Here is a 111958-nt window from a genome sequence, read left to right as displayed (position 1 = left end):
AGGGCAGCGGTACTGCGGTGTGGAGATGGGGTGCAGGGCAGCGGTACTGCGGTGTGGAGATGGGGTGCAGGGCAGCGGTACTGCGGTGTGGAGATTGGGTGCAGAGCAGTGGTAATGGGGTGCATGGCCGTGGTACTGGTGTATGGAGATGGGGTGCAGGGCAGTGGTACTGGGGTATGGAGATGGGGAGCAGAGCGGTGGTACTGGGGTATGGAGATGGGGCGCAGAGCGGTGGTACTGCGGTGTGGAGATTGGGTGCAGAGCAGTGGTACTGGGGTATGGAGATGGGGTGCATGGCCATGGTACTGGGGTATGGGGTGCAGGGCAGTGGTGCCGGGGTATGGAGATGGGGTGCAGAGCGGTGGTGCCGGGGTATGGAGATGGGCTGCAGAGCGGTGGTACTGGGGTATGGAGATGGGGTGCAGGGCTGTGGTACTGGGGTATGGAGATGGAGCGCAGAGCAGTGGTACTGGAGTGTGGAGATGGGGCGCAGAGCGGTGGTACTGCGGTGTGGAGATGGGGTGCAGGGCAGTGGTACTGGGGTGTGGAGATGGGGTGCAGAGCGGTGGTGCCGGGGTATGGAGATGGGGTGTAGAGCGGTGGTGCCGGGGTATGGAGATGGGCTGCAGAGCGGTGGTACTGGGGTATTGAGATGGGCTGCAGAGCGGTGGTACTGGGGTATTGAGATGGGGTGCAGGGCCGTGGTACTGGGGTATGGAGATGGGGTGCAGGGCCGTGGTACTGGGGTATGGAGATGGGGTGTGGAGATGGGCTGCAGAGCGGTGGTACTGGTGTATGGAGATGGGGCGCAGAGCGGTGGTGCCGGGGTATGGAGATGGGGCGCAGATGGTGCTGCGTTCGGCGCACACGGGCGCACCTTCAAAAGTGCGCAGCGAACGGCAAAATCCTGCTAGCACACTCTATGCTAAAGATAGGGTGCGCAGATCGCAAGCGTCCATGTGCGCTAGAAGGGGGTGGGGCTTAGCGGTGGCTGTGTGCAGGCCGTCGCTGCGCTATAAAGTGCAAATGTGAAACTGGCCTCAGAGATGTTTCCCATGTGGTTACGGCTTTGCCTCCAAAAAAAAGTTAGTGTAGAGAGGTTGTTCTCTGGCCTTAAAATTATTAGGTCAGATTTTAGGTCATCTATGAAGGAGGATCTAGTAACATAACATAGTTTTGAAGGCTGAAGGAAGACCTTATGTCCATCTAGTTCAGCCTATTTTTAGTGCAGCTCTTCTGCATTGTTGATCCTGGGGAAGGCAAAAAAACCCCACAGAGTAGAAGCCAATTTTCTCCATAGGGAAAAAAATTCCTTCCCCTAAGCTGGGTCAACCATCTACCTATAATATTCTGTTATTCGTAACCTTCTATACGTTACTCACAAGAAAAGCATCCATTCCTTTCTTACATTCATTCAGTGAGTTGGCCATCACCAATTCCTCAGGAAGAGAATTCCAGGGCCTCACTGCTCTTACCGTGAAGAACCCTCTTCTATTCTGGAGCAGAAATTGTCTTTCCTCCAAACAAAGAGAATGCCCCCTTGTTCTTGTCACAGTCCTTGGGACAAACAGTTCATTGGAGAGATCTCTGTATTGCCCTCTGATATACTTGTACATATATATTAAGTCTTCTCTTTTCTAGAGTAAATAGACCTAATTTTGATAATCTTTCTGGGTATTGTAGTGAACCAACTCCATTTATCATTTTAGTAGCCCGCCTTTGAACCCTTTCAAGTTCAGTAATGTCTTTCTTGAGCACCGGCGTCCAAAATTGCACACAATACTCCAAGTGTGGTCTGACGAGTGATTTTGTACAGAGGGAGAATTATGTTTTCAGCTCGTGTCCCCAGACCTCTTCTAATGCATCCCATGACCCTATTTGCTTTGGTGGCAGCTGCCTGACACTGGGCACTCCAATTTAGCTTCTTATTGACTAAGATGCCTAAGTCGTTTTCCATGTCTGATTTCCCCAGCAGTTTCCCATTTAGTAAGTAATTGTATCTGTTTCTCCTTCCCATGTGCATAACCTTAGACTTATCTGTGTTAAACCTCATTTGCCATTTTTCAGCCCAATTCTCCAATTTACTCAAATCTGTAGTTGCAAACTGTCCTCCTTTGTGTTAACTACCTTACATAGTTTTGTATCATCTGCAAATACTGATATTTTACTGTGTAAGCCATCCACTAGATCATTAATAAATATATTAAATAGTAGGGGGCCCAATACAGAACCCTGTGGTACCCCACTAGTAACCCTGGCCCAATCTGAGTATGCACCATTAATAACCTCTCTTTGTTTTCTATCACTAAGCCAGCTACCTACCCATCTACACACATTTTCCCCTAGCCCAAGCTTTCTCATCTTACTTACCAATCTTATGTGGGATAGTGTCAAATGCTTTAGAGAAGTCGAGATAAATGACATCCAATGATTCTCCTTGGTCCATTTGAGAGCTTACGTCCTCATAGAAGCTGATCAGGTTAGTTTGACAGGAGCGATCCTTCATAAATCCATGTTGATATGGAGTTAAACATTTATTAACATTGAGTTATTCCATAATGGTATCCCTTAGAAACCCTTCAAAAATTTTACCCACAACAGATGTTAAGCTTACCGGCCTATAGTTTCCAGGTTCCCTTTTACACCCCTTTTTGAATATTGGTACCACATTTGCTTGCCGCCAATCAAAAGGAACAGACCCTGTTTCTATAGAGTCTTTAAATATAAGGAATAGAGGCCTGTCTATCACATTACTTAACTCCCTTAATACCCGAGGGTGAATGCCATCAGGGCCTGGTGATTTGTCAATTTTAATCTTACTAAGGCGGTTCTGCACTTCTTCCTGGGTTAGGCAGGTAATACTTAATGGGGAGTTTACATTATCACTCTGCATTTCCCCTGGCAAATCCTTTTCCTGTGTGAACACTGTTGAGAAAAAAGTATTTAAAACATTTGCTTTTCCCACATTGCTCTCTATGATTTCACCCTCATTGTTCTTTAAAGGGCCGACACCATCAATTTTAATCATTTTACTGTTTATATAATTAAAGAATAGTTTGGGGTTTGTTTTACTTTCCTTAGCAATGAGTCTCTCAGTTTCCACTTTTGCTAAATGTATTTTTTTTACACATATTTTTCCTCTATAACTTTTTAATGCTTCTTCATTGCCTTCTTGTTTTAGCTTCCTAAATGCCTTGTTCTTGTTATTTATTGCCCTTTTTACATCCTTATTTAGCCACATTGGTGTTCTGTTCCTAGCCCTTTTATTTCTGTACGGTATGGCTAGCTCACAGTGGGTGTGTAAAACTGATTTAAATATTTCCCATTTATTTTCTGTGCTCCTATTTTTGAGGACATTGTCCCAATCAATTCGGCGAAGGTCCTCTCTAAGCTGATCAAACTTTGCTTTCCCGAAATTCAGCGTTTTCGTAACCCCCTTCCAGGGCACCTTACTGAAGGACAAGTGGAATTGTATTATATTGTGGTCACTGTTCCCTAGGTGCCCATCGACTCGGACTTCTGTTATTCTATCTGGCCTGTTGCTCAAAATTAAGTCCAGAAGTGCTGTCCCTCTAGTTGGGCCCTGCACAAGTTGTGACAGATAATTATCCTTGGTCACTGACAGAAATTGGTTTCCTTTCTGAGATGCGCAGGTTTCAGTTTCCCAGTCTATGTCGGGGTAGTTGAAGTCCCCCATAATAATCACCTCATTGTGATTTGCTGCTTTGTCTATTTGTTTGAATAATACATTTTCAGTGGTTTCTGTTATATTTGGTGGCTTATAACAAACCCCTATGAGGATTTTATTACTTTTCCCTCCTTGTATCTCCACCCATAGAGACGCCACCTCTTCATTTCCCTCTTGTATATCTTCTCTTAGTGTGGGCTTTAAAGTGGACTTTATATATAGACAGACTCCACCCCCTTTCCTTTTTTTACGATCCCTCTTAAACAAATCATATCCTTGCAAGTTAGCCGCCCAGTCATAGCTGTCGTCTAACCATGTCTCAGTTATTCCTACTATGTCGTATTTTTCCTCATACATTACCAACTCCAGATCTTCAATCTTATTGGTCAGGCTTCTTGCGTTGGTCAGAATACCGGAAAGAAGTTTTGCTTCCTTTTTCTTAGCTTCCTTCTGAGTACCCTGTCTTGGGTCTTCTTTACCACATCTAGTATCCTTGATTAGTTTGTCCTTCTGCTGCATGTTTTTGTCTGCTGTTTTTCCTCCCATCCCCTCTTCTTCTAGTTTAAAGCCCTCCTGATGAGTAGTGTGGCAAGTCTTCTGGCGAATGTGTGCTTCCCAGATTTTGTGAGGTGTATCCCGTCTCTTGCGAGAAGTCCATCGTAGAGGTAATTCACGCCATGGTCCAAGAATCCAAATCCTTGCTGCCTGCACCACCGTCGTAGCCAGTTGTTCACCTCTAGTATCATATTCCATCTTCTGATGCCATGGCCATCGACTGGGAGGATTGATGAGAAAACAACCTGTACGTTCCGTTCCTTCATTTTCTTCCCCAGATCTGATGGAGGCAATTCTATTTCTTAGAACAAATTCATAGACTGCACAAATGTTATTTAGTATGTTTTTGTTGAAAACTGTTTTTTGCCACTTACATAGTGTGATAGAGAGATATATATATATATACTGTATATATAATCGATATTACATAGTGTATTACATATTTACAATTTATTACAGTTTTTTGTGTTCTAAAGTTGTATTCCAATAAATATATATTATGTTCTATTTAAATGTCTTGATTATTGTATCATAAAAATGATTAAATGTCTGATGTTCACATTGAAAAATTTATTGTAGTACACTTAAATATAAGCAATATATATTGGAGTCAGTGGAAGGGAAATTGAGGAGTCGGAGTCGCAGGTTTGGCTTACCAACACCACAGCCCTGGACCGTACTGGTGTATGGTGATTGAGAGAGGAGCAACGGTACTGCTGTATGGTGAGGGAGCAGATGTACTGGTGTATGGAGACAGGCAGCGGTGGTACTAGTGTATCGTGACAGTGCGCGAAGCAGTGGTACTAGTGTATGGTGATGGGAAGTGGAGTGGTGGTACTGGTGTATGGGGAGAGAAGCAGTGGTACTGGTGGATCACTCCCAGGGCAAGTGGTGTGGGGATCACTTGGTATCGGGCTGGTGTCTTAAAGGGATGCGCTACGGTGGCGGTGACCCGGTCTGTGGCCCTGGGTGTCCATGTAAAATAGGTGGAATGAAGCTGAATAAAGTTTATAGGTAGATAATTCGTGATGCCATCTGTGGTACTCGACAATGAAGGTGTTAAGCCGACGCTGCAGTGCAGATCCTCTGGGACAGATGGTATAAGGCAGCAAAGATGGAATAGCTCTCCACAGATAGAGTGGTAGTCCCAGGGCAGTAGTAGTAGGTGTTGAGGTAGATGGTGTAGTGTTAGGCACAGAGATGTAGCAGTGCTGAGTGGGTTTTCACAGGAAGAAAGCAATGACACAGCTGAGTGCAGTTCCAATGCTTTTACGCACGTTTCTGGCACAGACAGGTGCCCGCTTCAGTGCCGCAGCCTCCAGGTCAGGGACTCAGCCAACTCCCGGGCAGATGGAATACACCCTTCGAGCACTCCCTCTCGTGTGCCTTTTCTCAACGTCTCCTTTCTAGCCCTAATCTGAAGTACTTGTAGTTCTGAATTACACTCAAGTTCCTCCTTCTTGATGTTACTTTTTTCTCCACTCGTATGACAGGCAGCTGCAGCCTGCTTCGGGGACTCCATACAATCATGTCCCGGCTCACACACGTTGCTGCTGTGCCTTCGAGTCTTAGGTGGGAAAAAAGTGGTCACAACTTCTATTCCTCTGGTTTCTGCTGTAGGATCATTGGTATCACACAGCCTCGGATACCGGCGCCCGGCCTTGGTGCATTGAACTTAGGAAAGGGCTCTGCACTAGCCCTAGTCCCCAGTCTCTCTCCTCACGTTCGGTTCTTATCTAATCTTCCTTCTGAACCACTGATCCTTCTTTCTTTCTCTTTCCTTGCAAGCAGCTCCAGCTTACAGGAGGCTGCTGCATCTAAGTCCTTTCCCTCCTTCCCCCTCACTGATCTTCCTGTCCGCTTTCCCCTCTAGTGTCTCTAAGATCCATCCAGCACCCTTCATGAACCAAAGCAGCTGCCATAAAGGGTGCTCTGCTGTTCTAAGGTGTCTGTGCTGGAGTCTGGTCAGGTGTCACCATCTTACCTGGGAAGTGGGATACTACACCTCAGGAGGAGGTGCAGTACCTCTGTGGTGACAACCCTCAGGGGCGCCACACTGGTGTAGGGTGATGGTGAGGTGAAGCAGGGGTATCAAGGCATGGGGAAGTGTAGCGGCGGCACTGGTGTACGGTGATGGGAAGCAGTGATACTGCTGTATGGTGAGGGGGAGCGGAGCAGTGGTACTGGTGTATAGCAATGGAGAGCGAAGCAGTGGTAATGGTGTATGGTGAGGGGGTGTGGAGCAGTGGTACTGCTGCATGGTGACAGGGAGCAGAGCAATGGCACTCGTGTATGGTGAGGGGGAGCGGCGTTACTGGTGTATGGTGACGGGAAGCAGAATCAGCTGACACCCGGCAGTGGCACCGGGGTATGGGGATGGGTAGCAGCAGTACTGCTGTAAGCGGAGCAGTGGTACTGCTGTATGGTGACAGGAGCAGAGCAATGGCATTCGGGTATGGTAAGGGGGAGTGGCGTTACCTGTGTATGATGACGGGGAGCAGAATCAGCTGACACCTGGCAGTGATTGTGCGCAGAATCACCATGACGTATCCATGCGTCCAGGTCGTCAGGTATGGATACATCATATCTTTAATGCGTTGACCACATTAAAGTATCTGTTGATTTTGGCAGGAGGCCACATGGAGTCATCGTCCTGGGGACGGCGGCGCACCCCAGCAACTACGATTGCTGTGATTGGCTCTTCCGAGTTGAACAGCCAATCAGTGTTTCAGGCAACTGCCTGATGTCAAGCCTACAATCGGTGCGATAAGAGTACCAATCATAGGCTGGAACATGGCTAAGGCAGCGTCACCAGGGTCAGGTCTAATTGGTGCAATTGATGACGTTGATTGCACCAAAGTGCAGAAACGCGATCTGAAAAGTGACCGCTCTGCACTTCCTCATTCCGGCTTCGAGACTTGAGGATAGCGGTCACTGAGACTTCTCTCACGCTGTCCTGGGCCTTGTGGTGCCACAGTCCTTTTTCAAGCCTGTGCCATCGCTGCTGGAGTTCTTGCTGCTGCTGAAGAAAACAGATTTACTGGATCGTTCCTAATCCACCCCACTCTTTCCCTTTTCACCCCTCTCCTCACACCCCCTTCAGCTGCTGAATGCCAATCACTACTTGGTTTTCTTTTTTTTGTGCATCCCTCAGACGCCAAGCGCTGATCAGTGATGCCAATCACTGATCTGCACTCGAGCTTGCTGTTTTCCAGGACTTTTTCTTGTACCTGTTTATTTTTTTTCATTCCCCCCCCCCCCCCCCTCCTTTGCACCATCTCAGTGTGTGCGTCCTACAGCAACCGAGCAAACTGATCAGATGCCCATCACTGATTAGCATCCGTGTTCGCTTTTGGAAAGGACTTTTTTTTTTTTTTTCCACAAAACAATAAAATAAATAATTTAGATTAGTTGATAGGGTCAATTAGTTAAAAACAGTAAAAATATACACTGCATGCAGAATTACTAGGCAAGTTGTATTTGAGAGGATTCTTTTAATTATTGAACAACTATGATCTCAATCAACCCAAAAGACTCATAAATATCAAAGCTTAATATTTTTGGAAGTTGGAGTGGGTTTTTTTTAGATTCGGCTATCTTAGGAGGATATCTGGGTTTTTTTAGGTAACTAATACTGTGCAGAATTATTAGGCAACTTAATAAAAACCAAATATATGCCCATTTCACTTGTTTATTTTCACCAGGTAAACCAATATAACACAAAATTTAGAAATAAACATGACATTCAAAAACACAAAAAAAATCAGTGACCAACATAGCCACCTTTCTTTACGATGACACTCAAAAGCCTTCCATCCATAAATTCTGTCAGTTGCTTGATCTGTTTACGATCAACATTGCGTGCAGCAGCCACAACAGCCTCCCAGACACTGTTCCGAGAGGTGTACTGTTTTCCCTCCTTGTACATCTCACATTTTATGAGGAACCACTGGTTCTCTATGGGGTTCAGATCAGGTGAACAAGGGGGCCATGTCATTATTTTTTCTTCTTTTAGACCTTTAATTAATGGCCAGCCACGCTGTGGAGTATTTGGATGCATGTGATGGAACATTGTCCTGCAGGAAAATCATGTTTTTCTTCCTGTACCACTGCTTGAAGAAGGTGTCTTCCAGAAACTGGCAGTAGGTCTGGGAGTTGAGCTTCACTCCATCCTCAACCTGAAAAGGTCCCACAAGTTCATCTTTGATACCAGTCCATACCAGTACCCCACCTCCACCTTGCTGGCGTCTGAGTCGGAGTGGAGCTCTCTGGCCTTTACTGATCCAGCCTCTGGCCCATCCATTTGGTCAATCAAGAGTCGCTCTCATTTCATCAGTCCATAAAACGTTACAAAAATCTGTCTTAACATATTTCTTGGCCCAGTCTTGACGTTTTATCTTATGTTTCTTGTTCAAAGGTGGTCATTTTTCAGCCTTCCTTACCTTGGCCATGTCCCTGAGTATGGCACACCTTGTGCTTTTTGATACTCCAGTAATGTTGCAGCTCTGAAATATGGCAAAACTGGTGGCAAATGGCATCTTGGCAGCTTGATGCTCGATTTTCCTCAATTCATGGGCAGTTATTTTGCGCCTTTTTTATCAACACGCTTCTTGCGACCCTGTTAGCTATTTGCTATGAAACGCTTGATTGTTCGGTGATCACGCTTCAAAAGTTTGGGAATTTCAAGACAGCTGCATCCCTCTGCAAGACATCTCACAAATTTTAACTTTTCAGAGTCCGTCAAATCTCTCTTCTGACCCATTTTGCCAAAGGAAAGGAAGTTACCTAATAATTAAGCACACCTTATATAGGGTGTTGATGTCATTACACCACACCCCTCCTCATTAGAGATGCAAATCACCTGATTTACATAATTGGCAGTTGGCTTTCAAGCCTATACAGCTTGCAGTAGGACAACATGTATAAAAAGGATGATGTGATCAAAATACTCATTTGGCTAATAATTCTGCACACAGTATACTGTAGTACTCAGCGTCTACTACAGTATTTTATTACTGAATTGAGTCGGTTAGAGTTAGATAATATAGAGTAAAAAATAATAATTTAGTTGATCGGATTAGGGACAGTAAAAATATACCATAGTAATCAGCGTCTGCGTCCGTATTTTTTACTAAATATAGCCATGGTTAGTGTAAGATAGTTGTGGACGCTCAAATTTTTTTTTCTTTTTATTACTGTTATCCGTTTAGTAAGTTTGTTTTTTATCTTACCAAATTTTAGATTTTTTTTTTCTTTTCTAAATAAATAAAAGTTTACACACCAAATAAAATTTGGTACACACACGAACACCAGACACTTGAAAAAACGTCCCGCTCGTCCCAATCACTGTATTCAGAGGAGGCATACACCTTCCTTACCTCCGACACTACCAGTGAGAGAGAAGATCCCACCTCCCTTTATTTCTCCTCAAGTGGTATTGAACAGCCACGCAGGCGCCCCAGGACAGAAAATGAACCAGCCCCCACTGTTACTGACCCCTTATGGACCTTATCCCTCCTACCCCCCCCCCCCCCGGCAGATTAAGAGCCACTAGTTTCTGATTTTGCAGCGCCATCAGGAATCAGATTTGACACCACCAGCTTCACAGAAATATACTTTTTCCAGAGTCTTTTTCTCTGAGGCTTTTGTAAACCTCATGGTGGCCCAAATAAATTTGTACCCCCAGCAATTTTTGGCACAAAACCGCTCTTCATCATTTTCTAACTGGACCCCTGTAGACACAGTAGAAATGACAACGTTTTGGTGCCTAGTCCTTCACATTGGGTTAGTGAAGAAGCCAGAACTTTGTCAATATTAGAGTGTTGATGTTTTATACAACACTCCAGTGATCTGCATGGCCATGACCCGTACACGATTTGAGGCAATCCAAAAATTTTTGTATTGCAATGATAATGCACAGTGTCCTCCCTGAAATAACGCCAACGTTTCAAAGTTTGGCCGGTCCTTGCTCAGATCAGCAACTAGTTTGCTGGTATACGTGCCCCATAGGAACATCTGCATTGATGAGTCCCTGATCAATTTCAAGGGAAGGCTCAAATTCTGGCAATACCTGCCTAGAAAGAGGACCATGTATGGAATTAAAATCTACAAACTGTGATAGTACCTCAGGGCACCCCCAGAGCTTTAGAGTTCGTAAAGGAAAGGATACCTGGATTCAACCCCCTCAATGCCTCCCTGTCCTAGGAGTGAGTGGAAAAATAGTGTGGAGTTTGCCGCACACACTGCTGGATCAAGGTTATCACCTCTACGTAGATAACTTTTATGCTAGCATCCCACTCAAATCCCTCTATGCATGAGCTAACACAGCCTGCAGTACTGTCTGGAAGTATCAGAGGGGCCTCTATAAGATACTAATTGGGTAGCTGCTCAGAAAGGGTGAAGGCAAAGCCCAATGTAGCGAGAACATGCTAGTGGTCGAGGACAAGAGTGATGTCCTTTTCTTGACCACGATAAATGGTGATGGCAGCACTACGACAGCTGTACAAGGTGTCTCCAAACCAGACTGTGTATTAGGGTACTTCAAGAACATGGGGGGAATTTATCTCTCTGATCAAGTCCTGCCGTACAGTGCCATGAGATAAAACAAAGTGTGGTACAAGAAGCTGGCCATGCACATTGTACAAATGGCAATGTATAACTCTTTTGTGCTATCACGATGTGCCGGCCAGACTGGTTCGTACCTTCAGTCCCAGGAGATAATGATCAAGGCCCTAGTCAAGAAGGAGTGGGCCCTAGTACTTCCAGAACTGAAGGTGCTCGTATCGTACCAGGCCAACATTTCCTGGGGGAGATCCCTCAAAGAAAGGAAGACACTCAAACTCCCAATACAGCTCGATTTTTCCGCTATAAGCTGCGGTCACTGCCTTTCGGGGCTTATCTACAGCATTCTAGAATGCTGTAGATAAGACCCCAATCTAACCTGAAAGAAACGAAAAACAAGTTTTATTATACTCACCCGGGGGCGGACCAGTCCGATGGGTGTTGTAGGTCCAGGTCCGGCGCCTCCCATCTTCTTTTGATGCTGCCTTGCTTGCTTCATCGCTCCGGGGCCATAGCGCTTCTGCGCAGGCATACTTCTCTGCCTTGTTGAGGGCAGAGCAAAGTACTGCAGTGTGCAGGTGCTGGGCCTCTCTGACCTTTCCTGGCGCCTGCGCACTGCAGTACTTTGCACAGTATCATGGGCACCACATAGTGCTCCATACAGTATGATTCCTATATAGTGCTCCAAACAGTATTATAGGCACTACATAGTGCTCCATTCAGTATAATGAGCCCCATATAGTGCTTCATCCAGTATAATGAACCCCATATATTGCTCCATACAGAATAAAGGGCCTCAAACAGGGCCCTACATAGAGTTCACAGGGTACCATAGCAAAAGTTCTATTTGGGCCTCGCCACACCTCTAAAAATAGATATACCGTATATACTCGAGTATAAGCCGAGGTTTTCAGCCGATTTTTTTTAGGGTGAAAGTGCCCCCTCTCAGCTTATGCTCGAGTCATTGTCCCAGGGGGTAGGCGGGGGAGCGAAGGAGACGGTGGCTGTCAGATCATACTCACCCCCTCCTGGCACGGTCTCTGCACTTGCTTCTTAGTTGACCTCAGGCGCCGCAACTCTTCCTGCAGTCATGTGGTGTCGCTCATTAAAGTAATGAATATGCAGGCATATTCATTACTTTAGTGAGCGGTACCACGTGACCACTGAACACTGGAAGGAGCTGCTGGTGCCGGAGACCATCGGAGAAGCAAGAAGTGCAGAGACGCGCCAGGAGGGGGTGAGTATGACTGAGAGGATGGGGGGAGCCATGCGATATTCACCTGTCCCCATTCCACCACCGCGCCGTGCTGTCTTCCGCGTCCTCTGGCTGTGATGTTCAGGTCAGAGGGCGCGATGACGTGGTTAGTGCGCGCCCTCTGCCTGAACAGTCACGGTCGAGACCCAGAAGACAGAGCGGCGCGTGGGGGTGGAAGGGGGACAGCTGAATATCGCAGGTGCTGGGGACTTGAACCAGCGGTGACATCGGCACCTGGCTCCCATAGCGTGCCGATGTCCCTGTCTGCTCACGACACCAGCACCTGGCCCCGAGAGATGAAAGGTATGTCATTTTTTTTAATTGCAGCATCATATGGGGTATATACAGTGGGGAAAAAAAGTATTTAGTCAGTCAGCAATAGTGCAAGTTCCACCACTTAAAAATATGAGAGGCGTCTGTAATTTACATCATAGGTAGACCTCAACTATGGGAGACAAACTGAGAAAAAAAAATCCAGAAAATCACATTGTCTGTTTTTTTTTCATTTTATTTGCATATTATGGTGGAAAATAAGTATTTGGTCACAAACAAAATTTCATCTCAATACTTTGTGATATATCCTTTGTTGGCAATGACAGAGGTCAAACGTTTTCTGTAAGTCTTCACAAGGTTGCCACACACTGTTGTTGGTATGTTGGCCCATTCCTCCATGCAGATCTCCTCTAGAGCAGTGATGTTTTTGGCTTTTCGCTTGGCAACACGGACTTTCAACTCCCTCCAAAGGTTTTCTATAGGGTTGAGATCTGGAGACTGGCTAGGCCACTCCAGGACCTTGAAATGCTTCTTACGAAGCCACTCCTTCGTTGCCCTGGCGGTGTGCTTTGGATCATTGTCATGTTGAAAGACCCAGCCACGTTTCATCTTCAATGCCCTTGCTGATGGAAGGAGGTTTGCACTCAAAATCTCACGATACATGGCCCCATTCATTCTTTCATGTACCCGGATCAGTCGTCCTGGCCCCTTTGCAGAGAAACAGCCCCAAAGCATGATGTTTCCACCACCATGCTTTACAGTAGGTATGGTGTTTGATGGATGCAACTCAGTATTCTTTTTCCTCCAAACACGACAAGTTGTGTTTCTACCAAACAGTTCCAGTTTGGTTTCATCAGACCATAGGACATTCTCCCCAAACTCCTCTGGATCATCCAAATGCTCTCTAGCAAACTTCAGACGGGCCCGGACATGTACAGGCTTAAGCAGTGGGAGACATCTGGCACTGCAGGATCTGAGTCCATGGTGGCGTAGTGTGTTACTTATGGTAGGCCTTGTTACATTGGTCCCAGCTCTCTGCAGTTCATTCACTAGGTCCCCCCGCGTGGTTCTGGGATTTTTGCTCACTGTTCTTGTGATCATTCTGACCCCACGGGGTGGGATTTTGCGTGGAGCACCAGATCGAGGGAGATTATCAGTGGTCTTGTATGTCTTCCATTTTCTAATTATTGCTCCCACAGTTGATTTCTTCACTCCAAGCTGGTTGGCTATTGCAGATTCAGTCTTCCCAGCCTGGTGCAGGGCTACAATTTTGTTTCTGGTGTCCTTTGACAGCTCTTTGGTCTTCACCATAGTGGAGTTTGGAGTCAGACTGTTTGAGGGTGTGCACAGGTGTCTTTTTATACTGATAACAAGTTTAAACAGGTGCCATTACTACAGGTAATGAGTGGAGGAAAGAGGAGACTCTTAAAGAAGAAGTTACAGGTCTGTGAGAGCCAGAAATCTTGATTGCTTGTTTCTGACCAAATACTTATTTTCCACCATAATATGCAAATAAAATGAAAAAAAAAACAGACAATGTGATTTTCTGGATTTTTTTTTCTCAGTTTGTCTCCCATAGTTGAGGTCTACCTATGATGTAAATTACAGACGTCTCTCATCTTTTTAAGTAGTGGAACTTGCACTATTGCTGACTGACTAAATACTTTTTTTCCCCACTGTATATCTATGGAGCATTTTATGGGGCCATTAACCCTTATGCAGCATTATATGGAGCATCTTATGGGGCCATCAACCTTTGTGGAGCAGCATATGGGGCATATTATTCTATGGAGCATCTTAAGGGGCCATCAACCTTTATGGAGCGGCATATGGGGCATATTATTCTATGGAGCATCTTATAGGGCCATCATTAACCTTTTACGCATTATATGGGGCATATTTTAATATGGAGAATCTTATGAGGCCATTATTAACCTTTGTGCAGCATTATATGAGGCATATTTTATGTATGCAGCATTATATGGGGCCCCTGATTCGATATGGATATTCAAAAACATTTAACCTACTGATGTCTCAATTTTACTTTCATTGGTATCTATTTTTATTTTTGAAATTTACCAGTAGCTGCTGCATTTCCCACCCTAGGCTATTACTCCAGTCAATAAGTTTTCCCAGTTTTTGTGGCAAAATTAGGGGCCTCGGCTTATACACAAGTATATACGGTATTTAGATATTTTTTTTACTGAGCTGGAGTTATATATCTCCGTTAGGATTTGGTTCTGCTGAGCCCAACCATGTACAGTCATATGTAAAAGTTTGGGCACCCCTATTAATGTTAACCTTTTTTCTTTATAACAATTTTGGTTTTTGCAACAGCTATTTCAGTTTCATATATCTAATAACTGATAGACTCAGTTATATTTCTGGATTCAAATGAGGTTTATTGTACTAACAGAAAATGTGCAATCTGCATTTAAACAAAATTTGACCGGTGTAAAAGTATGGGCACCCTTATCATTTTCTTGATTTGAACACTCCTAACTACTTTTTACTGACTTCCTGAAGCACTAAATTGGTTTTGTAACCTCATTGAGCTTTGAACTTCATAGCCAGGTGTATCAAATCATGAGAAAAGGTATTTAAGGTGGCCACTTGCAAGTAGTTCTCCTATTTGATTCTCCTATGAAGAGTGGCATCATGGGCTCCTCAAAACAACTCTCAAATGATCTGAAAACAAAGATTATTCAACATAGCTTTTCAGGGGAAGGATACAAAAAGTTGTTTCAGAGATTTAACCTGTCAGTTTCCACTGTGAGGAACATAGTAAGGAAATGGAAGAACACAGGTACAGTTCTTGTTAAGCCCAGAAGTGGCAGGCCAAGAAAAATATCAGAAAGGCATAGAAGAAGAATGGTGAGAACAGTCAAGGACAATCCACAGACCACCTCCAAAGACCTGCAGCATCATCTTGCTGCAGATGGTGTCACTGTGCATCGGTCAACAATACAGCGCATGCATAACGCCTTTTTGTATGACCAAACAACTCAATCTTTGTTTCATCAGTCCACAGGACCTTCTTCCAAAATGTAACTGGCTTGTTCTAATGTGCTTTTGCATACCTCAGGTGACTCTGTTTGTGGCGTGCTTGCAGAAACGGCTTCTTTCGCATCACTCTCCCATACAGCTTCTCCTTGTGCAAAGTGCGCTGTATTGTTGACCGATGCACAGTGACACCATCTGCAGCAAGATGATGCTGCAGGTCTTTGGAGGTGGTCTGTGGATTGTCCTTGACTGTTCTCAGCATTCTTCTTCTCTGCCTTTCTGATATTTTTCTTGGCCTGCCACTTCTGGGCTTAAAAAGAACTGTACCTGTGTTCTTCCATTTCCTTACTATGTTCCTCACAGTGGAAACTGACAGGTTAAATCTCTGAGACAACTTTTTGTATCCTTCCCCTGAAAAGCTATGTTGAATAATCTTTGTTTTCAGATCATTTGAGAGTTGTTTTGAGGAGCCCATGATGCCACTCTTCATAGGAGAATCAAATAGGAGAACTACTTGCAAGTGGCCACTTTAAATACCTTTTCTCATGATTTGATACACCTGGCTATGAAGTTCAAAGCTCAATGAGGTTACAAAACCAATTTAGTGCTTCAGGAAGTCAGTAAAAAGTAGTTAGGAGTGTTCAAATCAAGAAAATGATAAGGGTGCCCATACTTTTGCACCGGTCAAATTTTGTTTAAATGCAGATTGCACATTTTCTGTTAATACAATAAACCTCATTTGAATCCAGAAATATAACTGAGTCCATCAGTTATTAGATATATGAAACTGAAATACCTGTTGCAAAAACCAAAATTGCTATTAAGAAAAAAGGTTAACATTAATAGGGGTGCCCAAACTTTTACATATGACTGTATATATTAAATTATATGTCCGTTCTCTATTCCTTCTGGTATCTGACAAAGGGTTATTCCCCAAATAAATCAAATCATTCCCAATCTTGATGATAAGGGATAACTTACTGACTTTTGGTTGACTGACCTCTGGGACCTCCAGCAATCCTGAGAACAGGACTCTGCAGCTCAGCCATGAATGGATTGGAGGGGTGCATGCGTGAATTCTGCTCTATTCATTGTCTTTGGAACTGATCTAAATATCTGAGTACACCGCTCAGCAGCTATATAGATAATCAAGAGAGCAGAGGCCGAGCACGCACAACTCTGCTCCATAAAGAACAGGACTGCACACCCTTGTTCTCAGAATCTATGGGAGGGGGGCAGTGGTTGGATCCTATGGATCACAGATAAGGTAAGAGCAGGATTGATTTTCCTATTCTTTACAATTACAGTATCACACATACATATACACATAGATACACACACATTAATTAGCATATACAGGTGCTTCTCACAAAATTAAAATATCAAAAAGTTAATTTATTTCAGTTCTTCAATACAAAAAGTGAAACCTATCTATATTTATATAATTGCCTTGTAATGTTTTAATTTCCTGTTCTGTCCAGATGTCACCGTATCCTAGAATTCCAAGCGGAGGGAGTTCACCGACCACCATATTGGGACACCCAAGTGATGTGTGTCTCAATATGGAAACTGCTGCTGGTACCAACCTATTACGCAGTACCACCAGCGGAACACCGTCGCACCACACACACATTCTATATGCCGTACACACCACACACACACTCACACATATACAGTACATACACACTCACACTCTCATCATTCGGCTGATCCCGGTGGCAGATGTGCGACGTGTCTACAGGCAGAGGAAGCCGGTCAAATTAAAGGGGTTTTCCTACGAATGAAAGTTCATGCTAAAAATTGTCTGTGTCTGACCATGTACGGAGCATATCACATCTCCTGGGCAGAGGAGGAAGCAAAAGACAATACTGACATTACAGCAGGGGATCACAGAGGATTCATTTTGTGAGTTAAAATATTTCACTGACTGTTTTTAAACAATATTTTACCTTACAAAATGTATCCTCTGCGATCTGCTGCTGTAATGTCAGTATTGTCTTATGCTTCCTCCCCTGCCCAGGAGCTGTGGTATGTTATGTACATGGTCAGACACAGGGGTGAGAGAGCCAGAGCACAGGGAGGAGACAGCTCAAACAGGACAGCACCTGAGAGGAGAACACAGCACAGGAAGGAGAGATACAGCAGACAAGGGGGATAGCACATGGGGTAGACAAGTCAAAGAAGAGAGCACAGATGGGAGAAATCAGCACATGGGGAAAGAGAGAGTGGATAGGTGGGTGAGCACATGGGGGGAGAGATTCTCAACGCTGCAAAGCCTGCCCCCATCGTGACATTACCGCCCTCCCGATGTGATAGCATCGGGCCTCCATCTAGTATATTATATAGATTCATTACAAACAGAGTGATCTATTTAAAGTGTTTATTTCTGTTAATGTTGATGATTATGGCTTACAGCCAATGAAAACCCAAAAGCCATTATCTCAGTAAATTAGAATAATTAATAAAAACACCTGCAAAGGCTTCCTCAGCATTTAAAAAGGTCCCTTAGTCTGTTTCAGTAGGCTCGACAATCATGGGGAAGACTGCTGACTAGACAGCATTGACACACTCCTCAAGGAGGGTAAGCCACAGAAGGTCTTTGCTAAAGAAGCTGCTCACAGAGAACTGTGTCCCAGCATATTAATGGAAAGTTGAGTGGATGGAAAAAGTGTGGTAGAAAAAGGTGCACAAGCAACCAGTATATCTGCAGCCTTGAAAGGATTGTTAAGAAAAGGCCATTCAAAAATTTTGGGGAGTCACAAGGAGTGGACTGCTGCTGGAGTCATTGCTTCAGGAGCCCCACGTATCCAGGACATGGGCTACATTCCTTGTGTCAAGCCACTCATGACCAATAGACAATGCCAGGAGCGTCTTACCTGGGCCAAGGAGAAAAAGAACTGGACTGTTGCTCAGTGCTCCAAGGTGTTGTTTTCAAATGAAAGTAAATTTTGCATTTCACTTGGAAATCAAGGTCCCAGAGTCTGGAGAAAGAGTGGAGAGGAACACAATCCCAAGCTGCTTGAGGTCTAGTGTGAAGTTTCCACAATCAGTGATGGTTTGGGGAGCCATGTTATCTACTGGTGTAGGTCTACTGTGTCTTATCAAGACCAAAGTCAGTTGAGCCGTCTACCAGGAATTTTAGAGCACTTCATGCTTCCCTCTGCTGACAAGCTTTTTGAAGATGGAAATTTCATTCTCCAGCATGACTTGGCACCTGTCCACACTGCCAAAAGTACCAATGCCTGGTTTAAAACAACAGTATCACTGTGCTTGATTGGCTAGCAAACTCACCTGACCTTACGGTCCTTCACACAGTATTATTGGCATCACATAGGGCTCCATACAGTATTATTGACCATGTATATAGCTTCATTCAGTATAATGGGCACCATATAGTGCTCCATACACTATTATGAGCCCCATATATTGCTCTATACACTATAATGATCCCTATGCATTGCTCTATACACTATAATGAGCCCCATACAGTATAATGGGCCCCATATATTGTACCATGCACTATAATGAGTCACATATATTGCTCCATATAGAATAATGGGCCCCATATAATGATCCATACAAAATAGTGGACTCCATATAATGCTCCATACAGAATAATGTGTCCCATATAATGCTCTACTATATACAGAATAATGGACCTAATATATTGACAATACAGTATAATGGGCCCCATATAATGCTCTATACAAAATAGTGGACTCCATATAATGCTCCATACAGAATAATGTGTCCCATATAATGCTCTACTATATACAGAATAATGGGCCTAATATATTGACAATACAGTATAATGGGCCCCATACAGTGGGGAAAAAAAGTATTTAGTCAGTCAGCAATAGTGCAAGTTCCACCACTTAAAAAGATGAGAGGCGTCTGTAATTTACATCATAGGTAGACCTCAACTATGGGAGACAAACTGAGAAAAAAAAATCCAGAAAATCACATTGTCTGTTTTTTTTTCATTTTATTTGCATATTATGGTGGAAAATAAGTATTTGGTCAGAAACAAGCAATCAAGATTTCTGGCTCTCACAGACCTGTAACTTCTTCTTTAAGAGTCTCCTCTTTCCTCCACTCATTACCTGTAGTAATGGCACCTGTTTAAACTTGTTATCAGTATAAAAAGACACCTGTGCACACCCTCAAACAGTCTGACTCCAAACTCCACTATGGTGAAGACCAAAGAGCTGTCAAAGGACACCAGAAACAAAATTGTAGCCCTGCACCAGGCTGGGAAGACTGAATCTGCAATAGCCAACCAGCTTGGAGTGAAGAAATCAACTGTGGGAGCAATAATTAGAAAATGGAAGACATACAAGACCACTGATAATCTCCCTCGATCTGGTGCTCCACGCAAAATCCCACCCCGTGGGGTCAGAATGATCACAAGAACGGTGAGCAAAAATCCCAGAACCACGCGGGGGGACCTAGTGAATGAACTGCAGAGAGCTGGGACCAATGTAACAAGGCCTACCATAAGTAACACACTACGCCACCATGGACTCAGATCCTGCAGTGCCAGACGTGTCCCACTGCTTAAGCCTGTACATGTCCGGGCCCGTCTGAAGTTTGCTAGAGAGCATTTGGATGATCCAGAGGAGTTTTGGGAGAATGTCCTATGGTCTGATGAAACCAAACTGGAACTGTTTGGTAGAAACACAACTTGTCGTGTTTGGAGGAAAAAGAATACTGAGTTGCATCCATCAAACACCATACCTACTGTAAAGCATGGTGGTGGAAACATCATGCTTTGGGGCTGTTTCTCTGCAAAGGGGCCAGGACGACTGATCCGGGTACATGAAAGAATGAATGGGGCCATGTATCGTGAGATTTTGAGTGCAAACCTCCTTCCATCAGCAAGGGCATTGAAGATGAAACGTGGCTGGGTCTTTCAACATGACAATGATCCAAAGCACACCGCCAGGGCAACGAAGGAGTGGCTTCGTAAGAAGCATTTCAAGGTCCTGGAGTGGCCTAGCCAGTCTCCAGATCTCAACCCTATAGAAAACCTTTGGAGGGAGTTGAAAGTCCGTGTTGCCAAGCGAAAAGCCAAAAACATCACTGCTCTAGAGGAGATCTGCATGGAGGAATGGGCCAACATACCAACAACAGTGTGTGGCAACCTTGTGAAGACTTACAGAAAACGTTTGACCTCTGTCATTGCCAACAAAAGATATATCACAAAGTATTGAGATGAAATTTTGTTTGTGACCAAATACTTATTTTCCACCATAATATGCAAATAAAATGAAAAAAAAACAGACAATGTGATTTTCTGGATTTTTTTTTCTCAGTTTGTCTCCCATAGTTGAGGTCTACCTATGATGTAAATTACAGACGCCTCTCATCTTTTTAAGTGGTGGAACTTGCACTATTGCTGACTGACTAAATACTTTTTTTCCCCACTGTATAATGCTATATACAAAATAGTGGACTCCATATAATGCTCCATACAGAATAATGTGCCCTATATAATGTTCTACTATATACAGAATGGGCCCAATATATTGACAATACAGTACAATGGGCCCCATATAATGCTGTACACAAAATAATGGACCCCATATAATGGTCGATACAGAATAATTGACCCAATAGAATGCACAAAACAGAATGGTCCCCATAAAATGCTCCATACGGTATAAAGGACCCCATATATTGCTCCATATAATATAATGGGCCCCATATAATGCTCCGTACTTAAAACATAAATCAAATACTAACCTCTCCTCGTTTCTTGCTGGCTGCAGCTCCGGTCTCCTCAGCACAGTAGTAACGTCATTGCGCCTTCTGCCATGAGATGTCACTGAGTCACAAGATGTGGAAGAAACAGGATGTGCGAAACGGAGAAATAAGCTTTCCAAACATTTTAAAGCACGGAGTGGGGGCCCCGATGCCAGCGCTGGCACCGGGCACCTGATTACAGGCCCCATATCATGCCGGTATCCCTGACAGCGAGTGGGTCCTGACACTTCCCGGGTGGTGACGGGCCTGCACTGCCTGCCTGCCAGGGCCCTCCTTAACCTCTGGGCCCCGATGCAGCTGCAACAGTGGTATGTCCCCCCTTGGTCACTGTATCACATATCAGCATTATACTGAAGCTCCAAAAGTAAGGACTGAGAGAAACTATATGCAGATGGGTAAGAAATAGGCTAAATGACAGGAAACAAAGAGTTGTCATAAATGGTACGTACTCTAAATGGGATATAATCAGCAGTGGGGACCGCAGGGATCTGTGATTTAACCTCTTTATTAATGACCTTGTGGATGGGAATGAGTAACGTCTCAAACTGTAGGATATTAACCCCTTCCTGACATCCGACGTACTATCCCGTCCATGGGACCCGGGACCCTATGCCCATGGACAGGATAGTACGTCTACCGCGATCAGCGGCGCCCACGTGGTGAGCGCCGCTGATCGCGGCCGGGTGTCAGCTGATTATCACAGCTGACACCCGGCACAATGTGTCAGGGGCGGTAACGGACCGCCCCCGACACGTTAACCCCTTGCACACCGCGATCAAACATGATCGCGGTGTACTGGGGGTTAAAGGGAAGCATCAGCAGGGAGGGGGCTCCCTCCGTGCTTCCCTGAGCCCCCCACGGCAGCGCAATGTGCAGCGCTGCTGCGGGGGGACTCCTTTCCTGCAGGCCCCTGAATCCAAGATGGCGACGGGGGCCTGTAGGAAGCTGGCTTCCTCAGTGCCTGCAAAGCGCAGGCACGAGGAAGCCTGCTGCACTGCCTGTGACAGATCGCTGATTTGTCACAGTGATCTGTGATGTGACAGATCAGCGATCTGTCACAGGACAGTGATGTCCCACCTGGGACTATTTAATAAAGTTAAAAAAGAAATAAAAAAAGTGTTAAAATAATTTTAAAAAAAATCGCCAAATAAATTGGAAAAAAAAAAAATATTCCCCCAAATAAATCCATTTTTTGGAAATAAAAAAAACAAACAATAAAAGTACACATATTAGGTATCGCCGCGTCCGTAACGACCCGCCCTATAAAACTGTCCCATTAGTTAACCCCTTTAGCGAACCCCTTAAAAAATAAAAATAAAAAACAAAGCAAAAAATGATTTATTATCATACCGCCAAACAAAAAGTGTAATAACGCGCGATCAAAAAGACGCATATAAATATCCATGGTACCGCTGAAAACGTCATCTTGTCCCGCAAAAAACGAGCCACCAAACAGCATCATCAGCGAAAAAATAAAAAAGTTATAGCTCGCAGAATAAAGTGATGCAAAAATAATTATTTTTTATATAAAATAGTTTTCATTGCATAAAACCGACAAAACATAAAAAAAGACCTAAATGAGATATCGCTGTAAGCGTACTGACCCAAAGAATAAAACCGCTTTATCAATTTTACCGCACGCGGAACGGTGTAAACGCACCCCCCCAAAAGAAATTCATGAAACGCTGGTTTTTGTTCATTCTGCGTCCCAAAAATCGGAATAAAAAGCGATCAAAAAATGTCACGTGCCCGAAAATGGTACCAATAAAAGCGTCAACTCGTCCCGCAAAAAATAAGACCTCACATGACTCGGTGGGTCAAAATACGGAAAAATTATAGCTCTCAATATGTGGTGATGCAAAAACTATTTTTACAATAAAAAGCGTCTTTTAGCGTGCGACAGCCGCCAAACATAAAAACAGCCGTAAATAGTAAATCAAACCCCCAGTTATCACCCCCTTAGTTAGGGAAAAATAATAAAACTAAAAGAAAATGTATTTATTTCCATTTTCCCATTAGGGTTAGGGCTAGGGTTAGGGCTGAGATTAGGGTTAGGGGTGTGTTGGGGTTCGGGTTGGAGTTAGAATTGGGGGTTTCCACTGTTTGGGCACATCAAATGCAACATGGCGTCTGATCTCAATTCCAGCCAATTCTGAGTTGAAAAAGTCAAATGGTGCTCCTTCCCTTCCAAGCTCTGCCATGTGCCTAAACAGTGTTTTACCCCCACATATAGGGTATCAGCCTACTCAGGACAAATTGCAAAACAATTTTTGGGGTCCAATTTCTCCTGTTACCCTTAGGAAAATAAAAAATTGGGGGCAAAAATATCATTTTTGTGGAAAAAAATGATTTTTTTATTTTCACGTCCGAGCGTTATAAACTTCTTGGGGGTTCAAAGTGCTCACCACACATCTAGATAAGTTCCGTGGGGGGTTTAGTGTCCAAAATGGGGTCACTTGTGGGGAGTTTCAATAGTTTAGGTACATCAGGGGCTCTCCAAACGCACATGACAACCGCAGACTATTCCATCAGTCTGCATTCCAAAACGTCACTGCTTCCCTTCCGAGCCCCGACGTGTGTCCATACAGTAGTTTTCTCCCACATATGGGGTGTCAGCGTACTCATGACAAATTGGACAACAACTTTTGGGGTCCAATTTCTCTTGCTACCCTTGGGAAAATGAAAAAATTGGGGACTAATTGATCATGTTTGTGGAAAAAATACGATTTTTTTATTTTCATGCCCGGGCATTATAAACTTCTGTGAAGCCCTTGGGGGTTCAAAGTGCTCACCACACATCTAGATAAGTTCCTTAGGGGGTCTCGTTTCCAAAATGGGGTCATTTGTGGGGGTTTCCACTGTTTAGGTACATTAGGGGCTCTCCAAAGGCAACATGACACCCGCAGACCATTCCATCAAAGTCTGCATTCCAAAACGTCACTACTTCCCTTCCGAGCCCTGACGTGTGTCCATACAGTAGTTTTCTCCCACATATGGGGTGTCAGCGTACTCAGGACAAATTGGACAACAACTTTTGGGGTTCAATTTCTCCTGTTACCCTTGGGAAAATAAAAAAATTGGGGACTAATTGATCATGTTTGTGGAAAAAATACGATTTTTTTATTTTCATGCCATGGCAATATAAACTTCTGTGAAGCCCTTGGGGGTTCAAAGTGCTCACCACACATCTAGATAAGTTCCTTGGGGGGTCTAGTTTACAAAATGGTGTCATTTGTGGGGGGTTTCCACTGTTTAGGTACATCAGGGGTTTTCCAATCGCGACATGGTGTCCGATCTCAATTCCAGCCAAAAACGTCAAATGGCGCTGCTTCCCTTCCAAGCTCTGCCATGCGCCCAAATAGTGGTTTATCCCCACATGTGGGGTATCAGCGTACTCAGGACAAATTGCACAATAACTTTTAGGGTCCTGTTACCCTTGGAAAAATAAGAATTGAGGGTGAAAATATCATTTTTGTGGAAAAAATATGATTTTTTAATTGTACGGCTTTATGTTATAAACTTCTGTGAAGCCCTTGGGGGTTCAAAGTTCGCACCACACATCTAGATAAGTTCCTTAGGGAGTCTAGTTTCCAAAATGGTGTCATTTGTGGGGGGTTTCCACTGTTTTGGTACATCAGGGGTTTTCCAATCGCGACATGATGTCCGATCTGAATTCCAGCCAAAAACGTCAAATGGCGCTGCTTCCCTTTCGGGCTCTGCCATGCGCCCAAATAGTAATTTACCCCCACATGTGGGGTATCAGCGTACTCAGGACAAATTGCACAATAACTTTTAGGGTCCTGTTACCCTTGGGAAAATAAAAATTGGGGTGAAAAGATTATTTTTGTGGAAAAAATATGATTTTTTAATTGTACCGCTGTACGTTATAAACTTCTGTAAAGCCCTTGTGGGTTCAAAGTTCTCACCACATATCTAGATAAGTTCCATGGGGGGTCTAGTTTCCAAAATGGGGTCACTTGTAGGGGGTTTCCACTGTTTAGGTACATCAGGGACTCTCCAAACATGACATGGCGTCCGATCTGAATTCCAGCCAATTTTGCATTGAAAAAGTCAAACGGCGCTCCTTCCATTCTGAGCTCTGCCATGCGCCGAAACAGTCATTCCCCCCACATATCAGGTATCAGCGAACTCAGGACAAATTGCACAATAACTTTTGCAGTCCAATTTCTCCTGTTACCCTTGGTAAAATAAAAAAAATTGAACCTGAAGTATTTTTTTTGTGAAAAAAAGTTAGATGTTCATTTTTTTTTTAAATATTCAAAAAAATTCTTGTGACACACCTAAAGGGTTAATGAACTTCTTGAATGTGGTTTTGAGCACCTTAAGGGGTGCAGTTTTTAGAATGGTGTCACTTTTGGGTATTTTCTATCATATAGACCCCTCAAAGTGGCTTCAAATGTGATGTGGTCCGTAAAAATAAAATGGTGTTGTAAAAATGAGAAATCGCTGGTCAACTTTTAACCCTTATAACTTCCTAACAAAAAAAAATTTTGGTTCCAAAATTGTGCTGATGTAAAGTAAACATGTGGGAAATGTTAGTTATCAAGTTTTTTGTGTGCCGTATCTCTGTGATTTAAGGGCATAAAAATTCAAAGTTGGAAAATTGCGAAATTTTCAAAATTTTCGCCAAATTTCCGTTTTTCTCACAAATAAACACAAGTTATTTGAATGAAATTTTACCACTAACATGAAGTACAATATGTCACGAGAAAACAATGTCAGAATCACCGGGATCCATGGAAGCGTTCCAGAGTTATGACCTCATAAACGTACAGTGGTCAGAATTGTAAAAATTGGCCCGGTCATGAATGTGCAAACCACCCTTGGGGTTGAAGGGGTTAAAATCTGACCTTCACATAACAATATTGCAAAATGATCTGGATAAGATGCCTGAATGAGCCAACACTTGGCAATTGAGATTTTATGTAGATAAATGTAAAGTAATGCACCTAGGATGGAGTAATCATATTGCTGCATATACATTAAGTGGGAGTATACTCAGGTCTAAAGAACAGAAGGACTTGGGGATTTTGGTTACAAGTAAGCTGAGCAGCAGCACTCAATGTCAAGCGGCAGCCGCAAAAGCAAACAAGATTTTAGGGTGTATAAGGGAGAGAAAATCCCGCAATCCCATCGCATTATTACCAATTTACAAATCACTTTTGAGGCCACATCTAGAATAGGATGAGGTTGGAAAAGTTGGGCTTCTGTAACTTAGAAAAACAGACGTCTCAGAGATCTCATATGTATAAATACGTGTGTGGCCGGTACAGAGGACTGGCACGACTTACTCCTTTCAAAGACCATACATAAGATCAGGCAGCACTCGGGTGGCAGTAAGGAGCTTCCGACAGCTAAATAGGAACGGTTTCTTTACAGTTAGAGCAGTCAGACTGTGGAATGCCGACCACAAGAGGTGGTAATGGCAGACACTAGAACAGCTTTATACATGGCTGGACGATTTCCTCAATACACATAGCATTGCAGGTTATGGTTAAATTAAGTTACGTGTACAATTGGTGGAGAAAGGTAGAACTTGATGGACCTAGGTCTTTCCCAACCTATGAAGCCTGTACAAACATAAAAAGGCTGTGAATGAGGCCTAACGCAGGGTTGGCGAGGAGTCGCTGCTTGCAGTGCTGCCTGCCAGTTACTTTTGAGGCCTGTATCAGACATGTAGAGGTTATTTAAACACTGCAGAGCATTTCTGCCCCGTTCACATTTATCTGTTTTTCCTTCATGGGAGGGAAAGTGATCCCATGGTTTTCTACAGGCGCCTGACAGGACCCTGAAGTTACCATTGTGGCCATCACACAAGGCAGTGCAGCCACATCTACCTGCCGGGGCTGAGCCCGGGCCTACACTGAGGACTACACACTACAGCGGCACACGTGACTGTCCCGTCACACACAGCAGGCTGGAGGCGCCAGCACACACAGCGGGCGGAGCGCAGTGACCCGGAACAGGAAACGAGGCCGCTACTCTCCCAGTGTCACCATAGTAACACAACTCTTTCCATAGGGAGGGAGCGCTGAGAGGACGCCTATGACCCAAGCAACGTGCCGTAGCCGAATGACATCAGAGTCACATGACCTGGTAAGAAAAAAGAAATCAGTGAAGCTGAAGCTGACAGCTCCGGAGAGCAGAGGGCGAGGAGCGGGGCGGCCGATGGGAGCGCGGTGAGTGTCTGACCGCTGTGCTGGGAGGTCTGTGGTCCCAGGAGGGATTGTGTGCCCGGCTGTAGCGCCCCCTGTGTCTGTCAGATTCTGTGTGAGGGATTTCGGTCCCCTGCAGATGTGTTTACACTTCGACATAGTGAATGTCAGTACATGTGTCAGCGTGTGTGTCTGTACATGTGTCAGCGTGTGTGTGTCTGTACATGTGTCAGCGTGTCTGTACATGTGTCAGCGTGTGTGTACATGTGTCAGCGTGTGTGTACATGTGTCAGCATGTGTGTACATGTGTGTCTGTACATGTGTCAGCGTGTGTGTACATGTGTCAGCGTGTGTGTATGTGTGTGTCTGTACATGTGTCAGCGTGTGTATGTATGTGTCTGTACATGTGTCAGCGTGTGTGTCTGTACATGTGTCAGCGTGTGTGTACATGTGTCGGCGTGTGTGTGTGTCTGTACATGTGTCAGCGTGTGTGTATGTGTGTGTCTGTACATGTGTCAGCGTGTGTATGTATGTGTCTGTACATGTGTCAGCGTGTGTGTCTGTACATGTGTCAGCGTGTGTGTACATATGTCAGCGTGTGTGTACATGTGTCGGTGTGTGTCTGTACATGTGTCAGCGTGTGTGTATGTGTGTGTCTGTACATGTGTCAGCGTGTGTATGTATGTGTCTGTACATGTGTCAGCGTGTGTATGTATGTGTCTGTACATGTGTCAGCGTGTGTGTACGTATGTGTCTGTACATGTGTCAGCGTGTGTGTACGTGTGTGTCTGTACATGTGTCAGCGTGTGTGTGTCTGTACATGTGTCAGCGTGTGTGTCTGTACATGTGTCAGCGTGTGTGTGTCTGTACATGTGTCAGCGTGTGTGTGTCTGTACATGTGTCAGCGTGTGTGTGTCTGTACATGTGTCAGCGTGTGTGTGTCTGTACATGTGTCAGCGTGTGTGTGTCTGTACATGTGTCAGCGTGTGTGTGTCTGTACATGTGTCAGCGTGTGTGTGTCTGTACATGTGTCAGCGTGTGTATGTATGTGTCTGTACATGTGTCAGCGTGTGTGTACGTGTGTGTCTGTACATGTGTCAGCGTGTGTGTACGTGTGTGTCTGTACATGTGTCAGCGTGTGTGTATGTATGTGTACATGTGTCAGCGTGTGTGTATGTATGTGTCTGTACATGTGTCAGCATGTGTGTACGTGTGTGTCTGTACATGTGTCAGCGTGTGTGTACGTGTGTGTCTGTACATGTGTCAGCGTGTGTGTCTACATGTGTCAGCGTGTGTGTCTGTACATGTGTCAGCGTGTGTGTGTGTCTGTACATGTGTCAGCGTGTGTGTCTGTAAATGTGTCAGCGTTTGTGTCAGTGTGTGTGTCTGTACATGTGTCAGCGTGTGTGTATGTATGTGTCTACATGTGTCAGCGTGTGTGTATGTATGTGTCTGTACATGTGTCAGTGTGTGTGTCTGTACATGTGTCAGCGTGTGTGTATGTATGTGTCTACATGTGTCAGCGTGTGTGTATGTATGTGTCTGTACATGTGTCAGCGTGTGTGTATGTATGTGTCTGTACATGTGTCAGCGTGTGTGTATGTATGTGTCTGTACATGTGTCAGCGTGTGTGTATGTATGTGTCTGTACATGTGTCAGCGTGTGTGTATGTATGTGTCTGTACATGTGTCAGCGTGTGTGTACGTGTGTGCCTGTACATGTGTCAGCGTGTGTGTATGTATCAGCGTGTGTGTATGTATGTGTCTGTACATGTGTCAGCGTGTGTGTACGTGTGTCTGTACATGTGTCAGCGTGTGTGTACGTGTGTCTGTACATGTGTCAGCGTGTGTGTACGTGTGTCTGTACATGTGTCAGCGTGTGTGTACGTGTGTCTGTACATGTGTCAGCGTGTGTGTATGTACATGTGTCAGAGTGTGTGTATGTATGTGTCTGTACATGTCAGCGTGTGTATGTGTCTGTACATGTGTCAGCGTGTGTGTATGTATCAGCATGTGTGTATGTATGCGTCTGTACATGTGTCAGCGTGTGTGTACGTGTGTGCCTGTACATGTGTCAGCGTGTGTGTATGTATCAGCGTGTGTGTATGTATGCGTCTGTACATGTGTCAGCGTGTGTGTACGTGTGTCTGTACATGTGTCAGCGTGTGTGTACGTGTGTCTGTACTTGTGTCAGCGTGTGTGTACGTGTGTCTGTACATGTGTCAGCGTGTGTGTACGTGTGTCTGTACATGTGTCAGCGTGTGTGTACGTGTGTGTCTGTACATGTGTCAGCGTGTGTGTATGTATGTGTCTGTACATGTCAGCGTGTGTATGTGTCTGTACATGTGTCAGCGTGTGTGTATGTATGCGTCTGTACATGTGTCAGCGTGTGTGTACGTGTGTCTGTACATGTGTCAGCGTGTGTGTACGTGTGTGTCTGTACATGTGTCAGCGTGTGTGTCTGTACATGTGTCAGCGTGTGTGTATGTATGTGTCTGTACATGTCAGCGTGTGTATGTGTCTGTACATGTGTCAGCGTGTGTGTACGTGTGTGTCTGTACATGTGTCAGCGTGTGTGTCTGTATGTGTCTGTACATGTGTCAGCGTGTGTGTGTATGTATGTGTCTGTACATGTGTCAGCGTGTGTGTGTGTATCTGTACATGTGTCAGCGTGTGTGTGTGTCTGTACATGTGTCAGCGTGTGTGTCTGTACATGTGTCAGCGTGTGTGTATGTGTGTGTCTGTACATGTGTCAGCGTGTGTGTATGTATGTGTCTGTACATGTGTCAGCGTGTGTGTATGTATGTGTCTGTACATGTGTCAGCGTGTGTGTATGTATGTGTCTGTACATGTGTCAGCGTGTGTGTATGTGTGTGTCTGTACATGTGTCAGCGTGTGTGTATGTATGTGTCTGTACATGTGTCAGCGTGTGTGTATGTATGTGTCTGTACATGTGTCAGCGTGTGTGTATGTATGTGTCTGTACATGTGTCAGCGTGTGTGTCTGTACATGTGTCAGCGTGTGTGTACGTGTGTGTATGTGTGGCTGCACATGTGTCAGCGTGTGTGTACATGTGTGGCTGTACATGTGTCAGCGTGTGTGTACATGTGTGGCTGTACATGTCAGCGTGTGTGTACATGTGTGGCTGTACATGTGTCAGTGCGTGTGTCTGTACATGTGTCAGCGTGTGTGTGTATGTAAGTGTGTGTACATAAGTACGTGTATATGTAAAATATATATATACACGTACACAATGTTGCAGCACGTGTCTCGTCTGATAGACACTGAGCACAGGACACAGTGGGGACAAAAATGATCCGCTGATAAGTTTTATATCTGCAGTGTGTAAATTTTTTGAGTCTTGTGAGTGTGGGGGCCTCAGCGGTTGGCGCCGTGTGGGGGGCCTCAGCGGTTGGCGCCGTGTGGGGGGCCTCAGCGGTTGGCACTGTTGCCTTGCAGCACTGGGGACCTGGGTTTAAATCCCCTAAAGACAGCATCTGCAAGGAGTTTGTATGTTCTCCACGTGTTTGCGTGGATTTCCTCCTGGTACACAGGTTTCTTCCTACACTCTAAAGACCTACATAGTTGCAAAGGTTGAAAAAAGACCTAGGTCCATCAAGTTCAAACTTTCTCCACCAATTGTTAATTTTGTCACTAATTTAACTATAACCCGTAATGTTATGTGTATTGAAGAAATCGTCCAGCCCTTTTTTAAAGCTGTTATAGTGTCTGCCATTACTGCCTCTTGTGGTCGGGCATTCCACAGTCTGACAGCTCTAGCTGTAAAGGAACCCTTTCCTATTTAGCTGTCGGAATCCCCTTTCTTTCCCCTGTAATGAGTGCCCCCTGGCCCTTAGTATGGTCATTGGAAGGAATGTGTCTCTGAGGAGTCTTTTTTTCTAAACCATATGAGCCCAACTGTTCCAACCTCTCCTCATATGAGAGGCCTTCCATCCCTTGTAATAATCTAGTTGCTGCCTTTGATACTGATAGGAGATCTAGATTGTGAGCCCCAATGGGGACAGTGATGATGAAGTCTGTAAAGTGCTGCGGAATTAATGGCGCTGTATAAGGGAGTGACATAAATATGTTCCATGTTTTGACTGCGGAACAGTTACTGTAAACTTTTTGCGTTCAGAGACCTGACCATGGGAGCAGTAAGGAGCACTGCTCTGTGAGACTGACTGATTTGTGATGGGCCCTTCATGAACTGAGCCACTCGCACTGTCTCAATGGCTCTCGCTGGGGGTGAAGTGACTGACAGCTTCTGTACAACCTGCCACTTGTTACTGTAGGTTGGGGAGGTGTCAGTGCATTGGGACTGGGTGATTCTCCCAGAAATATGTGTTGGGCTGCGTGTGAATTCTTATTTTATAGGGATTCGTATTGGATCCAACAGAACCGGGTCTTCTTATTGAGAGGAGTTAAATGATTCAGATCACCATATGGACGGTCCGTCAATGATTTGTACCAGGATTTTTGTGTACGGCTGCTCACTGGGACTACACGGCAACTCGGATCACATAACGGCGAGGCCCGGACTAGTCACATGGCCACCAAGATATGTGTGATTAGATGTTTATAGGGTGTGCACGTTACTGTGGCAGGAGAAACACCGCTTACAATATGTTGCTTTTAGCTGATTTTTTTCACCCATTCATTTGCGTAGGTGAAAAACGGTGCAAGAAATGTCATGCTGGGTGATGGCAAAAACTTAGCAGGGCTCAAAATACGAGTAGTTAAAAGAAGCTTTGATTATGCTGATAATGTAAAATGCGGCGTATTTTACACACTAAGTATGCTGCGGAAATACACAGCCGGAACACAGTGTGCAAACGTTCCCTTAGTTACAGTTTGGTGATTACAAAAAAATGCACAACAAATCATGGGCCGGTCACAAGCAAGTCCTAGTGTAAAGGGGGATTCCAGGCTAAGAAGACACGTTTGTGACTGTGGAGTCACGGCAGCGTGCAATGCTCACACTGTCACGATTCCCTGGTGTTCCCTGTGTAAGTGGCCGAACACGTGACCACATACGTGATTTCCATACAAGACTCCACCGCTGCGGTCATGTGCAGGAGAATCCAGGTGATCCGTGATCACATACATGGAATAAGGGGATCCATGACAGTAAGTGCGCTGCATACCGCTACAATTCAGCGGTCCATAGTCACACTGTGGGCACAGACTTTTCTTCTGAGACTGGGCCGTTCCCTTTACAGGACTCCTAGGAGAGACCGTGAGAAGCCACACTGGCTTATTGACAGCTGTCCCTGTATCAGTGTGACAACACAAACGAGAACAGACCACATAATAATAATAATAATAGGTCAATCCCTATACCCAGGGGTGAGGGGGGGCTGTAATAGCGCGGGATGCTCCCATAATTATGAAAACACTCGGGCGAGAAAAAGGAGCAAGAATAATCCTATATAAAATATATCAAAAAGTTTATTCAGAAATTGTAATCCAAAAGACAAATTTACATAAATTGCGTGAAAAAGACAAAGTGGATAGTTGGTTAACACAGGAGTAAAAGTGGAAGGGGGAAATCGAAAAATAGCAGCAAGTGCTAATGCAGTAATTACTCCCATGAAGTAAAAATTGCCATTTCATAGACCACATATGTACACATGAAGTGAGAAAGTGGGTGTAGTATAGCACCACTGAAATTAATGGGGTGTGTATCACTTTAAGGGAGCAAAGACCGCAAAAATTCAAGTCGCATTCTGTTCTTACCCATATTGACCACCTGGGACCAGATGCTGTCAGCCCCAACGCGTGTTTCGCGTGGGCTTCCTCAGGGGGAACAGTTTTTGGGACATGTATTTGTGTTATATTTCTACATGCCCAATCCTTTCTTCTCATGGGTAATTAATTGGCCATAGTGGTCCTGACAGCAGTTTATTCCGCTCTATGCATTGTAAAATCACCACTGCTCATCCAAGTGTGGAGGTTTGTGGTGGGTTCTGTAGAAATAAACATTGTCTGATCACCTATGGCCATTTATAACGAAGACCTAGAGCTCCTTTTAAATATAGATGATTTTTCACGTACATGCAAAATACGGACCCAAGTTCCATCAATGTTTTTGGATCCGATTTTTAACAGTGCTTCAGTTTTACCTTCAAGGTTTTTCACAAATGGTTAAAAACAAATAAATACGCCATCTGTGTGATTTTTCACGGACCCATTGATTTATACGGGCGATTTTTGATCCACGAATCTACTCAAAAACAGACATGGTTATGTGATTAGTATTTTTTTCCCCTGGACATGTGTACAGCTCCATATATTATAACCGGTACTTGTTCGGTCCAAGAAAACCACAGATGGAGCACTTACTTAATTCATGGACACGATAACGAGGCCTTAGAGCCCAATGAATTATTGCATTTGCGCATTTAACTTGCATTATTGTATTTGCTCGTTTTTTTAACTTGTTTTTCATTTGTGCCTTTTTCTTTTCTTTTTTTTTTTTGCGCCTTTTTTAAAGTCTGTGTATTTATATATTCGCCATATTGGGAGGGTTTAGGCTTTTCCAGATGTTTTTCAGTGATGCATCAATCGTAACTCATTATAAAGTCACAAAAACCTGGTGCAAATGTACTCCAGTCCTCACCTTTTGGGGTACGTTCCCACGATCCGGAAGTAGCTGCGCTTTGTACGCAGCGTATTTTCACTTAGTCCAAAATGCTGTGCTCTATTGAATGCAGGTAAATCCGCATGTGTTCACTGATCCATGCGACTTCACCGCTTTCAATACATTGAGAAATTGACATGCCGTGGTCGGGAAAGGCGTACCGCATGTCCATCTCCACAGGTGATCCGCAGGTGCACATAGTCGCATAGTGGAGATTTTGAGAGACTGAAATTTTTTTTCCCCCCCCGTTCAGTGGCTACAGATACTGACGAGACTGATGGACAGAGTTCACACCAGCTCTGCTCTGCAGGTTTTAGTATGCTTGGGTATCTGGGGTAAAGTGATGATGATGGGGGCAGACATTTCTCAGGACTTCTTGCCTGCAAAATAACTGTGGAATAGTCCCGACAGCAACTCCCCAGCAAGACTTCAGATCAGGAGAGCTGGAGCCGTTGCCTTTAGCGGCCAAGCAGAGCTCAGCACTTAACTTCTCCAATCAAAGATGACGATATCAGTCTTAGGACAGGGTCACACTTGCGAGTGTGATGCGAGAAGCTCGCGCATCAATACCCAGCGCTGCCGCCAGCACTTGGGACCGGAGTGTGCAGCTCCATGTATTTCTATGTAGCCACACACCCCGGTCTGAGTGCCGGCGGCAGTGCCGGGTATTGATGCGATAGACTCGCGCGAGTTTCTCACATCACACTTGCAAGTGTGACCTCGGCCTTACTTTCCATGGCTTTATCAGTAGTGTCCCTCTATAGCACAAGCACGGGGGTCTTTCTTTTCTGCCAAGGGCCATTTGAATATCTGTACCATCCTTCGGGGGCGTTTGTTTCGGGTATGAAATCCAAATGAGAGGGTGTCTTTTCAAGCAGGTCCCTGAGCCGGTCTGGCTGAAAGACGTGACATGCGCATACCCTTCTAGGACGTGGTATGCACAAAGGAAAGGAATCCACTAAAACAATTTCTCATGTGACATTAATATAAATTATAGCTGTAGACAACCTGATACCTCTGCTCTTACCGCATTCCTTCTTAAATATAGATCATTCTGTAAGTGCACACCTTCACCTGGAATGACGACAACAAAAGCGGTGTTAGTTGAGATCTTCAGGTTCTTGTAACTGCCGTATTATCCTGTAGTGTAGGTAAGAGCCACACACACACTTCACAGAATGAAAATCGTGGTGCTGCTGCCATGCACAGCTATGGTTCCTGTAGGAAAAATGGTTATGGGTAACCACTTCTAGAACCAACATGACCCACAGGGAAACGTAGCCATGCACCACAATCGGAAATGTACGCCAGCCCGGCTCACCTTGGCCCGGTCACGTTCTGCCTGTGCTCCGCTGGGTTTTGTAAGCTGTAACTGCCATAAAAACGCCAATTATGGCTACATTTTAAGCCAGTTTTAGATTTTTGGTGAACCTGGTTCATAGTCCAAAGCTTCGTAAGTGAAGGCTTCATCTGTATTTTATTAATATTCTTTTCATATTATATAAGGGTGGGGTGATCTTTTTATTGTTTCCTTGTTTTTTACCAGAGAAGTAAATAGATTTTTTTTTTTTCTTTTTTTACAATGTGTTTGTGCAGGACCGGAATGGTGGTGCTTGTTGTTGGAGGTGTAAATTATATATGAGCTGAAATCCTGGAGTGGATTACCATAAATGAGGTCACGCAGATTATCCGTATGGGTTGTACTTTAATATACTTTTGTGAAATCGTACAAAATGTGTTTTTATTTGACACATTCAAAATGTTACATACAAATATTACATTTTTTAAATGTAAAATTTAATGACAATTTAGAATATTAGGGAATCTTGACACTATGTAAGATATTATTTTTGAGGCATTTTATGTGAATTTGGTACCATGTATGGTTTTAGGCAGGTAATAGATACTATGAAGTAATGTTATGACTCAGAAAACCTGTTTACTGACTGGGCGGACAGCTGGGAACCCCACTACTCCTGCGAACAGGTATCACAAAGTCCTCTGTGTGAATGGAAACTGCACATCCTTTTGTCACCATCGCTCCTGTAAAAGGTAGGCTCCGTCACTGACACCAGGGCTGTGAAGACGTAGTCGTGGATTCAGAGCCCATTTTGGAGGCGTCTGTATAAAATGGACCGACACCTAAAATATATAATAAATTGGGTTCAGTAGTTCAGTGCAAGATGTGCTGAATATTTTTTCCTAAGAATTTGGGAAAGTTTTGAAATATCCTATAAATGTATGTTCTATTGCTGATCTAAGGATCTGGGCTTTTAGTTGAGATGAATCTGTGCTGCACTTTATGCACATGCTCAGTAGTGAGGTTGTGCTGTGGGGTTGGGAGTCAGGGAAATTGAGGAGTCGGAGGTTTGTCTTACCGTCTTGACAACCCTTACTGACACATTACAACATGACCAGTGTGACAGTCACTGGCAAAGTGCTGGAGGGAGAGGTGTGTTGCTGAGGCTAATAACCTCAGTGATTTGAAACCCCTTAAGTTTTGATCCAGCTCACTAGGTGTTGAGAGAAGTTAATCAGACATTTTGTTTAAGGGCTGAGTTTTTGAGAGCAACCCATAGAGCTGTTGGGAGGCTGTTCTCCATATCTCCACTCCATGGTGTGGTCTGGGGTTTAAATAGATGGACTGCTGAGTCGTTCGGTAGGCCAGGGCCTGGAGAGTGGAGCTCATGCAATGTGTCCTGTTAAGGAAAGCTGAACCTTGTGTATGCTGATTTCACCTGAGCAGGCAGATCACTGCAGATGTATGGACTATGATATACCATTTTGTTTTCATGTTTTACCGAGGACCGTGTTTATCTTTACTTCACTGTGATTTATGCTGTGTGTACATAATAAAGCCATGAAGGACTTAGAAAGACAGCGTTCCTGTGCCACTAGACACTGCCACCATGACCTTAACGCTAAAATGGTGTAATAAAAAGGATTAATCTATATGATCGGCTTCTTTGACTATTGCTATATTGGGCATTGATTAATTTTTTTAAATCAATCCTAATTTCTGGCATGGAGCAGACAACTGTCCTACTAGAAACCTTTCCGCAAAGTGGGCCATTTCCTTCTGCAAGACTAAGGCTAGTTTCACACTAGCGTTCGGAAGAGCTGCGGAGGGATATGGACTTCCTTTGTGAAGCTCCGCCCACTGCCGCACCTCCTCCATTCAGCTCTGCCTACGTCGGCATTCAGCCTGCGAACCCTATCTTTAGCATTGGGTACGCAGGCCATGCCAATGTATGTGACGTGCCCCAGAGGCCGTGGGATACTTGGTACCGGGCCGATCGTCTTAAAGGGATGTGAAGCAGGGTAACCCGATCGCAGGGGAGCGCAAAGGAAAGGGAGAAGCTTGAAAGGTTTTCTTCTTTATTAAGTTCCTCTGTGGAACTTAATAAAGAAGAAAACCTTTCAAGCTTCTCCCTTTCCTTTGCGCTCCCCTGCGATCGGGTTACCCTGCTTCCCATGTTTATATCCTCTCTAGAGGCACCCGACAGGAGCAACATGCTCTGCAGAATGGGAGTTATCCTTCTCTCTGCTGTGACTCAGTGTAAGCTTCCTGCTAATCCAACCCCTTTTGGGACCAAGGCTGCCCGGAGTTTAGAACTTTCCAGTATAGCCATTACTCACTGTTTTTTCCTCCTCTGGCAACTTGCAGCTTGGTTCCTGTGTGAAGCTCTTCATGCACTATCCTTCACTGATCCTAGTTTTCTGCAGTCTTTCCGGGGGAAACACTTTGCTGTCGGTTGTATAAATTCACACAGTCTCTCAGCTTACCACCCTGCTCTGAAAGCATGGATGGCCTAGGGGCTGATTCCCTAATGATTCTTAGCTTTGCTCCTGAAGGAAGCGCATGGCATGGCTTCCAAGAGCGTTCTCCGTTTTCTCCTTCACTGAAAACAACAACTCTTGACTCCTCCCCCTCCCAGTTAGGGCATGTCTGGAAAGCTCTAAGCTTCAGACAAGTAAGGGAGTGAGGTAAATTGTGTGTGTTGTGGTCTCTAGCAGAGAAAGCATAACTCCCATTGCTCACAAAACACATGCAAAACCGTACATATTTAACCCTTTTGTGGCGGTAAAGACGCAGGGCGCCACATATGCGGATGCCTCCGCATGCGTCGTTTTAATGGTGTGGCGACTGCAACGAAAAGCAACACGTTGCGTTCGGCGCAGGTCACCGCACCGTCAAAATGACGCATGCGGAGGCATCTGCATACATCGGCATGGCCTTTGTACCCAATGCTTAAGCAAAACTACTGGAACAGCATGTATATCTTGAACTGTCCTCCAACCTCTCCTCCTGTTTCTTCTTGACCGGTTACAATCTGGCTTCCGACCGCATCACACAACTGAAACTGCCCTAACTAAAGTCACTAACGACTTACTAACCGCCAAGAGCAAGCGACACTACTCTGTCCTCCTTCTCCAGGACCTGTCCTCTGCCTTCGACACCGTAGACCATTCCCTCCTGCTACAGACTCTCATCTCTTGGCATCACAGACCTGGCCCTATCCTGGATCTCCTCATACCTAACAGACCGAACATTTAGTGTCTCCCTCTCACACACCACCTCCTCACCTCTCCCCCTGTCTGTCGGTGTTCCCCAAGGCTCTGTCCTAGGACCCCTACTATTCTCCATCTATACTTTCGGCTTGGGACAGCTCATAGAATCCCACAGTTTTCAGTATCACCTCTATGCCGATGACACGCAGATCTACCTATCTGGACCCGACCTCGCCTCCTTACTGAATGAAATCCCACAATGTCTGTCTGCTATCTCAGCATTCTTCTCTGCTTGCTTTCTCAAACTGAACATGGACAAAACAGAATTCATCATCTTTCCCCCATCTCACTCAACCCCTCCACCAGACCTATCCATCAATGTCAGCGGCTGCTCTCTTTCCCCAGTCCCGTACGCTCGGTGCCTTGGGGTGATCCTCGACTCTGCGCTCTCTTTCAAACCACATATCCAAGCCCTCGCTTCCACCTGCCGCCTCAAACTCAAAAATATTTCCCGGATCCGCTCATTCCTTAACCACGAAACCACAAAAACACTAGTGCATGCTCTTATCATCTCCCGCCTCGACTACTGCAACCTCCTACTCTCTGGCCTTCCTTCTAGCACTCTGGCTCCGCTCCAGTCCATCCTACACTCTGCTGCCCGACTAATCCACCTGTCTCCCCGCTATTCCCCAGCCTCCCCCCCCTATGCCAGGCCCTTCACTGGCTTCCTATCGCCCAGAGGCTCCAATTCAACACTCTTAACCATGACATACAAAGCCATCCACAACCTGTCTCCTCCATACATCTGTGACATGGTCGCTAGGTACCTACCCGCACGCAACCTTTGATCATCTCAAGATCTCCTTCTCTACTCCCCCCTTATCTCTTCTTCCCACAACCGCATACAAGACTTCTCCCGTGCTTCCCCCATACTCTGGAACTCCCTGCCGCAACACATCAGACTTTCGCCATCAACGGAAACCTTCAAGAAGAACCTGAAGACTCACCTGTTCCGACAAGCCTACAGCCTGCAATGATCCTCGGTCTACTGAATCACAGCATGACCTGCTCTACCCTCTCCTACTGTATCCTCACCCATCCCTGTAGACTGTGATCCCTCGCGGGCAGGGTCCCCTCTCCTTATGCACTTGTGTGTCCCTTGTCTTACACATGTTTACTATACTTGTCTATATTTCCCCTTTTCACATGTAAAGCGCCATGGAATAAATGACGCTATATAAATGCATAATAATAATAATAGGGTACCGCATGCCGATGTAGGCGGAGCTGAACAGAGGAGGTGCAGCAGTGGGTGGAGCTTAACGGAGGAAGTCTGCATCCCTCCGCAGCTTTGCCGTACGCTAGTGTGAAACTAGCCTTATCACCGCTTTAGACCAGCCAATCGGGTAACAAATGTTCTTGGGTCCATAATTAGGCCGAGCATTCCTATCTACTAGGCTGGCAATCGCCAAACGAACAAGCATTATTGCTCATTTGTTGTGTGAGATGTTTTATAAGCAGGTTTAGCAATCTTGACAGCAAATTGCTCGTGTGTTAACAGGAGATGTGCTGCCGATGCTAATGATATTCTGTCTGTACAGAACAATCGCATTAACGATCTATCTGGGTGCATAGGACGTTCATGGGTCTGTTTGAGCCAAAAAGGAAATGACCGCCATTAGGATATGTGCAAGCCAACCGGTGGTTGTTTAAGAGGGCCACTAAAAATGATCACACCTGACAAGCAAGTGTTTTGCTCGGTCATCAGGTAATTGCTGGCCTGTTAAGACAAAACACTAAATGCTCATTCCTATATTATTGGCTTGTCTAATTGGGCACAAACGTGTTAGCTTGTGGGTGACTCACGGGTTGGTTTGCAGTTATATGTTCTTACACATCGATCATATTGGTATTATTTTGGAGGCATTTCTGCATGTTTTTTGGTACACATGACTATAGGCAGGACTGGACGGAGTAGTAGTGAGAACCCCTCTTGTACATGTGTGCCGGTAGCAATACTCGGAGGTAGTCGGCCTTTGGAACCTACAAATGGATGACGTCATTGTAAATGAAGTGCTAACATGTAAAACAAGAAGCCGATCTGATCTGTCCCTATAATATACCTGGCCTTGTCAGTGAGTCCTGTGCTGTAGGGATTGGTGTACACTGCTGACTAGAGTGACTTTGGTCGGATCGGGTTTCATGAAACAAAATTTGAGTCGGATGAAACTGGTCCGACTAGGGCAAAAAAGGTCGGAGTTTCGTCCGAAACCCGACCCCAATGCAAGTCAATGGGGAATAAAAGTCTTTTATTTCATGAAACCCGATCCGACCAAAGTCGCTCAACTCTACTGCTGACAGCTCGGAATGCCTTACTGCTGGGCAATATAAGCTGCTTACTAATGCTATTTTTACAATTAGAATTGTATCTTTTATTAAGAAAGACATTTAGATGACAGATTTCCAAGGAAATAGAGAAAAGCAAGCTTCCGCTGCTTCCCGTCCAGCGGTGCCCACATAATGCAGGTGCGGCCATGTTACAGGGTGAGGCTGTTATGGCACTGTGTGTTTGTCATGGTCAGAGTAATACAATTTTGGTGATTGTTATACACTGTGTCTAATGACAGTGAGGCACGCGATCATTGCAGACACATTTCTGGCATGGAGCCAACAGCCATTGCAGCGAAGTAAACGTTATAACCCCCATTAGTGAGCATGTGAGGGGCAATAATAGATCTCTATAAGTGTATATGTGAACGGTTCTTGCATTGTATCCATTGTTTCCTTATGTGTAAAGTTCTGTCTTAGTCAATGTGTGTACGTGTTATTCTTCCAGAGTGTAGCATGACAGTCCCATTAATTGGTCGGTGCCGGCAGAAGAGCATGAGCATGCACTGAGGAGCTGTAGGGCTGCGCGGAGTCTTCCCTATTGAAGTAAGTCGTCCTTTCATATTGTTTTTCAAATTGTAAGAAGAAAAAAAATAAATCCTAGACGTTGACTAAGAAGCATTTATCCTAGGGCGTTTCCGTCGTTACTTTCCATTTGTAGGTTCTCCTTTTGGAAGTTGTGGTGGACCTGTTTACTGAAGGTCTTTCAGCTCCTCTAACCTGTCTGTTGTAGTAATTCATAGCTTTCTTTGTGAAATACCAATTCTGAAGCATCTTTTCTTAAAACTCCAGTGTACTGTTCTTCTATTCTTCCTACAAGTATATGAATAAATTACAAGAGGTTTTCTTCGCCAGACTGCTAACACCTCTCTATTAGATAAGTAATAACTTGCAGATTGGTGGGAGTCCAACCACTGGGACAAACGCTGATCGCCCGAACGGAGCACTTTTTGCCTCCATACAGTGGAGCGGCAGCAGGTGTGCTCAACCTCTGCTTCATTCATTCTCTGTGGGGTTTCCAGGAAAAGCACAGCACTTGGCAGTCCCTTAGAGAATGACTGGATGGGCAATCACGCTGTAGCTCCATTTTAACAGGGATAAAAGTGCCCTGTTCTGGCGATCAGTAGGTTCACACAAAGGCCAGACCTTCACAGATCTATAATTATCACCTATTATACCCTATGGATAGGTGGTAATTTCTCTTCTCCAGACAGATTTGGGTACTCCTACTCCTTTAAGATTTGGGTATTACCATCTGTTGACATGTCCCCGCACAGGCCTAGATTGTCCAATCAGTGATGGCAGTGTCACACTGTGTAGGAACAATCCCTTTGACAAAAATGAATTAGTATTCACTGGAGCATGTTAGGATATATTTTTCAATGTTTTTAGTGTCTGATTTGGAATTTCCCCAGGCACTCATGCACTCTGTATGCGTCTCCTACCTCCACTATGCAGAAGAGTCCTCCACACTCAGAATACAAACCTGCAACCATGATAAAGAGACCACCACAATGTATAGCGAGCAGGTCTGCTATAAGCATGAACGTGTTTTTCCTATGAGAGCTATGGGCTGGGAAAATCTCTGCTTCTGGATCATATGTTGTAGTCAACATAAAACACAGGGAACAGAAAAAATAAATCCGTGGACTGTAAATACCATTTTACATGGTCACTACTACCTGTATAGGACCAAATGGTTGTTAATATGATCATTTGGTCCCCATATACTATAGTTTTTATTGACAGAAGATTATTTTTAGGCCACAAAAATTATCCGATCAGCTGACATTTTGCTTGTACATCGGCAGGTCAGTGACAGTCTCACTAGCCAATGGTTGGAGCGAGCTACTTAATTCTCCACACTAGATAAGTGACTTGCGTGTGAGGCCCAGTAAGTGATTATTACTAGCGAATTACTATTGGTATGGGAGTGTAACTGCCCTGTGGTCAGCAATGCCCGTGAAGACCTCGAACTTGTGCACATTGCACTTGAGTATTGTGTTCATTAATTCAAGGAAAGGAGGGTCCTGACATTTCCAGGTGACAGGGTGTGCAAAACTTTGCAACCACATTAAAAATTCCCATACTTGTCTTACTGTGATGGCAAAATTTTGGGGACATTCGCAATGTGCAATTACATTGTTATGTAAAGGGGTATTGTTCTTTGAGCAGGAATATATTTTTTTTTCTGTATATGAAAAGCTATACTTTTTTTTTTTTTTTTTTTTGTCCTATAAAATTTCACCTAATGCAGTTTTCAAGTTCTATGTTTGCTGTTGTATTATAGGATAGTTCTTTGTTTTCTCTCATGCACATAATGTGACAAGCATTCCCTGTATGATCATCACATGGCCAGGAGAACAGAAGTAATCAAGTAAGCAATGAAGACTTCTACAGAATGACAGCAAGCAAATATCTTCCAAACTAGGAGGAATATAAGTTGTATGGCATCTTACAAATAATGACCTAGTTTTTATTTTATTTATGCTTGCTTATAGCATCATTAAGTCCACAGCATATTACAGATACCATCACTGTCTCCATTGGGGCTCACATGTAAATTCCCTACCAGTATGTTTTTGGAGCACCAAGTTGAAGCCCACTGTAAACACTGGGAGAATATACAAACGCCTTGGAACAGATCATTGGGCCCAAATTATGCAAAGCTCAGCTCTGATTTTTGCTGTCAATCAAGTTAATAAAGGAGTCCTGCTGTGTGCCAAACTACTCTCATCTGGAGGCATCCATTTATAACAGTTTTCTTTTATTCTTACTATATGCAGAGTAGTGGGCTTAATTCATGGAGTGACCAAGCTCTTAATAGCGGGTTACATTGGATAACCCAAGCAATGTCATTTGACTGATTTGCCTGCGGTCTGTATTATGTTTTACATTATTCAAGCATCATAACATTCTAGACTCTCATACTTGCCATCTATTCTATTATTTATAAACACTGTTTTTCGTGATTACTTTGTATCTCCGTTCATACTGCACCCACACACACAAATGATACACCATTTGAAAGGTAAACTTGCCCCCCTTCAGCAATAATATAGCCAAACAAACCACACATCCACAATTTGATCACAAAATACAGTTTAAACATTACTTAACCTGCAGTAAGGAAAAATGACCTGCAGGTGGCACCACAGTACCCCAAAGCACACTACCACAAAGCTGCTTACAGACATCACAAACCAATCCAAACATTTGCCTTGGGTGGCTTTCCAGCTTGCCAAACTGCTTACCCAGCCTATTTTAGTCAAATTGGAGGATTGCACACGTCACTGCAGGTGAGGCACATATGCCAACACATTTGTAAACATGCACTGCCTATTGAATTGCACACTTGCTTCATTCATACTCCACCCACACAAACAAATGATACACCATTTGAAAGGTCAAATTACTTGCAGGTGGCAGCACACTACCCCAAAACACACTACCATAAAGCTGCTTACAGACATCACAAACAAATCCAAACTTTTGCCTTGGGGGCTTTCCAGCTTGCTCAAGTGCTTGCCCAGCCTATTTCAGGCACATTGGAGGATTGCACACTGCACTGCAGGTGAGTCACATATGCAAACACATTTGTATACATGCATTGCTTTTTCGCTGATTACTTCGCCCCACACACACACATGATACACTATTTGAAAGGTAAACTTGCTTCCTTCAGCAAGAAAAGATCCAAACAAACCACACATTCACAATTTTATCACTAAATACAGTTTAAACATTCATTTTCATAAACCTGCAAAAAGACACAATAACCTGCAGGTGGCACCTCAACCGGAAGACATTTTTTTGGCCTCTACTTATCAAAAAATTTTATTGTATTACCAATCTACATATATAAATACCAGTCTGTGTTTATCAGCTCATGAAATACATTTACATTTGACCAGCTTGCTTTTTTCTGAAATTGCCTGCGCCCCCGACAACCAATGTGCGAAAATTTGGCACGGGCCAAGCTAGTCTGTCCCAATTTTGGTGGAATAGTCCCTCAATACCAGACCACAGAGAGGGTTGTGTTTATGCATTGGTGAGTTGAAATGTCCTGATTTACAATGGATTGTGAGTCCATAATTGTTACAGCCAACAAAATATCTAAAATATCAGTGTATTTATGGATGAAAGATGAAGTAACTAATAAAAAATAGGAATGATAAGCACATAAAATATTGTGATATATTTTGCCTTCAGGTATATTGGCCTCATCTGTCTATTGTTTGGATTTCAATCGTCTATTAATCTGGTATTTTCATCTTTTGTTCGGCAAAGCACCTCTCCTTGGCTTCCTGTTTCCTCGTGGGCTGTGCGTTGCTGTTTGACCAGCAGTATAGTTGAACTGCTGACCCATCTCTGGAATAGACAGACAGAATAAGACCCCTATGAGTCCTATTGCAAACCAATCACTTATCATGATGCATAATTCCACTTGTTTTGGAGGTGACAGTGGCCTCCTTACCTCTTTAGCCACTGTACAGGTGCACAGGTTGCACCTAGGGCTCTGGAGTCGGTAAGCCAAACCTCCCACCTCGACTCCTCAATTTCCCTGACTCCGACTCCCTCATTCATGGCTCATGTTTAAGTGATAAAGTTCCTGTAGTAAATTGATAACATCAGGCTTTTTGTCACCATTATGATACAATATTTACGCTATTTGCTTGTCTTGATCCTATTTTCCTGTTCATTCCAGCAGTTCTTGAGATGAGTGCAGGCATTCCTTCCTTCCAGTACCTTTTTCCTCTGATCTGTAGAGGAGAAGCCTCACCATTGAGCAGGATCATAAAGTGCAGCACAAATTCATCTCAACCAAATGCCAAGACCCTTATATCAGGAACAGAAGAGACGTTTACAGGATTTTCATAACTTTCCCAAATTCTTATGAAAAATATTCAGCACATTCTGCATTTAAATACTGTATCCAATTATATATTTTAGGAGGCGGAATCGGTCCATTCTATACTGATTCTGACTCCACAGCACTGGTTGCACCAATGCTATGGCCGTCCCTGATCTATTCGCTTTCCGAAGCGCTTTGCCTCTGCAGCATCAGAGAACGCATGGCGTGCTGTCTGGATCCAGCCAGATTCAGAACACTGCTTATAATCTAAAATAAAAGGCGTGTAGGCGCTGTGCTTCTTGCCTAGGAGACCAGTCACCACTAATGGATTCCAGGGGTGGCTGGTAACCTAGGCAATGAGCAGTAATACAATATAAAAATCTTTATTATTGAAAACAGAGAGGATTTTTAATAACAAGTAAATTGCAAAGCTGCTTATTTCTGTAAGCACTTTTGCGATTTTACCCATTTAAGATAATGAGACAACTCCTTTAAACTAAAACTCTGCAGAAAGTGTGAAATTTTCTATAAAATGTCAGGCTCTCTTGAGTGACGATGATGTCACATATTTTTAGTAGCCCCAGATGCAGTTTTTGGTCTTTGTTCTCCATGGTAGTTGCGTCTGTTTACTGTACCTTTCTTCCTCCACCGTCTAAACATCATTGTACTCCTGTTCTCATGTAAACAGTCTCTACCTCATTTCACCTCTCCAGCTGTCACAAATGTATAGGACAGAGAGGTCTGCACAGCGTCACTTGCCTCCAATGCTTCTTTTTAGGTTTTTTTGCCTGTGTTCTAATTTAAGCACACTTTCAGTCAAAACTTGTCTTCATGCCTAAACATTTCTGGGTATATGAAAGTCCAGCAGTGTTAAAGAAAAAAAAAAATCCTAAGAAAAGCTCAATAAAAACTGATTGATAATTTATGGCTATAATAAATAAAAATATAATTCGTAGTACAAAATATTTCCATTAAGTTTGAGTCAGTAAGTAGTATAGAGCAGAAAATTAGATTGGCTTCATCCCGATAGCTTATTGTATATGGTGTATGTGGGAAGCTAGGTCAAAATATGTCTGCGGCCATGTGATAAGGTAGATGTGTGATATCTTTGTTACATGTATTGATGAATAGTGATGAGCGAGCACGTGTTTGCTAATAGAGTAGTATTCGAGCACGCTGAAGATATGTTCGAGTTCGCCTTTGTTGCGTGTCTCGCGGCTGTTCGACAGCTGCAACACATGCTGGGATTACCTGTCTTCATGTGTTGCGGCTGTTAGACTGCAGCCACTCGAACAGAATTCTCTTCAGCGTGCTAGAATACTATCAGAGCACGCTCGCTCATGATGACCACTGAAGAAGGCACTATATGTTCTACAAACCGGACGGTAGAGCGGAGCCGCTGACCATAGCGTGCGGGCGGCAGGGCGGAGCCGCTGGCCATAGTGGGCGGCGTGAGAGCAAGGCCACTGGCTGCTTTGCCTACGTGTCCATTTTCATCTGTCACCTTCAGCGTGTGTTAATAAATGTATTATTTTGAGATGTAATATGTTATTCCTCCTGCTTTCTAGTTTTTGCCTAATACTTGTTTGGTTTTATATCAGAACATGTAGAGGGCTTCACTATATTGCATAACAAACATTAAAAGAGAAACTTGAAAGGGGTGCGAGTAGCGCACTACCCCTTTTGAAAACCTTTAAAAAAAATATGTAAGGCTACTTTCACACTTGCGTCTTTTTGTGCTGCGTGTGCAGTACAAACACGCATAAAAAACGCATCATGCGTTTTTAATGCGTTTTCTTGTTTTTTGCGCATGGTTTTTGCAAAAAAAATGCATGTGTTTTTAAGCGCTGACGTGCGCATGACCATGCACACGTCGGCGTTCCCATAGACTTTGTGTTTTTTGGTGAATTTTGTGCACATTGCGTGCGCATGCGTTTTTTTGAGACCGGTCGGACGCACAAATAATGCAACAGATTGCATTTTGTGCACCCGGGCGCACACTACAAAAAAATGCATGCGCATACAAACGCATGACAATGCGCACCCATGTTAAGTATAGGAAAAAACGCATGCGCATTTATGCGCAAAAACGCAGCGCAAAAAAGCAAGTGTGAAAGTAGCCTAAGATCAATCAGTGGCCTCTTCTATAAGATAAGCCATCAATCTTAGATCAGTTTTGGTCTGATGCCTCTTGACTTTTTCCATCATTTGGCTTGTGCTTTCCTGTGCCATAATATTATACCGCCTCCCCAGATATATTGCATCATTGTGGCATGAATAGAACAGCACTGCATCATCTGGAATGGCAGTTAAAGAAAATACAGAGCAGGAAGTGCTATCCAGCCTGCAGTCTATGGAAACCTTTAAAAGGTTGTGGTGATCCCTTGAATGCTGCAGCCTCTTCAAACAACTGATTGAGACCCCCACCTATCGAATATTGATGGCCTGTCCTAGAGATAAAAGCCCAAGAACATCTTTAAAGAGCACCTTTCACCAAATTTTTCATTGTGAACTTAGCACACCATGTAATAGTGTCTACAGAAGAGGAATAGAAGCTTGTTTTCCACTTCACCGTTGTGGATATATTAGCAACGAAAATATTTGGCACTTGGTGAGGTGTTATCACTGTTTTCAGTGTGGGTGTGTACTTCTTCCCCATGTATGACATTGCCCAATCATATGCAGACCGCAACACACAGGTGCAAAAAAAAAAAAAAATGTAGCCTGTTGCGCTATGATGGGGATGAGCTTTTTGTTGGTTGTGCGTTGCCGCCATACAGGGGGAAGAAGCACACACACCAAGTGAAAATTTTGTTACTGAAAATTAACGCATTAGATGCCATAATATTTTGATTTCTAAAAGCTCTGCAATGAAAATGCAGAATTTTCTTTTTTTTTATTTTAAAAAAAGCTTTAGTCTGCTTTGCAGCTACTATTAATTCATGTGTCCAGTTTAACATGAAAAATTTGGTGACTGGTCTTATTCAATAAAGTTTATCATGCTTACTATTTTCTGAGGAATTCAGCTTCTTTTTGAATAGTTTTTCTGTTCCTTGGCTTTGGTGTTTCCCTTGCCACCAGTGCAGGTCCTACTATCACCCATCGTTTCTTAGTATAAATGTTCCTTGTTGTGCAGTTCTTACTATATTACAGCGTTGCTATTTATTGGCTATGACATTGGTCATATTGGAGGTTGCCCTCCGCTGTACCAATTTGCTGGGCAATGGATGTGTAGTTATTTGTCCACCCCACTCCCATGTATATACAGAGTGCTTTGAATTTATTGTGATCTCTTTCCCAGCTTTTGCTCTGCACAGGATGTTCCATTTCATCTCAGTAAAGTGCTGACTGTCGCTCTATGCAGATCAGTCGATAAGCAGAATTTTAATAATTACCATTAGACTTTTCAGTAATCTTGAAACGCATTTTGGAAAACCGGCATAATGTCAGTGTGAAACAAGGGGAAGACACTTCAAAGATTTCTCTTGTACAGCGAGTACTCTGGAAAGTTTACTTTTTGGAACATATTCTTTAAATATTTATAGCGGACATCAAGCGTTTCCTGCAGAATGAACTTGATGTATTCATGAAAGCCACTGGATGAGCCAATAAATTCTGAGACCATTGATATTTGAAGAGGAAGTTGACACTTTCAGATTCATATTCCACCTCACCAGGTTATAGATTTTCCATGTAAATAAAATACGTAATAACATCAGAGAAGCTTAGTATCGTCCATTGTCCAGTCCATTGTCCAGTCCGAATTATGGTGTAAAAGAATTTTTTGCATGACATTCATCTCCATGATGCCTTTGAGTTTCTTCCCCAGGCTATCCACTATCTATCAGGTTTTTGTTTGTTTTTTTTAAGCATTTATAAAATTAGTATTTTCTTACGTTAACAATATGTGGTTCCTTGTATTATTGTGTGGCTCACACAAGTCCCTATATGATTCATCCATTAGCATTTCCATAGACTGGAGTTAGCAGGGACTCCTAAACAGGAAATTAGGAGGGTGCTATCGTCTGTTTTGGAAATGAACAGCCTAATTGACCAATAAATTACAGTCATCCCTCACGTTACAATGACTTCAGGTTAAACTTTTTTATTTTTTTTCCAGTTTCTAAAATCTGTTGTAGAACAAATAGTGACTTGAATATAATATACATTGTATTGAACAGGGTATTCTCAAGCTTGGAAGTTCTCATTCACTAGTGGTCCAACCTCAGGAACCTCCACTGATCACAAGATTTGTTGTATTCACTCTTGTTGGAGTGTCGAAATCCAGCGAGTGCAGAGATTGCCTGTCTCCGGTGGTCCCGTTAAGAATGAATAGTGGCTGTGTGAGTAATCGGCCACCACTCCGCTCTTCAGAGGCCCGGTTCTCCGGATTGGAGGGGGTCACTGCGGTTGGACCTCAGCGGACAGTATCTTATCGCCTATCTGATGGATGACGGTTAACTTTCAAACTCGAATAGCCCTTTAATATCATTTTGATGTTTCTACCAACTTCTCTTAACACTGCCTCCTGACTGTTACTCCACGGTCCTTTAGAGATCCGCTAGTCTGTGCTGTGCAGTCTACCGGTAGATCACCATCTAGTATCTGGTTACCACCGCATTGGTATGTCACATGCTCAAAAATGTACCTCTTGTCATTAATCGATCTTGCCTGTTTTCAGCAGACACAAGGTAACTGTTTTTTTTTACTAATATTACTATTTTTATGAAACAGGGATCACAGATGGGTCAAGGGCTCTGGAGAGTTGCAAGAAACCAGCAATTTCAGCAAGGATACATAGATCACAGCTTCTTGTCCGCAGAACATGACAGCAATATGAACCATCGGAGACACACACAGGGGGGCATAGATCTCTACCATCTGCTGAAAGCTAGAAAAGCAAAGGATGAACAAGGGTTTATTAATCTTGAAATGCTGCCACCTGAATTAAGCCTTACTATATTATCCTATCTCAATGCAACGGACCTGTGCCTGGCATCCTGTGTATGGCAAGACCTGGCTAATGACGAGCTGCTTTGGCAAGGGTAAGTCATAGTGGCAGAGGCATGGCTGATATCTGAGACTACACTCCTTTCCTTAATAGGTTAAAAAAGGACGGGCGAAGAACAAATACATAAATCCAGTCCACTCTTTTGGCATAAATCGGACACATTATACCCTATGGCCACGTTCATTGTACATGTCAGAAACCACTGGTGGGGATGTAAGGTGTGACTATAGGCTTTTGGATGACCTAAGAGCAGTGCAAATAATCCAGACTATGACGTGCTGATGAAGTCTGATATAATGGTGAGCGCTTGTCATATTGCGAGAGTGTCCTGTGTCCAATGAATGGGGCTAATCATTGGGAAAGTGTCCACAGAGCCGAAATTCGAACCTATTAGGGCTTGTTCACACGCTGTTTTTGTGCCACTGTTTTTCCCTTTTTTTTATTTATTTTTTTTTTTTGTTGTACCTTACATTACCAGCAAAGTGAGTGAGCTTTCTGAAATCTCATGCACATGCCGCTTTTTATTTCCTTGCGGACTTGAACCATCTGCGCCCTTTCTTATCCGCAGCGTGTCACTTCTATCAGTGTTTTATAAACAAATGAATGAGAAAAAACGCAGGTAAAAACGCTTTAAAAAAGCGCGTATTTTACACAGTATTGCTAACTTTTTTTTTTTTTCAAAATCTTTGTTTTACGTTTCAGAAAGTGTGCACATAGCCTTAGTTTCCTCCGCATGAGTGGATACATCTGAAATGTTGACGCGCGATCAGATAAGCACGTGTAGCAATTTTTCTCAAGTGCAAAATGCCTCCGTGTAATTGTGGAAGACTGCCAGGTCTTAATGCAAAAACACTTGATCCAGCAATTAATGTTTTCTCCGAAGTCCGCAGCCTTTTGTTGCATATTAGTGGCATGTTTAGTTTCTTCTTCTCTTTTCTGATAACATATGCTAGTTCAGTGGAAACGCTAATGACCCATAAATATGACCGGGCGCTGTGTAGACAGCATGATCTTCCAGAGAATTGCCTTCCGTGTGTGCTCTCCAGCCCTTGTAGGTCGATGACCTTGGTTTATGTAGTGCTGTCTATGATTATTTTACTGCTGCATTAACCTTGGCTTGGAAACCCTGCCGCTCACAAGCGGAGATGTAGTCTTAAGTGAACTTCGCTCCAGCCTTGCAAGTGATTGAGTTGTACTTAAGAAGTCCTCCCATTCCCATACGCCTGCATCGGTCAGGGCAGACGAGAACAATCATTTCTGAATGTTCATCTCTTTTCCTATGTGCCCAGTATTAATGGAACTGTGTGGACCAGGATGTAATATCAGGTTTTTGTCCATTTCCAGTTAGTCCGACTGTCCGGCCATTTAGTCACTTTGGATATGATCTTGCGACTCGGTTGTTATCCCGCCATTACACCATTGGTAACAATATTAAAGAAGAACTCTGCGCTCCGTACTTCAGATCTAGTTCTTCTTTTATTAAAACCCAATTGAAAAAAAATTCTGTCTTACATCTGACCTTTATCAGATGCAAGGATTTCTGGCATAAGTGTGAATAGATGGTAGAAAACTGCTGTGCTACAATATCGGTGAGGTGCTGTGCAGGGTACCTAGTAGACTTCTACCATCTCTCCACATTCTCTATCCCAGGAATCCATATACCGGACATGAGATTCAAAACCTCACAGACCATCTTGGATTTAATAAAATAGCGCTCCAGCCTTCTGAAGAGCGGACTGCCGAGGTCTTCTTTGATATTGTATAGAGTGGCACTACGCTTGTATCTGAACCTCACAGATGTAACATAAACCTAAAAGCCGTGCTGATGCCAGTAACTAGATGTTGGCAGAATCTTGACTGAATTAGGCAGTCATTCCAGCTGGTGACCACCAGTGTCTGCCCATCCATGTCATGATGCAGCAACTAGAAGAAGCGCCATGGGGGAATATGGCATTATTTTTGTCAGTTTAAAATGACCTACTAATGTTTTAAAGGGATTGTGTAAAGTGGATAATTTGCTGGTTGCTGGGGGTCGCACCAGCACTTCTGCCCAGATGACAGTACGGATCAGTGGCTTCGTTGAGCAGCTGGCCCAAATTTTGCTCTCCCATGCTATAGGCAGAGGTTGCTTTGCCTCTGTGGCATCAGAGGAGTGCAGGGACACTGAAGCTGGTGGGATCCAGTAAATGAGAAAAGCGCAGGGACACTGAAGTTGGTGGGATCCAGTAAATGAGAAAAGCGCAGGGACACTGAAGCTGGTGGGATCCAGTGAATTGGAGGAGCGCAAGGACACTGAAGCTGGTGGGATCCAGTTAATTGGAGGAGTGCAGGGTCACTGAAGCTGGTGGGATCCAGTGAATTGGAGCAGTGCAGGGACACAGAAGCTGGTGGGATCCAGAAAATGAGATGAGCGCAGGGACACTGAAGCTGGTGGGATCCAGTGAATTGGAGGAGTGCAGTGACACTGAAGATGGTGGGATCCAGTGAATTGGAGGAGTGCAGTGACACTGAAGCTGGTGGGATCCAGTGAATTGGAGGAGTGCAGGGACACTGAAGCTGGTGGGATCCAGTGAATTAAAGGAGTGCAGGGACACTGAAGCTGGTGGGATCCAGTTAATTGGAGGAGTGCAGGGTCACTGAAGCTGGTGGGATCCAGTGAATTGGAGGAGTGCAGGGACACAGAAGCTGGTGGGATCCAGAAAATGAGATGAGCGCAGGGACACTGAAGCTGGTGGGATCCAGTGAATTGGAGGAGTGCAGGGACACTGAAGCTGGTGGGATCCAGTGAATTAAAGGAGTGCAGGGACACTGAAGCTGGTGGGATCCAGTTAATTGGAGGAGTGCAGGGTCACTGAAGCTGGTGGGATCCAGTGAATTGGAGGAGTGCAGTGACACTGAAGCTGGTGGGATCCAGTGAATTCGAGGAGTGCAGGGACACTGAAGCTGGTGGGATCCAGTGAATTAAAGGAGTGCAGAGAGACTGAAGCTGGTGGGATCCAGTTAATTGGAGGAGTGCAGGGTCACTGAAGCTGGTGGGATCCAGTGAATTAAAGGAGTGCAGAGAGACTGAAGCTGGTGGGATCCAGTTAATTGGAGGAGTGCAGGGTCACTGAAGCTGGTGGGATCCAGTGAATTAGAGGAGTGCAGGGACACAGAAGCTGGTGGCATCCAGAAAATGAGAAGAGCGCAGGGACACTGAAGCTGGTGGGATCCAGTGAATTGGAGGAGTGCAGGGACACTGAAGCTGGTGGGATCCAGTGAATTGGAGGAGTGCAGGGACACTGAAGCTGGTGGGATCCAGTGAATTGGAGGAGTGCAGGGACACTGAAGCTGGTGGGATCCAGTGAATTGGAGGAGTGCAGTGACACTGAAGCTGGTGGGATCCAGTGAATTGGAGGAATGCAGTGATACTGAAGCTGGTGGGATCCAGTGAATTGGAGGAGTGCAGGGTCACTGAAGCTGGTGGGATCCAGTGAATTAGAGGAGTGTAGGGACACAGAAGCTGGTGGCATCCAGTGAATTGGAGGAGTGCAGTGACACTGAAGCTGGTGGGATCCAGCGAATTGGAGGAGTGCAGGGTCACTGAAGCTGGTGGGATCCAGTGAATTGGAGGAGTGCAGGGACACTGAAGCTGGTGGGATCCAGAAAATGAGAAGCTGATGAGATCCAGTAAATCAGAGGCACGCAGGGACAATGAAGCTTATTACAAGCTCTAATGCAACACGATTGTAGGTGCTGGGAAGGGCTCCTTGACTAGGAGATCGGCAGGCACCTGATGTACTGTAGTAGTGGAGAGTTACCTAGTCAGCGAGGAGTAAAAAAAAATCCTCCATTCTTGATAACAGAGAGCATTTGTAATAACGAGTAAATTGCAAAGTCGATTTTTTTTCTTTTTTTTTTTTCTTTGCAATCTTAAACTTTTATAATATTGGGAAATCCCTTTTTAAGTGTTGAAATATGAATACACTAGCGCCCCAGAGACAGGTACACTGGATGTGAAGGAAAAGCTGCAGACAGATACACAGCTTCCCTGCCAGCCGACCAATGTGTTTCCTCATCTCCAAGGACGCAGTTCTGTTTCCAGCAACGATTCTCCACGCACGATCCACCGACAACATCTTTTAAAGGCACAGTAGGTACTGTAACTTTTTGACTGTGTAGCGCTGCACCACCAATGAAGATAAACAGGATTATTTCAAAGGTGGTTCCAAGTTGAAATTTTTTTTAGTACCACCATCAATTTTTGGCACGGAGCACAGGGTCCGTGTATAGTGTGGACCTTTACTAGACAAAGCAACCCTATTGGATGGACTTTTACTTCTTGAAATCTTGGCTCTGGTTTATTTTGAGAAAAGCATAAGGTCTTATTTATTTTATTCTTTATCTGTCTGTACATGTGTTTTTTTTTTTTTGGTTCATTCATTTTATAATCGATCCTTTTAGGTGTACCCCACAATCAGGGTAATCTTTAGGTCCCTGCTATATGTCCAGTGGCATTGATGACATTGGTATTTCTCCCCTAGGCGCCGTGCCCAGGTGATATGCCACATACATATACATACCTATTCTTTTAATTTTATTTATGCGTTTATACCTAATAGACTGAATTGGTCTAATATGGGATTTGGTCTTCTTCCATAGTGTGGTTTAGTCCATGTTACAAAGTCTTAGAAGCCATCACATCCATGGGCAGTATCTTCAGTGCCTTTAGACGTGTCTTGTATTACGTCTGTGATGATTGCATGCCACTAATTTCATGGAAACTGAGCTGCATGGATCCTCTAGAGAGTTTTGTGGTTCACAGCTATTTAGGAACAGAGGTAGGAGCGTAGGTAAGAACAGTGGGAAACTGTACTCTAAAAATACCCACAATGTTTGAGATCTGTACCTCAAAGGTCAATTATGTTGAGCTAAAAAGCCCGACCGTTGAAGTGCTCACTATGATTTTAGCCCACTACTCCGATTACCTGAAGTGATTGATGTGAAACATGAATGATTGGATTCAGATGTGGCTTAAATACCACAATATATGGAGGATTTATTCACAAGAATTCTAGAAATGCCTGTGTGTGAAGGATAATGCATTATTCTATAGAAGCTCCGAAGGCGGCGAATGACATAAAAACCGTCCATTTGTGTGGTGTAATGAGATTCAAAATAGAAATCTTACTTTCCTATCATGTATATTTCATAAAAGAAAAAAACATAAATACCCAAAAAGTGTATGAAGAGTGAAATAAGGAGAATGACTGAGCCTGTAATACAGTTTCAAGGAATTTTAAGGGAACCTTAGATTAACTTGTAGTTTTGTATTGATCGCTAATAAAATGTGCTCATATTAAAAGGGTTCCCACAAAAAAAAGTTCATTTTAATGAATAAATCTTTGAATAATAATTTCCAGAATTGGATGTGTTTAAATAAAATGTTCCTGTGCTGAGATAATCTTATGAATGTGCCCCTGCTGTGTACTGTGTAATGGCCATGTCTGCCCGTATGGGAACATGGTCTCATCATACCACAGCTCCTGGGCAGGGGAGGAAGCAAGAGGGGATACAGACATTACAGGACAGGATCGCAAATAATTCTTTTAAGTAAAAACATTGTGTAAAAAAGGTTTATTCACAATAGTCTCAGACAACGTACATATGTAAGGTTAATAATTATACTGGTAGAAGGTGATAAGTAATGGAATGTCTATTTTTATTTTTACCACCATGTGTGTTCCATGGACGTAGTATAGAGCATATCGGCAAAGATAGATCATAGAGGAAAAAACCCACATTGTAAGAAAAGAATATTTTAATTAATTACAGAAATAGATAAAATAAAGTGCAGATGGAAACAAATACTTAGGGAAAAGAGGGATGCAATACACAAGGGATAGGCTAAAATGAGGTGTTAAAATAATAACAGCAAAGAGAGTTGCAATAGCAAAACTAAGCAATTATAAAAGGGCATAAGTGCTGTGCTGCCAATAAATAAAAAAAATTGATGATTAGTGCAGATAAGTATGGACCCACGCAAGAGAACCGGTACAATGTAACAAAGGATTTGGTGAGAAAAATAAATATAAAGTGCCTGTGCATTTTAATATCACCTTAAATCAATGGTGACCACATGGCAAGTGCCAAAACGTACGTCGAGGTGGACGCATCCACAGGACAGCCCTCACCCCCTCCATCTTTTAGCAGGTACTATATAACTTGATATTGATACTATATAACTTGATATTGTGGCAGCATGTCAATATCTTACACTATTTAAATGGCTATGTTTTTGGCATGCACCAAGTGGTCACCATAATTGCTTAGTTTTGATATTGCAACTCTCTTTGCTGCTATTATTTTAACACCTCATTTTAGCCTATCCCTTGTGTATTGCATCCCTCTTTTCCCAAGTATTTGTTTCCTTCTGCACCTTACTTTATCTATTTCTGTAATTAAAAAAAAAATATTCTTTTCATTAAACTCGTTATTTTTCTCTGTCTATGATTGTTTAAAAAAAGGCACAGAAATGTTTTACTTCTCAAAAAGAATCAGCTGCCACCCCCCTGCTGTAATGTCTGTATCCTCTCTTTTGCATCCTCCCCTGCCCAGGAGCTGTGATCAGTCCATGTTCCTGTACGGTCAGACACGGCCATTACACAGTACACAGCAGGGGCACATTTCTAAGATTATCTCAGCACAGGGACATTGAAACCCATCCGGTTGTGAAAATTATTATCCCAAAATCTGTTGATTAAAATGAACTTTGTGGGGAAAACCCCTTTAATAATTCATTTTGTCTGCCTTAAAGGGAATCTCTCAGTAGGATCACCCATCCTAAGCCGACTATATGGGCATATAGGTCATATGAAGCTGAATAAAATGATACCTTGATATCTGTGATCTGATATCTTATCCCAGAGAAATTTATGATTTTGTTGTAAAGTCACATGACGGAAATAAACGTGTGAAACAAAATGTGTGATTGCATTCATTTTCTGGGATAAATACTTCATTTTATGGAAAAATTACAAAAGTACCAACAGTTTCAGCCGTGACTTTATGTAAATGACCTCTATCAGTCTATGGGGCGGATGCTGCCTGGAAGATAACTCTGCCTCCAGAGCTTATTTTACATGAAGGGGGGAGTTACCAGTGTGAGACAAGTAACTAACGCAAAAAAAGGAGGAATGAAATTTGTCTTGCAAACACATTTTATTTGCAGCTCTTTGAACTTTGCTGTATTGCAGCAATATTACAACCCTGTCTGCCTGTGAGATGGAAGCTGAAAATAAAAGGAACCTGCAGGTGTCAGGGGTAATCACACACAGCTCTCCACTGAGATCAGGAGAGCAGAGAGTGGGGGCCATTACACATCGCACTGGTAACTTCCCCTTCATGTAAACTAATCTCTGGAGGCAGAGTTATCTTCCCCACAGCCTGGAACAGATTATTTACATCAAGTGATAAAAGACGATTTGTCAACAAGGCATCGGATATGAGACACACAGGAAGGACTTTTTTCATCAGTCTATAACCTGTATGTCCATATTAATAGTTTACATAGGTCAAATGTGGTGACAGATTCCCTTTTAAAGAAGCAATTCCAGCAACTTTTTGCACATATGAAAAATGGTGTGCCAATTCTTTATTGTACTTACTTCAGCTACATCGCTAATTATCAAGTGTTACACCTTGATGATACATTTGGCAAAATCCACACCAAGGCTGCTTGTCAAGTATGGTAGTAAAATTCCAAATATTGGTGTATGAAATTTGACTCATTAGCCTCCACTTCTTTTCTGTCTAAAAAAATAAATAAAAAAATAAAGAAATCTCAAAACTTTTCTGCATGTTAAAGGATGGTTACAATATAAATGTATTCTGTGCTTTAAAAAAACAAAACAAGTGCTATAACCTGTCTGCTGCCTCTGCTTGCAACATAGTAGGGTGCAGTCTGTTCCAGCAGTGCAAGCATGCAGCTGGTCTAAGCTGTATATCTTCAGGAACACTCCGCCCCCTACTGGCAGAAATCCAAGAGGCATTGGAGCACTGAACTACTGAACAAAGAAGATTAGAACACTCCTTTAAGAAAACTTCAAAGGACGTAATACAACAAAGTGTAGAAAGCTATTGCACTAAATAGATCATTACAGAATCTAGTATCCTTGCGGTTTACCATTATGCTTGGTAAATATATTTTTTATATACAGTATATTCATGTATCACACCTTTTTTATTTGTTTGTGTTTGGAACCTCAGAAGTTCACCACTATAAAATGTTTTTTAGACACAGGCTTGTGGTGCATCAGAAATCTGAACCTAACAAGTCAATAGAAAAATGTCATTGCTTTTATCCAATATTAAAGTCAATCTATTAATCCTATAATTTGGGTAAATCCAGGCAGTTGTTAATCCCCCTAGGCTCCCGGTGTCCTATATTCTAACATCTGTTTTGGAACCTTTCCCATTATTATGTCAGATTGGAGCAGCCACCACAATCCCCATGCCGGTGTTTGTTATGGGCAGTGTCGCATCTCCATTTCCTGGTGCTCTACCTCACTGCCCCATTTCTGCATTTGGGAAGGCTTTCATCTTTTGGGGTTTTGAATAATTGCCTGCAATTCTGGATCTTTTCCACTTATTGTGAAATTGGAATCACAAGCCTTTGGTTATTAATGTAATCTGAGCCTTCCTGGTAGCTGGTAGACTTTCATGAAATTGTGTCTTAAAGGGAAGGTGCCATCCAAAAATTTTTTTTTCAGCAATTGAAAAAATGTAAAGAATTAATGTTTACATTTTCTTAAAAAATATTATCATTTGTTTTTAATTTTGCAAAATATGAAAAATAATTTTAAAAAGTTTGGCATTTCCACTTGTTAACACTAGGGGGAGCAGCTACTGAAATCTGGCACAAAAACCTATGACATCTAGGAATACAGTGAGCAGCCATTTTGATGGGGCCTGCAAAGTTACTGACTGTCTTTGCATGCAAACTCTGGATCAGAACGGCCATCAATCAGCCTGATCCAGACTTTGCAGGCAAAGACCCCATTCCCCTCCTCAGATCCTGTCCTGGCGATGTGTGAAAGCGAGGCGACAGGCGCAGTCCGGGGTGACGCTGGGAAGCAGGATGGGGGGGAAATGGAGCCGTACAGTAACGATAAAAATGAGACCCTTCTCTTCAGCTGCCTCACCAGCCCTCCCCTGACTGCACCTATTACCCCTGACCCGTGTGCAGGTGCTCAGCCAGAACCACCCTAGAATGGGTCCCCTTTTAGCAGATAATACTGCAATAGTGTTCTCACATAATACCGCCATAAACTTCACACATAATGCCGCCATATAGATCACACACAATACCACCATATAGATCACACATAAAATCAGAAGGGTGACAGCAGCACAGAGTATTTCAGGAGAGCAGTATCACACAGGGTAGGATTAGATACACGGCTCAGCAGTCAGTATCACACAGGATAGGATTAGATACACGGCTCAGCAGTCAGTATCACACAGGATAGGATTAGATACACGGCTCAGCAGTCAGTATCACACAGGAGAGGATTAGATACACGGCTCAGCAGTCAGTATCACACAGGATAGGATTAGATGCACGGCTCAGCAGTCAGTAACACAAGGAGAGGATTAGATACACAGCTCAGCAGTCAGTATCACACAGGATAGGATTAGATACACGGCTCAGCAGACAGTATCACACAGGATAGGATTAGATACACGGCTCAGCAGACAGTATCACACAGGATAGGATTAGATACACGGCTCAGCAGACAGTATCACACAGGATAGGATTAGATACACAGCTCAGCAGTCAGTATCACACAGGATAGGATTAGACACATGGCTCAGCAGTCAGTATCACACAGGATAGGACGTGATACATGGCTCAGCAGTCAGTATCACACAGGAGAGGATTAGATACACAGCTCAGCAGACAGTATCACACAGAGGATTAGATACACGGCTCAGCAGTCAGTATCACACAGGATAGGATTAGACACACGGCTCAGCAGTCAGTATCACACAGGATAGGATTAGACACACGGCTCAGCAGACAGTATCACACAGGAGAGGATTAGATACACGGCTCAGCAGTCAGTATCACACAGGAGAGGATTAGATACACGGCTCAGCAGTCAGTATCACACAGGAGAGGATTAGATACACGGCTCAGCAGTCAGTATCACACAGGAGAGGATTAGATACATGGCTCAGCAGTGAGTATCACACAGGAGAGGATTAGATACACGGCTCAGCAGTCAGTATCACACAGGATAGGATTAGATACACGGCTCAGAAGTCAGTATCACACAGGAGAGGATTAGATACACGGCTCAGCAGTGAGTATCACACAGGATAGGATTATATACACAGCTCAGCAGTCAGTATCACACAGGATAGGATTAGATACACGGCTCAGAAGTCAGTATCACACAGGATAGGATTAGACACACGGCTCAGCAGTCAGTATCACACAGGATAGGATTAGACACACGGCTCAGCAGTCAGTATCACACAGGATAGGATTAGACACACGGCTCAGCAGACAGTATCACACAGGAGAGGATTAGATACACGGCTCAGCAGTCAGTATCACACAGGATAGGATTAGACACACGGCTCAGCAGACAGTATCACACAGGAGAGGATTAGATGCACGGCTCAGCAGTCAGTAACACAAGGAGAGGATTAGATACACAGCTCAGCAGTCAGTATCACACAGGATAGGATTAGATACACGGCTCAGCAGACAGTATCACACAGGATAGGATTAGATACACAGCTCAGCAGTCAGTATCACACAGGATAGGATTAGACACATGGCTCAGCAGTCAGTATCACACAGGATAGGACGTGATACATGGCTCAGCAGTCAGTATCACACAGGAGAGGATTAGATACACAGCTCAGCAGACAGTATCACACAGAGGATTAGATACACGGCTCAGCAGTCAGTATCACACAGGATAGGATTAGACACACGGCTCAGCAGTCAGTATCACACAGGATAGGATTAGACACACGGCTCAGCAGACAGTATCACACAGGAGAGGATTAGATACACGGCTCAGCAGTCAGTATCACACAGGAGAGGATTAGATACACGGCTCAGCAGTCAGTATCACACAGGAGAGGATTAGATACACGGCTCAGCAGTCAGTATCACACAGGAGAGGATTAGATACATGGCTCAGCAGTGAGTATCACACAGGAGAGGATTAGATACACGGCTCAGCAGTCAGTATCACACAGGATAGTATTAGATACACGGCTCAGCAGTCAGTATCACACAGGAGAGGATTAGATACATGGCTCAGCAGTGAGTATCACACAGGATAGGATTATATACACAGCTCAGCAGTCAGTATCACACAGGATAGGATTAGATACACGGCTCAGAAGTCAGTATCACACAGGACAGGATTAGATACACAGCTCAGCAGTCAGTATCACACAGGATAGGATTAGATACACGGCTCAGAAGTCAGTATCACACAGGATAGGATTAGATACACGGCTCAGAAGTCAGTATCACACAGGACAGGATTAGATACACAGCTCAGCAGTCAGTATCACACAGGATAGGATTAGATACATGGCTCAGCAGGCAGTATCACACAAGACAGTATTACAGATATGCTCACACTGGTGAAACTTCCAGCCCCCCCCCATACACTAGACTATGGGCTGTATATGTCACTGTCCTCCTCAGACAGCCATAAAAGCTGTCATAAAAAGGAAGGTGTCAGATTACCGGAGATCACTGGGGCTGTGAGTGAGGAGGCGGAGACAGAGCAGGAGGACAGTGGAGCAGGAAGCACAGTGCTGAGCCTGGAGTAAGCAGTACAGAGGAGCATAGATGAAAGTCACCCGCACTCACCACTCTCCATCCTCCGGCTCCAGTGAGCGCTTCTCTCCTCTGCTGACCACCTTCTCCATATCTTCAGCCTCTCCTCACAACACAGGACCTGTTATGCCACAAGTGGTCCTGTGATAGAGGGTAAGTGGAGCTCAGCAGATAGCACTGGGCTACAGTAAAATGGCGCCCAGCCACACCTACAGCAGTGAATGGTGCAGCCCACAGGGGCGTGCCCAGTTCTCTGCTAATGAGGCTGCAATGTGGGGTTGGGAGCCGACCGCAGTCTCCTATGTGCAGGGACGGCCATATTTGCAGACTGTATGAGTCCTCCACAGATCTGCAAATCAAGATGTCAGCGCCCAGTGGCTACATTAAAACATTATTACAAACAAGCCATAAATCCTGGTTAGTACAACATTTGCTGAAACAACATGTTTTGTTACTTACTATTTTTTTGCAAATTATATAAAATTGCGGCACCTTCCCTTTAAGGACTGCCCGCAACTACAGAGGCATTGGACAACCTCTGTATATTGGAAATTGGTGTAATTTATACACATTGCTGAATATCTTGAAAATCTCTAGGTTTAGGGTCTGAACAAATCTCCAAGATTTCTTCAGCTATCCACTTTTGTAGAGGCTTTTAGTTGTCTAGCTATTACTAGTGGGCTTTTGAAAAGTCACTCAAATAGGCTACAGAGTTGGAGTCAGTGTCTCTGCACCTACAAAATGCTTCTCCCAGATTCCTTTAACGGGAAGCTATCAGCATGTTTTTACATTAGAAAGTAGTGGATTGATCGTGTAGGCACTTGTCCCCCAACAATAATAATTATACCATGTGTGTTACGTATGTATATATGCGTGTCTGTATGTGTGAGTGTATGGATGGATATACAGTATATATATATATATATATATATATATATATATATATATACTATATATATATATATATGTGTGTGTGTGTGTATATATATATATATATATATATATATATATAGTGTATGTATATACATATGTATGTGTATATATATATATATATATACAGTATAATATTTATTAGTGTGTTATGTACATATACAGCTCTGGCAAAATTTAAGAGACCATTTCCAAATGTTCAGTTTGTCTGATTTTTCTCTTTATAGGTATATTTTTGAGTAAAATGTAAATTGTTCTTTTAGTCTATAAACTACTGACAACATGTCTCCGAATTTCCAAGCAATACATTTTTTGTAATTTTTTTTTTTTCTAAAAATGAGAAATGGTCATAATGCAAAGAAAACAAGCTCATAATCATTTAGAAACAACAATCCTAATGTTTTAACTCAGGAAGAGTTCAGAAATCAATATTTTGTGGAATAACCATGATTTTTAATCACAGCTTTCATGTGTCTTGGCATGCTTTCCACCAGTCTTTCACGCTGCTTTTGGGAGACCTTATGCCCCTCCTGGTACAAAAATGTAAGCAGTTCTTCTTAGTTTGATGGCTTGTGACTATCCAGCTTCCTCTTGATTACATTCCATAGGTTTTCAATGGGGTTCAGGTCTGGAGAATAGGCTGCCCATGACAGGGTTTTTATGTGGTGGTCTCTTAATTTTTGCCAGAGCTGTATTATATATAAACATAGTGTGTGTTATGCATATATTATATATTATAGTGTTTATGTATATATTGCATATAGTGAGTATGGATTATGTAGACATATAATATATAAGCATTGCGTGTTTTATTTTGTGTTTGTATATGTTAGTGTGTGTGTTTTGTAAATCTATTATTGTGTGCATATTGTGTAGATATACGGTATATAGCGTGTCTTGTGTAGATATATTGTATATAGTGTTCTGTAGATATTTATATAATCTTATTTCTATAGCGCCAACATATTCCGCAGCACGTTACATTATAGAGGGGACTTCTACAGACAATAGACATTACAGCATAGCAATAAACACATAGATCAAAAACAGATATATAGTGTTATGTAGATATATTATATATAGTGTGTTAGATATAATATATTATGTGTGTGTTACGTAGCTATATTCTATATAGTGTTATGTAGATATTACAGTATATACAGTTGTGCTCAAAAGTTTATATACCCCGGCAGAATTTTTACTTGGCCTTTTTTTCAGAGAATATGAATGATAACACCAAAACTTTTTCTCCACTCATGCTTAGTGGTTGGGTGAATACATTTCTTGTCAACCTACTGTGTTTTCTCTTTTAAAATCATAATGACAACCCAAAACACCCAAATGACCCTGATCAAAAGTTTACATACCCTGGTGATTTGGGCCTGATAACATGCACAGAAGATGACACAAATGGGTTTGAATGGCTACTAAAGGTAACATCCTCACCTGTGACAAATGCCAGGAAAATTGTTCAGGATGCAAAGAAAAACCCATAAATAACATCAGATGAAATACTGGAGTGTCTGAAAACTAGTGATGTGGCTAATTCTAGATGCACAATAAGGAGGCACTTGAAGAAAAAAGGGCTGCATGGTCGAGTCACCAGAAAAAAGCCAAATGACCCTGATCCAAAGTTAACATACCCCATTTCTTAATACCATGTTTTGCCCCTCTAACACCAATGACAGCTTGAAGTGGTTTGTGGTAGTTGTGGATGAGGTTCTTTATTTTTTCAGATGGTAAAGCTGCCCACTCTTGGCAAAAAGCCTCCAGTTCCTGTAAATTCCTTGGCTGTCTAGCATGAACTGTACACTTGAGATCTCCCCAGAGTGGCTCAATGATATTGAGGTCAGGAGAATGAGATGGGCACTCCAGAACCTTCACTTTGTTCTACTGTAGCCAATGACAGGTCAACTTGGCCTTGTGTTTTGGATCGTTGTCATATTGAAATGTCCAAGTACGTCCCATGCGCACCTTCCGGGCTGATTGCAAATTTGCCTCCAGTATTTGCTGATAACATGCTGAATTCATATTTGACCAAGTTTCCTGTGCCTTTTTGTAGCTCACACATCCCCAAAACAGCAATCCACCTCTGTTCTTTACAGTAGGAATGGTGATCCTTTCATCATAGGCCTTGATGACCTCTCTCCAAATGTAGCGTTTATGGTTGTGGCCAGAAAGTTTAATTTGGGTCTCATCACTCCAAATTACCTTGTTCCAGAAGTTTTGAGGCTGGTCTCTGTGCTGTTTTTGCGAATTGTAGGTGAGATACTTTGTGGAATTTGTGCAGTAATGGCTTTCTTCTGGTGACTCGACCAGACCATGCAGCCCATTTTTCTTCAAGTGCCTCCTTATTCGGCATCTTGAAACAGCCACACTGCTAGTTTTCAGAGTCCAGTATTTCAGCTGATGTTATTTGTGGCTTTTTCTTTGCATCCTAAACAATTTTCCTGGCATTTGTCACAGGTGAGGATGTTACCTTTAGTAGCTATTCAAACCCATTTGTGTCAACTTCTGTGCATGTTATCAGGCCAAAATCACCAGGGTATGTAAGTAAACTTTTGAGCACAACTGTATAGTGTGTGTTATGTACGGTAGATATATATAGATTATGTAGATATATTATGTAGTTTGTGTGTTATGTGGATATATTATATATAGAGTGTGTTATATAGATATATATAGATATATATATAGTGTGTGTAAGGCCTGTTTCTTACTTCCTTTTTCTGGCGTCAGTGAAAAAACGGATCCGTTGCAGATGACGGATCCGTCGAAGCTGCAGCTTTTGGTATTTAAAGCAACGGGATTCTGAAGCGAGAGAGAGAGATTTTCAGTGCCAGAACGGCTTTTGGGGTTATGGGAAATCTTCCGAGCATGCTCAGAACAAAACAACGGAATCCGTCTCTGGATTCCGTCATATGACGGACGGCGACTGATCCGTCGCCCATAGGCGTTCATTCTAGCAGACGACGGACTGCGACGGATCCGTCACTGACTGCCTTTCCGACTGAGACAAAAAACGTTCCTATGGACGTTTTTCCCGGCCGACAGACACCGATTTTCCGACGGATCCGTCGCACGACGGACGAAACGGATGGCCAACCGTCGCTAATACAAGTCTATGGGGAAAAAGACGGATCCGCCAGGCAAATCCGTCGGATCCGTTTTTTTTTCTGCTAACGTCTGATTTTGACTGACGCCAGAAAACGGAAGTGTGAAACAGGCCTTATGTGGATATATTGAGTGTGTGTTATTTATATCGTATATTATATAGATATTTCTGTATGTATATGCTTGACATGTTTTCTGATTATTCAGGTTATGCAAGTCTACCTGGGGACATTGTTCCATTTACAATAGAAGACACCCGCCAGGATTTTCTTATCGAAATCTCTACATGCGCCTGGATGAAGGAAGTTTAACTTTTAATGCTAATCCAGATGAGGTAAAGCAGGGGTAACATCACTGCAGACTTTTTCCATTAATAAGAAATAAGTTTCGATGTACATATAGAATATTCTCCTAAATGTAGCATTAACTTACATAGTTAGTACAGTTTAAAGAAAAGTGACTTCATCAAGTTCAACTGAGGGATGGGAAAGGCTAATGGGAATGGTTTATATATACAGCCAGATTCCATGAACCAATCTGCCCTAAAGAACAAATTTTTCTCTCCAGATCCTGAGTTTTTGTGTATTTTTTTTATGCCATATATTTGTTCCTTCAGTCAGGGCTGTGGAGTCAGTAAACCAAACCTCCGACTCCTCAATTTCCCTTACACCGACTCTGTCTCCCACATATATTGCTTATATTTAAGTGAAAAATTAATTGTAGTACAATGTGAACATCAGACACGTAATCATTTTTATGATACAATCAAGATATTTAGATAGAACATAATATATATTTATTGGAATACAACTTTAGAACACAAAAAACTATAATTGTAAATATGTAATACACTATGTAATATCGATTATATGTATGTGTGTGTGTGTATGTGTGTATGTGTATATGTGTGTGTGTATATATATATATATATATATATATATATATATTTAGTGTGTCTGTATGTGTGTGTGTGTATATATTTATACAGTTGTGGCCAAAAGTATTGACACCCCTGCAATTCTGTCAGATAATACTCAATTTCTTCCTGAAAATGATTGCAAACACAAATTCTTTGGTATTATTATCTTCATTTAATTTGTCTTAAATGAAAAAACACAAAAGAGAATGAAGCAAAAAGCAAAACATTGATTATTTCACACAAAACTCCAAAAATGGGCCAGACAAAAGTGTTGGCACCCTCAGCCTAATACTTGGTTGCACAACCTTTAGTCAAAATAACTGCGACCAACCGCTTCCGGTAACCATCAATGAGTTTCTTACAATGCTCTGCTGGAATTTTAGACCATTCTTCTTTGGCAAACTGCTCCATGTCCCTGATATTTGAAGGGTGCCTTCTCCAAACTGCCATTTTTAGATCTCTCCACAGGTGTTCTATGCGATTCAGGTCTGGACTCATTGCTGGCCACCTTAGAAGTCTCCAGTGCTTTCTCTCAAACCATTTTCTAGTGCTTTTTGAAGTGTGTTTTGGGTCATTGTCCTGCTGGAAGACCCATGACCTCTGAGGGAGACCCAGCTTTCTCACACCAGGCCCTACATTATGCTGCAAAATTTGTTGGTAGTCTTCTGACTTCATAACGCTATGCACATGGTCAAGCAGTCCAGTGCCAGAGGCAGCAAAGCAACCCCAAAACATCAGGAAACCTCCGCCATGTTTGACTGTAGGGACCGTGTTCTTTTCTTTGAATGCCTCTTTTTTTTCTCCTGTAAACTCTATGTTGATGCCTTTTCCCAAAAAGCTCTACTTTTGTCTCATCTGACCAGAGAACATTCTTCCAAAACGTTTTAGGCTTTTTCAGGTAAGTTTTGGCAAACTCCAGCCTGGCTTTTTTATGTCTCGGGGTAAGAAGTGGGGTCTTCATGGGGCTCCTACCATACAGTCCCTTTTCATTCAGACGCCGACGGATAGTACGGGTTGACACTGTTGTACCCTCGGACTGCAGGGCAGCTTGAACTTGTTTGGATGTTAGTCGAGGTTCTTTATCCAACATCCGCACAATCTTGCGTTGAAATCTGTTGTCAATTTTTCTTTTCCGTCCACATCTAGGGAGGTTAGCCACATTGCCATGGGCTTTAAACTTCTTGATGACACTGCGCACAGTAGACACAGGAACATTCAGGTCTTTGGAGATGGACTTGTAGCCTTGAGATTGCTCATGCTTCCTCACAATTTGGTTTCTGAAGTCCTCAGACAGTTCTTTGGTCTTCTTTCTTTTCTCCATGCTCAATGTTTTACACACAAGGACACAGGACAGAGGTTGAGTCAACTTTAATCCATGTCAACTGGCTGCAAGTGTGATTTAGTTATTGCCAACACCTGTTAGGTGCCACAGGTAAGTTACAGGTGCTGTTAATTACACAAATTAGAGAAGCATCACATGATTTTTCGAACAGTGCCAATAATTTTGTCCACCCTCTTTTTTATGTTTGGTGTGGAATTATATCCAATTTTGCTTTAGGACAATTCTTTTTGTGTTTTTTCATTTAAGACAAATTAAATGAAGATAATAATGCCAAAGAATTTGTGTTTGTAAATCATTTTCAGGAAGAAACTGAGTATTATCTGACAAAATTGCAGGGGTGTCAATACTTTTGGCCACAACTGTGTGTGTATAGATGGATATACATTCTCTCAATAAACATATGTAAGTGGCAAAAAACAGTTTTTAACAAAAACATACTAAATAACATTTGTGCAGTCTATGAATTTGTTCTAAGAAATAGAATTGCCTCCATCAGTTCCTCCTTCTTAGCCTCAAATCTGACCTAATAATTTTAAGGCTAGAGAACAATCTATCTACACTAACTTGGGTTGGAGGCAAAGCAGTAACCACATGGGCAACATCTCTAACCATTTCAGTTTTGATGAACGGTTGAATTTTTCTATTTCTTTGAGAGCAAGTGAAACATTTTGCAGAAATATGGTCAATCTGCTTGCTATAGGAGACACTTTGCCTGCTCCATGTCATCCAAATACTTGTCAAAGTCAAACTCCTCATTTGATGAGGATGAAGATATGGCAGCAGTAGCACTGTCAGGACCCAAGTCCTCTTGCGCCTGGCAGTCCTCCTGTAGGCCACTCATCCTAACTGCTACCTCATTCAGAGCTTCTTTTCCTTTAGTAAACTGTTGATCATCAAGCAGTATACGATGACTTGGGTCCACATAAACAGCTGCCAGAAAATTTTTATTTTCCAATAGCTGTGTCTCTCTGTTTTCATTGAAGCAGAAGTGCCATCTGCGATTAAACCTCTTTGGGACAAGCAAAATAGCAAGTTCTTCAACTCCCTTATGAAAATGCCAGGAGTTAAATCCTCAGCTTGTAATTTTTTAGTCACGGCAAATGGGTGATTAAGCAATTCCTTCAATTCAGCCACCTGTGTCCATTGACCTTCATTTAGGGTTACCTGAAGGTTCGCCATATCTATAAGAAACTGTTTTAGCTCAAGCAATCGCTCAATCATTAAGTGCTGCCCCACCGAGTGGCTTGATCGACAATTGCCCCTTTTCCAGCCCGTCTCTTCAAGATGGAATCAATTTTAGGGGTTCTGGTGGCCATAACCAATTTCCTCACTTTTCCAATCAGAGTTCCAGCATGTCCCTCTTGCAGACTACCTCTTATTGCCAGCTGCAGAGTGTGCACAACTTTCTCACTTGCTCCAGCTCGGGGCCCAGGAATCGGATCCTGTGCAGGGCAGGCACCCCTCCTCTCTCTGGTGAAGATGGCAGAAGACAGGACAGAGGAGGGGGATTGCCCCCTGCAGTCTGGAGCCGCTGCAGGACAGGAGCACTGCAGCATACAAGGGAGTTTTGATAGGTGCGTGCCCCTGCTTCTATGGGGTGGGGAAGCTGCCCCTCGCTGGCTACGGCCATGATTTACACACAGCGTTTTTGCGCATCTGTTTTTTTGCAGTAAAATGCAGTGACTCTGGACATCCCAGCAAAGTCAGTGGGCTTCAAGATATGACATTCAGATACATCGTTTTGTGAGGATCTGTTTTTGGGCAGAATGAGCATGTCAGTTTGTGTGGTTTTTTTCTAATCTGCTTTTGCGATTGAAAACAGTATCTATGAGCTCAAAAACCTTTCAGGTGATGCGGTTTTTTTAAAAAGCTGATCTGCTTTTGCAGCTGAAAAACGCAGCAAAAACACCAACTTTTGAGATAGACTATCCCACAGATTAATGGTTCTCATGGTAAAGTAACCTTGTCTCCTCTGGAGATTGAACTTTTCTTTCCATACGGAGTCAATGCCATCTTTTCTTTTTTGAGTTTACGTGTTTTTTGACCATACTTTGTTTGGGCCATTTGTGTACTTGTACAAGTTAATCATGCTCTTTTGTGGATATCTCTTTTCATGACTAAATAAATGTAATTCTGTTAATCTTTCATAACTTGGCTCCTCCATTCCTCTTCTCAGTTTTGTGGCTCTTCTGGGTCTCTTTAGCGGCTCCAGGTCATCCTTGATATGATCTAGTGCCCAGAAGTGAAGTACCGTATATACTCGTGTATAAGCCGAGATCTTCCGCCCATTTTTTTGGGCTGAAAGTCCCCCTCTCGACTTATATACGGGTCATGTACCTGGGGGTTGGTGGGGGAGCGGGGGTGTCAGAGATCATACTTGCCTGTCCTGCTCATTACCATTCATGAGTGGTAATGAGCAGTACCATGTGACCGCTGAAGACAGGAAGGGAAGGGAGACAGTGGAGAAGCGAGCGAGGCTGCAGAGACCGCAGCGGGATATGTGATTATAGCAATATTCACCTGTCCCCCGGTCCATCGCTGCTCACCGCTGTCTCTGCTGCATCCTGTGTCAGTGAAGTTTATGCAGCAGGGGGTGCGGTGACGTGATTAGTGCGCGCCGCCCCTCTGCTGGCTGAACAGACACTGACACAAGCGGCAGACAGCGGCGATGGACCCAGGAGAGGCGTTTATGGCTTTTTTTTTTTTTTTTTTTTGCAGCATATGGGGGCATATTCTATGGAGCAGCATATTTGGGGCATAGTCTATGGAGCAGCATATTTGGGGCATAGTCTATGGAGCAGCATATGGGGCATATTCTATGGAGCAGCATATGGGGCATATTCTATGGGGCAGCATATGGGGCATATTCTATGGGGCAGCATATGGGGCATATTCTATGGGGCAGCATATGGGGCATATTCTATGGGGCAGCATATGGGGCATATTCTATGGGGCAGCATATGGGGAGCATATTCTATGGAGCAGCATATGGGGAGCATATTCTATGGAGCAGCATATGGGGAGCATATTCTATGGAGCAGCAAATGGGGGCATAGTCTATGGAGCAGCATATGGGGGCATATCGTATGGGGCAGCATATGGGGGGCATAAACTATGGAGAAGCATATGGGAGCATATTCTATGGAGCAGCGTATGGGGGCATAAACTATGGAGCAGCATATGGAGGCATAAACTATGAAGCAGCATATGGGGGCATAGTCTATGGATTCCACCCCCGGCTTATACACAAGTCAATAAGTTTTCCCAGGTTTTTTTGTAGAAAAATTGGGGGGGGGTCGGCTTACACACGGGATGGCTTATACACAAGTATATACGGTACATATCCCAAATGAGGTCGCTCTGTGAATTATACAATTTTCTGGATTTAATTTTTGATATTCTATCTATCATTGTTAAAATTAACCTACCCTTAAAATTAGACTGTTCATGTTTTTGTCAGTGGGCAAAATTACAAAATCAGCAAGGAGTCAAACTGTGTGTGTGTATGTATATGTGTATGTGTGTGTATATGTATGTGTGTGTGTGTGTATGTATATACACTCACTGGCCACTTTATTAGGTACACCTGTCCAACTGTGTGTTAAGACTTAATTTCTAATCAGCCAATCACATGGCGGCAACTCAGTGCATTTAGGCATGTAGACATGGTCAAGACAATCTCCTGCAGTTCAAACCGAGCATCAGTATGGGGAAGAAAGGTGATTTGAGTGCCTTTGAACGTGGCATGATTGTTGGTGCCAGAAGGGCTGGTCTGAGTATTTCAGAAACTGCTGATCTACTGGGATTTTCACGCACAACCATCTCTAGGGTTTACAGAGAATGGTCCAAAAAATAAAAAAAATCCAGTGAGCGGCAGTTCTGTGGCCGGAAATGCCTTGTTGATGCCAGAGGTCAGAGGAGAATGGGCAGACTGGTTCGAGCTGATAGAAAGGCAACAGTGACTCAAATTGCCACCCGTTACAACCAAGTTAGGCAGAAGAGCATCTCTGAACGCACAGTGCGTCGAACTTTGAGGCAGATGGGCTACAGCAGCAGAAGACCACACTGGGTACCACTCCTCTCAGCTAAGAACAGGAAACTGAGGCTACAATTTGCACAAGCTCATCGAAATTGGCCAGTAGAAGATTGGAAAAACGTTGCCTGGTCTGATGAGTCTCGATTTCTGCTGCGACATTCGGATGGTAGGGTCAGAATTTGGCGTAAACAACATGAAAGCATGGATCCATCCTGCCTTGTATCAACGGTTCAGGCTGGTGGTGGTGGTGTCATGGTGTGGGGAATTTTTTCTTGGCACTCTTTGGGCCCCTTGGTACCAATTGAGCATCGTTGCAACGCCACAGCCTACCTGAGTATTGTTGCTGACCATGTCCATCCCTTTATGACCACAATGTACCCAACATCTGATGGCTACTTTCAGCAGGATAATGCGCCATGTCATAAAGCTCGAATCATCTCAGATTGGTTTCTTGAACATGACAATGAGTTCACTGTACTCAAATGGCCTCCTCAGTCACCAGATCTCAATCCAATAGAGCATCTTTGGGATGTGGTGGAACGGGAGATTCGCATCAGGGATGTGCAGCCGACAAATCTGCGCCAACTGTGTGATGCCATCATGTCAATATGGTCCAAAATCTCTGAGGAATGCTTCCAGCACCTTGTTGAATCTCTGCCACGAAGAATTGAGGCAGTTCTGAAGGCAAAAGGGGGTCCAACCCGTTACTAGCATGGTGTACCTAATAAAGTGGCCAGTGAGTGTATGTATATATATATATATATATATAATATTCGCGTATAAGCTGAGATTTTCAGCCCTTTTTTGGGGCTGAAAGTCCCCCCTCTTGGCTTATACGCGTCATATACGCCAGGGGGTCGGCGGGGGTGTCAAATCATACTTACCCCCTCTGGCGCCTCTCTGCAGCCCCCCCGCTTCTCCCACGGTCTGACTCCTTCCTTCAGCAGTCACGTGGTACCGCTCATTAAAGTCATGAATATGCACATATTCATGACTTTAATGAGCGGTACCACATGACCGCTGAAGGAAGGAAGAGCTGCCAGAGACCGCGCCAGGAGGGGGTAAGTATGTGTGATAATCACCTGTCCCCAGTCCACCACTGCACCCCGCTCTGTCCTCCGCCTGTGATGTTCAGGTCAGTGGGCGCGGTGACGTAGTTAGTGCGCGTCGTGCCCTCTGCCTGAACAGTCACTGACGGAGGGACCCAGAAGACAGAGTGGCGCCCTGCGATGAACCGGGGACAGGTGAATATCTCATGTGCGGGGCCCTGAGCTAGCGTTGACACCGGCACCTGTCCCCTATAGCACGCCAGTGTCCCTGCCTGCTCAGGACCCGACACTTGGCCCCCAGCGACAAGAGGTATGTTATTATTTTTTTTTTATTATTATTATTATTTGCAGCGGCAGCATATGGGTCCTATTCTATGGAGCATCGTATGGGGCAGCATATGGAAGCATAATCTATGGAGCATTTTATGGGGGCATAATCTATTATGGAGCATCTTATGGGGGCATAATCTATGAAGCATTTTATGGGGGCATAATCCATGGAGCATTTTATGGGGGCATATTCTATGGAGCATCTTATGGGGCAGCATATGGGGCATAATCTATGGAGCATCTTATGGGGGCATAATCTATGGAGCATCTTGTGGAGCAGCATATGGGGCATAATCTATGGAGCATCTTATAGAGCCATAACCTTTATGGAGCAGTATATGGGGCATATTCTATGGAGCATCTTATGGGGCCATTATTAACCTTTTGTGCAGCATTATATGGGGTGTATTTTGTATGGAGCATCTTATGGGGCCCTCATGAACTGTATGGAGCGTTATATGGGGCTCCTGATTCAATATGGATATTCAAAAACATTCAACCTACTGATGTCTCAATTAATTTTACTTTTATTGGTATCTATTTTTATTTTTGAAATCTACCAGTAGCTGCTGCATTTTCCACCCTAGGCTTATTCGCGAGTCAATAAGTTTTCCCAGTTTTTTGTGTCAAAATTAGGGGGGTCGGCTTATACTCTAGTATATACGAGATATGTGTGTATAAAATATATATATGTATATATATATATATATATATAATTTTGTACATATACAAGATGGTCGGGTATTCTAGAGTCTCTGTGATATACTCACCTCCCGACGGCCCCCGAACTCTTTCTCTCCTCCCCACGTTCCCGGCATCTTCCGGTCCCAGTAATGCTAAGCACAAAACACCGCTGATGACGTCGCACTCTCGCGAGAGTGACGTCATCTCCGGCCCTTCTCGCTAAGCATTACTGGGACCGGAAGATGCCGGGAGCGTGGTGAGAGGAGAGAAAGAGTTCGGGGGCCGTCGGAAGGTGAGTATATAACTATTTTTTATTTTAACAGAGACTCTAGAATACCCGATGCGATAGAATCGGGCCACCATCTAGTGTATTATACTCCTGTTACACCCAGAGCTGCTGTCACTGTTCTGCTGTTACCTAATGCATTGTATTCCAGTTACAGCCAGAGCTGCAGTCACTGTTCAGATCTTACCAAATGTATTGTACTAAAGTTACACCCAGAGCTGCAGTCACTGTTCTACTGTTACCTAATGTATTGTACTCCGGTTACACCCAGAGCTGCTGTCACTGTTCTGCTGTTATCTAATGTATTGTACTCCAGTTAATCCCAGAGCTGTTGTCACTGTTCTGCTGTTATCTAATGTATTGTACTCCAGTTACTCCCAGAGCTGCAGCCACTGTTCTGCTGTTACCTAATGCATTGTATTCCAGTTACAGCCAGAGCTGCAGTCACTGTTCAGATCTTACCAAATGTATTGTACTAAAGTTACACCCAGAGCTGCAGTCACTGTTCTACTGTTACCTAATGTATTGTACTCCGGTTACACCCAGAGCTGCTGTCACTGTTCTGCTGTTATCTAATGTATTGTACTCCAGTTAATCCCAGAGCTGTTGTCACTGTTCTGCTGTTATCTAATGTATTGTACTCCAGTTACTCCCAGAGCTGCAGCCACTGTTCTGCTTTTACCTAATGTATTGTAGTCCAGTTACAGCCAGAGCTGCAGTCACTGTTCAGATCTTACCAAATGTATTGTACTAAAGTTACACCCAGAGCTGCAGTCACTGTTCTGCTTTTACCTAATGTATTGTAGTCCTGTTACACCCAGAGCTGCAGTCACTGTTCTGCTGTTACCTAATGTAGTGTACTCCAGTTACACCCAGATCTGCAGTCACTGTTCTGCTGTTATCTAATGTATTGTACTCCAGTTACTCCCAGAGCTGCAGCCACTGTTCTGCTTTTACCTAATGTATTGTAGTCCAGTTACACCCAGAGCTGCAGTCACCGTTCTGCTCTTACCTAATGTATTATACTTCTGTTACAGCCAGAGCTGCAGTCACTGTTCAGATCTTACCTAATGTTTTGTACTCCAGTTACAACCAGAGCTGCATTCACTTTTCTGCTGTCACCTAATGTATTGTACGCAAGTTACACCCAGAGCTGCAGTCACTGTTGTACTGTTACCTAATTACCTAATGTACTGTACGCCAGAATATGTACAGGACTGTGCCTGTGTAAAGAGCAACGCAGCAGTGATGCCTTTAACGGCTGTAATGTGCCTGTACAATAAGCAATGCGGCCGTGTTGCCATGACGACTAAGCAATTGTCACTGATTGGTCGCGGCCTAATGCCGCGACCAATCAGCGAGGTGGGATTTCCATTACAGACAGACATAGACAATTATATAGTAGAAAATATATATATTTACATACATATGTGTTTGTGCATGTGTGTGTGTGTGTGTATGTATGTGTGTGTATATATATATATATATATATATATATATATATAATGTGTGTGTGTATGTATATACACTCACTGGCCACTTTATTAGGTACACCATGCTAGTAAGGGGTTGGACCCCCTTTTGCCTTCAGAACTGCCTCAATTCTTCGTGGCAGAGATTCAACAAGGTGCTGGAAGCATTCCTCAGAGATTTTGGACCATATTGACATGATGGCATCACACAGTTGGCGCAGATTTGTCGGCTGCACATCCCTGATGCGAATCTCCCGTTCCACCACATCCCAAAGATGCTCTATTGGATTGAGATCTGGTGACTGAGGAGGCCATTTGAGTACAGTAAACTCATTGTCATGTTCAAGAAACCAATCTGAGATGATTCGAGCTTTATGACATGGCGCATTATCCTGCTGAAAGTAGCCATCAGATGTTGGGTACATTGTGGTCATAAAGGGATGGACATGGTCAGCAACAATACTCAGGTAGGCTGTGGCGTTGCAACGATGCTCAATTGGTACCAAGGGGCCCAAAGAGTGCCCAGAAAAAATTCCCCACACCATGACACCACCACCACCAGCCTGAACCGTTGATACAAGGCAGGATGGATCCATGCTTTCATGTTGTTTACGCCAAATTCTGACCCTACCATCCGAATGTCGCAGCAGAAATCGAGACTCATCAGACCAGGCAACGTTTTTCCAATCTTCTACTGTCCAATTTCGATGAGCTTGTGCAAATTGTAGCCTCAGTTTCCTGTTCTAGCTGAGAGGAGTGGTACCCAGTGTGGTCTTCTGCTGCTGTAGCCCATCTGCCTCAAAGTTCGACGCACTGTGCGTTCAGAGATGCTCTTCTGCCTACCTTGGTTGTAACGGGTGGCAATTTGAGTCACTGTTGCCTTTCTATCAGCTCGAACCAGTCTGCCCATTCTCCTCTGACCTCTGGCATCAACATGGCATTTCCGGCCACAGAACTGCCGCTCACTGGATTTTTTTTCTTTTTCGGACCATTCTCTGTAAACCCTAGAGATGGTTGTGCGTGAAAATCCCAGTAGATCAGCAGTTTCTGAAATTCTCAGACCAGCCCTTCTGGCACCAACAATCATGCCACGTTCAAAGGCACTCAAATCACCTTTCTTCCCCATACTGATGCTCGGTTTGAACTGCAGGAGATTGTCTTGACCATGTCTACATGCCTAAATGCACTGAGTTGCCGCCATGTGATTGGCTGATTAGAAATTAAGTCTTAACACACAGTTGGACAGGTGTACCTAATAAAGTGGCCAGTGAGTGTATATATATGTGTGTGTATATATATATATATATATATATATATACACACACACGCACGCGTACACACACACACGTACACAATGTGTTGGAATCAGAGGTCTATATACCATGCGCTTACTGTGAGTTCCTCAGTAACCGGCCTAGTAGTGGAAGCAGTCACAGCCTTGTCCATCACTTGTCAGCCAATTGCGTAATTGTTCTGACGATTGGAGGCAGTGGCGTTGCATTCCCCTGACAAACTGGTGACAGGGGTGGCATCTGTGTGATCTCCCTCCTCCCCGACTGTTATTTGTGACAGAGCCTAAGTAGTTATGTTTTGGTTGCCACAATTATTACATTTTCTGATCTTGTTTGTGTGCTTTTTATTTGATTGAGTGGTTTTCTTTGTTCTCTTCTAGGGAATTGAATATTTTTTATCCAGGGGTATACTTGATGACTCACCAAAGGAGATTTCAAAGTTCATCTTCTATACCAGAACTCTCAACTGGAAGAAGTTAAGGATATATCTTGATGAAAGGTAAAGGGGTCACAATACTTTTACTGCCACTTACACTGTTACAATCAATATTACTGATTTATCATTTATCTGTGTTCATATAATATTTTTGTGTGTGCTTATATTAAAGGAGGCGGTCTAGTTCTTTAAGGTTGATGGCTTAGCCATTGATATTACATTGGTGGAGGTCTGACTGTCTGCACCCTTTCTGATCAGCTACTTAAGACCCCGTCACACTAAGTGACTTACCAGCGATCCCAACACCGATATCAAGGTGTCAGGATCGCTGGTAAGTCGCTATGTGATCGCTGGTGAGCTTTCACACAGACAGCTTCACCAGCGATCAGCACAGCGATGCCGAGCGCCCGGTATCGCTGGCCATCCTGTAAAAAAAAGAATCAAAATAAAAAATATAGTTATTCTCACCTTCCGACATCCCGTTCAGCCATCCCGCCTCTCTCCACGCTCCGGTCCCAGTGATCCTTTGCGAGAATGACCACGGGATGTCACGGTCTCAATGGATAACAAAGTCTCGCGGTCATTCTTGCAAGGATCACTGGGACCGGAGCGTGGAGAGAGGCAGGATGGCTGAACGGGACGTCGGAAGGTGAGAATAACTATATTTTTTATTTTTTTTTATTATTTTTTACACCTGATCGCTGGTCTCCCGCCTGTCACACACAGCGATGCGTGCTGGCCAGCGGGAGACCAGCGACCAAAGAAATGTCCAGAGGTTTCTTCCAGCGATCAGCGATACCGGCAGGGGGGCCGCTCGCTGATCGCTGTCACACAGTGATCTCGCTGGTGAGATCGCTGTTACGTCACAAAAGTTGTGACTCAGCAGTGATCTCGCTACCGAGATCGCTTAGTGTGACGGGGCCTTTAGAGTGGATAGAATGACTCAGCAATATCTTGAAAGTCCACTAAAAAAATGCAGCACAGGTAAGTAGGAACCGGCATGCATCTGCTATAACCATTGAAGAAGCTGCGGTGCTTGGATGTGCTTTGGCTTTTACAACAGCTTATCGGATGGTTGCCGATATCAGACCCCAACCAATCTAATATTCATCTATTGATGTCTTGTCCAAATAAGAAGTATTGCATAACGTACTCGTTTAAAAGGAAATCTTAAAGCCGTAAAAGGTACTTTCCTTATATTTTGCCGTGTTGGATTCATAATATGATAGATCTTGAATTCACAATCATTGTTAGGGGGACATTACATTTCGGGGCAGATTCGTATTTACAATACTTTATCTAGCTGAATTAGATGAATGACATCCTGCATAAATGCCATGTTTCTGCAGCTCATGCTTCACTCCAGCCGGCTGTGGAACGGTAAAGGCTGGCGCACATCTTAGACATGGTCTCTTTTGATGTTGCATGCTTTTATCTTGCCCATATAAAGTATATTAAGTCTTGTTTTTCTTTTTCTAGGAGAGATGTATTAGATGAACTTGTGACACTGCACAATTTCAGCAATCAATTTCTACCAAATGCACTGAGAGAGTTTTTCCGGCACATACATGCACCCGAAGAACGAGGGGAATACCTAGAAACACTCATCACTAAATTTTCACACCGATTTTGTGCTTGCAACCCAACACTAGCACGAGATCTTGGTCTCAGCCCTGGTAAGAGTGCACATTGGACTTATCATGTTTTGATCAACGACGATCCCAACAGAGATTTACCTGAGGTGCTCTGACCATATAGCCCAGAGGTCTCAAACACGCGGGCTGCATGCGGCCCCTGAGGCAGGCATCTGCGGCCCGCGGTGCACCACATGTCTCACTCCCTGAGGCAAGTAAAAGGTGGAAGGCACGCATTCTGGTACGCGCGATGGCTTTTCTGTGTGCACAGGACTTGGGATGAGGTCACAGGAGGGGGAGGAATCGGGTCACATGATCAGGGGCCTCCGTGTGTGCAGGACGCTGCTGTCTGTGCTGGTTGTCATGATGCTGGATGTGGGTAAGTTTATGTGTGGGGTCAGGAGGAGTTTACAGGGTGTACGGGGCGTAGCCGCGCGCGTGTACGGGGTGTGTGGAGCGGAGATGGGCGTGTACGAGGTGCAATAATTTTGTACTATATTAAGTTTGCATAGAATGCAGCCCGCCAGCTTAAATTTCTTTATGTGCGGCCCATTTACTCTGCCAAGTTTGAGACCCCTGATATAGACTCTCACAGAGAAAGTCCTGTTCACTATATTCTGCCTGCTCTTTCATGATATAAAGTTTTGAAACTGACAGATTCTCCAGATAATGGGCATCCTAGTTGTCAGACCCCTACTAATCATTGATGTATGGTCAATACAGTCAATAGGTAAACTTGGAGTGAAAATCTCAGATGTTCAGCTCCAAACAAAATTAAGATGCGAGTTCCTGGCCATTCTTCTGCAAGGTTAATGACTTAGTTTCTGTTCCGTCTCTTGTTCGGCAAGATTTTCCTTTGACAGAAAATTGGGATTTATGATAGACTAGCTGAAGAGCCCGGCGTTGCCTGGGCATAGTAACCAACTGTGGTTAGTTATAACAAATTATAATGAATCTATTGCACAAACATTTCACATCATATATTCAACACTACAGATTTGCAACACAAATTAACTAAACGATTACCCAAGTATCCTCTCCTGTTTGATACTTTCTGCTGAGCTGTGTATCTAATCCTATCATGTGTGTTACTGACTGCTGAGCCGTGTATCTAATCCTATCCTGTGTGATACTGACTGCTGAGCCGTGTATCTAATCCTATTCTGTGTGATACTGTCTGCTGAGCCGTGTATCTAATAGACGATAACACCATAGAAATGATAAGAATAATAGGCCTCAGTTACCACAACTGTCTACAAAGAAAACTGTTGCTGATAGCAACCAATCACAGCTCATTTTTCATCTTTTAAACAGCTCTGGAACACTGTGGCGAGTGTTGAGTGGCGACTTTTGTGTTTCGACTTTTATGTGGCGAGGTTGGTGTATGTGTGGTGAAATGTGTGCTGTGGGTGGTATATGGGTTGAAGCACGTGGTAATGGGTGGTGCATTTTGTGTGTGTGTTCATATCCCCGTGTGTGGTGAGTATCCCATGTCAGGGCCCCACATTAGCAACTGTACGGTATATACTGTTTGGCGCCATCGCTCTCATTCTTTCAGTCCCCCTTGTTCACATCTGGCAGCTGTCAATTTGCCTCCAACACTTTTCCTTTCACTTTTTCCCATTATGTAGATAGGGGCAAAATTGTTTGGTGAATTGGAACGTGCGGGGTTAAAATTTCGCCTCACAACATAGCCTATGACGCTCTCGGGGTCCAGACGTGTGACTGCAAAATTTTGTGGCTGTAGCTACGACGGTGCAGATGCCAATACATACATAGACTTTTCCCCCATTATGTAGATAGGGGCAAAATTGTTTGGTGAATTGGAACGCGCGGGGTTAAAATTTCGCCTCACAACATAGCCTATGACGCTCTCGGGGTCCAGACGTGTGACTGTTCCAAAATTTGTGGCTGTAGCTGCAACGGTGCGGATGCCAATCCCGGACACACACACACATTGAGCTTTATATATTAGATTTCAGTTAGAAGTGTACAACAGATTATATAATAAAAAATAATGTTCTTTTTATTGCTATAGTATGTATGTTTGTTTTTTATGTCTGTTATTCTGTAGCTTAAGAATACATTCTTGATGTAAAAACACAGTAGTAGTGAAGAAGTCAAATGTAAAAAATATTAGCTGTAAAATTGCCAATAATATGGGTAAGCACATACCACAGATGATCTCCTGTCACCAGGCCAGGTTTGGCAACCAGTTATTCATCTGCTGAAAGCATTGCTATCCCAATTGTGGGGATGTGAGTATCATAAGTCAAAGCTTTCTGATTTTATAAGCCATAATGTTCCTGGTACTGCCAGACTTATTATACTCCACAAATTACTGACTTAAGTTTTAGTACAAGAATTCTTCGGGTTCTGTCTCTACAAGAACTACAACGTTCTTATAATTTAGAGAAAACAAAAAACACAAATATCCTGAAATAAAAAATTAAAAAATAAACTGCAAAGGTAATAATATAATAATAAGGATATTTAGTAAATTATCAAAATTATGTTTACCAAATACCCTTATTATTATTACCTTTATGCATTATTTGCAGTTTATTTTTTAACTTTTTATTTTAGGATATTTGTTTTTGTTTTCTCTGTGTAATGGTCATGTGTTAATACATTGTGCATACACATTAACTTGCTTTCTCAGTTCAGACTCCAGTTGTGTGTTTGTTTGTTTTTTTTTGTTTTTTTTTCTTCTTCTTATAATTTAGTTGGGTTTTTTGTCTTGCGAGTTGAGCTGATGTTTCTGTTGATACCATGTTTAAGTGTATATAATGTGTTGGTCAGTTTTCATTGCATATTATTATGTTTAAAATAAATAAATATAGAATATATATATCTATCTCTAGCACTCGAGAACTGTGCTCTATACCAGCGTTCACTACAAAAGTTACTAAATGATGGCACAAAATAGTGCACTAGGATGCAGTCAATTGTATCAATCTCTAGCAGGAGAAAGGCCCCCAATAACCAGTCCCCTTCCTTCTGAGCCAAAAGGCCGCAATAAGGGTCAGTGACTAGTAGCCTCCCTTAGCCTAAGAGAGACCCAATCTTCTTCCAGCATCAGCCTGGACTCCCATCCAAACAAAACTAGAAGCCTTCTATGGTCGACTCCATCCCGAAAGAGGAGAATCGGTGATCAAGGGAGAGCGAAAACTAATAAACCTCCCACCCCACTCCTAGAATGATCAGGAGGGAACCCAAAAGGGAACTGGATCCTGAAAAGTCCTAGTGAGACACACGTGCCAACGGTAACACACTGGTGAAAAAAAATAATTTAATGATGGTGTTTCTAGTGTAATACTAGCAGGACCTTCGTCCAGGAATTTAAAAATTTCCCATCCTAGCCAAAAAGCCCGGAAAAGGGTGCATGCTCAAAAAGAATGATATAGTGAAATGCCCTGCAAATGCGATAAAACTCAAGTGAGTTTCCGACGCCTGGTGTGTTAGGGCACCCAATGGTCTCCACTACTAGGGCACTTCACACCTCGGGGTCTTAAATTTACACGGCTTAATGGCTTTGATCCTGGAAGGGCAGGGTTTCCACCCTATAACTATATAAGCCACCTTATGTGCTAATACCTATTTACAACAGCTGGCATATATACCCATATAACCCAGCTAGCGTCTTCTGGTTATGGTGCAGCTCCATACACAGCGCATGCTAACTATGACAACCTATAACAAGGCTAGCACCCAATTAGAAACACATCACAAGATCAGTATAAAGGTGCAGAGTAGGTAGAATTATTCAGTGCATAGATCATGAATATCAAAAGAAGAAAAAAAGCACAAAAAGAATACAGAAGATAAAAATATATAAAGCTTTATTGAAAAGAATAAGCCACGCCGCCGAAATGCGCGTTGGGGTGGGTGGCACCACTGAGTCTCAGGTAATGTTCTCAGGCAATTAATATTTTACTATTTCACACATTCTTTTGATCTTACTTGTATGTCTTTGTATCGGTATACAGCCTTCTTAGACTTTATCATACCCTTTGACCTGTTGTTGCCAATTGTCCTGGTCTCTTATATGTGCTTATGATATTGCACACATGCACTTTTGTGTGAAATGATTTACAGCTTTCGAGCCTGATTCTCACCCTGAGTCTTTTTGTGGTTCCACATTCTGGCTTACCATTGTCACATGTCTTTACATTCTTAGTCGTATCGTTTTATTATTGTTAGTCTTTTCAATAAAGCTTTATATATTTTTATCTACTGAATTGTTTTGGTGCTTTTTTTTCTTCTTTGATATTCATGCTAACTATGACTTCTTGTGGCTTCAAGGTGTGCAAAGGTGTTAAATGGAATCTGTCAGTAGGATTAACCCTCCTAATCTATTTATATGGACGTGCAGGTTTTAGGAAGCTGAATAAAATGATACCTTGCCATATGTGAACTGATGTCTTATTCCAGAGAACAAATTTTTCACACCTGAATTTGGGGAGCCTCTGCCATTCTTCCTTGCAGATGCTCTCCAGTTCTGTCAGGTTGGATGGTGAATGTTGGTGGACAGCCATTTTCAGGTCTCTCCAGAGATGCTCATTTGGGTTTAGGTCCGAGCTCTGGCTGGGCCAGTCAAGAATGGTCAACAGAGTTGGTATGAAGCCACTCCTTTGTTATTTTAGCTGTGTGCTTAGGGTCATTGTCTTGTTGGAAGGTGAACATTCGGCTAAGTCTGAAGTCCAGAGCACTCTGGAAGAGGTTTTCATCCAGGATATCTCTGTACTTGGCCACATTCATGTTTCCAACCAATCGTCCTGTCCCTGCAGCTGAAAAACACCCACATAGCATGATGCCGCCACCACCATGTTTCACTGTTGGGATTGTATTGGGCAGGTGATGAGCAGTGCCTGGTTTTCTCCACACATACAGTTTACAATTATCACCAAAAAGTTCTATCATCGTCTTATCAGACCAGAGTTTTTTTTTTTTTTTTAGCAAACTGTGGGCTTTCATATGTCTGGCACTGAGGAGAGGCTTCCATTGGGCCACTCTGCCATAAAGGCCCAACTGGTGCGCTAAAACCTATATGCCCATATAGATGGCTTAGGAGGGTTGAACTTAGTGGAGATTCCCTTTTAAGAGGTAACAAAATTTTCAAGGTGTTTTTCATGGTGGCATACAATTTAATTATTTGCAGATCGTTGGGGGTCCTTCTCAGGGCACACCTCTTTTTGCTAGGCAGTTTGCAATAATCAAGTTACTATTATTGAAAGGTTAAAGGAGTTATCGTGAAGTATTAGATGTATGCTCTATCTTTTCAGTCCTAGTAACTTGTAAGTCATCTATATGTGCACTATTATTATTAACTTTTGTTTTTCTTGTGTCCTGTTCTAGATGCGGTGTATGTACTGTGCTACTCTTTGATCCTGCTTTCCATCGATCTGGCCAGTCCCCATGTGAAGAACAAAATGTCAAAGAGAGAGTTCATCAGAAACACACGCCGTGCTGCTCAAAATATTAGCGAAGAATTTGTAGGGCACCTTTATGACAACATTTACCTTGTTGGCCATGTTGCTGTGTAAAAGTTTAAAGAGGTTGTCTGGGACTAAGATATTGAAGACCTGTTCTTTAGAAATATCATTGCGTTGTTGAACTGCCACTAAGACCTGGCTGCCAGAAGTTGAAATGCATATAGCCAGGGCACCACAGCTCTGTATGCTTTAATAGCTGTAATCTGGTAGTGCAGCTCCCGGTGATGTGGATGTGGTCTGAGCTGCAGTTCCTGAATGTGACCACTATGCAGTTTGTGGAGCTGTGGTTTTCTAGCTCACTATGTGTGTAATTTTGGTGTCTGTGGACCCAGGTGTCAACTCAGCAGTGAGGGTGATGGGTGTTGGATATTGATGAGATATGCTAAAGGCCCTTTTACATTTAGCGATGCACCAGCGATCCGACCAGCGATCCGACCCGGTCAGGATCGCTGGTGCATCGCTAAATGATCGCTAGTGAGCTTTCATACAGAAAGACCTCACTGCGATGCGGCAGCGACGCAGCGCACGATACTTACCATTCACACACAGCGATCCTGACGTCCTCCCGCCCGCGTCCAGCGTCGCTCGTCGTCACAGCAGGAAGTCTCAGCAGGAAGCTGACGACGAGAAATGGAGCCGGACATTCTCGCGCGATCAGCGATGGACAGCGGGGGAGCCGGTCGTTGGTAAGTATCACACATAGCGATATCGCTAGCAATATCGCTATAACGTCACAAAACCAGTGACGTTTTAGCGATATTGCTAGCGATATTGCTTAGTGTAAAACCCCCTTAAGGATAGGTCATCACTATCTATAGTCCCAGTTAACACCTTTAATCTCTAGGCTCGAAAACGGTAGTCAACTACTACTACAGCTCTCCAAAGCGTTGACCCAGTTTACAAATACGGGGTTACGATAGTGCTGGTCATTCTAACCTCTGTCTACAATCTAATGATGCATTCTGTCATTTCTTAGCAATTTATCTCGGAGAATAATTATCTTTATGACTAGATTTGCCTATCATGTTTTGCACTTACCCGTGCCATTAGACTGACCTAGCCATTTATGACTGTTAAACTGACATTATAATGTAGGCCTTCTTCAGGGTGTTGGAACTAAACACTAGACTTTGTTTTGGATCGCATTTACCAATGCATTTGTTTGTTTTTTTAATATTTTGCAATTTGTACATATTAAACTAAAGAGATTTATAATCATAATATAAATATTAAATATGTAAAGTATTTTAACTAAAGCTTTTGTGTTTTCCTGAGTTTTATTTTTGCTTTCCAATGGAATTCACATAATTATGACATGCAATCAAAATGTTTAATACCACCAAGGCCAATTTTAGATGGCGCTATTTCTGCTCAGCACTATACCAATAGATCGGCATTCATTTTGTTTGGAGACAGAATGATCATTAAACTTCTATGCCTGTACAGTCTGCAGGTTGCTGGCAGCACATCCCCTGTTTCAGGAGAGCTGCCAGCCATGATTTATTTGGCCACATGAAGCATTTTTGCTCATTCATGTGTTGATCGGTGATCTTGGTCCACAGATCTATAATCAGGATTGAATGCTTTTAAATTTTGCTTGTGTAAATTGGACTATAACAGGAATACTAAATGTAAGGGGTAAAATCTGTCCTTTTATTTTATATTATCACATATCACAGTCCATGTTTGGGGGGGGTGTTCTTTGTTTCACACAAGGAAACTAATTTTCCAATCGACATTGCCGATCATTCTAGGGACAGGTTCACACAACCGTATAAAAGATCGTTCAAACTTTCATCCAGAATAGTGGGGCGATTTTCTTCTCACTTGTCAGCCATGTGCAGTCCGTGTACATTCCGTTCTGTTTTTACAGCAACAGCCATTTACACTTTGTATGGCATTGGCCTGCGTGCTGTCTGTTTTTTTGTTTTGTTTGTTTGTTTGTTTTTGTGTTTTCACGAACAGCACTCGGCCCAAAAATATGATCATGTGCCCTAATGTTCATCCCGTTGCTGCAGCAAGCCTCATGCCCGGTCAGTGACAGGTGTACATGGAGGGGATCTAATGAAAAATGTGGGTTTTAATTGTTTGCTGACAAATATTTTGTCTTCATTGTCTCGTGGTTTTTTTTTTTTTTTTAATTTCTCACTTTTTGGTTTAATTTCTTATTGCTTGCCCCCACTAACCTATGGCTACTTTGAACTTAAATTATGTGTTTTGCTTAAATTGAGCGACAGTGCTGTAGTCAGCTGAATCTTTACAGTGATCTTGCCCCCCACACCTCCGCCTTGCCTTCCCAGGCTTCATAATGGTTCTAGGGTAGGATTACATAATACATTTCAGTATTTTTCTTTTTTCTACTATTTTATCTTTGATTAAATGGAATTTACTGATGGAAGATGGATCCCTTATCCCTGTTTTAGGTTCATTCAACTTCAGTAAGGAGCAGGGAGCACAGAGATCAGGGAAGTGCCAGAACAGGAGGAACAGGGACTATTATGTCTTCTATTATTTGACACCATTCACCGCATTTTCTAAGAAGTTTTAAGTGGCAGGCCAACTTCTTTGAATTTCACTGTCTTACTAGGCTGTAACAAAAGCCTGAATTTGCCTTGTGCCCACTTGCAACAATAAATCACAGGGTATTCGGATAAAGAAAAAAAACTTGAACAATAATCAACTTTAACAATACAGAATATTTGTATTTTTTTTTCTATAATGTAATAGTACATGTGAAAATAAGAGTTTATATTATATCTTCTAAGAGAAATGCACTTTTTTCTCATCCTGGGTTGATTTTTATCTCTACATAGGTAATGTATATCTCCAGTGAATGCAATTTTTCATATTACTGAGATAGAAGATGACAGTTGCTGCTCATAGAGACGAGAAGCTGGAATCAGACAGACGTTTGGCTGCAAGTTCTCCTGAAATGATGGGTACGCTTTAACCGCTTCCCGACCGCCCACTGTAGATAAACGTTGGCGCTTGCTGGGCTTTGTGCAGCGCCGACGTTTATCTACTGTTGGCGGTTTTGTGCCCCCCGGGACCCCCACATACCTTACAACGCGGGGATCCCGGTGCACAATGCATGCTGGGACCCCCGACAACATCGAGACCTGATTGGTTCATGTCCTGATGACGTCAGCGTCACAGCAGCCAATGGGAGCGATCGCTGGGAAAGCTGCTTGTTTCCTGGCGATCTCACTCATTGTAACGCGGCTTCTCCTCTGATCTCACACTGACAGATGATCAGAGGTGAAGCAGCGTTACTGTGTGACTAGATCGCTGCCTGGCACAGCTGATCGTTGCCTGGCACAGTTGTGCCAGGCAGCGATCTTGTCACACAGTAACGCTGCTTCTCCTCTGATCATCTGTCATTGTGAGATCAGAGGAGAAGTCGCGTTATTATGTGCCAGGCAGCGATCTTGTCACATAGTAACGCTGCTTCACCTCTGATCATCTGTCAGTGTGAGATCAGAGGAGAAGTGGCGTTACTATGAGTCAGATCGCAGGGCAGCGATCTTGTCACAAAAAGAAAAAAAGTTAAAAAAAAAAGGTACACAGGTTAGGTCTAGGGTTAGGGCTAGGGCTGGGATTAAGCTTATGGATGTGTTGGTGTTAGGTTTGTGGTTAGGGTTATGGTTAGGGCTGAGATTAGGGTTAGAGGTGTGTTGGGGTTAGGGTTGGAATTAGAATTGGGGGTTTCCACTGTTTAGGTACATCAGGGGCTCTGTAAATGCAATATGACGCCCGCAGACCATTCCATCAAAGTCTGCATTTTAGAATGTCACTACCCTTCCGTGCCCCACCGTGTGCCCAAACAGTACTTTTCTCCCACATATGGGGTACCAGTGTACTCAAGACAAATTGGAGAACAACTTTTGTGGTCCAATTTTTCCTGTTACCCTTGTGAAAATAAAAATTGGGGGCTAAAAGATCATTTTTGTGGAAAAAATGATTTTTTTATTTTCACGCCTCTACATTATAAACTTTACTGAAACACTTGGGCGTTTAAAGTGTTCACCACACATCTAGATAAGTCCCTTGGGGGGTCTAATTTCCAAAATGGGGTCACTTGTGGGGGGTTTCCACTGTTTAGGTACATCAGGGGCTCTGCAAACGCGACATGACACCCGCAGACCATTCCATCAAAGTCTGCATTCCAGAACACTACTTCCCTTCCGAGCCCCACCGTGTGCCCAAACAGTAGTTTTCTTCCACATATGGGGTACCAGTGTACTCAGAACAAATTGGAGAACAACTTTTGTGGTCCAATTTCTCCTGTTACCCTTGTGAAAATAAGAAATTGGGGGCTAAAAGATCATTTTATGGAAAAAAAATGATTTTTTATTTTCATGGCTCTACGTTATAAACTTCTTTGAAGCACTTGGGGGTTCAAAGTGTTCACGACACATCTAGATAAGTTCTTTAAGGGGTCTAGTTTCCAAAATGGGGTCACTTGTGGGGGGTTTCCACTGTTTAGGTACATCAGGGGCTCTCCAAATGCGACATGGCATCCGATCTCAATTCCAGCCAATTCTGCATTGAAAAAGTCAAACGGCACTCCTTCCGTTCTGAGCTCTGCCGTGTGCTCAAACAATGGTTTAGCCCCACATACGGGGTATTGGCGTATTCCGGAGAAATTGCACAAAAAATTTTGTGGTTCATTTTCTCTTTTTACACTTGTGAAAATAAAAAAAAATGGTTTTGAAGTAAAAGGTTTGTGAAAAAAAGTTAAATGTTTATTTTTTCCTTCCATATTCCATTCATTCATGTGAATCACCTGAAGGGTTAATAAACTTCTTGAATGTGGTTTTGAGTACATTGAGAGGTGCAGTTTTTAGAATGGTGTCACTTTTGGGTATTTTCTGTCATATTGACCCCCCAAACTGACTTCAAATGTGAGGTGGTCCCTAAAAAAAACGGTGTTGCAAATTTTGTTGTAAAAATGAGAAATCGCTGGTCAACTTTTAACCCTTATAACTTCCTAAAAAAAAAAAAAAAAAATTGTTTCCAAAATTGTGCAGATGTAAAGTAGACATGTGGGAAATGTTATTTATTAACTATTTTGTGCGATATCACTCTCTGATTTAAGGGCATGAAAATTAAAAGTTTGAAAATTGCAAAATTTTCTAAATTTTCGCCAAATTTTGATTTTTTTTTAACAAATAAGCGCAGATCACATCTAAAAAATATTACCACCATCATGAAGTACAATATGTCATGAGAAAACAATGTCAGAATCACTAGGATCCGTTGAAGTGTTCTAGAGTTATGACCTCATAAAGTGACACTGGTCAGAATTGAAAAAATTGGCCCTGTCACGAAGGCAAAAACAGGCTCTGGTGCGAAGGGGTTAAAAGGGTTGTCATCATAAAGTGGTTCTCCAAGAATGTAATAAAATGGTCGTCACATAATTCAGCAGCCCGTCCAAGTCACGTTTCGGGATTGGCTGCTTTCTGTTGAAGCACTACTCCAGAGACCTGTGTCTCAATGCCAGAGGAGTTGTTATAAGTACCCATATCAATGAGTTGCTGTAAACTGGTTGTGTGACAGGATAAGAGAAAAAAATCTCAGTAGCTAACTAAGCCCAAGGATTTTTTTTTTCTCAACCCTGAGTCCTCTGCTAAGTCAGCCAAGGAGAAGCTTTTATTTTCCTGTCGCACACTTCTCATATGCTCATGGAGATATGTGTAATTAAGATACAGCTCTTTTTACAGTTGACACAGTTCTGAGGGGCTGTGTTTCCTGAGACTGCAGACCATCCTGACACGTAACTAAGGACGGGCTGCTGTTTTGAATTATGTGATGACCATTTTATGACATTCTTGGCGGACCCCTTTAAATTGATAACATTGCAAAGTACTTGTAAAAATAGGTACTTTCCATACTTACCTTAAAGAATATATTGCAGAGGATTTTTAATAACATTGCTTGCTTACTGCTTTCTTAGATGATGGTCTTCAGAGGTAGTTGGTAACCTATCAACTTCAGTTCTCTTGTGCTTCTTTGATGCTGAAGTGTCAAAGCTGCATCTCAAAGCGCACAGTTCAGGCTTGTGTTTATCCAGGCCACTGGTACAAACTGTCAGTCTTCAAGATCTCATCGGTTTCCCAGTTGTTTGCTCTGGAGTAATGTAGATGACAATAACCCTTTAAATGTTGACATAAAGATACATTTCTATAGAATGATCTACATAGAACAATGCACAATATTATTAACTATTTAACTATCCATGTTTGGGTTTGTGTCATTTCTAATTTATCAGTCAAACAGCCAACTGGCAAGTAGGTTTTGAAGCGATAAGGGCACCCGTGCAAGCCTATGGAGACAATGGCGCCGATTCATCAAGACCAGCGTTTTTCATTCTGGTCTTGATGAGGGTACAGCGTGGAGTGCAAGGCTCCTAGTTCCCAAATCGAAATAAGGCACGTCTTTTAATGAATCGGGCAAGTAACAAAATGGGAGTGCATCTCATCAAAAATCTTACTGCCGTTGGGGACTGGAGTAAGATTTGTGGCATAGCAAACAGTCACTCGTCATGAATTTAACAATCAGGAGTGGCCACTCCCATGTTTTGCACCAGTAACACCCATTTCGAAGTTTTACCGAATCAGGACCATAATCTTTATACTAATGATAGTCTATTGTGGTGTTTACAGGCAAGTGTACTAATCCTAGTGCTGAATGGATACATAAACGGTGCCTGGAAGACCCCCCCCCCCCTATATTACCAAATGGAATGGTAATGACTGGTTGTGGATTAATTTAACTATAGATTTCCAGGATTTATAACTGAGGAGCTGTGCAACGCAGAGATCTAATTAAATCTCCTGCATAATCCTATTTTATGGAGAATACAAGTAAGACAGACATGTCAGAGGCGCAGCCTGGTTTTCTTGTCTTGATAAAAATAAAGAGATCTAAACTAAAACATATGTTTCTCTTCAATTATTTAGATCTGTTATATTTAACTGTATTATTGGAGTTTTGTATACTTTAAACACAAATTTTCATATTGTAGATTTTGCGTATTATATATATTTTTTTAAGAAAATTCTAAATTTGTGCAACAGCTTAATCTTTTGGATCCTAATAAAGCTTCAGCTTGTCTATAAAGGTCCTTTCCAATCTCCCAAGTACAATTACAGAGACAAAGGACAGGCACAGAGGATTTCCTGCTTCCCTCATGGGTATATTATACATTTTGTTTGACAGAAGGTGGAATTTCAGGATTCTTGGGCAAAAAGAAAAATCTTGGCATGACCGAATACTCATTCTTTACTTTTCTCCGTTTTAAACAATTTCAAACTAAATTAACTTCTGGGTTGGAAGAAGAAGGAAACTGTTTTTCCAGGAAGAAAACATACGGTGCAGTTACTGTAAATTTATGCAAACAGCGCTAACCACAACCTGGTAAAAATGGCCCGATAACTGGAAAAATAGTAACGCGATACCTACACTTTCTTTTTGAATGGGGAAAACGAGGAAATGTTCATCCAAGAGCAAAGTCTTGGTTTTTTTTTCTCTTTTGGGGGAGGGGAGAACGTGATCGACTCATTCATTTTTCGTTGTAATTTTGTATCCTGACCATTGTTTGTTTTTTTTTATGTTAACTCCGTTTCCAATTTAACTGAAAAGCAAAAATAAAAAGGGCACACTGCTTTCTCGGAGGGAAGTTGTAATTGCAAATCTTGGCTTTCTTCTTGCCACTGAGAGACAGGAAGGTTGGATTTAATTTAAAATGATTAATGAGATTTTCTCAGACTCCCTGCCTTCAGCATCGCTGCAGTATGTCAGCACAACAACTTGAAATAACTGGACGCCACTCTGTCGCCCAAAACTGTGTTCCCGGAGAAAAATAAACTGCCTAACTGATGCCAGGTACTTCTCAGTAGCATTGTCTCAGTACTGCTGACAGCTAATGTCAGTAGACCTCACTGTGTTAACCCCTGTGATTGACGTTTAGCACCAATATACGTAATGCAGGCAATTAGTGTTATTGCATCAATATTAACTTTTTTTTTTTTTATTTGACTTCCAAAAGTGAAACCTAATTCCGCAATTAACTCTCCTCTTTTCTGCAGTTAGGACTTGGCAAATAGATTTGTTTTTAAATTAATCCTTCAATAATAGTATAAATATATGAGAGCATTATTAAAACAAAATCATGTTCTCCCCATGTTTGCCGGGGTCACAGCCGGAGAGGTTTAATGGCTACTCTGAGACTGGCTCTAGTGTAGTGGAAGCCGAGACCTCAGCCCTCATAAGTACAGGGACAGCTCTGAGCACACTGTGTGCCATGCTGTAGAATAATAATGCTGTTGAGGAATGGGCTACGAACAATCAGGAATTCTGGTAAAGTATAAAAGCACCCATCAAATATAAAAAATCTGTCGCTGTACGGGACCTGTAACTAGCAACACTACGGGATTATCTTGTATAATGAAGGAAGGGGGCATGTACTGTACTATATAGTAGCCCACTTATGTGAAAGAGGAACATTTAATACATTAATCTGCAGTGGCCACCTAGACGAACAGGCAGTGGCTAACTACCAGCCTGTGGTGCCCGACGCCAATCTCTGCCGGCGATTCTGCGGCTTCCCTTCCACTCTGCTCTGGTGATGGGGCGTGACTACCTATGTCATGCTGATTGATGGCCAACTTTCCTGCTGCCTAACTGTGAAGAGCCGGCTGTCATGCACTTTCGACAGAGCAGCCCGGAAGAAATAGCTATGCATTGGACCACTATTTCCCCACTTTTCTTATGACATACCCATTTCTCTCAGCTATATGATATGCTGCACCACTCCTTCCTGATCTTCCCTATGTGGCAGACTACTCTCTTCCAGTTATCTTATAAACTAGACCTCTCCTTTCCCAGTTATTTTATGGACCAAACCAATCTTCCCCCACCTATCCTATGTGTCAGACCACTTCTTTATTATATATCTTCTCCACTAGACCACAGCTATATTATGTGCTATGCCACTTCTCCCATAGCTATCTTATATACAAGACCACTCCTTGTTCATTTATCATACGTATCAGACCACTCCTCTCCAGCTATAGTATGCCCAACACCACTACTTCTTTAATTTTCTACTAGCTGACTCTTTCCCAGCTACCTTAGATGTCAGAACACTTCTTTACCTTCTGTCTTGTAGTATGCACTAGACCACTCCATCCACTGCTATCTTATGCCACTTTCATAGGTTTCTTATGTAGTAGACCACTCCTCTCCAGCTATCTTATGCCACTTCCATAGATTTCTTATGTAGTAGACCACTCCTCTCCAGCTATCTTATGCCACTTCCATAGATTTCTTATGTAGTAGACCACTCCTCTCCAGCTATCTTATGCCACTTCCATAGATTTCTTATGTAGTAGACCACTCCTCTCCAGCTATCTTATGCCACTTCCATAGATTTCTTATGTAGTAGACCACTCCTCTCCAGCTATCTTATGCCCGCACCACTCCTTTGATTATTTTCTGTACTAGACCACTCCTCAGCTACCTTAGGTGTCTGACCACTTCTCATGATTGTCATCAGGAAACGGCGTTCAATTATGAACTGAAGCAAGATAGAAAAAGTTTTTAGCAGATGCATATGTTAGGAAAAATGCTGAAAACTGTTAAATCCAAACATGAAAAACTCTTTACTATAACTACTCGATCTAGGATCATTCCCCTACAGTGTTACAATGATTGATGAAAGCAAGATAAGCTTCTTTTCCACCGTTGTTATCCAAGATGGTAGCCCAGGTAGCGTCCTCATTATTTGTATGCGTTATATAAACTACAATAACCTTGAGTAACTTTTAGAAAAAAACGTATTACGGAATTGTATTAGCAAATTTGCTATGTGAGAACACTGGAATGATCCAATAAGGACTACAGAAAGTGTCAAATTCCCATGAGCATCTGTGTATCAGCAGCATGCAAATAGAGAAAAAGACCAGCATATCCAAGCTAGTGTGAACAGGTGCCAACTAAAAAGAAGGCATATAACTTGAATAACGATAAAGGTTGCACCATTTACTGAGTGATTACTCTAGGACATTGAAACTGCAGAAACTACATTACTGCCATAGAAAATGGGGAAAAAAGCGCTATTTAATGTATGTATGAAATATTCAACTGCAAAATTGCTATGAAAAATACAGTAAAAAAAGAAGGCACTTGGCGAATAGATTGGCCAATATATGTGAGCCAAACTGCCATGTCAAGACGTCCCATAAATCGTAGGCTTTTTTGCCCTGAAGAGGTGACCTATCAGGAGAGAACCCAACTTTTGAAGGACGCCTTGACGTGGCAATTGGGCTCACATATATTGGCCAATCTATACGCTAAGTACCTTCTTTTTTTACTGTAGTATTCGTAGCCATTTTTCAGATGAATATTTCATATATACATTAAATAGAAAATGAGAAAAAAGTGCTATGGCAGTAATGCAGTTTCAATGTCCTAGAGTAATCATTCTTGGCAAATCATGGTGCAATCATTTTTCAAGTTATCAGTAGAATACAGGCACCCTTTATGGCAGTCTGTATTATGATACAAAATGCTAGTGTGGCTGTAATCTGTTGTGTTCATATCATCCTCTGTACATGTAGAGAACAGAGTGAGTAAAAGAATGCCTTTACATTCAATAACTTTTTTTTTACATTTTACTACCCTTTTAATTGCAAACAAATGAGTAAGGGTCCAGGTTCTGAGACCCCCAATGATCAGTGAATCCCCCACCCCAACACCTTGAGAAGTGCACAGCTCACACTTCATAGCCTATGGTTTCTGTTCAATCCTTACACCTCTATGTGTGCAATCAGGCAGACGCTGTGCTCAACTGTTGCCTGAGGGGTGTAACTCTCGGGGTTGGGGGCCGGAGGGTTATGACCGATCTGCTTGCAATGATATGGGCATTCAAGTATAAAAGAATTATAAAGGGTTTGGACTTCATGATAATCCAGTTCCAAAGTAAAACCACATAAGATATCAGGGAATTGGCATCCCCAGAACAGGAAAATTACATTATTTTTCAGATGTACATAATTTGGTTTTCTCTCTTATCTATTTGCAAGACATTGACCCTTTATGTGTCCTTGATGAACTAGGACTCAGCCTTTGTTCTCCAGGGTCATAACCCTTTTGATAAGAGCTTGTAAGGAAATGCTGCCATACTCTTCCATGAACCTTTGATGTAGACATATTACTTGTATTCTACAAAGCCTGTATTCCTTCTCGGACATTCTTCTAAACATGACAAATGTTACTTGGAAGAGAAGGCTGAGGCTTTGAACCTTCTGGGATCACATCTATGATCTCAGTGCATCATTTGGAGTTAATCAAATATGGAAGTAACAAGCTACACTAGGAGCATGCTATCGCCTTACATACCTGTTACCTGGACACTTGTGGTATTACTTCTTAATATCCAAATTTATTTAGAATTCCTTCAGAAAACAGCTCATCACTATAATAACTTATTTTCTTTAGAAGTCCAAATTACCGTAGCTTAGACAATTAAAAATATCAATAATGAAATAGTCTTGACCAGTTTCTGATTGTAGTGTGGGTATTGTAGGTTTCAAAAGTGAAGAGTAATACTGTCCTCTTCCATCCCATATAGTTACATGGTACTGTTAAAAAAAAAAAAAAAAAAAAGATATTTGTAAGATGCGATTGTACAGTGTAAATCTTGGTTAGGCTAGATTCACATCGCGTTAGGGCAATCCGTTTAGCGGATCCGTTAAACAGATGCGCTAACGATGAGCCCCAAATTGTCTGTTTTTTGCGATTGCGGTAACGCATGGTTGCATTGTGTTGGCATGCGTAGCAGTAGAGTTCTATGCAGAGCGAACGCTTCCATTTGCTGTGCGTTCGCTGTAACGTACCCGAAAATGCTGTAGTTCGCATTCGAAGGTGTGTGACAAAATAACGGACCATCGCTAACATATGCCGATTTTGACATGCTTTAGGATGTGTTACGCTAATGGAAGTCAATGGGTGCGTTAACGGATCCCTTACATTGCTTTAGTGCCGCATAGAAACGGACCCGTTAAATGGATTGCCCTAACGCGATGTGAACCTAGCCTTATACAGTTTAACACTAATATCAGCCGGCACATACAGGCATAGCATTAAAAAAAATGATGTGCTTTACTTGTCCTACATGTGAAACCAGTGAATAATCTCCATTTGAACATCAGCTCCAGTTAGAAAATGTGAAATAACTGAAGTAAAAAAAAATTAGTCAATAAAAATTAAGTGGACAAAGGCAAAAAAAAAAAACCTCTTAAATCATCCGCTATGGCTGCTAAAAGCAATTTGTCCCCAAACGTCATTATACTTCAATAAAAGACACTTTTTATTGCTGCTAGAATTGTAACAATTTTTTTTAAGGCTTCAGTCTTGAACTTTAAGGCCCCACATGTGCAGATATCGGCAGGTTTAGCCGACAGTCTAATGAGTATGGGGACCTGCTGGAGGCATGTTGGTGGAGATAGAGATCCAAGATGTCTGGATTTGGGCTAGTGATTCTTTAGTTTTAAATTAGATAAGCCAACGCCAGAGCATGCTGGCAGCGACTCTCTTGTAGAGAACAGGGATAGACCGCTGCCGGCCGAGCCATCATTCAGCTGTCTGTTGTTTATGGGTCCCCTTACACTCTCTTACGTAAATTCCGCTCAAATTAAAATGATGGGTTTATTTACGGCTATTGCAGAAAAAATGCACACCGCCCACAACGCACAGATGCAACCTTAACATTAGCCGATCACCATAAAGGAGCATTTACAGGAACACTTCTATCACAATAGGGCAGTGTATACATGCTGCCAATCACCCGACAAATAAGCAAAACACTTGTTCTTAAGGTGAAATGATTTTTATATTTGTTTATAAGTCATTGTTCTCGGCAGCACGTCATCATGTATAAACAGGACGTGTGCTGCCGAGAGCAATGACAGGCTATGCATGCAGAATGATCCATTACTGATCGTTCTATGCACATTTGAGGAGTGTTCGCCCTGTCTAAAACAGACTATAAAACGACTGCCGATTATAAGGCCTGTATCACACATCCGTTTTTAGACGTCCGTCAAAATCCGCCGTTTTGCAAAAAAACGGATCCACCATTTTTTTGGGCGGATCCGTTTTTTTTTTCCCATAGACTTGCATTAGTGACTAAAGCGGATCCGTCCAAAAAACGGATCCGTTAGCATCCGTTTGTGGCAAAACGGAAACGGATCCATTTTTTCACACAAAACGGATGTGTGAAATAGGCCTGAGCAGCAGTTGTTTGACGGCTGTCATCAGCTAGTGTAAAGGAGCCCTTAGTTTGTCCATATCAGCATAATACTGTGACATGATAAATAGGGTATGAATAGAAAAAAACAGTTTAAATTTGTGCAAAATGACTGCACATATGCAGAGAATATGGCGCCGACCACATTTACACATCTGTTTTTGTCATCCATCTGCTGCCAGTATTTTACACTGACACATTATATTCTGTGGGAATATTCAAGTCTTTTTTTTTTTTTTTGTTTTGCAGCGTGATACGCCACGTAAAAAAAAAAGATCTAAGTCCTACTTTGGTCCAATGTGCCGACCAAATTCGCTCATTTATTTAAATAGGTCTTTAAAAAAAACGGACACGGCACTGATGAAAAATGGTCTCTCTTTGTAGATGAGAAAAACAAACCGAGGTGTTAATTTTGCCTTTTGTAGTAGAAAAATTCTGGTCTACACAAACACAATGTAAATTTTCACAGGATTTGCTGAACTTTATTTGTGATATATCTCCATTTGACTGAATGGCACAGCTCCCATACAGTCATATAAAGAATGAAATCTGGATGAAGAAGGCATCAAATTCCTTTAAATTCAAAGGCTCCGATGGAAAACTAATGGATGACTACTGCCCTGAAGTTTCCTATCCTGTGTTTTCTTCCCTGGAGCCATATAAAACATAAACACTGATAAACGCATTATCTGGTAGAGTCTTGGCTGAAGAATGGACCTAGACAATCATAATTTTTCATTTGGTATTAACAAAGATTGAACTTTGATCTAATCTTTGTGGTCAAAGGGCTAAGACCCTCATAAATAACGGCGAGTGTTACAAATCCTCAGATTGTCAAACCCTCTAAGCATAATAGATTATGAAATGCTTTGTGGATGGTTTGTGATTGTGCCGTGGTATCAATTGTTGACGTTTTCTTCCTCCTAGTTATCTAGAATATGAAATTGCCTTTTTCAGATAGTGGCATTAAAATAAATTCAGAGCAGCCAAAAATGTGTTCACATATGGTTTTCAACAGTTAAAACACATTATTGGACTTCAGCCATACTTCTTCATTCTTTTAGGGGTTTTCCAGGTATATTCTTACCTAAATGTGTCAAACCGCTTCATTGGAGGGAGTCTTGGGATTGGGACTCTACTGTTAAACATCAGGAGTCCTGACTCTCAAAGTGGTTTTCCAGGTTATTTGAAAGCTGCTCATAGCCACCAATACTGATAAAATAACTAAAAATGTACACTCGCCTATCGAACCTCGGCCTTCCCAGCACCACTTGACAGCTTCATTGTCATGGTTTGCTCTGGATTTCTTTGGCAGCACTTCTAGGGTTAATGTTATGTGGCCTCTCTTTGGGTAGGGGAGGGCTATATTTACCCGCCCCTGTGCTGTGCCCGTTATAATACATCCGATCTAGGCTGAGCAGCTGACCCCATGAATACTTGTATGCATTGCTTATTCCTGTTTGAGAGCTTGTGTATGACCTGGTCTGTTTCCCGGTTTTGCATTTGTCTCCTGATTCGGTACATCCCATGATACTCTTGGTTTTGATCTCTGCTTTGTCCCCCCTGATTTCCTGCTCGTTAGTCCTTCTGGTACCTTGTGTCTCTCTCTCTGGCTTCTGACCCCGGCTTGTCTCGAACCACACTATTTGTCTCTGCCCTTGGCTACCGCGCTGTCCTCTGGTCTGACCTTGGTTCACCTGACACTTCTCCTGGATTCCCTGGCTCCTGTCATCATCCCTGGGAGTTCAGGTCCTAGCCCCGCCTCCAACCACTCCCACGATGGTCACGTGCTGCAGGTCCTTTTCACCTGCAGGTGTGCTCACAACAGCATCTCACGTCACAGCAGGAGTTCCTGGCTTTCCCAGCACGTCCCCGGACTCTCGTACAGTTTCAGGGGGTAAGTCTGTTACGGTGTCCATCACATTGATCCTGTTTCCTGCTTACATTAGCTGCGATGGATACATTTTGTATATCATACATGACTGGTGCAGCTAATCACTGACCTCATCAGTGTATATTTCAAGACCACTGAAGCCATTGCTTGGATGAAGCAGTTAGATGGGGTATACCAGAGGTCACCGCTGTAGGCACGGTAAATGGAAGACCAGCAGTGAAATGGCTGGAAGTAAAATATTTAATACTTTTTTCTTGCCTTATTCGATTTGTATTGGTGGCTGTGGACAGTTACCACTTTAATAATCTGGCAGCAGATTACTACACTGTTCATACACTAGTCTACAATCATCCTGACAGCTACTTCATACGGTGGGTATGGAAAGTATTCAGACATTCAGACCCCTTTAAATTTTTCACTCTTTGTTTCTTTGCAGCCATTTGGTAAATTCAAAAAAGTTCATTTTTTTTCTCATTAATGTACACTCTGCCCCTCATCTTTGACTGAAACAAAAACAGAAATGTAGAAATTTTTGCAAATTTATTACAAAATAAAAACTGAAATATCACATGGTCATAAGTATTCAGACCCTTTGCTCAGACACTCATATTTAAGCCGCATGCTGTCCATTTCCTTGTGATCCTCCTCGAGATGGTTCTACTCCTTCATTGGAGTCAAGAATTGTTATTCTGTAATGTCTTTTATTGTCTGTACAAGTCCCCTCTAAAATGTAAAATTCTGCAGAATGTAACATAGTAACATAGTTATTAAGGTTGAAGGGAGACTTTAAGAACATCTAGTTCAACCCATATCCTATCTTAACTTGCCCTAACATGTTGATCCAGAGGAAGGCAAAAAAAAACCCATGTGGCAAACAGTAAGCTTCACATTGGGGAAAAAAATTCCTTCCCGACTCCACATACGGCAATCAGACTAGCTCCCTGGATCAACGGAATATTAAGGAAACTAGTGTATATACCCTGTAATATTATACTTTTCAAGAAAGGCATCCAGTCCCTTCTTAAATTTTAGTAGGGAATCACTCATTACAACATCATATAGCAGAGAGTTCCATAGTCTCACTGCTCTTACAGTAAAGAATCTGCGTCTATGAGTATGCTTAAACCTTCTTTCCTCCAGACATAGAGGATGCCCCCTTGTCCCCGTCACAGGTCTAAGAGTAAAAAGATCATTAGATAGGTCTTGGTATTGTCCCCGCATATATTTATACATTGTAATAAGATCACCAATAAGCCTTCGATTCTCCAAACTAAATAACCCCAAGTGTAATAACCTGTCTTGGTATTGCAGACCCCCTAGTTCCCTAATAACCTTGGTCGCTCTTCTCTGCACCCGCTCCAGTTCAGCTATGTCTTTCTTATACACCGGAGACCACAACTGTACACAGTATTCTAAGTGTGGTCGCATTAGTGACTTATATAGAGGTAAAATTATGTTCTCCACATGAGCATCTATGCCTCTTTTAATGCATCCTATTATTTTATTTGCCTTTGCAGCAGCTGCCTGACACTGGCCACTAAATGTGAGTTTGTCGTCCACCCATACACCCAGGTCTTTTTCAGTGACAGTTTTGCCCAGTGTTTTACAATTAAGCACATAATTATACATCTTGTTCGTTCTACCAAAGTGCATGACCTTACATTTATCCGCATTAAAGCTCATTTGCCATTTATCAGCCCAAGCTTCTAGTTTACATAAATCCTCCTGTAATATAAAATTGTCCTCCTCTGTATTGATTACCCTGCAGAGTTTAGTGTCATCTGCAAATATTGAAATTCTACTCTCTATGCCCCCTACAAGGTCATTAATAAATATGTTAAAAAGAAGTTTGTGTTGGTTGATGCTATAAAAATAAAATATTTATTATCACCAATTGATGGTGTTGACCATGTTCAGGAGGCCGCAGGCTATGTTCAGATGTTGAAGAACTCATGCGTGGTTTTGCGTCTGCATTTCCATGCATATTCAGATGTGAAATTTCCCTTTCGTTGGAATGGATTCAATACGCTATGCAACCCAGTGCCTGAGATCTAAATCTGCTTAAGTTTCATTTCATATTCTATTAATCTAAACCCACTGAGCAGCATCTGACATGGCGCAACTTGTAACATCAAATACTCCCGCTGTAAGCGTTGCTCTAAATCCATCACTCCATGTAGAGCTCATGGTAGAAGTTTCGGGACGGTCATTAGAGTAAACTTTGTTGTAACCTTGTAGCTGTCAGCTGTTTAGTAAACACCAGATTAATACTGAGCAGAGCTGTGGCTCATGTGACCTCAGTGTAATGGTTTGTTTGTTGTGTCTCCAGCACTTTGGAAGTACTGAGAAAGGTATACAGAGGAAGAAGTCGGTAGGGGGCTGGAGACTACGTAGTCCGATACAAAACTGTTAATTTATTTTTTTTTATTTATTTTACTCATTTATATAGCGCCATTAATTCCACAGCGCTTTACAGACATTGCTGGCACTGTCCCCGATGGGGCTCACAATCTAAGTCTGACAACTTACTGCTCCAAAATGTGAGGGAAACAAGATTCTTCCCATGATCTGAACGTTTGCTAAATATAGCTAATACATACAATATGTATATATAAAAAATATATATAAATTTATGAATTTAATTTGCTCGCTTATATAACAACAGTTTCCACAGCTCTTTACAGACATTGTTATGAATTGAATAATAGTTTAATATTTTTATTTATACAGCGCCAACATATTCTGCAGCACTTTACAATAAGCGAGGATGTGTACAGACAATAAAGACATCACAAAGTAACACTGAGGTCAAACGTTACACTAGCTGCTCACAAGCTTACAATCTATAAGGAAACGGGGGGGGGGGGGGGGGAGACACAATTGGTAGAACGTGCTTGTCATGTATAGTCCAGCCATCATTATAATAAGTAGGGCATTTCAAATAAGCTGCATGATTCGGTCATCAGCCGGTATCTGTCTGGGTACAGTTACCAAGTGCTATTGGGTGCATGGGGGCTGTGGACACAGATGAATAAGAGGAACCAGATTCTGAGGAAAATTTAATGAAGGGGAACAGAAAAGAGTTAGATTAGTGAAGGGGTAGGATAGGCCTGTCTATAGAGATGTGCTTTTAAAGCACTTTTAAAAATGTGGGAGCTAGGAATTAATTGGATAGTCTGGGATAGAACTTTACAGAAAACTGGTGTAGCACGAGAGAAGTCTTGTAGATTGAAGTTGAAGGTTAGGATTATGAAGGATATTAATCTTAGAGAGCACGGGTAGGGTGAGAAAGAAGATGGAGGAGATATACGGTGGTGCAGAACTGCTGAGAGCTTTGTGGGTGAGAGAGATGCATTTGTACTGGGCAGCACAGTGGCTCAGTGGTTAGGGTCCTGGGTTCGAATCCCACCAAGGACAACATCTGCAAGGAGTTTGTATGTTCTTCCCGTGTTTGCGTGGGTTTCCTCCGGGTACTCTGGTTTCCTCCCACATTCCAAAGACATACTGATAGGGAATTTAGATTGTGAGCCCCATTGGGGAATGTGATGATAAGGTGTGCAAACTGTAAAGCGCTGCGGAATATGTTAGCGCTATATAAAAATAAAGATTACTGTATTCTGTAGTGGATAACTATTGTAATGACTGGCACAAGGTGGAGGCGTCCATGAAGTGGCTGGACAGAAATATGACGCTGGCTGCTGCATTCAGGACAGATTGGAGAGTAGAAAGTTTAGTAAAAGGGAGACCGATCAGAACAGAGTTGTAGTAGTCCAGATAAGAATGAATAAGAGTAGAGATGGGCGAACTCGAACAGTAAGGTTTGGCATCTGTATCGAACATCTACTGTTTGGGCACGAACACAAAACACTGACTTCACCAGGAAGTCCGTGTTAATATTTGGGTTTGGCCCTCCGTACACTGGGTGTTTGTCATATGCATGACAGCGCAGCAAACACCGCTTTTGATCGGTGGTAAAATCATAACCGCCAGTCAGGCAGCCATGGTGCCCACCAAGGTCACCACAGTTCAGCCCGGCTGGGAACACAGCCTCAGTGACTGACAGTAACCTCGATCACGTCACAGCTAACTGTGCTTGTTATTTTTAAATAAAAAAGTAAAAGTGTGTCTTGTTTTATTTCAAATAAAAGACTTTATTCAGGCTGTGTGTTAATTTACCATACAACTATAGGATTAATAATGGTTAGGTGTCTTATAGATCCCTCTCTTTTAGTAATCTATTGGCTTGATGTCACCTGACAATACAAAGGTGACATCAACCCCACAAATATGAACCCCAGTTGCCAACACTACAGGGCAAGTGGGAAGAGCCGGGCAAAGCGCCAGAACTGGTGCCTTTTCTGGGTGGCTGCAGGCTGCTATTTTAGGCTGGGGGGGCCAATATCCATAGCTCCTTACCAGCCTGAGAATACCAGCCCTAGCAGTCTGCTTTATCTTGGCTGGTTGTCACAAATTAGGGGGACCCCACGCCGTTTTTTTAAAAAATTATTTACTTTAATAATTAAAAAATACGGCGTGGGGACCCCTCTATTTTTGATAACCAGCCTTGCTGAAGCTGACAGCTGAGGGTTGCAGCCCACAGCTGTGAGTCTTGCCTGGATGGATATCAAAAATATAGGGGAAACCATGCCAAAAAAAAATTATTTATTTACAGTGCAGTAGCTGGCAAATGAATACCCCCATCAGCCGCCTGCTCTCACTGTTATTAGTGGCAGCAGGCGTTGGCTGATGGGAGCAGTAGTCACATCAGCTGACACTAGTGACTGGAGGTAAGCTTTATACCTGCAATTACAGCTGCACGCTAACATTGTCTTTTGACAGCGTGGGAACCGCGGCTTTCTGACTGGCGGTGATGATTTTACCGCCGATCAAAAGTTGTGTTTTCTGCGCTGTCAAGCACATGACATCGTGGCAAACACTAGATGTTCAGGCCCCCTATTCAAGTGAATGGGGTCCAGGTATTATTCTTGTACCTAAACTTTTTGTAACTTATCGGCCAAACCCGCCAGACCCGAACATCCAGGTGTCCACCCATCTCTAAATTATAGCTACAGTAAGGCTATGTGCCCACGTTGCGTGTTAAAATGCACACTGAAAACCGGACTCCTCAGAAATCTCGCATTTTTTTCCACGCGATTCCACCGCGAATCTGTTCGCGATTTTGCCGCGATTTTCTCAAGCATTTTCCAAGCGATTTGAAGAATCGCTTGGAAAGAGATTGACAGGTTGGTCACACTCGTCAAACATAGTGTTTGACAAGTGTGCCCAGCTTTTTACTATTGAGGCTGCCTATGCGGCATCAATAGTAAAAGATAGAATGTTAAAAATGATTAAAAAAATAAAAAATCGGGGTATATTTACCTTACGACGTCCCGCGCTGCCATCCCGGGCCTCAGCGTTCCCAGTAATGACTTGCGAGACCTGTGATGACGTTGGTCTCGCGTTACTATAGCGATCTTGCGAGACTACGTCATGACAGGACCTTGCCGCAAGGCATTACTGGGAACGCTTAGGCCGGGAATGCAGCGCGGGACGTCGGAAGGTAAATATACCCCGATTTTTTTATTTTTTATTCTTTTTTATACAGGGGTATGGTACCCAGGGCCTGGAGGACAGTCTCCTCTCCTCCACACCGTGGGTACCAACTGCACATGAGATGCTTAACTTCCCGCATGGTGGGCATAGCCACATGCTGGAAGTAAGCGATTCTCATGCATTACTATGGGTGCGGAATCGCGGCAATTCTTTGCGATTCCGCACAAAAGAATGATCATGTTGCGATTTTTTCCACGATGCGATTCCGCCGCGGAAAAAAGCCCAGCATTAGCACAGCAAGTGCGGAATGCCATAGGAATGCATGGGGGGCGTTCTGCACACGATTTTTAAACGTTTTCGCGCCGAAAATCGCGGCAAAAACGCTGAAAAATCGCTACGTGGGCACACAGCCTTAGAGTTTTTATAGTTTCAAAGTTGAGAAAAGGTTGGATTCTGGAGATATTTTTAAGATGCAGGTAACATCAGCGAGTGTGCGATTAGATGTGAGGAATAAAGGAAAGTTCTGTGTCAAATATAACCACAAATGTGCTGTTCGGGAGTGGTTGAATTGAGTTGTGGATCAGATAAATCAAAACTTAAAATTACAATAGGATCCGCCTGCATGTAGATAAATTAATTAATGAGTTGCTGAAGCTGACAGTTTCTGAAAAGAGCAAACTTTTACTGTATACTTCCTCGTTAGCAAAGTGGTGTCACCTCAAAAGTAGGCAATATGTTTCTGTCATCACATGGCACAATTGAAATTCAATATTTTCATACCAGACCTATAATCTGATGTCAACACTATCCACCAATATATCTGTGATTGGTGACATCATCGCTCCTGTGGCTTCATGTGCCAGAGTTTATGGCTTTGGGAAACCACAAACATGTAATATCAACACGAATTATGGAAATATAATGTTTAGTGTGTCTAGGATGGGGAAAAAATGCTGAGCAATATGGTGGTCAAACTATTAGGAGGTTTCTATTGCAAAATATGACAAAGTAGAATTGTGTCTTTGCACCAAGGTTTCTGTGCAAACAATTAGCCATCCTCTTGCTTACCTGATCAGGTGGAGGGGTGAGTGTTGTGGATGAGACCTGTTATGATGAGTCAACCGACTGATAGGAAAAACAGGCCCTGAAGTCGCTAGGCTTCAAAAGACTATATCAGCACTCAGGTATATTCTGAAGACGGAGCAAAAGATCAACAGATCAGAGACAAAAATGGAATTCAGCTCACCCCCGGCCGGGGATGGCAGAACTCCCAAAAAACAAGGCAAAACAAAAACAAAACTGAAGAGTACAAAGCAGAGCAGAAAAAACTTAGCTTTGAGACGCAGGAATCAGACTGGTCTCCAAGAATCCAGCAGGAAAATCACCAGCCAGGAAGAAGGGCGTCGGCAGCCTTATATCCAGTCCTCAATTCCAGCCACCCAGTTATCATCTAGCTGCCCAGGTGTTTGGTAATCAGTCTCACTACCTTCCTTCACCAGAGGAGGGAGTTCATCAGACCTCAATGGTGAAGGGAAAAATGAACTCACAACAGAGACCCTTTATAATATCTCATCCAGAAAGACTCATTGTCTGATCCAGGAAGGATAATGCCAATTGTAGATTTGTCCTAATATCTTCAGTTATGTCCTCTGCAAAGAATCACTCATGCATATAATTTGTACAGGCGTTTATGTATCCCCTTCTATTTTATATGGCTTTTGCCTTTAATTTATTTCAGCTTTTTTTGTCATTTTTATAAGCACATCATATACAGCGGCTTAGTTGTTAGCACTTTTCCTTTGCATGGCTGGAATTGTGTGTTTAAATTCAACATACAAGTGCTTCTCACTAAATTAGAATATCATCAAAAAGTTAATTTATTACAGTTCTTCAATACAATAAATGACACTCATATTATATAGAGTCATCATAAACAGAGTGAGCTAATTCAAGTGTTTATTTTTGTTAATGTTGATGATTATGGCTTACAGCCAATGAAAACCCAAAAGTCATTATCCCAGTAAATTAGAATAAATAACAAAAAACACCTGCAATGGCTTCCTAAGCATTTAAAAAGGTCCCTTAGTCTGTATCAGTAGGCTCCACAACCATGGTGAAGACTGCTGATTTGAAAGATGTCCAGAAGGCAGTCATTGACACACTCCACAAGGAGGGTAAGCCACAAAAGGTCATTACTAAAGAAGCTGGCTGTTCAAAGAGTGCTGAATCCAAGCATGTTAATGGAAAGTTGAGTGGAAGAAAAAGTGTGGTAGAAAAAGATGCACAAGCAACCGGGATAACCGCAGTGTGACGCTAGTCACAACCCACGGCTAGGCCGTGAATCAGCGCAGTCAGGCGTTCCAGGGTTAATACCAAAAGAGAAGTAAACCAAGGGAAAATGCGAAGTCGCAAGTCAGGTCACATGCCATGGTCAGAATGCCAGAGAAATAGCAGATAAGCATAAGGGGCAATAAAAAACGGGTAGTCTGAACACGGTCAAAAGGTCAGCAGCGGAACATCAGAAGCAAAGGGGCAACAACAAAAGGGTAGTCTGAACACAGTCCAAAGGTCAGCATCAGAATATCAGATGCAAAGGGGCAATAACAAATAGGTAGACTGAACACGGTCAAAAGGTCTGCAGCGGAACATCAGAAGCAAAGGGGCAATAACAAAAGGGTAGTCTGAACACAGTCCAAAGGTCAGCAGCGGAACATCAGAAGCAAAAGGGCAATATCAAACGGGTATTCTGAACATGGTCCAAAGGTTAGCAACGGAATATTAGATGCACAGGGTACAGGCAAATACACCAGAGAGCACAAGCTTAGAATAAGCTTTTGATTGGCAATGATCTGAGTCAGACAACTCACCTAAATAGCAGGGAAATTACCCAGAGCATGAAGCACCTGTGGAAATCTCTGCACCTTCAAGTCAGATAGGTCAACCGAGCTGTCAATCAAAGCAACGACAGCTCAGCACGTCCAGCACAGGATAGGATGACAGAACTGTCCATCACAGAGATCCAGACACTTTGAGCAGAGGAATCGTGACACACAGCCTTGAAAGGATTGTTAAGAAAAAGCCTTTCAAAAATTTGGGATTTGGGAGAGATTCACAGAGAGTGGCCTGCTGCTGGAGTCATTGCTTCAAGAGCCACCACATACAGACGTATCCAGGGCATGGGCTACAATGTCGCATTCCTTGTGACAAGCCACTCATGATCAATAGACAATGCAGAAGCTTCTTACCTAGGCCAAGGAGAAAAAGAACTGGACTGTTGCTCAGTGGTCCAAGGTGTTTTTTCAGATGAGAGTAAATTTTGCATTTCATTTGGAAATCAAGGTCCCAGAGTCCGGAGGAAGAGTGGAGAGGCTCACAAATCAAGCGGCTTGATGTCTAGTGAGAAGTTTCCACAATCAGTGATGGTTTTTGGGAGCCATGTCATCTGCTGGTGTAGGTCCACTGTGTTTTATCAAGACCAAAATCAGCGCAGCCATCAACCAGGAAATTTTAGAGCACTTCATGCTTTCCTCTGCCGACAAGCTTTTGGGAAATGGAAATTTCATTCTCCCGCAAGACTTGGCACCTGTCCACACTGCCAAAAGTACCAATACCTGGTTTAAAAACAGTTTCACTGTGCAGATTAGCCAGCAAACTCTCCTCACCTTAAACCCATAGAGAATCTATGAGGTATTATCAAGAGGAAGATGAGAGACACCAGATCCAATAATACAGACGAGCTGAAGGCTGCTATCAAAGCAACCTGGGCTTCCATAACACCTCAGCAGTGCCACAGGCTGATTGCCTCAATGCCACACCACATTGATGCAGTAGTTGATGCAAAAGGAGCCCCGACCAAGTATTGAGTGCATTTACTGAACATACATTTCAATAGGCCAACATTTCGGATATTAAAATCATTTTTCTAGCTGGTGTTATAAAGTATTCTAATTTACTGAGATAATGACTTTTGGGTTTTCATTGGCTGTAAGCCGTAATCATCAACATTCACAGAAATAAACACTTGAAATAGATCATTCTGTTTGTAATGACGCTATATAATATGTATTAATAATTTTAAAAAAAGAAACATAATGATTGATTCTGATTGTTAATGGTGAGACATATACACCCGACAAAAGATTGAGTCCTTAAAAGTATCTGTACACAATAAAGGGAACCTGTCAGGTTGATTTTATTAATTTTTTATGTTGTACAAGGACCTATGCAGCCATACCACTAGTTTTAGCAGTAAAATCCTTTCGTCAGGTTCTCTTTAAATAAACATTGGCAACACCTCTTAATTTCATTGACTAGGTAACATATATGAGAACTCTCAACTACCAAACTCTGCCCCAATGGCAGATGCCTGAGGTAAGAAGGATCGGCATGTTCAGAGAAGCTGCTACCAGAGATATCTGTCTGTCAGTGGCTGTAATAAAGCATGCGTGTATAGTGGTTAGGAGGAGTACCTCTGTAAAGGTCACCATATGTATCATCTGACCATGAATATGCATGCCGCATATCATGAAGCTGGCCACGCATATAAAATCATGGCATTTAAAAGGCAAGAGGGGAGAAAGCTGCTGTCAGACACCTCTGGCAGTGTTTTAGGCCACCTTCACAGGTTTGTTGCTTGGGTTCGTATGAGGTTCGGGTTTTAAGGACCACAAATGCGGACAAACGTACACCCATTGTATTCAATTATGGTGAGCACAGGTCAGGTTCTTCACAGGGACCGTGTGTCAGTGTGAAAAACTCACAGACATTTCAGTTTTTTACACACATCACGGACAAAATGCATGTCGCAAACGTACACACGGATGACATCCGTTTATCATCAGTGTGACACTTACCGGTGCCTGGGAAGAAGCGGTACAGTTTGCGCTGTTACCAGGCGCCGGGTGCTGAAGGCAGCTCTCATCATTGTCGCCTGGTCTCCTTGCGATCAGAGCAACCAGGCGACAATGATGGGAGTTGTATTCAGTACCCACAGTGTACATTGTGGGTAAAATAAAGAATTAAATTTAAAACAATTGGCATGGGCTCCCTTATAATTTTGATAACAAAGGGAAAGCACACAGCTGGGGGTGATGCTACTGATCAGGGAAAGGGGGAAAATATCCCAAAAGGTCCCCAGCAGGGGTGGACACTGATAGCTTGGGGTCCCTCTCCTTCTATGGTGATAAAGCTATATATATATATATATATATATATATATATATATAAAGCTATATATATATATATATATATATATATATATATATATAGCCACAAACACATACATGTATATATATTACATAGTCTCCTTTATTATGTTTATTGCCATCCATTATTATACAGTGCCCTCCCTTGTTTTGTACAGCACCGCCCCTTGCATATTGGATTATATAGAGACCTGTTTTTTTATTACATACTGTTCTGTCTTGTTAGCTGTATAATGCAATGATGACTGATGGAGCATGGAAAAGCTTCTTTTCTAATGGAGGCACTGATGGACTGGTAGTCTGGTCACCGGCTCCTCCATCTGCTGTCATTTTATATCTAACGAGAGAGGGGACTATATAATAAAAGAGGGCACTGTGAATAACAAAATTAACAAGAATACACTATATAAGAGACAGAACTGAACATAACAGCAGAG

The 111958-nt window shown here is 42.8% G+C and overlaps 1 protein-coding gene across 4 annotated transcripts; it reads left to right on the top strand.

Annotated features, from left to right (window-relative positions):
• The first annotated feature begins 27046 nt into the window (after window positions 1-27046).
• Window positions 27047-86814, top strand: FBXO8 (F-box protein 8). 4 transcript variants are annotated; one of them, XM_073577550.1, is made up of 7 exons: window positions 27051-27218; window positions 41268-41365; window positions 50409-50719; window positions 66791-66917; window positions 78374-78492; window positions 79909-80105; window positions 85422-86814. In XM_073577550.1, exons 3-7 carry the CDS (start codon window positions 50418-50420, stop codon window positions 85607-85609), a joined length of 933 nt encoding a protein of 310 aa, XP_073433651.1. In that variant the 5' UTR covers window positions 27051-27218; window positions 41268-41365; window positions 50409-50417; the 3' UTR covers window positions 85610-86814. The 4 variants fall into 4 exon arrangements, with proteins under 4 accessions (XP_073433659.1, XP_073433651.1, XP_073433642.1 ...); XM_073577541.1 differs by having other exon boundaries at window positions 27051-27301; XM_073577558.1 differs by lacking the exon at window positions 41268-41365 and having other exon boundaries at window positions 27047-27301.
• The last annotated feature ends 25144 nt before the right edge of the window (window positions 86815-111958 follow it).

This window comes from Dendrobates tinctorius, unplaced genomic scaffold (assembly GCF_039654945.1).
Source record: "Dendrobates tinctorius isolate UK_male_01 unplaced genomic scaffold, ASM3965494v1 ptg000008l, whole genome shotgun sequence".
Classification (NCBI taxonomy): domain Eukaryota; kingdom Metazoa; phylum Chordata; class Amphibia; order Anura; family Dendrobatidae; genus Dendrobates; species Dendrobates tinctorius.
The sequence above is the reverse complement of the archived record's forward strand: the minus strand, read 5'-3'. Positions and strand labels throughout refer to the sequence as shown.

What these genes read in the sequence shown, in the direction of transcription:
- FBXO8 (XM_073577531.1), top strand. Translation starts at nt 50,400, where the DNA reads ATGAAACAGGGATCACAGATGGGTCAAGGGCTCTGGAGAGTTGCAAGA. An exon ending in TTAATGCTAATCCAGATGAG is followed by an intron (nt 66,918 to 78,373) that starts GTAAAGCAGGGG and finishes GTTCTCTTCTAG; the next exon opens with GGAATTGAATATTTTTTATC. An exon ending in AGGATATATCTTGATGAAAG is followed by an intron (nt 78,493 to 79,908) that starts GTAAAGGGGTCA and finishes TTCTTTTTCTAG; the next exon opens with GAGAGATGTATTAGATGAAC.